The 105183-nt window shown below is 42.3% G+C and overlaps 1 protein-coding gene and 1 long non-coding RNA gene across 2 annotated transcripts; one reads left to right on the top strand and one right to left on the bottom strand.

Annotated features, from left to right (window-relative positions):
• Positions 1–13625: 13625 nt before the first annotated feature.
• On the bottom strand, positions 13626–102845 carry LOC124273726 (glycerophosphodiester phosphodiesterase domain-containing protein 5-like). The gene is made up of 9 exons (XM_046709028.1): positions 102765–102845; positions 100700–100930; positions 52054–52157; positions 43967–44060; positions 42973–43215; positions 27283–27351; positions 26911–26993; positions 20178–20327; positions 13626–13941 (listed from the first exon to the last, which is right to left on the bottom strand). Exons 2-9 carry the CDS (start codon positions 100826–100828, stop codon positions 13626–13628), a joined length of 1188 nt encoding a protein of 395 aa, XP_046564984.1. The 5' UTR covers positions 100829–100930; positions 102765–102845.
• Positions 52958–60693, top strand: LOC124273727. Its single transcript, XR_006897724.1, has 3 exons — positions 52958–52967; positions 56564–56568; positions 60556–60693. It is a non-coding gene; the product is annotated as an uncharacterized LOC124273727 (long non-coding RNA).
• Positions 102846–105183: the final 2338 nt, after the last annotated feature.

Raw genomic sequence — 105183 nt, 5'->3', positions numbered from 1 at the left:
TGCCATTGCATTGCTCCATGTCCTTGTGTGTGCACCTAAGATATCCTTTGTGATGTCTCTAGGTGTGTCCTAGATATGATGTTCAGTAAATCTAGGATATCCAGGATGTCCCAGGTGTGGCAACTCCAGGATATCCTATTGTCTTGTAAAATCTAGGCTTATCCAGGTTGTCCTTGTGTGTGCAAATCCAGGACATCCAAGGTCTCTTGTGTAAAAAGCACAGGTTATCCAGATGTCCTTGAGGCAATTCCAGGGATATCCGTGTTTGTCCCAGGCAAGTGCACCTAGGTTATCCAGATGTCCTTGTGTGTGCACCTTAGGTTATCTTGTGTTTGTTCCAGGCAAGTGCACCCCAGGTTTATCCAGGTCTCAGGTAACCTAGGATATCCAGGTTATTCAGGTACCCAGGTTGACCTGTGTTCCAGGTAACTCAGGATATCTGTGTTATCTTTGTGTGGGCACCTTAGGACATCCAGGTTGTCTCAGTGTGTGTACCCAGGATATCTGTGTTGTTCTGGGTGTGGTGGCAGACAGGTTTATCCAGATTGTCTCTTGTGTGTGCACCTAGGTTATCCAGGTGTTGTCTCAGTGTGTGCACCTTAGGCCATCCAGATGTTGTCTTGTGTGTGTGCATTCCAGGTTTCTATCCTGGTGATGTCTCTGTGTGTAAATCTAGGTTATCCGTGTTGTCTCTGGAGGCAAATTCCTAAGTTATCCGTGATGTCCTTGTGCAAGTGCACCCAGGTTATCTGTGTTGTCTCTGTGTGTACTCCTAGGCTCATCTGTGTTGTCCTCTGTGTGTGCACCTGTGAGGTTATCTGTGAACCCAGGTGTGTTTGTCTCAGGTGCACCCATAGGATATCTGTGGTCTGTCACCTACTTGTGATGTCCTCTAAATTCCAGGCCATCTCAGGATGTCTCAGTGTGCACCCAGGGTTATCCAGTGATGTCTTTGTAAAATCTAGGTTATCTCAGATGTCTTGTGTGTGCTCCAGGCTAGGTTGTCTCTCTGGTGTGTCTGCACCTAGGGCTATCTGTGTTGTCTCTGTGTGTACCTAGGTTATCTGTGATGTCTCTTGTGTGTGTAACTCCAGGATATCTGTGTGTCTCTGTGTGTGCAACTAGGTTATCTGTGTTGTCTCTGTGTGTGTAAAATCTTGTGGATATCTGTGTTGTTCCAGGCCATCCAGATGTCCAAAGCTGTGTGTGTAACCTAGGATATCTGTGTTGTCTCTTTGTGTGTACCCAGGATATCTGTGTTGTCTCTTGTGTGTGTACTCTAGGTTATCCAGGATGTCTCAGAGTGGCCTAGGTTATCCAGAGCTATTCAGGTGTATGTACCTAGGATATCTCAGTGTTGTCTCTTGCACCTAGGATATTCTGTGTTGTCTGTGTAAAGGGTTATCTAGGTTATCTGTCATGTCCTTAGGTACAGACTCAGGATATCCCTGAGGTCTCTTGTGTGTGTACCTTAGGTGTATCTTGTGTGTGTGTACCCCAGGATATCTGTGATGTCTCTGTGTGGCAATCAGGATATCTGTGTTGTCTCTTTGTGTAAAATCTTAGGGTTATCTGTGTTGTTCCAGTGTGTAAAATTCCAGGTTATCTCCTGTGTTGTCTCAGGCAAAATACCCAGGATATCTGTGATGTCTCTTGTGTGTAACCTAGGCTATCTGTGGTGTCTTGTGTGGTACTCCTAGGTTATCTCTGTGGATGTCTCAGGTGCACCAGGGTTATCTGTGTTGTGTCTTGTGTGTAACTCCTAGGTTATCTGTGATGTCTCTGTGTGTGTACCCAGTGGCTATCTCAGATGTCTTGTGTGTACCTCAGGTTATCCGAGTCAAGTCTCTGTGTGTGTAAATTCCAAGATATCTGTGATGTCTGTGTGTGTACCCAGGATATAAGATGTCTTGTGTGTGTACCTAGGACATTCAGGATGTCCTCTGTGTACCCAGGATATCCGTGTGTTGGTCTCTGTGAAGGCACCTAGGTTATCCGTGATTGTCTTATGTGTATGCATTCTTAGGATATCTGTGATGTCTTGAGTGTGTATCTAGGTTATCCAGGATGTCTTGTGTGTACCCAGGATATCTCAGATGTCTTGTGTGTGGCAAATTCCAGGGTTATCTGTGTTGTCTTGTGTGTGTACCCAGGTTATCTGTGATGTTGTCAGTGTACCTAGGTTATCTGTGATGTCTTGTGTAAAAATTCCAGGGTTATCTGTGTCATGTTCCAAAAATATCCAGGTCTATCATAGTGATGTCTTGTGTGTGTACCTAGGACATCCAGATGTCTTGTGTGCTGCACCCAGGTTATCTGTGTTGTCTTGAGTGTGTACCCAGGTTATCCAGATGTCTTGTAGTGCAGTACCCAGGTTATCATCCAGGCAAATGTCTTCAGATGTCTGAGTGTGCACCCAGGGTTATCTGTGATGTCTCTGTGTGTACCCAGGTTATCTGTGTTGTCTCAGTGTGTGTACCTAGGTTATCTGTGTTGTCTCTGTGTAAATTTAGGTTATTCAGGATATCTGTGAAAATGTCTCTGTGATGTGTGCACCTTAGGTTATCTGTTCATGTCTTGTGTGTGTACCTAAGTTATCCCGTGATGTCTTGTGTGTGTACCTAGGATATCATGATGTTGTCTGTGTGTGTACCTAGACATATCTAGGATGTCTTGAGTGGGCATCTAGGTTATCTCTTGTGTTGTGTAAAATCTAGGACATCTGTGTTGTCTTCTGTTTAGTACCTAGGATATCTGTGTTGTCTCTGTGTGTGCACCCAGGATGTCTGTTGTCCTGTGCAGTGCACCTAGGTTATCTGTGTCTGTCTCTTAGTGTGTACCTAGGATATCTGTGGATGTCTTAGTGTGTACCTAGGATATCTGTGATGTCTCTGTGTGTGTTGCCTGAGGATATCTGTGTTGTCTCTGTGTGTGCAAATTCCTAGGATATCTGTGATGTCTTGTGTGTGTACCTAGGTTATCTGTGATGTCTCTGTGTGTGTGAACCTAGGTTATCTGTGTGTTGTCTCTGTGTAAATTCCAGGTTATCTCAGATTAGTTCTTGTGTGTGTACCCAGGTTATATCTGTGTGTTGTCTTGTGTGCACTCTAGGTTATCTGTGTTATCTCTAGTAAAAATCTAGGATATCTCAGGATGTCTTGTGTGTGTACCTAGGTTATCTGTATATGTCTCTGTGTGTGTTCCTAGGATATCCAGGATGTCTTAAAAATTCCAGGTTATCTGTGTTGTCTTGTAAAAATCTAGGTTATCTGTGTTGTCTTATGTGTGTACCTAGGTTATCTGTGATGTCTTGTGTGTGTACCTAGGTTATCTGTGTTGTCTTGTGTGTGTACCTAGGTTATCTGTGTTGTCTTGTGTGCACCTAGGATATCTGTGTTGTCTTGTGTGTGTACCTAGGTTATCTGTGTTGTCTTGTGTGTACTTAGGGATATCTGTGTTGTCTTGTGTGTGTGTACCTAGGATTATCTGTGTTGTCTTGTGTGTGTACCTAGGATATCTGTGTGATGTCTTGTGTGTAAAACTAGGTTATCTGTGATGTCTTGTGTGTGTAACCTAGGATATCTGTAGATGTCTTGTGTGTGTGTACCTAGGTTATCTTGTGATGTCTTGTGTGTGTAAAACCTAGGTTATCTGTGTTGTCTTGTGTGTGTAAATATAGGATATCTGTGTGTGTCTTGTGTGTGTACCTAGGTTATCTGTGATGTCTCCGTGTGTGTACCTAGGTTATCTGTGATGTCTTGTGTGTGGCAAAATCTGGCTATCTGTGATGTCTTGTAAAATTCCTAGGTTATCTGTTAGTCTTGTGTACTGGCAATCTAGGTTATCTGTGATGTCTCTTGTGTGTGTACCCAGGTTATCTGTGATGTCTTGTGTGTGTGTACCTAGGTTATCCAGATGTCTTGTGTTTCGTGTGTATTCTAGGTTATCTGTGATGTCTTGTGTGTACCCAGGTTATCTGTCATGTCTCGTGTGTAAAATTCTAGGATATCTGTGATGTCCCCGTGTGTGTACCTAGGATATATGATGTCTTGTGTATGCACCTAGGATATTCTGTGGATGTCTCTTGTGTGTGTACCTAGGTTATCTGTGATGTCTCTGTGTGCGTAAAAATTCCAGGATATTCAGATGTCTCTTGTGTGTACCCAGGATATCTGTGATGTCTTGTGTGTGTACCTAGGATATCTGTGTTGTCTCTGTGTGTAAGTACCTAGGTTATCTGTGTTATCTCTGTGTGTGTACTAGGATATCTAGGTTATTCTAGTGTGCATAAAATCTTGTGTGTACCTCTAGGTTATCTGTGGCACCTGTCTTGTGTGTGTGTGTACCTAGGTTATCTGTCTTGTGTGTGTATTTTCTAGGTTATTCAGATGTCTTGTGTACCTAGGTTATCTGTCATGTCTTGTGTGTGTAAAATTTATCTGTGATACTCTTGTGTGTGTACATTCCACATATGTCTCAGTGTAAAATTGACCCCTAGGGATATATGATGTCTTGTGTGTAAAAATCCTAGGTTATCTGTGATGTCTTGTGTGTGTACCCAGGTTATCTCTGTGTTGTCTTGTGTGTGTACCCAGGGTTATCTGTGTTGTCTTAAATGTACCCAGGATATCTGTGATGTCTCTGAATGTGTACCCCAGGATATCTTGTGATGTCTTGTGTGTGTACCTAGGTTATCTCAGATGTCCTGTGTGTGTACCTAGGTTATCTGTGTTGTCTCTGTGTGTGTGTACCTAGGTTATCTGTGATGTCTTGTGTGTGTACCTAGGTTATCTGTGATGTCTCTTGTGTGTACCTAGGTTATCTGTGATGTCTTGTGTGTGTTGTGTACCTAGGTTATTGTGACCTTAAGATATCCAGGATGTCCAGGTGTACCTAGGATATATGGATGTCTTGTGTGTGTACCTAGGATATCTGTGATGTCTTGTGTGCTGGATATCTGTGAGGCCATCTTCAATGTGATGTCTTGTGCTGTGGTACCTAGGTTATTCAGATGTCTTGTGTGCCGTACCTAGGTTATCCGTGTTGTCTTGTGGTGTACCCAGGTTATCCAGATGTCTTGTGTGTGTACCCAGGATATCCGTGTTGTCTTGTGTATAACAATACTAGGATATCCAGGTTGTCTTGTGTGTGCACCCAGGATATCCAGGTTGTCCTGTGTGTGCAAATAGGGTTATCTGTGATGTCTCTGTGTGTGTACCTAGGATATCCAGATGTCTCTGTGTACCCAGGTTATCTGTGTTGTCCTTGTGTGTGTACCCAGGATATCTGTGATGTCCTTGTGTGTGTACCCCAGGATATCTGTGATGTCTTGTGTGTGTACCCAGGGACATCTGTGATGTCTTGTGGTGTACACCCAGGTTATCCAGATGTCCTGGTGTGTAACCCAGGTTATCCGTGATGTCCTTGTAAATCTTGTGTATCCAGTGATGTCTCTGTGTAACTAGATATCTTGTTTATTCCAGGTGTAACCTAGGTTATCTGTGTTGTCTTGTGTGTGTACCCAGGACATCTGTGATGTCCTCTGTGGCAAACCCTAGGATATCTGTGTTGTCTCTTGTGTGTGCACCTAGGGATATCCAGGCTGTCTTGTGTGCACCCCAGGATATCTGTGGTTGTCTTGTGTGTGTGCATAGGTGTATCCAGTATAAATCTCTTGTGTGTGTAACCCAGGTTATCCAGTGTTGTTCTGTGTGTGTGTACCCAGGGCTATCCAGATGTCTTGTGTGTACCTAGGTTATCTGTGATGTCTTGTGTGTGTATTACCTAGGTTATCTGTCACAATGTCTTGAGTGTGCACCTAGGATATTCTGTGTTGTCTCAGGTAAAAATGTGTATGATGTCCTGAGGTAAATCCAGGATATCCAGGTGTCTCAGGCAAAATTCCAGGTTATCTGTGATGTCTTGAGTGTGTACCTAGGTTATCCGTGTTGTCTTGTGTGTGTACCTAGGTTATCTGTGATGTCTCAGGTGTGTGTTACCCAGGATATCTCCAGGCACCCAGGTCATCTGTCATGTGTGTAACTCCAGGATATCTGTGTTGTCTTGGTATAATTTAGGATACATTATTTGCCCAGGATATCTCTTGGATGTCTTGTGTGTGCAAATTCCAGGATATCCTGTGTTGTCTTTTGTGTGGCACCCCAGGTGTATCCAGGATATCTATGTGTCTTGTCTTCCGTGTGTGTACCATAGGGATATCTGTGTTGTCTTGTGTGTGTACAAATAGGTTATCTGTATGTTGTCTTGTGTGTGTACCCAGGTTATCTGTGTTGTCCTTGTAAAAACCTAGGTTATCTGTGTTGTCTTGTGTGCACCTCCAGGTATCAGATGTCTTGTGTGTGTACCTAGGTTATCTGTGTTGTCTTGGTGTGTAAAATTGTGTGTCAGGTGTACCTAGGTTATCTGTGTTGTCTTGTGTGTGTACCTAGGTTATCTGTGATTGTCTTAATGTGTGTACCTAGGTTATCTGTCATGTCTTGTGTGTGTAACATCCAGGATATCATCTAGGATAAATCTTGTGTGTGTGGCAAACCAGGCCAGGTTATCTGTGTTTGTTCCCAGGTAAACTCCCAGGTTATCTGTGATGTCTGTGTGTGCACCCAGGCTATCTGTGTTGTCTTGTGTGTAAAAATTCCTAGGTTATCTGTGGATGTCTTGTGTGTAAAAATTCCTAGGTTATCTGTGATGTCTTGTGTGTAGTGTCTAGGTTATCATGTCATGTCTTGTGTAAAAACCCAAGATATTCTCCGTGATGTCTTGTGTGTGTACCTAGGATATATGATGTCTTGTGTGTGCACCCTAGGGATATCTGTGATGTCTTGTGTGTGTATTCCAGGTTATCTCAGATGTCTTGTGTAGTGTACCTAGGTTATCTGTGATGTCTTGAGGTGTACCTAGGTTATCTCAGATGTTCTAGGTGCATTACCCAGGTTATTCTGATGTCTGTCTTGTGTGTACCCCAGGATATCTGTGATGTCTTGAGTGTGTAAACGTCTAGGATATCTGTGATATGTCTTGTGTGTGTAAACCTAGGTTATATGTGTTGTCTTGTGTGTAATAGTACCCTAGGTTATCTGTGATGTCTTGTGTGTGTACCTGGGTTATCTGTGTTGTCTTGAGTGTATTGCCCTAGGTTATCTGTGATGTCTTGTGTAACCCACCTAGGTTATCTGTGATGTCTTGAGTGTGTGCACCTAGGGTTATCTGTGATGTCTTGTGTGTACCTAGGATATCTGTGATGTCTTGTGTGTAAAATTACCCTAGGATATATGTGATGTCTTGATGTGTAATTTCTAGGATATCTGTGATGTCTTGTGTGGTACCCTAGGATATCTGTGATGTCTTGTGTGTGTACCTAGGGTTATCTGTGATGTCTTGAGTGTGTACCTAGGTTATCTGTGATGTCTTGTGTGTGTTATTAGGATATCTGTGGATGTCTTATGTGTGTGTACCTAGGATATCTGTAGATGTCTTGTGTGTATTACCTAGGTTATCTGTGATGTCTTGTGTGTGTAAACCTAGGTTATCAGTGTTGTCTTGTGTGTGTACCTAGGTTATCTGTGATGTCTTGTGTGTGTACCTAGGTTATCTGTGATGTCTTGTGTGTTACCTAGGTTATCCTGTCATGTCTCTTGTGTATGTACCTAAGATATCTGTGATGTCTTGTGTGTTACCTAGGTTATCATGTGTGTCTTGTGTGTGTACCCTGGGGATATCTGTGATGTATGTCTTGTGTGTGTATTATTCTAGGTTATCTGTGTTGTCTTGTGTGTACCTAGGTTATCTGTGTTGTCTTATGTATTGTTACCTAGGATTATCTGTGATGTCTTGTGTGTGTACCTAGGTTATCTGTGATGTCTTGTGTGTGTAAAATTCTAGGTTATCTGTGTTGTCTTGAGGTGTGTATTGTACCTAGGTTATCTGTGATGTCTTGTGTGTGTACCTAGGTTATCTGTGTTGTCTTGTGTGTGTACCTAGGGTTATCTGTGATGTCTTGTGTGCATTACCTAGGTTATCTGTGATGTCTTGTAGTGTGTTGGGTTATCTGTGATGTCTTGTGTGTGTACCTAGGATATCTGTGATGTCTTGTGTGTGTACCTAGGATATCTGTGATGTCTTGTGTGTGTACCTAGGGTTATCTGTGATGTCTTGTGTGTGCACCTAGGTTATCTGTGATGTCTTGTGTGTAGTACCCTAGGTTATCTGTGATGTCTTGTGCGTACCTAGGTTATCTGTGATGTCTTGAGTGTGTACCTGTGGTTATCTGTGATGTCTTGTGTGTGTACCCAGGGTTATCTGTGTTGTCTTGTTAGTGTGTACCCTAGGTTATCTGTGTTGTCTTGTGTGTGTACCCTGGGTTATCTGTGATTGTCTTGTGTGTGTACCTAGGTTATCTGTGATGTCTTGTGTGTGTACCTAGGATATCTGTGTTGTCTTGTGTGTGTTACCCTGAGGTTATCTGTGATGTCTTGTGTGTACCTAGGTTATCTGTGTTGTCTTGTGTGTATTGTGCCCTAAGTTATCTGTGATGTCTCTTGTGTGTACCTAGGATATCTGTGTTGTCTTGTGTGTTGTGCCCTAGGTTATCTGTGATGTTCTGTGTGTGTACCCTAGGTTATCTGTGATGTCTTGTGTTGTACCTAGGTTATCTGTCATGTCTTGTGTGTGTACCTAAGATATCTGTGATGTCTTGTGTGTGTACCTAGGATATATGATGTCTTGTGTGTGTACCTAGGATATCTGTGATGTCTTGTGTGTGTACCTAGGATATCTGTGTTGTCTTTTGTGTGTACCTAGGATATCTGTGTTGTCTTGTGTGTGCACCTAGGATATCTGTGTTGTCTTGTGTGTGTGCATAGGTTATCTGTGATGTCTTGTGTGTGTACCTAGGTTATCTGTGTTGTCTTGTGTGTGTACCTAGGTTATCTGTGATGTCTTGTGTGTGTACCTAGGTTATCTGTGTTGTCTTATTATTATTACCTTAGGTTATCTGTGATGTCTTGTGTGTGTACCTAGGTTATCTGTGATGTCTTGTGTGTACCTAGGTTATCTGTCATGTCTTGTGTGTCTACCTAAGATATCTGTGATGTCTTGTGTGTGTACCTAGGATATATGATGTCTTGTGTGTGCACCTAGGATATCTGTGATGTCTTGTGTGTGTACCTAGGTTATCTGTGATGTCTTGTGTGTGTACCTAGGTTATCTGTGATGTCTTGTGTGTGTACCTAGGTTATCTGTGATGTCTTGAGTGTGTACCTAGGTTATCTGTGATGTCTTGTGTGTGTACCTAGGATATCTGTGTTGTCTTTTGTGTGTACCTAGGATATCTGTGTTGTCTTGTGTGTGTACCTAGGATATCTGTGTTGTCTTGTGTGTGTGCATAGGTTATCTGTGATGTCTTGTGTGTGTACCTAGGATATCTGTGTTGTCTTGTGTGTGTGCATAGGTTATCTGTGATGTCTTGTGTGTGTACCTAGGTTATCTGTGTTGTCTTGTGTGTCTACCTCAGGTTATCTGTGATGTCTTGTGTGTGTACCTAGGATATCTGTGTTGTCTTGTGTGTGTGCATAGGTTATCTGTGATGTCTTGTGTGTGTACCTAGGTTATCTGTGTTGTCTTGTGTGTACCCTAGGTTATCTGTGATGTCTTGTGTGTGTACCTAGGTTATCTGTGTTGTCTTGTGTGTGTACCTAGGTTATCTGTGATGTCTTGTGTGTGTACCTAGGTTATCTGTGATGTCTTGTGTGTACCTAGGTTATCTGTCATGTCTTGTGTTTGTACCTAAGATATCTGTGATGTCTTGTGTGTGTACCTAGGATATATGATGTCTTGTGTGTGTACCTAGGATATCTGTGATGTCTTGTGTGTGTACCTAGGTTATCTGTGATGTCTTGTGTGTGTACCTAGGTTATCTGTGATGTCTTGTGTGTGTACCTAGGTTATCTGTGATGTCTTGAGTGTGTACCTAGGTTATCTGTGATGTCTTGTGTGTGTACATAGGTTATCTGTGATGTCTTGTGTGTGTACCTAGGATATCTGTGATGTCTTGTGTGTATTGTCACCAGTATAATTTAACTGTAAATTTAGATAAAACTAAAGTGGTTGTCTTTAAAAACGGCGGTGTTCTTTTGAGGGGCGAAAAATGGTATTTTGATGGCAACCTTATTGAATGTGTCTCATCTTATAGATATTTAGGTGTGGTATTTTTTAGGAATCTAACTTGGAATACGCAGTTTATTAGTTCATCGTTGCAATCTAGAAAAGCATTATTTTGTGTTTTAAAATGTCTGTCGAAGCTTAGACCATTACCATAAGATGTTTTCTTTAAGGTTTCTGATAGTAAAGTGATGTCAATTTTCTTGTATGGTTCTTAAATATGAGGACTAGACTTTGATTTTGAATGTTAGATTAGCAGTGTTATTGAAGGAGTTCATGTTCAAGCATGTAAATATTTTCTTGGTGTGAAAACGTCAACTTCAAACCATGTTGTTTGTGGTGAGTGTGGGAGATACCCGGTATATATCTTTGCTTATAAGTGTTGTATAAAATATTGGTATAAACTGCTATCCATGCCAAACTCACGCTTGCCCAAGAAATGTTATAACATGTTTATATTAGATATGAGTCATGGTAAATGTAATTGGACTTCAAAACTGATAAATATGTAATTTTCTGACAAGAATTGATATTTTATAGTTATCCTGACTCATGCTAATTATGCTTGTCTCCTTCCTCTTGCGAATGATAGTGGAACACTTGAAATCCCTTGAAGTTCCCTTTTTAAAAAGCGGACGTAAAATCACTCACCCATGAGTAGTCTCCCTTTCTTCCATTTGTCGCCCTTTTTGGTCACATGACCAGCCATGTTTGTCACTCTCTCCGTATGTATGCCCGACGGCATGATTTACAGGGAAATCCGGAGTGCCATAAGAGGGGAGGTTGGGAGGGCTAACCTGATGAGTCAGGATAAGTATAAAATATCAATTTTAGTCAGAAAATTACATATTTTTCCTTATCCTTACTCATACTAATTATGCTTGCAGAATCCTTCCGAAATGGTGGTGGGTCAGGCCACGTTCTGGATTCACTAGTTGATGATTTACGTCCTGTATTACCCCCCATGGGAACTTATGACAGCACTGTTTAAGATTCTGTTCTTCAACTTCTCTAATGAGTCTGGGGACCACAACTTGTCAGATTTCTTCGAAACTTCTCCTGACATTTTCTTATTATCTGGATTTTAGGATATACTACTATTCCATTAGTTATCTATTGCACTCCATCTCTTGATGCGCATCAAGTGGAGATCGCGACCCTTCTTCATACACAAGTATCTCCTATACAATACAGGGTCTATCACTCATGCTAGTCTGTCCTAGACGTGGTGCATTGACTTACAGCCATTGCTCTCAGAGCGTTGGTTTCACAAGTCACGTGATAAAGGGGTGAGATTTACTCAGCCTTTTGGACTCAAGTAGTTGTTGTTTTACAACAAGTGGCCCAAACTGGTGAATGCCTAGAGAGCGCCTTCGGTGGCAATGTCTCTGAGGTGGTGGTGGCAAACACCGTGTTCGATCTCAAAAGCAGCCCTCCATTATAGTTGTGATCGAAAGCAGTTTCCATGCAGAAACAAGTGTTGACCAGGCTCTGACCGCGGTGGGTTGGAGGCTTGTGGAGCTCAAGTCCCGCTGCTTTGATAGGCCCTTAGTATAACGGCTCTCATCCAGATCGATATCGTTGTCCGCGAGACTTCCGGTGCCGCCTCAGCGGATAAGGGGATGAATAGGCGCTTGAATTTTCGTCTCCTTGTTTTAGTTCTCTGTAAGTAGACTTTAAGTGCTCTGGGGCGGTGTGGTAGCCTATTGGTTAAAGTGTTGGCTCATCACTCCAAAGACCCGGGTTCGAATGCCCACATGGGTACAATGTATGAAGCCCATATCTGGTGTCCCCCGACGTGATGTTGCTGGAATATTGCTAAAAGTGGCGTAAAACCAAACTCAGTCAGTTAAGTGCTCTGACTGGGCATAACGACAGATCCTGCGTATCCTGTGGCCCAAGGACTGTAGAAAGTGGAACTGTCTGTCAGGCTGACCGGGCAGTTGTTTCTTTGCGATAAAATCCCATCTCAGTCGTCGTACAAGTTGCGAGTTGATCTGCGTAGAGCTAGTGTAACTCCTTTCGCTGTTCTGGCGGAGTACCCTCTGGTCTTCAGGCAAGCTTTAATATGCTCCACGCGTGTAGCTGGAACAGTGTCGGGTTCCCGTGAGCTTGCTTGGTGTGTGGATGGACGAGTAGGTTCGACCATTCTGGTAGTTTCAGGGTTGGACTTCCGAGGAGTTCTTGTATGAGGACGGGAGACCATACCCTCGCTGGCCAATAGGGCGTGACCAAAATCAGTTGCAACGTAGTCGTCTGCTTGATTTTCTGTAGTACTTGTGGTAGCAGTGCAGGAGGTGGAAACGCGTCAACGTTTAGTCCTTCCCATGAGATGCTTTGAGCATCTGTTGCCCATGCCTGAGGATCTGGAATCGGTGAGACGCAATGCTGGTAGCTGTTTGTTGAACTTTGTTGCAAACAGGTCTATTAGTGGGGATCCTATAGTCTGTATGATGAACTGGAATGCTTCTGGATGCAACATCCATTCCGTCGGGGATGGTTGTAGTGGACGACTTAGGGCGTCTGCTATGACATTCTTTGCTCCCGGAATGTGGCATGCCTTCATGTAGATGTTCAGGTCGTCGACTATGCTGAACAGGAGAAAGCTGAGTTGTAGCAGACTTGTTGATCTTGTTGATCCTTGTTTGTTGATGTAAATCGCCACTGTGGAGTTGTCCGTGTGTATCATCATAACCTCCCTTGAGTCGTGAGAGAATTCTCTGGCGACTTCTTCAATTCCTCCTCCGAAGATGTAAGATGCTGACCATGGGGCTCTGTATAAGGACTTGGTGAAGCGTTCACTCCAAGTGCATGTTGACAATAACCCTTGTCTTCTCAGGAGAGTCAAGCCTGCTGATGTGGATGCTAGGTGCTCCGACATAAACTGATGGTCCCTCTTCTGCATTAGTAGAGCGGAGTATATCATCCGGTCTTCTTCGGACGAGAGTTCTTGAACTTCGAGATGAGTGTTTCGCTAATAGCCCTCGATCTGGCTAATCCAAGCAGGAATACGCCTGGTGGTTGTATCCAGCTGCGCCAACTTCTTATCCTCAATCTTGTAAGTTCTCTGACAGGAGTCGGTGATAATCTTGTAGTCATCATCAACCTCTGGAGACTTCAGGAAGGGTTCCATCCTATGTAGAGGGAATTTCATGGCGTTGAACGCCGGGATGTGCTGATTCTGAGACTTGGTGGCTTTATCAAAAGCCGCGCTGAGGTTGTCTGAGTACCAATTTGTGAGAGATTGGGTTGCGATGGGTGGAAAGGTGAGCATCTTCAAATCATCGTTGGACATCTTGTAGGTAGCCGCCTCATCTGTGTCCTTAGAAAGGTGATGCTAAGGCCAGCCACTGTGATCCAGGAGTTAACTTCTGTATGGAGAATATGCATTCACCTTCTTCCTCTGATTTGGACATCTTCACTCTATGGATCCCTAATGACTTGAGTCTCTATGGGATGATCTGTATGATGAGCTTCAGGCCAGGCGCGACGATCGATGCGATACGATGTATCCTTTCTGGAGTCTTGAGATAATTCTCTAGGTTTTCGTGAAAGGTGGGTTTCTGGGCCGTAGCTTCCCCTCTGTAGGAGTGCCTCAGCGCAGGTTCTCGATAGTCAGAGTCCGATTGAGATGAAGACACATATCTGGCGACGTCTGTAGGGTTCAGGAGAACACCTCGATTTCTTCCTGAAGACTCTCTTAGCAGCAATCTCTGGAGCCGTCTCACGGCTGAACTGGCGTTGTTGCGGTGTCCAGACTCCTCACTTCAGATGGGGAATATAAATACCGTGTCCGTGAGCCTTGGCGCGCAGGCTTCCCTCTTCATCTGGATGCGGTTGAGACTGTAGAACCTTCACGCAGGCTAGTAGTCGTTGTAGAGGTCTTCATAGCAGCCTTCTCCTGAGCGAAGCAACGTTCCATCATCGACATCATCTGGTCTGTAAACTGTTGAAGTTCTGCGTTGTCTGAAGGGATTGCTGCAGGGATGATGCATCTGATACTGAAGAGACGTCATCTAAGGCTCGCTGCACTTGTGAAGAGTTGGCGCTGCTGCTATCTCTGATACCCGATGTCTGGCGTTGATAGAAGGTCTTCTGTCAATGTCTGTGCTGATAACGATGCCGATGTAGCTGTAGTAGCAGGCTTCGTCTTCTTACTGATGATGGTGACTTCAGGTATGAGGATGGGTGGATCATCATAAACATCTGCTTCTTCCGGAGGAGGAACAATCTTGCTTGAGAAAGACCTCTTCTTCTGCGTAGAGCTGAGCATAGACTTCGATGAAGTCTTCATGGTAGTAGCCTTCTTCTTCGCGTAAGATGATGATTTAGCCTTCTTCATCTGTGACGAGGTCAGCCTCCAAGCGTTCATTACTGGTACAGCGACCTGCTCGAGAAACGCTTGGCAATTCACTGAATTGTGAATGTCTGCAGCAGTGGTTAACACACTGTTATCAGCACAATCACTCGATTTAGACATGACTTGTGAATACCTTCGTACCCAGTCCCTAGCATGTCTATGGATGGAAAAAAGGTAATTAGTAAATTCAACAGAGATTAAATTCACACAAAACTTATAGCGAGAGCTGAAATAAATGAGGGTCAGCCGCAGACACTCGGTACCTACAACGAATACAGGTTTTCCTCAAATGTAAACATGAAGAAAACACATGTCAAACAACGGAAAATTTAGATCAAATTTCAAACCATAATGTAGAAAATAATCCTAAAACCAGGTATACAGCAATAACTTTGATGTAAGGTCCCAAACAGAAAAGGATATGTGCCGTATAGGGGACCCAGGTGCCTCACTAACCGCCCCTCAAGGGAAGAAGAAGGAGAGTGACAAACATGGCAGGTCATGTGACCAAAAAGGGCTAAAAGGAGGAAAGGGAGAGACTACTGGTGGGTGAGTGATTTTATCGTCCGCTTTTTAGAAGGGAACTTCAAGGGATTTCAAGTGTTCCACTATCATTCATTAAGAGGAAGGAGACAAGCATAATTAGCATGAGTCAGGATAAGGACAAATGTGTTATTTAAAATGGGATTTGGCTTTGTTTGGGATAACCAGTGTATTGATAATATTAAGTCATTTTTATCAGAATTTATGGATAGAGCTAAATCATAGTAAATGTATTTATCAGCAAGTTTGGCAAACATCTTTGTCACAAGGTTCTAAAACGTATAATTATTCTATGTACAAGTTAAACTTATATCCAGAGCATTATATTAAGCATATAACTATTCGGCAATTTCGTGTCGCTTTAGCTAAGTTTAGATGTAGTTCTCACCAACTGAAAATTGAGATGGGTAGATATTCAAATGTTCAAAGAAATAAACGATTTTTTGATGTTTGTAAAATGAACTATGTTGAAGATGAATACCACTTCTTGTTAGTATGCCAGGCTTATGTCGATCTACGTGAACAGTTTATTTCTAGGAATTACTACGTATTTCCAACATTAGCTAAATTTAATCTTATAATGTCAAGTGAGAAGTGATCTTATAAGAAAGTTGGCTATGTATGTTGAGAATTCTATGCAATTAAGAAAAAATCTGTTAATGTAGGCAATATGTAGTGTGGCTGCTGTACAACTGCTGTGTCATGGGCCGATGGCCTACGTCTCTTGCTGAATAAAATACTATTGAATTGACTGCAGTGTCACAGGATGTTTGGGGTGACTGCAGTGTCAGAGGGTGTTTGGGGTGACTGCAGTGTCAGAAGGTGTTTGGGATGACTGCAGTGTCAGAGGGTGTTTGGGGTGACTGCAGTGTCAGAGGGTGTTTGGGGTGACTGCAGTGTCAGAGGGTGTTTGGGGTGACTGCAGTGTCAGAGGGTGTTTGGGGTGACTGCAGTGTCAGAGGGTGTTTGGGATGACTGCAGTGTCAGAGGGTGTTTGGGGTGACTGCAGTGTCAGAGGATGTTTGGGGTGACTGCAGTGTCAGGGGTGTTTGGGGTGACTGCAGTGTCAGAGGATGTTTGGGGTGACTGCAGTGTCAGAGGGTGTTTGGGGATGACTGCAGTGTCAGAGGGTGTTTGGGGTGACTGCAGTGTCAGAGGATGTTTGGGGTGACTGCAGTGTCAGGGGGTGTTTGGGGTGACTGCAGTGTCAGAGGATGTTTGGGGTGACTGCAGTGTCAGAGGGTGTTTGGGGTGACTGCATTGTCAGGGGGTGTTTAGGGTGACTGCTTTGTCAGGGGGTGTTTAGGGTGACTGCATTGTCAGAGGGTGTTTGGGGTGACTGCATTGTCAGAGGGTGTTTGGGGTGACTGCAGTGTCAGAGGGTGTTAGGGGTGACTGCAGTGTCAGAGGGTGTTTGGGGTGACTGCAGTGTCAGAGGGTGTTTGGGGTGACTGCAGTGTCAGAGGGTGTTTGGGGTGACTGCATTGTCAGAGGGTGTTTGGGGTGACTGCAGTGTCAGAGGGTGTTTGGGGTGACTGCAGTGTCAGAGGATGTTTGGGGTGACTGCAGTGTCAGAGAGGTGTTTGGGGTGACTGCAGTGTCAGAGGGTGTTTGGGGTGACTGCAGTGTCAGAGGGTGTTTGGGGTGACTGCAGTGTCAGAGGGTGTTTGGGATGACTGCAGTGTCAGAGAGGGAGGTTTGGGGTGACTGCAGTGTCAGAGGATGTTTGGGGTGACTGCAGTGTCAGAGGGGTGTTTGGGGTGACTGCAGTGTCAGAGGATGTTTGGGGTGACTGCAGTGTCAGAGGGTGTTTGGGATGACTGCAGTGTCAGAGGGTGTTTGGGGTGACTGCAGTGTCAGAGGATGTTTGGGGTGACTGCAGTGTCAGGGGTGTTTTGGGGTGACTGCAGTGTCAGAGGGATGTTTGGGGTGACTGCAGTGTCAGAGGGTGTTTGGGGTGACTGCATTGTCAGGGGTGTTTAGGGTGACTGCTTTGTCAGGGGTGTTTAGGGTGACTGCATTGTCAGAGGGTGTTTGGGGTGACTGCATTGTCAGAGGGTGTTTGGGGTGACTGCAGTGTCAGAGGGTGTTAGGGGTGACTGCAGTGTCAGAGGGTGTTTGGGGTGACTGCAGTGTCAGAGGGTGTTTGGGGTGACTGCAGTGTCAGAGGGTGTTTGGGGTGACTGCAGTGTCAGAGGGTGTTTGGGGTGACTGCAGTGTCAGAGGGTGTTTGGGGTGACTGCAGTGTCAGAGGGTGTTTGGGGTGACTGCATTGTCAGGGGTGTTTAGGGTGACTGCAGTGTCAGAGGGGTGTTTGGGGTGACTGCAGTGTCAGAGGATGTTTGGGGTGACTGCAGTGTCAGAGGGTGTTTAGAGGTGACTGCAGTGTCAGAGGGGATGTTTGGGGTGACTGCAGTGTCAGAGGGTGTTTGGGGTGACTGCAGTGTCAGGGGGTGTTTAGGGTGACTGCATTGTCAGAGGGTGTTTGGGGTGACTGCAGTGTCAGAGGGGTGTTAGGGGTGACTGCAGTGTCAGAGGGTGTTAGGTGTTAGGGGTGACTGCAGTGTCAGAGGGTGTTTGGGGTGACTGCATTGTCAGGGGGTGTTTAGGGTGACTGCATTGTCAGAGGGTGTTTGGGGTGACTGCAGTGTCAGAGGGTGTTAGGGGTGACTGCAGTGTCAGAGGGTGTTTGGGGTGACTGCATTGTCAGAGGGTGTTTAGGGTGACTGCTTTGTCAGGGGGTGTTTAGGGTGACTGCATTGTCAGAGGGTGTTTGGGGTGACTGCATTGTCAGAGGGTGTTTGGGGTGACTGCAGTGTCAGAGGGTGTTAGGGGTGACTGCAGTGTCAGAGGGTGTTTGGGGTGACTGCAGTGTCAGAGGGTGTTTGGGGTGACTGCAGTGTCAGAGGGTGTTTGGGGTGACTGCAGTGTCAGAGGGTGTTTGGGGTGACTGCAGTGTCAGAGGGTGTTTGGGGTGACTGCAGTGTCAGAGGGGTGTTTGGGGTGACTGCATTGTCAGGGGTGTTTAGGGGTGACTGCAGTGTCAGAGGGTGTTTGGGGTGACTGCAGTGTCAGAGGGATGTTTGGGGTGACTGCAGTGTCAGAGGGTGTTTGGGGTGACTGCAGTGTCAGAGGGATGTTTGGGGTGACTGCAGTGTCAGAGGGTGTTTGGGGTGACTGCATTGTCAGGGGGTGTTTAGGTAGACTGCATTGTCAGAGGGTGTTTGGGGTGACTGCAGTGTCAGAGGGTGTTAGGGGTGACTGCAGTGTCAGAGGGTGTTAGGGGTGACTGCAGTGTCAGAGGGTGTTTGGGGTGACTGCAGTGTCAGAGGGTGTTTGGGGTGCTGGAGTGTCTGGTGGTGTGTTTGGGGTGACTGCAGTGTCAGAGGGTGTTTGGGGGTGACTGCAGTGTCAGAGGTGTGTTAGGGTGCTGGAGTTGTCTGGTGGTGTGTTTGGGGGTGCTGGAGTTGTCTGGTGGTGTGTTTAGGGTGCTGGAGTTGTCTGGTGGTGTGTTTGGGGTGCTGGAGTTGTCTGGTGGTGTGTTTGGGGTGCTGGAGTTGTCTGGTGGTGGTGTGTTTAGGGTGCTGGAGTTGTCTGGTGGTGTGTTTGGTGTGCTGGAGTTGTCTGGTGGTGTGTTTGGTGTGCTGGAGTTGTCTGGTGGTGTGTTTGGGGTGCTGGAGTTGTCTGGTGGTGTGTTTGGTGTGCTGGAGTTGTCTGGTGGTGTGTTTGGGGTGCTGGAGTTGTCTGGTGGTGTGTTTGGGGTGCTGGAGTTGTCTGGTGGTGTGTTTGGTGTGCTGGAGTTGTCTGGTGGTGTGTTTGGGGTGCTGGAGTTGTCTGGTGGTGTGTTTGCTGTCATGGTGCTCCTGTGCGTTGGGGAAGTTGTCAAAGAGGTGGGGATGACTGGTTTGCCATATTTTTTCAGTCACAGTTTCAAAACATAGCTCTTATGAACAGAATCACACACTTTTTTCAAGCTCAATATTTGATATTGCTTGAACTGTCAGTTGGGTGTGTCTCACTCACTCACCCACACACACGCCATCCCACGCTTTGTAACGGTATCCCGCCTGAGTGAGGGCATGTATGGTGTAGTTGACACTCAGGTTGTAACAGGGATGCTTGAATGTGGCGGGGCCAGCAGGTCGAACATGAGCACGCTATGCGCTGTAGTTCCTGCCCAATCGTGCAAGCTCCTCCAGTGTAGGCAACGTCTGATTGGCTACATGCCTCCGCTGAGCATCGGTCAAGTCCCGGATGTCCAGAAAGGGTCATTCTGAAGAAAGGTAAAATTGTTGTCAGTGCTTAATTCACATGCTCAACAGTTTCCATGCACAGAATGAAACCTCAGTTGTCTTAACCTCGTTAATCTGTAAACCTGCCTTTGTTGACGATAAATACCTAAACATTTGTTGGCTTGGTGGTGTTCATTTTGACGAGGTTGCTGGAGACTGTCAAGTGTCATAATCTGAATGATTTTACGGGATAACAATGTCCACAGAGTGTCAGTGTGTTATACATAAGCATGAACTTGCTGGAGACAGGCTTGACTTTCAGTATCTCTGTATTTAACAAAACAGTTCCGTAATGGCCAGTTATCAACTAATTAATCTGACCATTTTCAAAAGTTTTGTCAACTCTTAATGAATCTCGATATTTCACCATGTACATAATCTTCTTAATCACCAAACTGTTTATCCAGAGACGTGGTGGCATGGACTATGTCCATATTTGCAATCTTTACATAAATTACAAGAAGGGAGGTAATTCAGTTGAGTTGGTCCAATTGATATATAATGTTGCGCACAGCAATATTCCAGCTATGTAGCAGAAGTCTGTAAATAATTGAGTCTGGATCAGTGACAGTCCAGTGATCAACAGAATGAGCATTGATTGACACAATTGGGAGGGGATGACATGTGTCAACCAAGCAGTCAGCGAGTCTGACCACCAGATCCCAATAGTCGCCTTTACGCACAAGCATGGGTTGCTGAAGACCAATTCTAACCCAGATCTTCACCGGTATTTTCAGTTGAGTAACCACACCTCACAGCAAAGTCACACAGTGAAAGGTGGCTTTCAGTGTTCAGCAAATACTCACTTGTAAAACCACGAGCCAGCATCCAGCCTTTTCAGATCTGACATGTTGAAAGGCAGCGGATCATCATTTACCCGGTCAGGGAAAACTTCTTTAATATTTGTTGTCCTCTCCAAACTCTTGTCATGGAGGATGAAGGGCACACAGTCCAAACTGAAACAGACAGAAGACATCAGTGTTTGTGTGTTTTGTTTGTTGTTCAACACAAGTTTCAGCAATATTCCAGCTTTAGTGCAGTGGTCTGAGTCTCATCAAATCTGTACCAGATCCAGAGATCGATATTGTGAGCAGCTACACATCACAGTATAATGACACTGAGGCTGATTGTTTGGCGTCTCTTCCAAGCAGCATGGATTCGGCCAATTCTAACAATGAATCCCTACTTACATGTAACTGTAAGGCAGATTCTACACCCAGCACAACCAGTCTTCATACACTACAGGTAGAACTGATGACACTTCCAGTGTGTAATACACTAGAGGTAACTGTAAGGCAGATTCTACACCCAGCACAACCAATCTTCATACACGGGTAGAACTGATGACACTTCCAGCTTGTAATACACTCGAGGTAACTGTAAGGCAGATTCTACACCCAGCACAACCAGTCTTCATACACAGGTAGAACTGATGACACTTCCACCTTGTAATACACTCGAGGTAACTGTAAGGCAGATTCTACACCCAGCACAACCAGTCTACATACACAGGTAGAACTGATGACACTTCCACCTTGTAATACACTAGAGGTAACTGTAAGGCAGATTCTACACCCAGCACAACCAGTCTTCATACACAGGTAGAACTGATGACACTTCCACCTTGTAATACACTAGAGGTAACTGTAAGGCAGATTCTACACCCAGCACAACCAATCTTCATACACAGGTAGAACTGATGACACTTCCAGCTTGTAATACACTAGAGGTAACTGTAAGGCAGATTCTACACCCAGCACAACCAATCTTCATACACAGGTAGAACTGATGACACTTCCAGCTTGTAACTACACTAGAGGTAACTGTACAGGCAGATTCTGACACTTCCACCTTGTAATACACTAGCAACTGTAAGGCAGATTCTACACCCAGCACAACCAATCTTCATACACAGGTAGAACTGATGACACTTCCAGCTTGTAATACACTAGAGGTAACTGTAAGGCAGATTCTACACCCAGCACAACCAATCTTCATACACAGGTAGAACTGATGACACTTCCAGCTTGTAATACACTAGAGGTAACTGTAAGGCAGATTCTACACCCACCACAACCAATCTTCATACACACGTGGTAGAACTGATGACTTCTACCAGCTTGTAATACACTAGAAGTAACTGTAAGGCAGATTCTACACCCAGCACAACCAATCTTCATACACGGGTAGAACTGATGACACTTCCAGCTTGTAATACACTAGAGGTAACTGTAAGGCAGATTCTACACCCAGCACAACCAATCTTCATACACAGACAGAACTGATGACACTTCCAGCTTGTAATACACTAGAGGTAACTGTAAGGCAGATTCTACACCCAGCACAACCAATCTTCATACACGGGTAGAACTGATGACACTTCCAGCTTGTAATACACTAGAGGTAACTGTAAGGCAGATTCTACACCTAGCACAACCAATCTTCATACACAGGTAGAACTGATGACACTTCCAACTTGTAATACACTAGAGGTAACTGTAAGGCAGATTCTACACCCAGCACAACCAATCTTCATACACAGGTAGAACTGATGACACTTCCACCTTGTAATACACTAGAGGTAACTGTAAGGCAGATTCTACACCCAGCACAACCAGTCTTCATACACAGGTAGAACTGATGACACTTCCACCTTGTAATACACTAGAGGTAACTGTAAGGCAGATTCTACACCCAGCACAACCAATCTTCATACACAGGTAGTGAACTGATGACACTTCCAGCTTGTAATACACTAGAGGGTAACTGTAAGGCAGATTCTACACCCAGCACAACCAATCTTCATACACAGGTAGAACTGATGACACTTCCACCTTGTAATACACTAGAGGTAACTGTAAGGCAGATTCTACACCCACCACAACCAATCTTCATACACGGGTAGAACTGATGACTCTACCAGCTTGTAATACACTAGAAGTAACTGTAAGGCAGATTCTACACCCAGCACAACCAATCTTCATACACGGGTAGAACTGATGACACTTCCAGCTTGTAATACACTAGAGGTAACTGTAAGGCAGATTCTACACCCAGCACAACCAATCTTCATACACAGACAGAACTGATGACACTTCCAGCTTGTAATACACTAGAGGTAACTGTAAGGCAGATTCTACACCCAGCACAACCAATCTTCATACACGGGTAGAACTGATGACACTTCCAGCTTGTAATACACTAGAGGTAACTGTAAGGCAGATTCTACACCTAGCACAACCAATCTTCATACACAGGTAGAACTGATGACACTTCCAACTTGTAATACACTAGAGGTAACTGTAAGGCAGATTCTACACCCAGCACAACCAATCTTCATACACAGGTAGAACTGATGACACTTCCAGCTTGTAATACACTAGAGGTAACTGTAAGGCAGATTCTACACCCAGCACAACCAATCTTCATACACAGGTAGAACTGATGACACTTCCAGCTTGTAATACACTAGAGGTAACTGTAAAGGCAGATTCTACACCCTAGCACAACCAGTCTTCATACACAGGTAGAACTGATGACTTCCAGCTTGTAATACACTAGAGGTAACTGTAAGGCAGATTCTACACCCAGCACAACCAATCTTCATACACAGGTAGAACTGATGACACTTCCTGCTTGTAATACACTAGAGGTAACTGTAAGGCAGATTCTACACCCAGCACAACCAGTCTTCATACACAGACAGAACTGATGACACTTCCAGCTTGTAATACACTAGAGGTAACTGTAAGGCAGATTCTACACCCAGCACAACCAATCTTCATACACAGGTAGAACTGATGACACTTCCAGCTTGTAATACACTAGAGGTAACTGTAAGGCAGATTCTACACCCAGCACAACCAATCTTCATACACAGGTAGAACTGATGACACTTCCAGCTTGTAATACACTAGAGGTAACTGTAAGGCAGATTCTACACCCAGCACAACCAATCTTCATACACAGGTAGAACTGATGACACTTCCAGCTTGTAATACACTAGAGGTAACTGTAAGGCAGATTCTACACCCAGCACAACCAATCTTCATACACAGGTAGAACTGATGACACTTCCAGCTTGTAATACACTAGAGGTAACTGTAAGGCAGATTCTACACCCAGCACATCCAGTCTTCATACACAGGTAGAACTGATGACACTTCCAGCTTGTAATACACTAGAGGTAACTGTAAGGCAGATTCTACACCCAGCACAACCAGTCTTCATACACAGACAGAACTGATGACACTTCCAGCTTGTAATACACTAGAGGTAACTGTAAGGCAGATTCTACACCCAGCACAACCAGTCTTCATACACAGACAGAACTGATGACACTTCCACCTTGTAATACACTAGAGGTAACTGTAAGGCAGATTCTACACCCAGCACAACCAGTCTTCATACACAGGTAGAACTGATGACACTTCCAGCTTGTAATACACTAGAGGTAACTGTAAGGCAGATTCTACACCCAGCACAACCAATCTTCATACACAGGTAGAGACTGATGACACTTCCAGCTTGTAATACACTAGAGGTAACTGTAAGGCAGATTCTACACCCAGCACAAACCAGTCTTCATACACAGGTAGAACTGATGACACTTCCAGCTTGTAATACACTAGAGGTAACTGTAAGGCAGATTCTACACCCAGCACAACCAGTCTTCATACACAGGTAGAACTGATGACACTTCCAGCTTGTAATACACTAGAGGTAACTGTAAGGCAGATTCTACACCCACCACAACCAGTCTTCATACACAGACAGAACTGATGACACTTCCAGCTTGTAATACACTAGAGGTAACTGTAAAAGGCGGATTCTACACCCAGCACAACCAGTCTTCATGCACAGGTAGAGACTGATGACACTTCCAGCTTGTAATACACTAGGAGGTAACTGTAAGGGCAGATTCTACACCCAGCACAACTCAATCTTCACACAGGTAGAGACTGATGACACTTCCAGCTTGTAATACACTAGAGGTAACTGTAAGGCAGATTCTACACCCAGCACAACCAATCTTCATACACAGGTAGAACTGATGACACTTCCAGCTTGTAATACACTAGAGGTAACTATAAGGCAGATTCTACACCCAGCACAACCAGTCTTCATACACAGACAGAACTGATGACACTTCCAGCTTGTAATACACTAGAGGTAACTGTAAGGCAGATTCTACACCCAGCACAACCAGTCTTCATACTCAGGTAGAACTGATGACACTTCCAGCTTGTAATACACTAGAGGTAACTGTAAGGCAGATTCTACACCCAGCACAACCAATCTTCATACACAGGTGGAACTGATGACACTTCCACCTTGTAATACACTAGAGGTAACTGTAAAGGCAGATTCTACACCCAGCACAACCAATCTTCATACACAGGTAGAACTGATGACACTTCCAGCTTGTAATACACTAGAGGTAACTGTAAGGCAGATTCTACACCCAGCACAACCAATCTTCATACACAGGTAGAGACTGATGACACTTCCAGCTTGTAATACACTAGAGGTAACTGTAAGGCAGATTCTACACCCAGCACAACCAGTCTTCATACACAGGTAGAACTGATGACACTTCCAGCTTGTAATACACTAGAGGTAACTGTAAAGGCAGATTCTACACCCAGCACAACCAATCTTCATACACAGGTAGAACTGATGACACTTCCACCTTGTAATACACTAGAGGTAACTGTAAGGCAGATTCTACACCCAGCACAACCAATCTTCATACACAGACAGAACTGATGACACTTCCACCTTGTAATACACTAGAGGTAACTGTAAGGCAGATTCTACACCCAGCACAACCAGTCTTCATACACAGGTAGAACTGATGACACTTCCAGCTTGTAATACACTAGAGGTAACTGTAAGGCAGATTCTACACCCAGCACAACCAATCTTCATACACAGGTAGAACTGATGACACTTCCAGCTTGTAATACACTAGAGGTAACTGTAAGGCAGATTCTACACCCAGCACAACCAATCTTCATACACAGGTAGAACTGATGACACTTCCACCTTGTAATACACTAGAGGTAACTGTAAGGCAGATTCTACACCCAGCACAAACAATCTTCATACACAGGTAGAACTGATGACACTTCCAGCTTGTAATACACTAGAGGTAACTGTAAGGCAGATTCTACACCCAGCACAACCAGTCTTCATACACAGGTAGAACTGATGACACTTCCACCTTGTAATACACTAGAGGTAACTGTAAGGCAGATTCTACACCCAGCACAACCAATCTTCATACACAGACAGAACTGATGACACTTCCAGCTTGTAATACACTAGGGTAACTGTAAAGGCAGATTCTACACCCAGCACAACCAGTCTTCATACACGGGTAGAACTGATGACACTTCCACCTTGTAATACACTAGAGGTAACTGTAAGGCAGATTCTACACCCAGCACAACCAGTCTTCATACACAGACAGAACTGATGACACTTCCAGCTTGTAATACACTAGAGGTAACTATAAGGCAGATTCTACACCCAGCACAACCAGTCTTCATACACAGGTAGAACTGATGACACTTCCAGCTTGTAATACACTAGAGGTAACTGTAAGGCAGATTCTACACCCAGCACAACCAATCTTCATACACAGGTAGAACTGATGACTCTACCAGCTTGTAATACAGATCTGCTTTAGTCTACAAGATGCAGCAACACAACACAACACACAAGTGAATACTAATGAATTGCGTGTTTTGGTAAACTTACGTCATTGACAGATTACAATTGAAAATTAAAACAACAATGTCTTTATGTTTTAACTAAATGCCTATATGTTCACAATCCAATGCTACGTACAGCCATACATAAACATACATAATTAGGCCCATTTGAATACAGTAATAACTGAGATAAACAGATGTAATTCAACTCATTAAAATTTAGCACCAGACAAGAACAACTAGTCAACCTTCGTTGACTAGAGATTCCCTACAAGGGAAGGGAGGTAACTCTGTGTAATCTGTCTGACTACAGACCGTGTCACAACTGGTTGGGTCTATTATTGTGAAGGGGTGCACCATTGTCAGTTGTTTGTCAACATTTCCGAATAGTCGAGACAGGTGGACCTTTGTCCTAACTTTCTTTAAAAGAGAAGCTTCCGTTTGATGTTTCCGATTCGGACTGTAATGAATCCATGTATGAATGCAACATTAATAACATTCTCTGCTATCCTATTTAATGAAGTTAACTCGACCGGCTTTTTGTGCCATTTGACATTCTGGGTCATGCATATGTAGAGTAGCTCAGGTCAAGCTGAACAAGCTGTAGCATCTCCACAATGAGCGACAAAGTAATATTTTGAAGAAGAATCCAGCCCTGTACATCACATGGCCTGAGCAAAACCTGGGACTCCCCATTCACACATGCCTAGCATCAGCAACTGACATTGTGAGGGACGATTCAAGCACACAGTCTCTTCTTAAAGACATAGTGAGGATCTGTTTGAGAAAAACAGTTTCGGACGGAGGATGTTACACTCACCTGAGCTGCACGTCACTCTCCACGCCGTACATGCCATCCTGGTAAGCAAAGTCATATGCCATCAGGGTATTCTCGGGTAAAATCTATAAACAGGAAAGGTATGTATCTTAGAAACCTTGCTGCACTTGCGTTACTCTCCACGCCATACACGCCATCCTGGTAGGCAAAGTCATATGCCATCAGGGTATTCTCGGGTAAAATCTACAAACAGGAAAGGTATGTATCTTAGAAACCTTGCTGCACTTGCGTTACTCTCCGCGCCATTACCACGGCATCCTGGTAGGCAAAGTCATATGCCATCAGGGTATTCTCGGGTAAAATCTATAAACAGGAAAGGTATGTATCTTAGAAACCTTGCTGCACTTGCGTTACTCTCCGCACTGCCCGCACACCATCCTGGTAGGCAAAGTCATATGCCATCAGGGTATTCTCGGGTAAAATCTACAAACAGGAAAGGTATGTATCTTAGAAACCTTGCTGCACTTGCGTTACTCTCCACGCCGTTACCGCGCGGCATCCTGGTAAGGCAAAGTCATATGCCATCAGTGTATTCTCGGGTAAAATCTACAAACAGGAAAGGTATGTATCTTAGAAACCTTGCTGCACTTGCGTTACTCTACACGCCGTACACACCATCCTGGTAGGCAAAGTCATATCCCATCAGTGTATTCTCGGGTAAAATCTACAAACAGGAAAGGTATGTATCTTAGAAACCTTGCTGCACTTGCGTTACTCTCCACGCCGTACACACCATCCTGGTAGGCAAAGTCATATCCCATCAGTGTATTCTCGGGTAAAATCTACAAACAGGAAAGGTATGTATCTTAGAAACCTTGCTGCACTTGCGTTACTCTACACGCCGTACACACCATCCTGGTAGGCAAAGTCATATCCCATCAGTGTATTCTCGGGTAAAATCTACAAACAGGAAAGGTATGTATCTTAGAAACCTTGCTGCACTTGCGTTACTCTACCGCCGCACGCATTACACACCATCCTGGTAGGCAAAGTCATATCCCATCAGTGTATTCTCGGGTAAAAATCTACAAACAGGAAGGTATGTATCTTAGAAACCTTGCTGCAGCTCGCGTTACTCTCCACGCCCGTTACCGCGCCATCCTGGTAGGCAAAGTCATATGCCATCAGTGTATTCTCGGGTAAAATCTACAAACAGGAAAGGTATGTATCTTAGAAACCTTGCTGCACTTGCGTTACTCTACGCCGCACACACACACCATCCTGGTAGGCAAAGTCATATCCCATCAGTGTATTCTCGGGTAAAATCTACAAACAGGAAAGGTATGTATCTTAGAAACCTTGCTGCACTTATGCGTTACTCTACACGCCCATTAAAGGTCACACCATCCTGGTAGGCAAAGTCATATCCCATCAGTGTATTCTCGGGTAAAATCTACAAACAGGAAAGGTATGTATCTTAGAAACCTTGCTGCAGCTGCGTTACTCTCCACGCCGTACACGCCATCCTGGTAGGCAAAGTCATATGCCATCAGTGTATTCTCGGGTAAAATCTACAAACAGGAAAGGTATGTATCTTAGAAACCTTGCTGCAGCTGCGTTACTCTACACGCCGTACACACCATCCTGGTAGGCAAAGTCATATCCCATCAGTGTATTCTCGGGTAAAATCTACAAACAGGAAAGGTATGTATCTTAGAAACCTTGCTGCAGCTGCGTTACTCTCCACGCCGTACACGCCATCCTGGTAGGCAAAGTCATATGCCATCAGTGTATTCTCGGGTAAAATCTACAAACAGGAAAGGTATGTATCTTAGAAACCTTGCTGCAGCTGCGTTACTCAACACGCCGTACACACCATCCTGGTAGGCAAAGTCATATGCCATCAGTGTATTCTCGGGTAAAATCTACAAACAGGAAAGGTATGTATCTTAGAAACCTTGCTGCAGCTGCGTTACTCTCCACGCCGTACACACCATCCTGGTAGGCAAAGTCATATGCCATCAGTGTATTCTCGGGTAAAATCTATAAACAGGAAAGGTATGTATCTTAGAAACCTTGCTGCAGCTGCGTTACTCAACACGCCGTACACGCCATCCTGGTAGGCAAAGTCATATGCCATCAGTGTATTCTCGGGTAAAATCTACAAACAGGAAATGTAATTTTTTGAGTAAAATTGATATTTTATACTTATCCTGACTCATGCTCTTTTTGCTTGTCTCCTTCCTCTTGCGAACATAGTGGAACACTTGTATCTCCCTAATTGAAGTTCCCTTCAATGTAAAATCACTAATTAGTACACCACGAGTTACCTCCCTTCCACAAGCGCGGGAACGAGGGCGCCACCTCTACCCATGTGCCTCACTCTCTCCTCATATACTGAGCCCAACATTTGAATTTACAGGGAAATCCAAAGTGTTATTTGGGGAGGATGGGAGGGCTGACCTCATGAGTCAGGATAAGTATAAAATATCAATTTTACTCAAAAAATTACATATTTTTCCTTATCCTGACTCATGCTCTTTTGCTTGTAGAATCCAACAGAGCGGAGGTGGGAATATATAATACTTTGGATTTTAATAATTAGTGATTTGAACTGTGATGATTGTAATAACCCTATGGGAACTTCATAAAGGCATTGAACTGATGAATTCCTGCTGCCAGCTTATCAGCTGCCATATAGAGGTTATTACAATGTACTTCTATTATGATAAGTATATATAATATTAATACAATGCTTAAGACTAATAGACTTAAGCTTGTTAATATCTTAGTATAAACTCCTTAGAGTTTGTTAGCTAAAATACTTTAAGATATATAAACATAGCACTAAGCTTAAAATATGATTAATTTTAAGCTAATTATATAATAACAAACCTCTTTAGGGTTTGTTAGTTAAAATATTTATATGATATAGACAGTGCTGAGCTTAAGATATGAATAGGTTGCGTGGCACATTGACCGCATTATGTAGGCAGAAAGTGACCCATGACTTGTGTTGAGACCTGCCTGGAAGTCAAGGCGTCCTTGTAGAGATGTTGAAAGATACAGACCAAAGAGGTCTTGGATTCAGGAACAATAGGAAATGCCCCCTTATATTGAACACTGCAGTATTAAGGAAGGATAACAATATATGGGTGAACAAACTCTTCATTGCAGTGAGAATGACATTTTGGTGTAGGGTCTAACACTGCTATCAAGCAAGTGATGAACAGAATGAGGATAGAGAAGCATATGTACAAGTTTGAGGAGAGATGTTTGTACAGTAATGTTGAACACTGTAGTATTTAGTTTTCCATAAGACTAGTCACAAGGACTAATGAAATATTCTTAATAGTTGCCCTCGACATTGTAGGAAGTATTGTTGATTGAAACAAAACTGTTTACAATGTGTACATATTCCATCAGTTTTATTTAGTTCTAATTTGTAGCAAAACTGAGCCTTCAGAGCTGGTTCAGTATAACCCCCTCAGATGCTATGTCAATTGACTACTAATCTCACAGTCCCTGAACTATAGTAATTTCCTTCTGCCCAACCTCTTTCTGCAGGGCTGTGCCTTGAAGGAAGCAAGTCTAGATTTCCCTCAGCAGTAATAGGACATTGGTTCCTGTAAGTTTCAGATGTCTGTCCTGACCCACTGAAAATTCACAGGTCCCATAGAATAAAAAATTAACACACATTTTCAGATTTAACATTTCTTATAATTGGCATTGATATTTATCTACAAACAATAAATTTATAAACAGCAAACAAGTGACATGTCACATATGACAACTTCAGTCAAAGTCATTGGCTGAAATATACAGTCAGACATTGTGGCGAAGCAGGTTGTAGACTTCCACTGGACCGTCTCGCTGGGCCCTGCCTGGATTTGTCAGAGGGTCAGACATTATTCGTGAACACTGCCTCAGATTCTGAATTTCCTACAGGCTCCTTTTTGATAAAAAGGGAGTTATTGCTTCTATCAAATTATATATATTCAGAGGTGAAGTGTTAGTTGTGGACCACCATCATCAGACTTTTTTTTTCTGCTCTGCACAATTTAGTAGTCCAGTGTGACTTTCAAAGGTTGTGCATGTGCTTAAAATGAATAAAACCCAGCTTATTTGAATAATTGTTCCATCAAATATTTTTTTAATAGTTTCAGGGTGTTAACAATTCCTGTGAAAGTGTAGATGATGAGCCTCCACAACGAAGTTGAATCAGTTGTCTCATTACGTGGCTAACAGTGAACATAATGAGACACATCTGTGAAATGAGCGAATCGCTTGCCCTCCTCTCATCACACTCACAGGTCAGAGCACACACAGCTAATGAGGCCATTAATAGCCTGCAAAGGGAGATAACCCTTTGTTAAAGACAACCTCACATGTAGATAACTGTGAATCATTAAACAAAAGCAGAGACTTCCTGAACCATTGATCCATCTTTTAAATAAAAAGTAAACAACAGATGGTATATAATGATATGTGTCATCACTCGTTTCAGAAACCAATCTGATGGGTTACTCTGAAGCCATATCACTGTCAAGTGGGTGTGGCACATGGAGACAACATGAAGGCAGAAAGTGACCAATGACTTGTGTTAAAACTTGTGTCAGCAAACAAGACTGTCAAGCAATAGAAAGTATACACTTGAAAATTAGATTTGATCATTCAATTACAAACATTATCAAAACAGTTATAAACACTGTAAACTATGCAGGTCCAAAAACTCAACTATAACACATGAATCTGATACACTTGTCAGCTTCCATCACTGTTCACCATCACTCAACATGGTTGCATAATTCCTTGAACAGTTTGTGGGCCTCAAAACATAGAATGTAGCAATAGCATTGATATATTGCAACATTTCACAACTCTTCTCACATCACAAACCCCTCATGTATTTCAATGTAAGTAAAGTGTGTTGGTCCGCTTGTTTGTTGCTTAACGCCAAGAGACTCAGCAATATTCCAGCTATATGGCGACGGTCTGTAAATAATGAAGTCTGGACCAGATAATCCAGTGATAAACAGCATGTGCATGGATCTACACAATTGGGAAACGGTGACATGTGTCAACCACGTCCAGTGAGATTGACCACCCATTCTTGTTAGCTTGCATCATTTGAACTTAATTAGTTCACATCTAAATCTCAGAAACAAACTTTTAGTCGGTGTATGGTTTTAATCTGTGTTACTCAAGTGTTACCGGGCATGAAGACACTCCCAACCCTTTACAGACTTCTGAAGACTTGATTACTTGGTATAAGACACTCAACCCCTACAGACTTCTTGTGACTTGATTACTTGGTATAAGACACTCAACCCCACACAGACTTCTTGTGACTTGATTACTTGGTATAAGACACTCAACCCTTACAGACTTCTTGTGACTTGATTACTTGGTATAAGCTACACACTCAACCCTACAGACTTCTTGTGACTTGATTATTTGGTATAAGACACTCAACCCTTACAGACTTCTTGTGACTTGATTACTTGGTATAAGACACTCAACCCCTTACAGACTTCTTGTGACTTGATTACTTGGTATAAGACACTCAACCCTTACAGACTTCTTGTGACTTGATTACTTGGTATAAGACACTCAACCCTTACAGACTTCTTGTGACTTGATTACTTGGTATAAGACACCTAACCCCACCGACCTCCCTAAAATGAATAATCTGACTATCATCTTTCTGAACCATGAGTTTGCTTTGAGTGGTGTTCTAAGCAGTGTCAACAGAAGTGCCTTACCCCAATGTGAGAGTTTAAACCACTGAAGGGAGATAATCCATGTCATGAGAGTCATCAGCACAACCGCCTCCTATCTGAGGAAGGGACCCAAATCTGCAACATACAACAGAGGAGAGTGTTCACATGCAGTAGTGTAAGCACCATCACAACAATTACTTACATTCATCCACACTCTTCATAATTGTCAGAGAAACTTTAGTAAGAACCATCACAACAATTAATTACTTACATTCATCCACACTCTTCATAATTGTCAGAGAAACTTTAGTAAGATTCAGTACACCATTGGGCCCCCCTGATCTAAGTGTAACCCTCAGTAAAACTACAGAATACCGGATTACCTTCCGCCATCTTTGAAAGCATGCGAATTTACTTAGGGTTAGGGTAAGGTTTAGGGTAAGGTTTAGGGTTAGGGTTAGGGTTAGGGTTAGGGTCAGGGTAAGGTTTAGGGTTAGGGTTAGCGTTAGGGTTAGGGTGACATGACACTAAACAATATGGCGGGTAGGTATCCAGTATTCTGTAGGTGTACCTAAACCTCAAATTCCATGGTCCTTATTGTGAGTTACTGTGTAGGTTATTGTGAGTTACTGAGTAGGTTATTGTGAGCTACTGAGTAGGTTATTGTGAGTTGCTGAGTAGGTTATTGTGAGTTACTGTGTAGGTTATTGTGAGTTACTGTGTAGGTTATTGTGAGTTACTGAGTAGGTTATTGTGAGTTAGTAGGTTATTGTGAGTTACTGAGTAGGTTATTGTGAGTTACTGAGTAGGTTATTGTGAGTTACTGTGTAGGTTATTGTGAGTTACTGAGTAGGTTATTGTGAGTTACTGAGTAGGTTATTGTGAGTTACTGAGTTGGTTATTGTGAGTTACTGAGTAGGTTATTGTGAGTTACTGAGTTGGTTATTGTGAGTTACTGAGTAGGTTATTGTGAGTTACTGAGTAGGTTATTGTGAGTTACTGAGTAGGTTATTGTGAGTTACTGAGTTGGTTATTGTGAGCTACTGTGTAGGTTATTGTGAGTTACTGAGTAGGTTATTGTGAGCTACTGAGTAGGTTATTGCGAGTTACTGTGTAGGTTATTGTGAGTTACTGAGTAGGTTATTGTGAGTTACCGAGTAGGTTATTGTGAGTTACTGAGTAGGTTATTGTGAGTTACTGAGTAGGTTATTGTGAGTTACTGAGTAGGTTATTTGTCAGGCTTTGTTTGTTTGGATTCAGCAACATGTGTTCCCGCTATGTGACGGGGGTCTGTAAACAAGTGAGTCTGGACAGACTATCAAGTGATTGACATCATCAGCATTGAGTCGTTATTGGGACATGATGACAGGCATCAATGAATTCACAGAGCTGATCACATTCGCCGGGCAGGTATAGGCTGGTTCACAGAGCTTGATCCCATTAGCCGGGCAAGCATAGGCTGGTTCACAGAGCTTGATCCCATTAGCAGGGCAAGTATAGGCTGGTTCCAAAGGGTCAACATCACTTTGACCGATATTTCAATTATATCACAGCAAGTCCAAAAGCAGAGCTTTTTTTAAACTTTTGTGACTATGTGAACCCCAGTGGGATGATACAAATCATATTTAGGGCAAATATCTCAGGATCAACAGTTACTGGCTAGAAGAATGAAAAAATCGCAGATGGACAAAATTACTGCAAGAAGGTGGCATTATCATATCATGTCCTTGAGGGAGAATATATAGAGAATACTACACTCGGTCTCATAACATACGAATTATACGAAACGAGTGTCCTTCCTATGGTATCTGACCGAGCGAAACGAGGTCAGAAACCATAGGAAGGTCACGAGTTTCGTATAATTCGTATGTTATGACACCGAGTGTGGTATTTTATTTATTACCCAGGTCTTACATGCATTAAATTGACAAAATAGCTTATTTTTGTTATTTTTATGGTTTCATAAAGAGGTTGCGGAAGAATTTTGTTCTGTAGTACACTTTTTGCATGATGTCACACTGTAATGACATCACTACGCCTTGCTCGTCTGCCCCCTTGGTAACCGACGTCATGATGCATGTCAGTTGGCATCGCCTCATACAGCCTCCTTCATTAAACTACTCCGTAGCAGCCCGTTTCTTGGTTTGCAGTTGCTTCACTCGGCTAACATCACTGGTGGAAACTTTGCGTTTAAGATTTTCGACGGATATAATGTCTCAGTTGGACTCACAATTAAACAGCGACACAGCAACGTTCGCAATGTTTACATTCCCAACAATGCATACAAGTTGTAGAATGAATGAATTCACGTGTTTGCAATGAATGAAAAAGTAGTTCCGTCACAACGTGACCTAACTGAGAGGTCATCGTTATCTAATCAAATCGTTAGAATCTCAGGTCAAGTCGTTACGAGTCCTAGTGTTAGGAATCGGTTGTGATTTCATAATCGATCATCGGTTACAATCGGATTGGCTCAACCGATCAATCATCGGTTAATAATCGGTTAAATGAAATGACAAGAATAACCTCTGAATAAAACATGTTACACAAGACCATGTGTTTGGTATTGTCTCAGACTCCTAAAGGCAAGTAAGTTAAGTTCAGAGACAGATGGTTGAATTTGAACAAAAGAAGAGAAAAATGTAATTTTTGGAGTAAAATTGATATTTTATACTTATCCTGACTCATGCTCTTTTTGCTTGTCTTCTTCTTCTTGCGAACATAGTGGAACACTTGTATCTCCCTAATTGAAGCTCCCTTCAATTTAAAATCACTAATTAGTATTCACCACGAGTTACCTCCTTTCCACAAGCTCGGGAACGATGGCGCCACCTCTACCCATGTGCCTCACTCTCTCCTCATGTACTGAGCCCAACATTTGAATTTACAGGGAAATCCAAAGTGTTATTTGGGGAGGATGGGAGGGCTGACCTCATGAGTCAGGATAAGTATAAAATATCAATTTTACTCCAAAATTACATATTTTCCTTATCCTGACTCATGCTCTTTTGTTTGTAGCATCCCTACTGAACGGAGGTGGGAATATCTAATACTTTTGGATTTTAATAATTAGTGATTTGAACTGTGATGATTGTAATAACCCCTATGGGAACTTCATAAAGGCACTGAACTGATGAATTCCTGCTGCTAACTTTATCAGCTGCCATATAAAAGGTTATTACCATGTACTTATTATGATAAAGTATATATAACATTAATACAATGCTTAAGACTAATAGACTTAAGCTTTTTAATATGCTAGTATAAACTCCTTAGAGTTTGTTAGCTAAAATACTTTTAAGATATAACATAGTACTAAGCTTAAGATATGATTAAACTTAAGCTTATTATATAATAGCAAACTCTTTAGAGTTTGTTAGTTAATATACTTATATGATATAGATATAATGCTGAGCTTAAGATATGAATAAGCTTTTAGCTACATATATAATAGCAAAACTCTGTAGAGTTTGTTAGCTAATATATTTTTATAATATGAGTATAGTACTTGTGCTTAAGCTATAATTAACTTAAGCTACATATAATAATAGCCAAACTCTGTAGAGTTTGTTAGCTAATATATTTTTATAATATGAGTATAGTACTGTGCTTAAGCTATAATTAACTTAAGCTACATATATAATACTTCAAACTCTGTAGAGTTTGTTAGCTAATATATATTTATAATATTAGTATAGTACTGAGCTTAAGACATAATTAACTTAAGCTACATATATATATAGCAAAACTCTGTAGGGTTTTGTTAGCTAATATATTTTACAATATGAGTATAGTAGTAGTGCTTAAGATATAATTAACTTAAGCTACATATATAATAGCAAAACTCCGTGAGTTTGTTAGCTAATATATTTTACAATATGAGTATAGTAGTGTGTTTAAGATATAATGAACTTAAGCTACATATATAATAGCAAAACTCAAAGAGAGTTTGTTAGCTAATATATTTTACAATATGAGTATAGTATTGTGCTTAAGATATTATTAACTTAAGCTACATATATAATAGCCAAAAAACTCTGTAGAGTTTATTAGCTAATATGTTTATAGTGTAACCATAGTACTAAGCTTAAGATAAGATTAGACTTAAGCTAAATGTATATAGCAAAATAAACTCCTTAGAGTTTATTAACTAATATACTTTTATGTTAAAAAACATAGTACTGAGCTTAAGTTATGATGAAACTTAAGCTATATATATATAATAACAAAACTCCCGAGTTTTGTTAGCTAATACCTTTATAATGTGAAAAACATACTGCTTAAGATATGATGAAACTTAAGCTAATTGTATAATAGCGAAAAACAACCCTTTAGAGTTTGTTAGCTATGATATAAACCTAGTATTGAGCTTATGAAGGAAAACTTAAGCTACATATATAATAGCAAGAACTCCGTGAGTTTGTTAGCTAATACATGTTATAATGTAACCATAAAGCTTAAAACATGATGAAACTTAAGCGAAATATATAATAGCAAAACCCTCTTTTAGAGTTTTGATAGCTAATATACCTATATGATATAAACATAGTACTGCTTTCTAAGATATGAATAAGCTTAAGTTACATATATAATAGCTAAAACTCTGTAGAGTTTGTTAGCTAATACATGTTATAATATAACCATATTGCTTAGAAATATGATGATACTTTGCCAAAATAGCAAAAACTCTTTAGAGTTTGTTAGCTAATCTACTTTATATGATATAAAACATAGCACTAAGCTTAAGATATGAATAAGCTTAAGCTACCTATATAATAGCAAAACTCCTTAGAGTTTGTTAGCCAATATATTTTAATAATATGAGTATAGTACTATGCTTAAGGTATAATTAGCTTAAGTTATCTATATAATAGTAAAACTCCGTGAGAGTTTGTTAGCTTAATTAACTTTAAGCTATGTATAAAATAGCCAAAAACTCTGTAGAGTTTGTTAGCTAATGCATTTATCATGTAACCATAGTATTACTCTTAAGATATGAATAACTTAAGGTAAATATATATAATAACAAACTCTGTAGAGTTGTTAACTTATATATTGTATGATGTAATAATCATAGTACTGTGATGATAAAAGAACTTAAGTAAATTATATATAGCATGAAGCTATTTAGTATTGTTATAAGATAAGTAAAAATCTGTTAGATTGACTTATCTTCTCCGAGGAACTGTCAGCTGTTGTGCGAGGACCATGGGATCGAATTGGTGTATACCTGAGACATCCTCGGTGGTGATATCTCTCAGATAATGTTTTGCAACCACCATATCGGATTTCCAGAAATAAACCCTCCATTATTTCAATCACATTTGTGTAGAACAATTGTAGAAGTTAGCTTATAATATCATGAGTATTAAGCTCATGGAGGGTCGGAATAGGTCCATCCGCGATATGCACGTTAGTATGACAGTTCTGATCCAAATGGAGATATAGTACATGAGACTTCACTCTGCGTAAGTTGATGATAGAGGAAATAATCTGTTGCATTTTTTCCTCCTGTTTGGTTTGGTGGAGATAAATTTACAGTGCTCTTGCTGGCCATCTTGATAGAATCATCGTGATCATGGGGTCCAAGTATGTCATCCAGGCGTGTTCATAAACCTCACTTGTGAGGTGTTGGGCACTATATATTCATATCCCAGGTTGGGCATGAAATTTCGCTTTTATTCTCCAAACAGAAGTTTAGTAGGTTTACTAACCATCTAGTTGTGTTAATTAAACGATGAAATTCAGCTGTAGTCTGAAACGCTGTGGATTTAGATCCACTTGTATCTTTCGCCTAGGTAATTAAATGCTACGAAGTCCTTGGCGATGTAGGTGCACAACCAGGTGTGTCTGTCCTCGTTGAACTTTATGTAAAATCGCTTCGACTGCCGATCCCTCGTCTTAACTTGACAGGGGAGGTCTCTAACTGAAGAAAGGCAGTCTAATCATGAATGTTCAGGTTAACTGGACTGTAATGAGGCTTGCTCGATCACTGATATATAGTTGTCACTTGTGACGTAAGTCTTGAACTGTGAATTGAGATCGACCTCTGTGTAGGTCGTTGTCCCTCAGCCGGGTCCAATCAGAACAAGGCATTTTGATTCTGTATAATACCCGCTGTGATGTCACCGGTGTAGCGGAAAAACCCACCTTGAATACATTCTTGTATTAAGTCGTTGATATTAGCATAAACGCCGGTCTTCACCGTAGCTTCCTCTCGGTTATCAGAGTGACCACGCGTTTCGAGGGTTAATGGTAACCGCCTTGAAACCTCCGGTAGCGAAATATCTCGCTCTGTAATTTTATGCTGGGTAGGTTATTTTCCTGGTTGTCGTGAAAGTAATTTCAGTTTTGAATATAATTCCGACTTCCTTATATATAAGGGTATAAACAACTTGCAAGTTGTGAGCTTGTAGACTGTATACATGAATGTATCGTCATAATTGTAGAATTAACGTTGAACTTGTTGTACATATTTCTTCTCAGAAACTTTGGCGATTAAGAGTTATACTTTCGCTGTAACAAGGCTGCTGTTCAATTTCGATATTGAATTGTCTGCAGATATGCGTAATGGTCACGCATGTAGATAATCGTGATCGTCGTCCGGGATTGTATATTAGCAATTTATACCGGAATAGTTGATTTCTGTGAAGATCTATGAAATGTCGTTGACTAATAATACAGCGACGTTCTGTGTTGTAAATAGCCTGAGCAATTATCTTCGCGTGAGGTTTATAGGCGGCATCTGGCATACAGTTGATAATCAACTTATCGCGACGCCTTGAACGGACTGACGAAAGTAGCTATATATGACGAGTGGCTAGTATTTGGAAACCTTGGAGGAGACTTCCTCGGTGAACGCCGAGACTTGGCTCGGTTCGAAGTATCCCTTCTAGATCTTCTGGGTGAAGTAGACTTGGAGCCCACTTTAGCCTTCGCGACCATCGCGAAGGTGTCGAAATCAAAGCCCGATTAGTATATATATATATATATAAATATATATATGCGCTTTGCTTCGTGAACAGCCTCTGTGTTTAACAAGATGTGGGGATCGTGAAGCGCTTGCCTAAATAGGGCATGGATCATCTTATCATATTCAGAAGTCGGTTACTACGAAGTCTGGTGATAAGTGTCTAATTGATCGTTCTAGATCTATTTAGGCCAGCTTAACATACCGCCTGCGTCATGGATTCAACAGAACCAATATACGATTGTAGTTCTTATACTTGATATCGATGATCAACTTGTCTATGGGTTGATCTTCTCGAGACTTGTGAGGGGAACGTTGATAGTTTCAGCGGCTCTTGTATAGTCCCTCGATGTCCTTCTAGATGATGATGATCTGGATTCAGGTGTCGCCCGGCATGCCTTAGCGAAGCTTCCTCTCGTCGGTCCGGGGAACGACGATATGACCTTCGAAGGCTTCCGTGATGTCTGATGGACCGAGTCCACATCTAGGGATGAAACTGCATAAGGTGATGATCTATCCTGCCTTGAAGTCGCTTCGAAGGCTGTACATCTAAGTTCTTTCGCCTTCGAAGAGCTGTACATCTAGGTCCTTTCTGCCTTAGCGAAGGCCTTCGCTGAAAACTGTACATCTAGGTCCTTCCGTCAAAGGTGGTCCGTGACTTCCTTCGCGAAGGTGACATCGTCCTGGCTGCTACGTTGACGGGGGTGCCTCTGGGGTGCTGTCGTTGGAGCCTTCGCGAAGAGCTCGGACCTGCTACCGCGAGATTATAGTGGTCCTCCATGATGTTCATAATTTGTCGCATCATGTCTTCTGGGATGGTCTGGCGAATGCAGGTCGTCCGGTGCTTTATCTGCGGTGTTAATGGAGGGTCCACTGGAAAATCGTCCGACATCAGTGTAGAGGCATCAGGCTGCATGGTGATCTCTGCTGATGTCGTTGTAGCTGTCACCGGTCGTTTCTTGTGGCGTATGCGTCGGGATGATGATCAGCTGATCATCGTGAGAGGTCCAGGTCATCGGCTGGAACAATCTCGGTTGAGAAAGTCCTAGTAGACTTCGTTGATTTTCCCTCAGAGGTCGGCGCTGCCCTGGGTGTCGCGGCGTCTGCGTTGAGTGTTGGTAATGATGGGACCCTCAGGGCGCATCATCGCATATCTGCGTTGGTACATCAGGCTGCATGCTGATCTGTGCCGACATCGGTCAATCTTTGATGTACATCCGGTATGATGACCGGCTGATCATCATACAGGCCCAAAACTTCGCGATGAGGAACGGTCGGCTGTTGAGATGTAGTAGAAAAACCCTCTAGTCTTCTGCTGCGGCGATGGGATGTCTGGGGAAGCAGGATGCTTCTTGGAGATGGCGGACTCACGTCCCCACACCTCTCCACCACTCTAGCGGAACACCACACGGAGAGAGTCGGCCAACAGCAGTAGACTGGCGAGGGGTTCCGATGTATCAGTCATACTAGACTCTGCATCGCGACCTATCTGCTGTCGCGTGCCAAACGCGAAAGTAAATATTAATAAAAGGTAGAATTGGATAAATTAGTACGCAACTGCAATGTGAATATAATAAACATGGCCGTGCACATCATATTAAAGGCGGATCAGCAGCAGCATAAAAAGCGTAATCTGCAATAGTACAGAATTTTCATCAGCGTAATCCACTGAAAACAAACACGGCCCGTGAATAAACTGTAAAAACGACTAAATATCAATATATAATGGATTGAAGGATACTAGCTAAACCTCTATAGATGTCTATACGAGGTAACTAACTAAATATAATCAAAGGATATAGTGTGTCGGGAGACACAGGCGCTCTCACGTCCAGCTCACTGGGCGAAGAAGGAGAGAGTGAGGCACATGGGTAGAGGTGGCGCCATCGTTCCCGCGCTTGTGGAAAGGAGGTAACTCGTGGTGAATACTAATTAGTGATTTTAAATTGAAGGGAGCTTCAATTAGGGAGATACAAGTGTTCCACTATGTTCGCAAGAAGAAGAAGACAAGCAAAAAGAGCATGAGTCAGGATAAGGAAAAATAGAATTTGTTCTTTTTATGGTTTATTATTTATTTACCATCAATGCCAGAGATGCCAACCTCAACAATTTTATCATACTAGTGACTACAAATTTTAGCCTAAACTACGCGAATACGTTTCACTAGAAATTCTACGAAATTGGAAGAAAATTCATTGAAATTCGAAATATATAGACACAAACATATATTTTCGTCGACTAAGTACAAGACAAATATCAATTATGTTCTTGATTTCGACAAATAAATAATCTCTGATCATTTATGAAATCAACTTTCAGGATTTATTTCATATATTTTATGTTTGCAAGTAGATATATATCCAAAATTGACTCTGACATAGCAAAGTAAAAGGGTACTCAAGTTTTAACCTGATTTACGATAATTCATGTCACAAGGCCTACATGTCATTCGTTTTCAATAACGTTTCAATTTGTTTGTATGTATTGTGTAGTTTCAAATTTCGTACTGATAGTAATAGACTTAAGAGTATGGACGGATTCATATCATGCACGTATAACATGATGATACTTTTCTATTAGACCATTCACTTGATAGTATCACGAAATTATGAGTCGATACCTTTGTTTGCGTATTCCTTTCGACAAATACGACAAATCGCCTTTGACATGTCAAGTTTTTCCTTCGTTGGGGACCCCTGACATTTCTTCCAAAATCTGAAACACTTCCAAACGTTGGATCTGCCTTTCTCGCAAGGGTAGTTGAATATTTCATCGACATCAACCCGGTCGGCAGCCGCCGTTTTGTTTGGCGCGAAAGCTAACAATTATGATTTCACCAAAACTTCGCTTATTTATCTTAACACATTACTGGCAGATCATTATTTATTTAGACTTTTTGTTCCTTTTGTTTATTTTTTACATTCTGCAGCTGGGTTATTATGTATTTAGATACGTCCGTCATGAACAAGGTAAGCAGCTAAGCAGCAGTTGTACGCTCATGGAATGAGGTAAACATGCAAGTCATCGCTGCGCCGGAGTGTGCATGCCAGTTTGTTGTGATCGACAGCTACAATAAATATGACATTAAGCGAAACAAAATATATACACTGTGTATCCATTTTCAGTCAACTTCACTTCATTTCAAGGCGTAAGTAGACGCAATATGATTGTGAATTTTGTGAATAATGCGGACCGAAGTTATAATCATTTGTAACTGCCAGTTGTCTTGTTGTCTGAGTTGGGTATTCATTACTGTTTTAGTAAAAATTATTAGCGACAATCGATTATGAAATTTTGCAATCGATTGTCGCGTCGGAAAAGGGTAACCAATCAATTTTCGATTATAATCGATCATCGGAACACCACTAGTTACGACACAGGTCAACGCGATACGACACTCGTGTGGCGTACAAGATCAGTATGCAACTTCCCACATATTGACCACGTGGGTAATAAAGATCTGGAACTAAAGTGGAGGTGACGAGGGGAACTCACCCTAAGAGAGAGTAATACTAGCGTCCATTCAGACTGCCACATCATTTCCACGGCAACTGTGACAGCGACGCAGCCTAGCAGGCTGAAGATGATGACAGCGATGTGGACTGGGTGGATGTAGAGTTGGTGGCCGTGCAGGACGTGGCACAGCACCAGGCACTGCAAGCACAGCATTACACAACAGTCAGAGAACAGCACAAGATCATCTGTAGTGGTGGGATCAAAGGGGTAGACTTGAAGCTATGATTAAACATATCTACTCTCAGCATGTAAGCTGGAAATATTAGTATTTTGTTAGTTTGTTGTTTAATGCCACGCTCAGCAATATTCCAGCTATATGGTGGCAGTCTGTAAATTATCATTCCTGGACCAGACAAAATCCAGTGATGAACATCATGAACTTTGATCTACGCAACTTGGATATGATGACATGTGTCAACCAAGTCAGCAAGGCTGAACACCTGATCCAGTTAGTCGCCTCTTATGACAAGGGAAGGGAGTGTGTTTAACAAGTCTGTACTTCATTAACTTTACAGTGTGTCAGCTTCAGGTATGAGCAGAGCTTTATATGGCAAAGGTGAGAGATGCTGACAAGCCTAATGAAACACAGGTATGGTGTTTACAAACCAAAGTTCTTATTTGAATTGAATCTGGGATTCAAACCCACGACAAGTAGAAACTTGCAAATATTTGCAGATCATGTGAAACTTTGCCTCAAGTATTCCAGTCACAGCACCAAGTCTGACCTCAGCATTGGACCTCACAAGGGACATCTAACCTGAATATCAATAAGGTGAATATTTCAGGCACCAAAATACCCAAGTGCTCAAATCTCACAGCTTTAGGCCATTACAACCTAATGTAAGGGCAGTAGCAGTGACGTGGTAGTCAGTTCACTGTCGGTACCCACCATGACTATGATGAAGTAGGCAAACACGGCGCAGGTGAGACCCAGGATGATCCTGTACCATGGAACCCATGTCCGCAGGAGTCCAAACATGTGCCTGAAACAAAAAGCTATGGTTACAGTAAAACCCTGATAATCTGGACAGCAGCCCAAACGTGCCTGAATTCAGAAACCACATATAGAGTAGCCTTCACCTGGAACCATCAAGGCTCCACTCAGTACTGTCTAGGCTTCACTCAGTACTGTCTAGGCTCCACTTAGTACTGTCTAGGCTCCACTCAGTACTGTCTAGGCTTCACTCAGTACTGTCTAGGCTCCACTCAGTACTGTCTAGGCTTCACTCAATAATGTCTAAGCTTCACTCAGTACTGTCTAAGCTTCACCCAGTACTGTCTAGGCTTTACTCGGTACTGTCAAGGCTCCACTCGGTACTGTCAAGGCTCCACTCAGTACTGTCTTACTGAGGCTTCACTCAGTACTGTCAAGGCTTCACTCAGTACTGTCAAGGCTCCACTCAGTACTGTCTAGGCTTCACTCAGTACTGTCAAGGCTCCACTCAGTACTGTCTAGGCTTCACTCAGTACTGTCTAGGCTTCACTCAGTACTGTCTAGGCTTCACTCAGTACTGTCTAAGCTTCACTCAGTACTGTCTAGGCTTCACTCGGTACTGTCAAGGCTTCACTCGGTACTGTCAAGGCTCCACTCGGTACTGTCAAGGCTTCACTCGGTACTGTCAAGGCTCAACTCGGTACTGTCAAGGCTCCACTCAGTACTGTCTAGGCTTCACTCAGTACTTTCAAGGCTCCACTCGGTACTTTCAAGGCTCCACTCAGTACTGTCAAAGCTTCACTCGATACTGTCTAGGCTCCACTCGGTACTGTCAACGCTCCACTCGGTACTGTCTAGGCTTCACTTGGTACTGTCAAGGATTCACTCAGTACTGTCAAGGCTCCATTTGGTACTGTCAAGGCTTCACTCAGTACTGTTTAGGCTTCACTCAGTACTGTCTAAGCTTCACCCGGTACTGTCTAGGCTTCACTCGGTACTGTCAAGGCTCCACTCGGTACTGTCAAGGCTCCACTCGGTACTGTCAAGGCTCCACTCGGTACTGTCTAGGCTTCACTCGGTACTGTCAAGGCTTCACTCAGTACTGTCTACTGTCAAGGCTTCACTCAGTACTGTCTAGGCTTCACTCAGTACTGTCAAGGCTTCACTCAGTACTTTCAAGGCTCCACTCAGTACTGTCAAGGCTTCACTCAGTACTGTCAAGGCTCCACTCAGTACTGTCAAGGCTTCACTCAGTACTGTCTAGGCTTCACAAGGCTTCACTCAGTACTGTCAAGGCTTCACTCAGTACTTTCAAGGCTCCACTCAGTACTGTCAAGGCTCCACTCAGTACTGTCAAGGCTCCACTCAGTACTGTCAAGGCTTCACTCAGTACTGTCAAGGCTTCACTTGGTACTGTCAAGGCTCCACTCGGTACTGTCAAGGCTCCACTCGGTACTGTCAAGGCTCCACACGGTTCAAGACAAGCTGCCGAAAAGAGAACCCCGAGCGTGACTCAAGGACACAACAATCCCCTCTCCTCCATCCTGTTTACACCTTGCAATATTACATCTATATGATGACAGTTTGTGAAAATATTCAAGTCTGGACCAGTCAGTCCTGTGATTGAGGTAAAGAGCAACACTCTGTGTTGTCCCTGGGAAACAACAACATGCATTTGCCAGGTCAACAAGTCCTGTTATGAAGACTTCATGTTCAAAGTACTGCATGTATGGGGGGCGGTGGAGGTGATTGCTTTCAGTCCATGCAATGGTTGTCAAGACAATTCTGTTGTGGACATTTCTCTCTCGTTCCTTCTTCCTTAGAGTAGGTGGTGGGGTAGCCAGGTGGTTAAAGCGTTGGCTCGTCACGCTGAAGACCCGGGTTCAATTCCCCACATTGGTACAATGTGTGAAGTCCATTTCTGGCGTCTCCGATCGTGATAATGCTGGAATATTGCTAAAAGTGGCGTAAAACCATACTCACTCACTCACTGCATTTATGATTCGATATGTGTGAGCATGAGCATGCATGAACCAGTTTGGTTCTACCAGGCCACAAGGGCTACTGACAAATAGCCTAAGTAGTAGGGGAATACCAAATTATTGAAAATTTTAACTATAAATTGTATATTTATATACTTATCCTATCTCACGACTTGCACCTCTCTCTCTTCATTCGACCATGAGTGGAAACGAATTAAAACTTTGCTCCAAGGCCTACCTTGCCCCTCCCGTGCTAAACGTGCCTTCCTGTGTCAGTCGTGCTCACTAGTCCATGACAGCACGAGGCATGCGCAGTCCTCACCCACGTGATCACCTTACATACTCATTCTCGATCTTGGAGCCATAAAAGGACAAAACCGGAACGGTGGTAATCTATGTAGTGGGGGAGGTAGGGAGGGACTTTATCTCGTGAGATAGGATAAGTATATAAATATACAATTTATAGTTAAAATTTTCAAATTTTTAAACTTATCCTATCTCACGACTTGCACTTATCCCACGGTAGGAAGGCGGGTCATAGATTACCCGAAATTCAAGCGATAACAGCTAAGTGTTATGCCCAAACAACCGTAGGAAGCAACTACAAGGTAGGCCAATAACTACCAAGTTACTACGTGCGAGGATTAGTCGACCCATTGACTTACTAAGCACAATTGCTCCCAGGGACCGAGATTCCCGAGCAATGTGGTGTTCAGTCACTACCTTCACAAAGTGAAAGGACGTAGCTTAACGAGTGTAATCAGTCGCATCGCCACGATTTCCAAGGTACCCCCGTAATAAAAGTCTAACGACTAGTATCGGGCCAGCCCCTGCTTCGAAACAACCCCCACAGACACCGTCCCGAGGAGGGTGAAAGAGAAATTGAATCGGTAAAACTCACAATTTTAACGTTCAGTACCACAACATCATCTTATGACTTCCACTACTTACCACAGTAAGATCACATAGATGTGTATAGGCACTTAGGAGCATGAACGCTACGAAGTGTAACACTTCGGGAAAGACTCACTTCACTGACTTAATTACTCCGTGGAGCAGAGGACAGTAAGTGAGGTGGCGACTCTCTGTAGTCTCAAACAAATGAGAGGAGAAATCTAAATCCCGGAAGAAATAAAGACGGAAATCTGAAAAAGTTTTCCAGATTTATTCAGATTGTACACAAGCAGACACGATCGCGACTTGGGATCAACTGCACAGTGGGATCCATATAGCATCGGAGCACAAGGAAGTTCATTATCTGTGATGTTGTGCCGCTGATAACTGCTGGGCAAGGACGAGTGGTCCATACTGATGAAGGCCTTGAATATCCGTCACCGACACATCTCTGAGGTAATGAGATGAAAATACTGTGTCAGATCGCCAAAAACAATCCTCCCTTATGGCAGTTAACGAGCAGTTTCTATGCAACGCCATGAGAAGCCAATGCCCTGGTTTCATGAGGTTTGACTGCCGTAGGTGGTGGCAAAACCGTCAAAGTGTAGGCTCGTAGTGTTGTAGCTCGTAGCCAATATGAGAGTGTTGTGCGATGACCTGTGACCTGCGATGGTCAGTTTGAACCCCTTGTTTACTAAACACAAGTGCTCCAGGGACCGGGATTCCCAAGCAATGGGGTGTTCAGTCACTACCTTCATGCAAGTGAAAGGACGCAGCTTAGCGAGTGTAAACAGTCGCATTACCACGATTTCCAAGGTCTGACGACCAGTATCGGGCCATCCCCTGCTTCGACACAACCCCCACTGACACCGTCCCGTGGAGGGTGAAAGGGGAATTGAATCGGAAACTCACAAGTCCCAGAAGAATCGAACACACAAATCAGAAATAAAATTCAGAATTTTATTCAGATTGTACACAAAGCAGAAATGATCGCAACTGGTGATCATCTGCGCTGAAGCTGATGGTTGTCCCGAGTGCCGAACAGGCGATAATGACAATACTGAATTCCAATTCGGTGTGATGAAGGGCCCTTTCTCCTGATGACCACTGCTAGGCCACTTGATGGAGAAAGTGAGCGCCCCAGCTTGCAAGATGTGCCAACGAATAGGTGTTGAGTCGGTATGAAGGGCACCCTAGAGACTCCAACACAAACATTCCACTTGTTGAGCCACCAACAAAAGACTGAATGTAGTTGTGCGGGAAGACGAATCAACTCCCTGGGGTTGTCGTCCCCGATGTATGGGCACAGAAACATCTGAAGAGGGCAAGCTGCAGCTGGCCCCTGTGAGTCAGTGCTTGTGTCAACATCAACCACCCTAGTAACTTCTGCCACTGGCGAAAAAGTGTGGGTTGGATCAACACTAGTGGTGCGTTGCACTGAATCTTGTCCCACCATCCTGGGGCACAAACATCATGACTTGACGTGTTGAATATTGTCCCCATAAGAAGAACCAGCAGGTCGGTGTTACCCCTGATTGCTCCGAATTTAGCAGCCATCCTAATTGCGTGAGCAACTTGATGATGAACTGACTGTGGAAGGGAAGGACGACTGGATCCTGCTGGGCTTGAACACAGTTGTCGATATTGTTGTCAATTGTCACGCTGCGACAATGCAGGTATATTGTTATCAGAATGGGTATCTGAGTAAAAAACCACGGGGCTGCGCATATGCCCATACAGCAGGATCCCCCATTGGTATCAATGACGCCCCATAACAGTAAAGCGAAGATACCTCCGATACTCTGGATGTATCCGGATGTGAACGTAGGCGTCTCACAGGTCGAGGGACTGACTGACTGACTGAGTTTAGTTTTACACCGCCTTTAGCATTAATCCAGCAAAATCAAGGCGGGGGCACCAGAAATGGGCTTAACACATCGTGCCCATGTGGGGATCGAACCGGGGTCATGGGCGTGACGAGTCAACACTTTAACCACTAGGTTACCCCACGGCCATCGCAGGTCGAGGGAAATGAGAGGTCTAACCACTCTTGCCTCTGACAAAAAGATATCTCCTGACATAAGAACATTCAATAAGTCGAGCAACTACTTCAGTTCTGACGGAGTGCTCAATGTAGTATGTTCGGCGCATGGAGATTGTCAGTCAATCTACAGGAACGTTCACATTATAAACAAATCGTAGAAATTCGTAGGATCGGTGACCTCAGGAACGTTTCTTTTGGCCGAACAAAATAATGGTGCTGCCATGTTGAGTGATATAGGTAGTAGAACGCTGCCTGGTGACAGTCCTTGCATAAAGCAGTGACCTCTGAACTCAGAGCTTGACTTGTCAAACCGTTCGCGAGTGTTTCTGTCCGTCACCCTCAATAAGCAGTCTCTCTCCACTGGCTGTCAAAATCCCGACACAGTCACTCTTACCGGGAATGGCAGCGTTCGTTGTTACTTGCATTTAAAGGCTGGACTTGGTATCCGATTCGTGGGACCAAGAGAATTCTGCAAGGGCACTTCATAGTCACTATAATCATCAAAATTCCGGTAAACAAACAGAAGTCCGCCATTTGCAAACGTTACACACGAGTGACAAAATATACGGACAACATGGACTTTGGTTAACCGGGTGAGTTGCAACCCATAAATTCCGGGCTGAGCTATGCTGGCTATTTGACAAAACATTGCTGGTACCATGCGCAAGAACTTCACCCATTTGATATCTGTCCAGAAACTTGCTTATCATGTAAAACAAAGGGAACTGAAGATGACGAGCCGTCTGCAACAAATGCACCCAGTGATACACAAACACGCTGTTACCAGTAGTCTGTAGTAACAAGACTCATCGGAGCGCTGTAGAGTATTCCTGGCTAGCAAGCGTATCTAGTTATGCCATATCGGGTGGTTGCAGAACTGATATCTACACCGAAGGGTAGAATCGTTGAACCGAATCAGTCATCAAAAGTGAAGATCGGATGGTAGATTAAATCTGGAATGAGATGAGCCCCGGTCACGGAGGACTCTTGAGAACTGGGATCGTCAGGCCGTCAAGTGCCGAGCGTGATATCTCTAGATGACTGCGCTACTAACATCACATGTAAATCAAATCGGCATGGTGAAGCACATAGCTACTACCTCTGTACATTGATCTTGAACGGACAGGTGAACTGGTTCGACGATAGGGAGCCTTCGACCTGGTGAAACGGTACGAGCCGGCTGGTAAATCAGTTCAGGGTGGTGAGCCGGAAAGTTGACGTGATCTGAATCAGTTCGATGTGATCTGAATCGTGACTGATCTGGATCGGTTCGGTAGTCCGAAACGGTTAAATGATCTCAGCTAATGGAGAGATCTAGAACGCTCAGATGAACCGGTTAGGCGAAGTGAAATGTCCCAGCCGAGGTGAATCGTTTCGGTGCTGTGAATTGAATCGATGATGTGAACTGTTTCGGCGATAAGAAACAGTTTTAATATTATGGCGAACTGAGTAAATGTCGTATTCACATACAGCGTGGCGAAACGGTCCGGTCTGGTGAATCCATTCGTGTATGGCGAACCGATTGGGTGTGGTGAATCCATCCGGTATGGCGAACCGATTGGGTGTGGTGAAACCATTCGGTATGGCGAAACGGTTCAGTCTGGTGAATCCATTTCGGTATGGCGAACCAATTCGGTGTGGTGAGTCGGTTCGGCGATTTGACGATGTAGATCGGATGTGTGAGTCAACTGGCAACACAGAGCGTTTTGATGAGGACTACGAGAAGACAGCTAATGATGCGTCCATAAAATTATCACCGTCCGACCTGGGAATCTGCAGACGACGAGCAGTTAAAATACCGGTCATTAAAAATCAGGGGTTTGTCGGGTGATCAACTGTTGAAGTGTAACGAGCTCTGTCTGCCAGCCATCGGGAGCAAGTATGTCTACATGCTCTAAAAACGTCCTAATAAGGGAGCACATTCCCGACAACGTTTGCTCCAGGAACATGACGATTGGGGATCCGAGGAAGTAAAAATTGCTACAGTGTGCGCAAAATTACGCTACTGAGTCTAGACTGACAAGACGGGATATCCTGATTCACCTGAAGTGCATGAGACCGACTACAAGCACCACTCTGACGAAAACACACCGTATGGCTAGGTGAACCGAATCGAAATGGCAAACCACTTCTACTAGGTGAGACTGAACGAGTACGGGAAGCAAAAACGCTGATGGTGTGTCAAACTGAAACCTATGTTGAGGTGAACTGAGTTGGGAATGTGAACCCGTTCGTCCTGGTGAACCCCTTCGATGACGTGAATCAGTTCGGTCAGGTGAACCCATTTGATTACGTGAATCAGTTCGGTCAGGTGAACCAATTCGAAGATGTACTGGTGAGCCGGCTCGGCTGTGTGAGCCGGTTCGGCGGGGTGAGCCGGCTCGGCAGGGTGAGCCGGTTCGGCGGGGTGAGCCGGCTCGGCAGGGTGAGCCGGTTCGGCAGGGTGAGCCGGCTCGGCGGGGTGAGCCGGCTCGGGAAAGTGAATGAGACCTAGAACGACTCCTCCCTGCCGTGAAAATAGGAGAGCGGTACGTTCCAACCGCGCTGATCCCCGCTTCGACGATGAATGCTTAGAAGTTCACGAAGTCTGTGATCGTTCCGAAGAAGCAGACCTACGAGATAATGTAGGTCTGGCGTAGAAGAAATATCGGTCATTACCACCATGGTACGCTCAAGAGAACTTAAACTGGGTGAGGGAAGCTCCCCTAAAGCCTTCTAACGTTCTCTGATAAATAGGAATCCGACGAAGCGTCCATACAATCTTCGTCAGGAGAGACGGGCTATTGAGAGCGGTGAGCAGCGAGGGTGGGGCGATCTAAGCATTGTTTCTCAGCGGGAGATGGACCAGACCCCGCAGAATTAGTCCTAGCCCTGTCTGCCAAACGTCTGGCACAAGCACGTTTGTAAAATTTTAAACGCCTCATTAGACAGACCTGAACACTTCGGACAGCGTGTGTCCCAGTCACAAACATCCACACAAACAACTCGCGATGTGTGTGTGTCTCATGCTGAAAATAATGACTTTTATAACACTTGTGTAGAAATCAAACCAGTTTCATATCAACATCATTGACAATCACAACATGATTGTGTAACAAGTGACATGAAGGTATTACACTCACCAGTTGAGGTCATCGAAGCTGTTTCTGACGATGAGCCAGAAGTAGAAGTAGAAGATAATGTAGAGGAATGTCAGACAGAAGAGGCTGAACCAGAACAGGTCTCGCTGAAACACAAATGTAATTGTCAAACACACAGTCAGAAATCTCAAAAACATGAAAATCTCAAAAAAAACACAAATGTAATTGTCAAACACACAGTCAGAAACACAAACATAAATCTCAAAAGACAAGATCAAGTCTTGCTGAAACACAAATGTAAATGTCAAACACAAAGACAGAAACACAAATGTAATTGTCAAACACAAGGTCAGGTCTTGCTGAAACACAAACGTAAACATCAAACACAAGGTCAGGTCTTGCTGAAACACAAACGTGAAATGTCAAACACACAGTCAGAAAACAAAACGTAACATCAAACACAAGGTCAGGTCTTGCTGAAACACAAATGTAAATGTCAAACACAAAGACAGAAACACAAATGTAATTGTCAAACACAAGGTCAGGTCTTGCTGAAACACAAACATAAATCTGAAACACAAGGATAGGTCTTGCTGAAATACAAATGTAAATGACAAGCAAGAGTATTGTTCTTGCTGAAACACTCGTAAATCTGAAACACAAGAACAGGTCTTGCTGAAACACAAACATAAATCTCATACACATGAACAGGTCTTGCAGAACATTTTGTGAGGAGGGGCCACTGGTATGTGTAAAGTCATTTTGGACAAGTAGACATTCTTGGTTAATCCATCCCTGTGATATAGATCTCAGAAACAAGAAACAGTCACAGAGGAGCATACTCATGTCTCCAAAAGTTAGAAGTTCATGGTGTAAGGAGCCATGCTGCCGTGAAACATGAGACAGTTTCAAACAAACACTTACAGATACAAGCATCTCCACATCACTCAACTTAAGTACTTGTCAGCTGATAAATGATATTCCATATAAACTTCAGATTGCCATATTATGTGTTACTCCTGGTAGGAAATTGGGCAGCTCGGGCTCGTTCACAACATCATAAACATTGAGCCTTAAACTCAGCATGGCAAATGTCTGCCAATTTAGCCATGAGTCCAGCAGACCCCATATGCAGGAATATTCTATTCAGTCTAGTAAGCTCAGACAGTAAATGTTTATCTCTAAACTACAACTGAAATTGTTAGCTTCAGACGAGACACTTGCTTTCTCACTAATTGTCTTCTGATAATACCAAACCAGGGACTGGGATAGAGAACTTTGCAAAGGGGCCATTTTCAGGATTATTAGCCATTTTCTGAATTTAGAATGGGCCATTGCACATTGTAAACTTCAAAATTTTCATGGGCCATTTTTATTCTAATGTGCAAAACGGCCCAATGGCCCCTGCCCTTTTCTATTTCCTGCCAAACATCAAGCAAAATATGAAAACTAAACTCAAAGAAGATTTACAGCTAAATGCAAGTATTTGTTCATGTATTGAACTACCTGAAAGTTTGAATTTACAGATCTACGTATGTATTATCTTCAAGCGTACTGTTCTCTGGACCACGAGGTCTCTAATACTCTTGATTTTACCTCAGGTGAGCCTGCTGAGCAGATACAGTTGTACACATTCAACACAACTGTCTGCTATGTCGAGAAGTAATTATATACAACAAGAATATTCCAGACTCGTTAAATGAAGTCATTTCAGAGACTAAATGGTCATGAAGTCACAAAAAAGATAACATTTGTACACATGGTAATCTCATCTGACAGACAGGGTATAGAGAGGAATGATCGGCAGTGAGAAGCCCATCCTATAAGCAGCCATCAGGAGCGGCACTAAATGTTTCGTGTGTTTGTTTAAATGTGGTTGATGGACAGTTTGGACTCTCCAAGACCATCACACATGCCGTACTTCACATCAGCTTCAGAAGGGTAGTCTCTGGATGTAGCAATGGGAAAACTTCCTGTATTTTGATGATGTGTGAATGTGACAACCTCATGTGAACACCACTGCCTCTATAGCAGCCAGCCTGTCCGTCACCTTATTAGCTACAGGCCCGCAGTAATCAACAAACTGACATGGGATAGACTACTACTTCCTCTCTGGGAAAGGGGTGGTTAGGTAGCCTAGTGGTTAAAGCGTTTGCTAGTCACGCCAGAGACATGGTTTCAATTCCCCACATGGGTACAATATGTGAAGCCCATTTCTGGTTTCCCCTGCTGTGGTATTGCTGGAATACTGCTAAAAGCGGCATGAAACTAAACTCACTCACTCACTGACTCTCTGAAAATACCTAATATTGATTACATCCAGTCCTTCCAATAACTTGTAAAGTGGACCCAGTGAGCTGGCAGATTCAGAACCTGATGAAATCAAGTCTTGCTTCATTTGGGGCTTTTGCTTTGCTGAAAGGGCTGGAGGGAAGTGACACTACTATAGTTTTAGGGTCTGAGAGACATGGGACTAAAACATGGGACTGTATCAGGGGTTTATTTCACACAATCACTGACAGATAGATATGCATCTCTACATAGAGGATACACTTCCTGTTAAACAGGAAGTGGAACTTTGTTACAAGTAGCTGAACAACAAACCTGCCACTCTATTGAAATGACTTCCACTGATTGCTGCTGTCAAAACTGACACTTGATTGAGTTTCTCCAACATGTACACACTGAGCACAGTCACCCATGCTGACAGAACCTGGTTATTTGAGGATGATATCCCAGAACAACCACTGTTTCAAACACATTCATGATCATCACACACCTAGGTGTCTTGTGTATGGAAGCAGGCAAAAAAATATCTCATTGCAGCTGTTACAATTAGATCATATATTCAGTGAATCTAACTGTATCCCTTCATGAATTCAATTTCATATTCTCGATCACTATAATAGAATATTCATGATTTTTCTTAAAATGGAGTGGTCTTACTTGAATTTGGGTGTTATTTATCAATGCGAGATTTGAAAAATAGAATGTCCACATCAGGCAAGATAATAGTTAAAGTTCACATATATTCAAATGACAGTGATGTGGTTACTGGTCATTCGTGTGATGAATTAACCCCGTCAACATGGTTATCATATGTCAAAGAATTATGTTGTTTCATTGGATATAATGAATAATACATCACCAGCCGACATGTTATTGTATTTATTACCCAATCTTCGTATTCACTACCCAATATTCATGGTGTATTATATTCGCCGCAGTGGCCGCTGCAGACCTCCAGTCCATCCCTCCTGGTCTGATTGTACCAGCACACTGACCAATCAGCACTGGAAACACCCAACTGATATTTCCCAGTTCATTTTGATAAAATACTATTGATAATGACCGTAGCGCTCACTATTCTCCCGAATTAATTTAAACACTCCAAGCAAAATATCACGGACTATAAAAAAAAAGAACTTACAAAAATTGCCACTTTACACAAAATATTACAGTGTGATGACAAGCAAGACACGTACCCTCACATAGTTTAAGTCACTTTTAACGGCTTATTTGTTGTTCTTGCTCCCCACCTGGCCCCATCCACTTATGTACCACTTATTAATGTTGTAAGAATCTACAGTGAAACATCACTCTATGCAATAAACAACAAGTTGGCATCCATAAAGTCGTATGCTTATTGTTGACTCACAAGCTTCAAGAATGCTGATCAAACAACCTTTTAGGATGTTTGCAATGACCTATTCTAAACCACAATCCTAAGTGAGACTTCTCTTCGAAACTATTTTCCAACACAACAGACATCAGAGTGCCAGATGAATCCCTACAACTAACCACACCATTCAACTAGGTGACCCTACAAGCCCAATGAGGTGTGGAGTAGGAAAGTGGGTTAGTGGGAGCACTCTCTGCTGCCTCTTGAACACATTGACACAAGTCTCCTGGCCGACCAGAACTTAACCTGGTGGAGTAAGTCAAGACACAGACGAGATGCAGCCTGGAAGTGCACTCTAGGGAGTTTCCCCCCCCATCAGAAGCTGGCAATTACCCCCAGCTGCTCACCAGCTCATACATCTGCCCAATCCTCCCGTCAAGTAATTAAACATTTAAGTATGTTATTTTCAACATGTTAAGTCATATGTGATGAAAAGTGAACAAGTAATATTTTTCTCATTTCTTTGTAGAAAATCGTTGAAGTGTTGTTTTTATCTGTGAAGTCCATCTCCCCTGCGACTTGGCCGTGCAACTCTCATCCTGCGTTACACGTGTCTCAGCTGAGGCGTGGAAGCCAACATGTTATACACCTCACAACTTACCCATCACAACTAATGACTTCCACACATCAACATATTGGCAGACATTTCAACAAATAGGAAATAAACAAGATAAACAATCACATGTTTGAAAAGTAAAGTGAAGAAGTTAACATTTAACTCAGCTTCCAAGGAATGTACAAGTTGACATGAGATTGTCTGACATTGACTGGGGCGGGGGAACTCCTGGCAGCTGAAACCCCCAAGCTGTTTACGTCTCATTCCACACCAGTTAGTTATGTACACCTGAGGAATGTCTTCTGCAGATATAGACAAGGTTTAAACATAACCTCTTATCAGAACCCTTACTCTCTTTAAGCTAAAAGCTTTCAAGTTGTGCCCTAAGTAAAAAGTTCATTTTTAACATTTCACGGGGATTCCACTGGACGAGATATTGCAGTCATTCAATCTCACTGTATCACATTCTGTCTCACTGTAATTCAATATGCAGTGTTTAAACTAAACATGAAGCCAAGGGAATGATAATTAAGAAAACCACACTAACAAGAGACTAGTCTCCTGTACTGTCCACATATCTACACTATGCCACAAAAAAGCGACTAACGGGATCGGGTGGTCAGGCTCGCTGACTTGGTTGACACATGTCATCGGTTCCCAATTTGCGCAGATCGATGCTCATGCTGTTGATCACTGGCTTGTCTAGTCCAGACTCGATTATTTACAGACCGCCACCATATAGCTGGAATATTGCTGAGTGCGGCGTAAAACTCAACTCACTCACTCACTCATTAAAGGAAAGAATTATCATATACCCATGGGTTTAGCGTTCGGTACAGCCTTGGAGCAAGACTACCCTAAGGTGATCAGAACTCCTATACCATAACACAGATTTATGACAGTCAGAGTGCTAAGGTTGTATGGTACAACAGCACCCTGGTAAATGCTAAAATTTAAGATGTCATTAGGACTACTGTCAGCTCTCTGAATTTTTATAATTTTGATCAAAACAAACCACATTCAACATCTAAAATCCCAGTGTGATTGAGGTTTCAGAGTCCTTGTAGAATGTAGACTTCACTTGCTTTATGGAACAGGGCCCATCAAAAGTTCAAAGCCATAGTACCTTTCGAAGGATGTTTCAACAGAAATGGGAACCAGAGTCCTGTACTCAGTTTCACACCTAGGACAGCACCAGGAAATCACACGGATTTGACAACACAATGAGTGGATATGAAACTAAAACCTGAAAGACATGGGCCATGGGTCAGTATGTACTTCCAGCCACCTACAGTCAGTGGAGGTGAGACATGAAAAACAAGTTGTGTTTCCGATTACCAACCGACACTTGAAATTGAATTCTGGTGAGAACCCTATTTGTTTTAAGCGGACTGAATAAAATAAGGTTTCAGATACCATTGTTTTTTCACCGGCACAGACAGATATCGGTCATTCTGATAGAGAAATTCGATATGATGGCCGCAAGCTTGATTGAATGAACAATTACACATTGATACATGTGTTATTAGTTTGTACTTTCCTTCTAAAAAAATAAGTAAAAAAAAAAAATTCCTACCTAATGGCTTCACAAATAGTTTATGGCATTTGAAAGTAGGGACCTCCATAATATCCAAATTTTAACATTCTAGTAGATTCACCATTAGACTCTGAATATATGTCACTTTGACACAAACAAACAATTCCTTTTTAATTGAAAAGTAGGCCCAGTGAATAGGGAGATTCAAGACCTGAACCTGAGGACATTTGGGCTTCAGCATTGCTGGTGGGGCTAGGCAGAAGGCAAGTGGGGCTAGGCAGAAAGGAGGTGTGGCTAGGCAGAAGGCAGGTGGTGCTAGGCAAAAGGGAGGTAGGGCTAGGCAGAAGGGAGGTGTGGCTAGGCAGAAGGGAGGTGGGGCTAGGCAGAAGGGAGGAGTGACTAGGCAGAAGGGAGGTGGGGCTAGGCAGAAGGCAGGTGGGACTAGGCAGAAGGGGGGGCTAGGCAGAAGGGAGGTGGGGGCTAGGCAGAAGGGAGGTGGGGCTAGGCAGAAGGGAGGTGGGACTAGGCAGAAGGCAGGTGGGACTAGGCAGAAGGGAGGTGGGAGCTAGGCAGAAGGGAGGTGGGGCTAGGCAGAAGGCAGGTGGGGCTAGGCAGAAAGGGGGCTAGGCAGAAAGGAGGTGTAGGCAGAAGAGGCAGGTGGGGCTAGGCAGAAGGGAGGTGGGGCTAGGCAGAAGGGAGGTGGGGCTAGGCAGAAGGCAGGTGGGACTAGGCAGAAGGGGAGGTGGGGGGCTAGGCAGAAGGGAGGTGGGGCTAGGCAGAAGGCAGGTGGGGCTAGGCAGAAGGCAGGTGGGGCCTAGGCAGAAAGGGAGGTGGGGCTAGGCAGAAGGCAGGTGGGGCTAGGCAGAAGGGCAGGTGGGGCTAGGCAGAAGGCAGGTGGGGCTAGGCAGAAGGCAGGTGGGGCTAGGCAGAAGGGAGGTGGGGCTAGGCAGAAGGGAGGTGGGGCTAGGCAGAAGGGAGGTGGGGCTAGGCAGAAGGCAGGTGGGGCTAGGCAGAAGGCAGGTGGGGCTAGGCAGAAGGCAGGTGGGGCTAGGCAGAAGGCAGGTGGGGCTAGGCAGAAGGCAGGTGGGGCTAGGTAGAAGGGAGGTGGGGCTAGGCAGAAGGCAGGTGGGGCTAGGCAGAAGGTAGGTGGGGCTAGGCAGAAGGCAGGTGGGGCTAGGCAGAATGGAGGCAGAAGGCAGGTGGAGTAAGGCAGGTGGGGCTAGGCAGGATGGAGGTCAGGTGAGGTGAAATTGGGTTTAATGTCGTGCTTGAGAATATTTCGCTCATATGACGACGTGCATGCGTGTGTATGTCACTATGTGTATGTGCGGCTACCGACTCCTAGCCGACCAGTCCTTGTTGTACCCATTAATGCCGAGCGCTAGACAGGGACCAACAAGTACCATATTTTAACGTCTTTTGGTATGATGCGGTTGGGGATCGAACCCGCAACCTTCCGCTCTCCGGGACGCTCTAACCACTACACCACGGAGGCTGTCTCTAGGCAGAAGGGAAAATACTGTTGTTCCGGGACTGTGAGACAGACTAGCATCAGAGCTATGACAAGGTTCACTTGATGCCTGCTTCATGTTGAAGACTGGTTTGTCTGACTCTGATTATTTCCAGACTGCCTGTGATGAAGCTGAAGTCTGAGACAAACTACAAACATATTGGAAGACTTGACAAGACCAGCAGGTTGTTACAAGTACCCTGTCTATGAACATGGTCCAACATTTGCCAGAGGTTAGGAGACTTATCTCAGTCCCGGACAACCCTCTCCAATCTCTCCACATCAACAGGTGGTCAGTCTCTGGGAGAGGCCCACTCACCCCACCGATGTTTTATGTCAGAATCTTATCTCCATCCAACATGTGGAATGATTTTTTCCCAGGTTGTAGTGATTACGACCCTTGACATACATAAACATACTTTAACAGCCACTCTTTGACTGGTCCGCTGCCATCAATGACCTATCTTTTATCTTGCTGTTTCTTGAAGGTTAGATTTATTCTCCATTAAACACAGGCCCTGCTTCCAATCAGCCGTGTGTGTTGTTTGCTCACCAATAAATAATGGCAGTTGTCCAGGACAAAACTGTTATCATTTTTTTATGTATGCCGAGTCGCATTAACATCAGGGTACCGTATATGTCCTAGTAAGAGAGTATATGCCCTAGTAAGAGAGTATATGCCCTAGTAAGAGAGTATATGCCCTAGTAAGAGAGTATATGCCCTAGTAAGAGAGTATATGCCCTAGTAAGAGAGTATGCCCTAGTAAGAGAGTATATGCCCTAGTAAGAGAGTATATGCCCTAGTAAGAGTATATGCCCTAGTAAGAGAGTATATGCCCTAGTAAGAGAGTATGCCCTAGTAAGAGAGTATATGCCCTAGTAAGAGAGTATGCCCTAGTAAGAGAGTATATGCCCTAGTAAGAGAGTATATGCCCTAGTAAGAGAGTATGCCCTAGTGAGAGAGTATATGCCCTAGTAAGAGAGTATATGCCCTCGTAAGAGAGCCATCGCAGTAGGAGTGACCATTATTGGAAGTTACAGTTTACAAACCACCGGTCCATGATTTTTCAGAAAAGGTCAGGTACATATTGTTTCACAAGCACTAAATAAATAAAAACAGTGCTTTAGTTCAATTGTGTTTGTCAGGTATTTTTGTTGAAAACAAGCACATATTGTAGTTGATGTGGTTCAGTAAGTTCACACTTTGAACGACATTTACTCTCAGAAATACATGTCCATTGCTGTACTTCAAACATAAGAAGACAAAGTTATCAATATCCCCCCCCAACGGTAAAATACTCTTTAGGAATATGTCTACTATTTATGATTATGTCAAATGTTTTGGAATGTATACAGCAAAGTGGAAGGAGAGTATTGAAAGGTTTTTAAGATCTGCTCCAGAAAGGAGCACTACCACCATTATCAGTTGAAGCCTAACTTGTTGCCATGGAAATGCAACAACATGACATCCTCATAGTCACAGCATAAATCATGTTTCCATGGAAATAGCAAAAACTAAAATTCATATCTGGGCCAAAAGGCATATCTAGGGATCATGCTTGATATGTGTACCAAGTTTGATGAACCCAGCATGTATAGTATAATTTGGGAGGTCTGCTCTGGACAAGATGACATCTTCATAGTCACAGCCTAAGTCACGTTTCCATGGAAACAACAAAAAATAAAATTCGTATCTGGGTCTAATCCCCAAAAGGCACATCTAGGGATCATGGTTGAAATATGTACCAAGTCTGATGAAGCTAGCACGTATGGTTTGGAAGATCCGCTCCGAATAAGATGACATCCTCATAGTCACAGACTTAGTCACGTTTCCATGGAAACAGCAAAAAATACAATTCGTATCTGGGTCTAACCCCCAAAAGGCACATCTAGGGATCATGGTTGACATGTGTACCAAGTTTGGTTAAGCTATCACCAATAGTTTAGGAGATATGCTTCGGACAAAGTGTGATGGACGGACGCACGGACGTACGCACGGATGGACGGAACTCGTTTCTTTCGCAACAACGAAGTTGCGGGGGATAAAAAACTTGCGGGATATTAGGTAAGACTATATGTATTGTCATAAAAGACAACAGAATGGTGATTTGGTTGACTGCAAGACATTATATCCCAGTTGCATGGTTCAATGTTCATACAGTCAATCACTGGATTGTCCATGCATATATCAATGTTAAGCATGCTTTTATAATGCTAATAGTGTGAATCACTGGATTGGCTGTTCCAGACTTGATTGAATACAGACTGATGCATCACCACCTTTCAATGTTAATGATCTAAAATCAGGGTGAGCATCTCCAGCCCACACCTGTGGATCCTCCTGTGTATCTACAGTCAATCTGAGGACTTCCTGCCACATCAATGTCTGTCCTGTCATCACTACACCTCCAGGTTATCTCGGATGTCAGGAGGTGCCATGTGTTGTGTCTAATGTGTGGCACAATCAATCTGGAACTTGCTGCCACAATCAATCTGAGGACTTCCTGCCACATCTATGTCTGTCCTGTCATCACTACACCTCCAGGTTATCTCGGATGTCAGGAGGTGCCATGTGTTGTGTCTAATGTGTGGCACAGTCAATCTGGAACTTCCTGCCACATCAATGTCTGTCCTGTCATCACTACACCTCCAGGTTATCTCGGATGTCAGGAGGTGCCATGTGTTGAATCTGGAACTTCCTGCCACATCAATGTCTGTCCTGTCATCGCTACACCTCCAGGTCTCGATGTCAGGAGGTGCCATGTGTTGTGTCTAATGTGTGGCACAGTCAATCTGAGGACTTCCTGCCACATCAATGTCTGTCCTGTCATCACTACACCTCCAGGTTATCTCGGATGTCAGGAGGTGCCATGTGTTGTGTCTAATGTGTGGCACAGTCAATCTGGAACTTCCTGCCACATCAATGTCTGTCCTGTCATCGCTACACCTCCAGGTTATCTCGGATGTCAGGAGGTGCCATGTGTTGTGTCTAATGTGTGGCACAGTCAGTCTGAGGAGGACCTGTCTCTTCTGGAATAGCTCTCTTCCTGGGGATTATTGCTGATTATTGCCTAGAGTTAAACTCAGTTCATATTAGAGTCAGACAATGGAGTCAGAATTCAGGTTGCAGAACAGGTTCTGATTTGCCAGAGTCAAGCAAGAAATGTCTCTCTGCACTGAAGGACTGTTGATAGATGTCACTGTCAACAATGTCAAAGACATGTCACATTTCCTGATCAAGTTTGAAATTAAAGGACTGACTGACTTGGTTTGGTTTTACCCAACTTTTAGCAACATTCCAGCAACATCACGGTGGGGGACACCAGAAATGGGCTTCACACATTGTGCCCATGAAATTAGAGGAACACAGGAATATTTGATGACAGCATGATGGTACACTCTTGTCTTCAGTAGCTGATATAGTAACATTCTAAAATTATTACTTTCAAGTTTCTTGCACAAAGAACTGGATCAACCTATGACAGCATGTATGTATGACTGAGGTTGCGAGTGAGTGAGTGAGTGAGTGAATGCTAAATTTCTTTGTTTGTAGCAGAGTTTGTTCAGAATGTTTGTGAGATTTCATCGTCAATCACAAATCATAACAAGCATTGTCACTAAGGTGACATAATCCCCCTCGACAAATTATCAAATCAAACTTATAAAGTAATGAAAGTTTAAGATAAAGTTAAAGGTCAACAAAAACATGACTAATCAACCTCTCTTGGCATCTGGCTCTTTAGTTGTTCAAACAAACACACACACACACACACATATTTTCAAGACTGACTTTGACCTTGACATGAATGTCATAGTGTATGAAATATGCAAAACTAGTACTAAAGAAATTGCTTATTGAAAAACATTCAAGAGAAGTCTTAAAAGTCTATGAAGAAAATCCAGTGAACCGTTCTTAAAATATCTTGCTGACAATTCAGGTTAACATGCTGAAATCTTCAAAGTGTCTCCCTAAAAATTATGTGAAGGTCCTTGAAAATTAAGATGAAGGTTGGTGTCAAATATGAAGAAAATCTGAATGGTTCTTGAAGTATCTCGCTGACAAGCATAACATGTAGGTTAATATGCTGAAATCTTCAAAGTGTCTCTGACCTTGAAAATTAAGTGAAGGTCACCAAAATTGAATGGGCCCTGCGCCTTCCCTAGATAAAGCTTGGTGAATATGAAGAAAATCCATTGATTGATATAGCTTAACATGCAGGTAAAACATTAAAGTCCCCTTGTGACCTTGAAATGAAGGTCAAGGTCACCAAACCTGAGTTGGACGTTTCTTATACTGTGATGAAACTAGGTACCAAATATGAAAAAGAATCTAGAGAATGGTTCTTAAGATATTCCAATTAAATGCGCCCACCCGTCGGACGGACAGAGCCTAATACTACATCCCCGGCTTCGCACTAAACGCGCGGCGGGGGATAATGAGTCTGTTTCAAATCATGAATCCATGAATTATTTGTTGAACATTTTATCAGTAGAATTTGAATGCAAAAATATACTCATGTAATTTTGTTCCATAAACAAAAATACTGGTTTCTAACTGATTAAGGAAACCTAGCCATAAAAATAGTTTTATTACTGTGCCTTGGTTTTCTGGGACTGAGAGAGGAACTTGCTGTATTTTGCGACTGAGTATGGTAACTGGCTGTATTCTGGGACTCAGTACAGCACTGGCTGTATTCTGGGACTCAGTACAGCACTGGCTGTATTCTGGGACTCAGTACAGCACTGGCTGTATTCTGGGACTCAGTACAGCACTGGCTGTATTCTGGGACTCAGTACAGCACTGGCTGTATTCTGGGACTCAGTACAGCACTGGCTGTATTTCAGGACTCAGTACAGCACTGGCTGTATTCTGGGACTCAGTACAGCACTGGCTGTATTCTGGGACTCAGTACAGCACTGGCTGTATTCTGGGACTCAGTACAGCACTGGCTGTATTCTGGGACTCAGTACAGCACTGGCTGTATTCTGGGGACTCAGTACAGCACTGGCTGTATTCAGGGACTCAGTACAGCACTGGCTGTATTCTGGGACTCAGTACAGCACTGGCTGTATTCTGGGACTCAGTACAGCACTGGCTGTATTCTGGGACTCAGTACAGCACTGGCTGTATTCTGGGACTCAGTACAGCACTGGCTGTATTCTGGGACTCAGTACAGCACTGGCTGTATTCTGGGACTCAGTACAGCACTGGCTGTATTCCGGGACTCAGTACAGCACTGGCTGTATTCCGGGACTCAGTACAGCACTGGCTGTATTCTGGGACTCAGTACAGCACTGGCTGTATTCTGGGACTCAGTACAGCACTGGCTGTATTTTGGGACTCAGTACAGCACTGGCTGTATTCTGGGACTCAGTACAGCACTGGCTGTATTCTGGGACTCAGTACAGCACTGGCTGTATTCTGGGACTTAGTACAGTACTGGCTGTATTCTGGGACTCAGTACAGCACTGGCTGTATTCTGGGACTCAGTACAGCACTGGCTGTATTCTGGGACTCAGTACAGCACTGGCTGTATTCTGGGACTCAGTACAGCACTGGCTGTATTCTGGGACTCAGTACAGCACTGGCTGTATTCCAGGACTCAGTACAGCACTGGCTGTATTCCGGGACTCAGTACAGCACTGGCTGTATTCTGGGACTCAGTACAGCACTGGCTGTATTCTGGGACTCAGTACAGCACTGGCTGTATTCCGGGACTCAGTACAGCACTGGCTGTATTCCGGGACTCAGTACAGCACTGGCTGTATTCCGGGACTCAGTACAGCACTGGCTGTATTCTGGGACTCAGTACAGCACTGGCTGTATTTTGGGACTCAGTACAGGATTCCGGGACTCAGAATGGCTGTATTCCAGTACTCAGTACAGCACTGGCTGTATTCCGGGACTCAGTAAGGCACTGGCTGTATTCCGGGACTCAGTACAGCACTGGCTGTATTCCGGGACTCAGTACAGCACTGGCTGTATTCCGGGACTCAGTAAGGCACTGGCTGTATTCCGGGACTCAGTACAGCACTGGCTGTATTCTGGGACTCAGTATAGTGCCGGATGTATTCTGGGACTGTATTATCGGTACAGTATTCTGTGGAGGTGCAGCCAGCTCCAGAGAGCTCTACTGACAATGTTTAACAAAACACTGACAAATGACCATGGCTGCCTTGCAATGGGGAAGATTGGTGTGGAATGCTAATTGGGTGGAACTTCATAAATCTCTCACCGCAAGCCATGATTGATGACACTACAAATTGAAAACAGAATTCTAAAGTAATTATTTGACACTGCCTGAGCTTCACTCCATGCAGGCTTACAGTAAATGCAGGGGGCGTGATCTGGGACTGTTTATATCACCAGGAGGTTTATCAGTAAGAGTTACAGTGTAGACTCCCTTCTGGTTGACAGGGCTCTCAGTGTGGACAGACTGGACTATACATGCCACACAGTGCTGCTCTGTGTGGACACGCTGGACCATACATGCCACACAGTGCCGCTCTGTGAGGACACACTGGACCATACATGCCACACAGTGCTGCTCTGTGTGGACACACTGGACCATACATGCCACACAGTGCCACTCAGTGACTCACTGGGTTCTGTTCCTTGTGGTTCTTACCACAAAAACATTTGGAAAAAAACATGTTATGCACTGATAAAATTGTCATGATTGTGTTCAATATAGTTTTCGTAAGTGAAAGAATTGTCTAGAAAAACTATTTTGTTAAGTTGCTGCATCAAATTCAGTACATCTCCAGATTAAGTTTTTATATGTTAAGACCTTAATTATCACACAGCAGTGAGTGAGTGAGTGAGTGAGTGAGTGAGTGAGTGAGTTTGATTTTATGCCGCTTTTAGCAATATTCCAGCAACATCACGTCAGGGGACACCAGGAATGAGCTTCACACATGGACTTGTGAAGGACCTGGGTGAGATTCAGACCCCAATTGTCTTTGCATGCTCGTATGTGTGTGTGCCCGAGTGAGTGAGTGAGTGAGTGAGTGAGTGAGTGAGTGAGTGAGTTTAGCAGCTGAGTGAGTGAGCAACATGGTGCGCAGGAGTGAGTGGAATGAGTGAGTGAGTTGAGTGAGTGGGTGAAAGTGAGTGAGCGTATGAGTGAGTGAGTGAGTGAGTGAGTGAGTGAGTGAGTGAGTGAGTGAGTGAGAGTGAAGGTGAATTAATCAAGTTTTACACCGCCAGCATTACAGCAGTTATATCACGGCAAGAAATGGGCCACACATTGTATTGACGAGTGGGTCAGTGAATGAATAGTTTTACAATAACTTAGGCAGCACAGCATGGGACAACAGAATTTACTTATATCTGCAGTTACTAGATTTCCTGGTCTGTTCTGCTGAGTGGAGTTAAACAACAGACCTGTTGCTCATTGTTGACAGCATCCATCAGGACTGTCAGAACTCTGTATTAGTCAACTCTGTTGTGAATCATAGTGCCTACAGAAAGATGAGAGAGAATAATGTCCCCATTAACAGCACCTCCTGAGCTAGCCATCAAGGTTGGACTGTGTGTGGATATATCTCCACTCATGTGGAGGGTGATGTGGAGAGATGACTATCACCTGGATCTACATCCACCACTCAGGACCTGACAATGTGTCCCGCCAACAGGAATGAAGATGCTGTGATCTGGAGTAGCGGAAGACGGAGGGTACAGTATTTCCTGAGTTCCTACACTCCCTGGTTGTATACCACACTGACGCCATGACACTCACACTGAGTTGGTGACACATCTATTTTGGTTCAAGATTGACCCCAAAGTGCACTTGTCTCCCCCAAAATAGTCCACATACTGCTATATGACATAATACACTGGTAGACTGAGTCGACCATTCCCTTGCCGCCGTCATTGTTTATTGTCCTACTACCATGGACATTCATATGTATGTACTGAAAGTATCATAACTAGCCATCTAGGGCTTTGACTGACTGACTGAGTTTGGTTTTACGCCGCTTTTAGCAATATTCCAGCAACATCACGGCGGGGAACACCAGAAATGGGCTTCACACATTGTACCCATGTGGGGATTCGAACCCAGGTCTTCGTCGTGACGAGCCCAATCAACGCTTTAACCACTAGGCTACCCCACCGCCCCTCTAGGGCTTTGAGTACACTAACACTTACACTCTGAATATATAGAAACAAATAATTCCTTCTAGATTGAAAAAGAGCCCCAGAGAAATGGGAGATTGAAACCTGAGGAAACCTAGACACTCTGGTATTCAGTCTTACAGAAAGTGCTGGGCAGAAGGGAAGATAATGCAGATGAGGGACTGGGAGACAGACTTAAGGGTTTGAGAGAAGGTGAGGGACTTTTGTAAGAGGCAGAATCTCTTTATCACACTCATCGTCTCATGAGCAGATGTTAATCAAAATCAAAATTACTTTCTTCCAGTATTATTTTGATGAAAAACATTTGCACTCCAAACAGAACTTGTCAGTTGGGGAGTCTTAGAGACTTCTACCTTCATCACACACTCCTTAGAAAATGTCAGGGATAAGTCAAGACACCTTGATGTCAGCCTTATTCAGAGTCTGTGATATTATCACTATGTCAGGGATAAGTCAAGACACCTTGATGACATCCTTATTCAGAGTCTGTGATATTATCACTATGTCAGGGATAAGTCAAGACACCTTGATGACAGCCTTATTCAGAGTCTGTGATTATCACTATGTCAGGGATAAGTCAAGACACCTTGATGTCAGCCTTATTCAGAGTCTGTGATTATCACTATGTCAGGGATAAGTCAAGACACCTTGATGTCAGCCTTATTCAGAGTCTGTGATATTATCACTATGTCAGGGATAAGTCAAGACACCTTGATGTCAGCCTTATTCAGAGTCTGTGATATTATCACTATGTCAGGGATAAGTCAAGACACCTTGATGTCAGCCTTATTCAGAGTCTGTGATATTATCACTATGTCAGGGATAAGTCAAGACACCTTGATGACATCCTTATTCAGAGTCTGTGATATTATCACTATGTCAGGGATAAGTCAAGACACCTTGATGACAGCCTTATTCAGAGTCTGTGATTATCACTATGTCAGGGATAAGTCAAGACACCTTGATGTCAGCCTTATTCAGAGTCTGTGATTATCACTATGTCAGGGATAAGTCAAGACACCTTGATGTCAGCCTTATTCAGAGTCTGTGATATTATCACTATGTCAGGGATAAGTCAAGACACCTTGATGTCAGCCTTATTCAGAGTCTGTGATATTATCACTATGTCAGGGATAAGTCAAGACACCTTGATGACAGCCTTATTCAGAGTCTGTGATTATCACTATGTCAGGGATAAGTCAAGACACCTTGATGTCAGCCTTATTCAGAGTCTGTGATTATCACTATGTCAGGGATAAGTCAAGACACCTTGATGTCAGCCTTATTCAGAGTCTGTGATTATCACTATGTCAGGGTCTAAGTGATTAGCCTAAGTCAAGACACCTTGATGTCAGCCTTATTCAGAGTCTGTGATTATCACTATGTCAGGGATAAGTCAAGACACCTTGATGACAGCCTTATTCAGAGTCTGTGATTATCACTATGTCAGGGATAAGTCAAGACACCTTGATGTCAGCCTTATTCAGAGTCTGTGATTATCACTATGTCAGGGATAAGTCAAGACACCTTGATGTCAGCCTTATTCAGAGTCTGTGATATTATCACTATGTCAGGGATAAGTCAAGACACCTTGATGTCAGCCTTATTCAGAGTCTGTGATATTATCACTATGTCAGGGATAAGTCAAGACACCTTGATGTCAGCCTTATTCAGAGTCTGTGATATTATCACTATGTCAGGGATAAGTCAAGACACCTTGATGACATCCTTATTCAGAGTCTGTGATTATCACTATGTCAGGGATAAGTCAAGACACCTTGATGTCAGCCTTATTCAGAGTCTGTGATATTATCACTATGTCAGGGATAAGTCAAGACACCTTGATGTCATCCTTATTCAGAGTCTGTGATTATCACTATGTCAGGGATAAGTCAAGACACCTTGATGTCATCCTTATTCAGAGTCTGTGATTATCACTATGTCAGGGATAAGTCAAGACACCTTGATGTCAGCCTTATTCAGAGTCTGTGATTATCACTATGTCAGGGATAAGTCAAGACACCTTGATGTCAGCCTTATTCAGAGTCTGTGATTATCACTATCACTATGTCAGGGATAAGTCAAGACACCTTGATGTCAGCCTTATTCAGAGTCTGTGATTATCACTATGTCAGGGATAAGTCAAGACACCTTGATGTCAGCCTTATTCAGAGTCTGTGATTATCACTATGTCAGGGATAAGTCAAGACACCTTGATGTCAGCCTTATTCAGAGTCTGTGATTATCACTATGTCAGGGATAAGTCAAGACACCTTGATGTCAGCCTTATTCAGAGTCTGTGATATTATCACTATGTCAGGGATAAGTCAAGACACCTTGATGTCAGCCTTATTCAGAGTCTGTGTGATTATCACTATGTTACTGGGATGACAAATGTGCTTCCTGTCCGACAACATCGGTAGGTTACTCCCACATGGACACATCCTTCAATCCCACAGCTTCCCATGCTCTTATCTCTTCCAACTGACAACTGACTGCACTCACAGAAGGTCACATCGGGCACACATACACAGGGACGCCAAGATTGATGGCTGTACTGGCAGGGGATACACTTGTAAATACACTGAGTGAGTGAGTGAGTGAGTGAGTGAGTGAGTGAGTGAGTGAGTGAGTGAGTGAGTGAGTGAGTGAGTGAGTGAGTGAGTGAGTGAGTGAGTGAGTGAGTGAGTGAGTGAGTGAGTGAGTGAGTGAGCGAGTGAGCGAGCTGCTTTAATGCAACTTCATGTTCTATAAATGCATGTCTAGTGCCTAGTAGTGGTGTTTATGGAAAGGTCTAAGATGTTTCCTTGCTTTGGTCATACTCCACTTTCATGAAAACTGAGAATGACTTGTTTCCAAAATGTCCTGATGAATTGCTGATTAGAGCTTCATTTCTAACACATCACGATTTCCTAAATATTTATAGCTCTGCAAAGTCAAGCAGGGCTATGGTGACAAACTGAGATTCCAATCTGAGATCTAGTGCAGCGAAAGGACACACCTCTTCACAGTGAACTGCAATGTTTTATCCAAGCCACCCCTTCCCTCTGCTTAGATGAGTACTTGGATACACTGATCTCAATATCAGTGTACATAAAACTTTAGACAATACATGTTATATACACGTTGAACATATGATAATGTAGTTTCAACAGACCATTGGTTGGATGGTTTCTTATTAACGCCGCGCTCAATGAAATTACAGCTAAATGATCGAGCCTGGCCCAAACAAACCAGTGATCAACAGCATGACCATCAATCTACACAACTGGGATATGATGACATGTGTAAACCAAATCAGCAGGCCTGACCTGCCGATCCCTTCAGTTGTCTTTTACGACAAGCATGGGTTACTGAAGACCAGTACTAACCCAGATCTTCACAGGTATTCAACAGACCGAGATGGAATATTTCAGCTATGTAAAATACTCTCCTGGAATCAGTCAGAGTGTGGCTCATCTGTTCTTCTTATCAAGGTATAGTGGTTCAGTATCAGTTGCTGAAGCTGTCAAATATAGCAATCTCATAAACAACACAAGCCAATAATGAAGAGGACTTGTCAAGACAGTTAGTGTTGGGTTTATTTTATTGTGCTATCATGTCTTTAATGCTGAACCATTGTTTATAATAACCAGACAGATGAGATAGAAGGCATACAGGATTATTTACAAGTCTGATGAAGAATTACCCACCACATGATATTGACCAGGCAGCTCCAGTCAACACTGATGGCTATGTTTATTTCTCTGATCTCATCCAGATTCAGATGTTTCAAATTTTGATTAATGGTCTTGGCAACTTGTGAAACAATCTATCTTGGTGTCCAGGTCTACACGATCTCAGAATACTTAAAGATACTGAAGACACATGCAACATCCCGACTCAGCAGTAATGAGGGAGGTATAACAACTGAAGCTCCTCACAAGATATCGTTAATCAATGTCCGGCTCTCCACAATAGACTAACACTTAGTCGCTCGAAAATATATAATTTTGAACCAAATAGTTCCATTTAAACTGAAAAGGAATCCATGTGAGCTGGAAGATCCTGGGCCCCACGTTCATATAACTTACCACTGTAGTACTATCATCACAACTCACATAGTACTGTCGTATCACCTATAGATCACTGCAGTACTATCAGAACTCCTCTACGAACACATAGACTTACGACTGTCATACAGCTACAATGACTTTGGGGAACGGTACATACCTGAATCTTTGGAAATATCCAGATTTGCTATATTTACAGTTTTTGCACTGAAGAAAGGGCAGGGGAAAGGAAAACATACTGTGGTTCAAGGAAATGTGTACCTCGTCCAACCATGTGACATTAAACAGTGGAATCTGTCTAAACTGGACTCATGCACATTGTGTGGGACTGAAAGTGTATTCCTGAGTACACTGAATCTGATAGTTCAAATCATAAATGACATGTCATAAAAAAACATAAAAGAAATATTTGCCTTACAGAAAGTAAATCTGGGACAACACATGGTGAGGAATTGATAGAAATCCAGATTAATCACAGTCTAGTTTTAACAGATTCTACTGTAACAGAGTGGAATGACAACTCACCATCTTGACAAGACACTTTCCAAAATCCTTCACTTTAGTCCACATTGTCACAAATTATGTCCTACACTCTAACTTATAACAGTTCTCATACATCCACAGTTAATGTCGTTAACACAGAGAAATGATGTGCTCAGTGTATCTGTTCCTGTACATCCACAGTTTGCGTCATTTAGGTAGTGACAGTTTGTCAGGATGTCTGGCCATAGTTCCAGTGACTGGTCATTGAGACTGCCCTGCATCTGACCTCATGGATGACCCAATCAGTAGGAACCGATGAGTGCTTCAGGAAGTCTTACACACGTAGCACTCAACACTCAGTCTAAGTCCAGCATCAGCTTCATGACTGTCCCTCCCTCCCCTCACACAGAAACAATCCCAGTTCCCTCACACTCCCCAGTAACCTGATAACCCACACATTTACCAGTGTTCAATGTCAAGCAGAGTAAAGGGTCCTTGTCATGATCCTAACATTACATTAAGTGTGGTTAATACCAACTAAGACCTCAAGACTTCTTACTTTCACTACTGTGTGCCTGTCTCAGATCCAACTGTAATATTTTGGGACTAGGTTTCTTTATTTAAACAATTTATTTCATTCATCTTATAATCAAAATGGTCGTGGATATTTGTCCCCAAGGACGGACATCTTATTTTTTCAAATAATGTCAGAATTTTATGAACACGATCCAACGCTAACCATTAAATTATTAGCTGAATGTATACTGAACAACAAAAATTGGAGATCACAAATATTTCTACTGAATATTTGTTTGGTATTGTATGTGGGGAAATGGAGCCAGGTACATACTAGTAGCCTTGCATACAAGCCAGGACAAGTTATCTTGAATTTTCCAAGCCAACAATACTCAAGTCAAGACTGCCTCACCATCAGGAAAAGAAGATATTCTCAGGGCTCTTTTAATTACATATTGCAGACTCATACCAAAATCTTCAAATATTTTAACTTCAGAACTTGACAACGGTACAAGAATCTGTAACGAAATGTCGCACTCACCAAAAGTTGTTATCCATAAAGTTTGTGTCAATATTGTACTTATCAACTTCTAAAATGAACTCAAAGAATTTCAGAAATTGTTCTGAAATAATGGGCACAAGCCTGGCAACATGTGGTTAAAATGTACTCCAGCTCAACGATCAAGATTATCCACCAGATACTATTTCCCTCTCATCAAGTGATAATATCAATTCCAGAACTTGCATCTTGTGTCAGATTGTCACATATCTCAGTCTGTCAAAGAAAGTCTGTGAAAGTCATCAAGGATAAGCTGGCTGCCATCCTCCTATCATCTCCATTAGTCAACAATGAAGGGTTGTCCCAGTCTATATAGAGGCCGTTAATAACAAGACTTGCAGGCAGACAATCAACAAAGATACACAACATTACCCAGATACAGTCATGTTTTTACAAGCCACTAATATCCCTCAATGTGTTTTGACATGAATACAAGCTGCGTAAACACAGAAACATTACATTGAAGTTGTTGGAATGAAAGGACTTGTTGTCAAACATACAACTGTAATTATAAGTGATGTTATCAGTTTGAAGGGGAATAGTCTTTGAAAGTGTCATTTATATTATCAGTGGGGCCATTGTATTCTGGAAACAATTTACATTTCTTGACCTGATGTTGATACTTGAATTTTATCTTTTATCTTCTGGAAATCAGTGAAGGTGAAACAAGAGCGTATTATATCTTTGTTTATGGTTCCTGAAGATCCATGACTACATACTTCCACACCAGACAGCAGAACAACTGATGCAGAAAGTCAGGGTGACTTCAGGTTTACAACACTTATCCATTAATGTAGAATTTGGAATGTACACATATCCATGAGTCAATGAGAGCACTCAACAGGGAACTAATCCTTGTGTCACATACCCTAACGTGGACTAACAGATTTGTGGGCCGGAGATTCAAACACCATAATGAGCAAACATAAAACCTATAAATTCATATGTTGCATGAATTATAAGTAATATCTACAAACTGTTTTAACACAAGCAATTACATATTCAGATTGTGTCACAAGCACTCTGCACAGTTCCCTGCAAAATATTCAATATTCTTTTAAATTTGGAAATATGAAATATTGACAAAACCATGAAAATACTATTAAATGTTATTTGTCAAAATCATTGATAAAATACAGACACAAATAAAAACACAATAGAACAATAAGAAACCTTGTGTAAAATTGTTTTTAACATATATACCTTTCTAGTGGTCCGCCCACCTTTAGAATGTTTGCTATAGTCGGCCATCCTGGTGAACATATGAACCCAACTGCCGATGCTGCTGGTGAGGCAGGAGATGAGTGGACTCCAGTCCCCACAGCCGATGCTGTTGCGTTATATCACTAGCGAGAGCTGTCGTGCTGCTGCTCATATACAGCAGTAATCAGCTGTCCGTCCATCACATGGATCCGTCAGTCACCACACATTTCAGTTCGGAACTCCTCACATCAACAACACTGTTGTATTATAACCGCCAACTCCTTAAATATGTTGTTTTTTATACAAGGTTAATTATAACGTTTTTACAGGCTGATACATTTTCCCAAACATCTGGTTGCCATAGGAACAAATCACACATATCCTAAACAGTCCCTCTATCCTAGAGCGACAGGAGTTGGGGACTGATTATAGCCACATACACTCAGTCACAGACAGGTTACCTAGCTTGATCTCTGATACAGCCTCACATTGACATGTAATCAAACGATCCCAGCTGTAAGAAATCCAGTTGAAATAAATCCTCAGTTTCCGAAAATTCTGTGCTGTATATTCAACAAAGGTCACTGTGGTGGTTGAGAAGTAAGGACAGTGCCTGGTGATTTATGATGGGAGTAGCTCAAGCAAAGTAGCCTTCCCACTGCATAATCTGACGTGAACTGACGCGGTGCCTGCCTGACTTCTGACATTCTGTATCACAACCTGCCTTGGCCCAGCTTTACCTGTGTGGGCGGAGTCAGTCTCACCTGTAATACACCACCTACCCCTGTATTCTCACCTACAACACATGTGCCCCAATCAAGATTTACCTGGAATAAACCATCCCCAACCAGGTGTACCTCCACTCACCTCCACTCATACACCTTTTACCTGCACTGCCCTCCACTCACATCTTTTACCTGTGATACACCTTTATGACTAGGTAAGTTTAGCTGCACTGTCCTCCACTCACACCTTTTACCTATGATACACCTTTATCCCCACTGGCTTTACCTGCACCACCTTCACCCACACCTGCTGTTTTACCTGGTATACACCTTTATCCTCACCTCCACCCACACCTGCTGTTATACCTGAAACACCTTTATCCTCACCTGCGTGACATGCACTACCCTCCACCCACACCTGCTGTTAAACCTGAAACACCTTTATCCTCACCTGCGTGACATGCACTACCCTCCACCCACACCTGCTGTTATACCTGAAACACCTTTATCCTCACCTGCGTGACATGCACTACCCTCCACCCACACCTGCTGTTATACCTGAAACACCTTTATCCTCACCTGCGTGACATGCACTACCCTCCACTCACACCTGCTGTTATACCTGAAACACCTTTATCCTCACCTGCGTGACATGCACTACCCTCCACCCACACCTGCTGTTATACCTGAAACACCTTTATCCTCACCTGCAGACATGCACTACCCTCCACCCAGACCTGCTGTTATACCTGAAACACCTTTATCCTCACCTGCGTGACATGCACTACTCCCACTCACACACCTGCTGTTATACCTGAAACACCTTTATCCTCACCTGCGTGACATGCACTACCCTCCACCAACACCTGCTGTTATACCTGAAACACCTTTTTATCCTCACCTGCGTGACATGCACTACCCTCCACTCACACCTGCTGTTAAACCTGAAACACCTTTATCCTCACCTGCGTGACATGCACTACCCTCCACCAACACCTGCTGTTATACCTGAAACACCTTTATCCTCACCTGCGTGACATGCACTACCCTCCACCCACACCTGCTGTTATACCTGAAACACCTTTATCCTCACCTGCGTGACATGCACTACCCTCCACCCACACCTGCTGTTATACCTGAAACACCTTTATCCTCACCTGCGTGACATGCACTACCCTCCACCCACACCTGCTGTTATACCTGAAACACCTTTATCCTCACCTGCGTGACATGCACTACCCTCCACCCACACCTGCTGTTAAACCTGAAACACCTTTTATCCTCACCTGCGTGACATGCACTGCTGACACCTGCTGTTAAACCTGAAACACCTTTATCCTCACCTGACATGCACTACCCCTCCACCCACACCTGCTGTTATACCTGAAACACCTTTATCCTCACCTGCGTGACATGCACTGCCCTCCACCCACACCTGCTGTTAAACCTGAAACACCTTTATCCTCACCTGCGTGACATGCACTACCCTCAACTCACACCTGCTGTTATACCTGAAACACCTTTATCAACACCTGCGTGACATGCACTACCCTCCACCCACACCTGCTGTTATACCTGAAACACCTTTATCCTCACCTGCGTGACATGCACTACCCTCCACCCACACCTGCTGTTATACCTGAAACACCTTTATCCTCACCTGCGTGACAAGCACTACCCTCCACCCACACCTACTGTTATACCTGAAACACCTTTATCCTCACCTGCCTTGCATGCACATTATTTCTGGGATATTGCTACTCACTCACTCACTCACTCATCATTTCCAGGTTTGACTTTGTACAGAATTGTAACCAACTGATAAAAGTGATTAGTACATTTTAGTCCTTTGACTGACAGTGTGTCATTTGAGGGTTGATGCACTGGAATTCAATTCAAAGGGCCCCTTAATATTTAATCAATTAATATTTTAACCATGACATGGATGTTCTGAAGTTTCCAACACTTAATACCAGATTCAATTCAGTGATAAGTCACCTGTGAAGCAAAACCACACGTAAGTCCATAAAACAACAGTTGTGTGTATTTTTCAGGAAAACATTCTGCGCCAAATATAGTTTTGTCTACTTGTGCTTTTAAGGTTGTTTTTTTCTAAAGTATGACTGGGACTTCAAATACATACTTTTTTAAATTAAGCTAACTGGACTGAAGACATTTTACTAAACTCGGGCTTTTAATAGCTTGAGTAGGAATATGGGTCATCATGTTTTAAAAATATAATCGTAAAAAAGTCAGCATTGAAGCCAGGATGGAGTGACGAGGGAATGACTGGTGGTGACAATCAACAACAACAACAAAACATATTTATTCCTCATCAGGTGTGTCCTTGACCTTCATGACATCCGTGACCGGCGTGTTGAAGTTTATCACATTACACCAGCTTTCTAACTTCACCCCGTCAACAGGAAATAATTCTGATCACAAAGGGACAACACACAAGATCCTGGTCTACCTTAGATCTCAACTCAACACTGGTCTACCTTAGATCTCAACTCAACACTGGTCTACCTTAGATCTCAACTCAACACTGGTCTACCTTAGATCTAACTCTGGTCTAGCTTAGATCTCAACTCAACACTGGTCTACCTTAGATCTCAACTCAGATCTCAGATCTCAACACTGGTCTACCTTAGATCTCAGAACACTGGTCTACCTTAGATCTCAACTCAACACTGGTCTACCTTAGATCTCAACTCAACACTGGTCTACCTTAGACTCACTGGTCTACCTCAACTCAACACTGGTCTAGATCTCAACTCAACACTGCCAGGCTGAATCAACACTGGTCTACCTTAGATTGTGACATGTGACTGTCAACTAGCCTTGCAGCAAGGCCTCAATGAAGAACTATAACATAGTTAACTCTCTAATATCCAGGATTGCATAGGATTGTGACATGTGACTGTCACAGCCTTGCAGCAAGGCCTCAATGAAGAACTATAACATAGTTAACTCTTAATATCATGATTGCAAAACTACCTGGCACTGTCATAGCCTTGCAGCAAGGCCTCAATGAAGAACTATAACATAGTTAACTCTTAATATCATGATTGCAAAACTACCTGGGACTGTCATAGCCTTGCAGCAAGGCTTCAATGAAGAACTATAACATAGTTAACTCTTAATATCATTTACGCGTGAAGATCCAGGTTAGAATTGGTGTTCAGTAACCCATGCTTATCGTAAGAGGCGACTAACGGGACCGGATGGTCAGACTCGCCGTCTGGGATGACACATGTCATCGTATCCCAGTTGTGTGGAATGATGCTTATGATGTTGATCACTGGATTGTCTGGTCCAGACCTGATTATGTACAGACTGTTATCATATAGCTGGAATATTGCTGAGTGTGGTGTTAAACAACAAACCAACCAACGGTCTGTCGAAAGTAGTCCCTCTGTATCATTTGATTAATTCTATCTCTAACATACAACAACTTGTCTTGGCAAGTCTAGGCCTACAAGTTGACCATCTCTGACAGTGAAGAGAGGGTCTGGACACTTGAGCACAATGGGAATGAGTAACTGATCTGAAGCTGCCAATCTACTTTAATGTTTTACCCTCTGTGGAACACAATACCCTGAAACACAAGCAGCCTCAGGTGTGACCCCGAGGATCATCGAGTCATGCGTTACATCCCAGCATCAGACTAGCTCTCCCTGCCTCAACAGAGCTGTAACAAGGCTTACATCCCAGCATCAGACTAGCTCTCCCTTCCTCAACAGAGCTGTAACAAGGCGTCCAACGTCATCTCCTCGTAGCTTTAACTGGTTAGCCATTGCTTCCAAACTGCCCCAATCCACAAAATCCGCACACTCTCCCCTCCTCAGCAGACTTGAGACAAGACATCCCTTCATGGTAATGGTTATACTACACCAAACCAGGTTCCATATCAAACACTTTTCCTCCCGAACCTTCAGTGCAGACTGAATCATCTGACAGCTGTCATTTGGTGATTTTGTGTTTTATTCATGTGCATCCATCCAGTAATTAAAACTGACCATATTTTTCAACATTTAGTGCTGTGTCTATTAACACAATGACTTATGCTGGATATGTGAGATATATTTTCAAGTAGGTGACATTTGGTGTGGAACTAGGGTTGGTGTGTTCAACTTCCTGTACTCGGCAAAAGAAATTGGTTAACCGAGCCAAAATTTGTGTTATTATTGTGGCTTTAAAACCATACTGTGCCTACATATACATTTAGGGTCTATTAACGACCTGGTTATTTCTAAAGACAATATCATGCTACTATGGAAGTCTATGGGAAAACATTTGGTTTTGTGTAATCTCATACTGTTTTACTGGTCAGCCATCCCAAACTGCCAAAAGTAAACACAATCTGCACTCTCTCCATGCCTCAACAGCACTACTAATCATCTGTGGAAATTACAGAGTGTCCTGTGTTCCCTAATGTATGCTCCTGTAGTGTTGGAACCAAGGCGCCAATATACAGGTTACATCAACACCATGGTGACAAGCCTTGACTTTCATACATAATTCTGTCCACCATCCAAGATGGACTTATTCCTTGGTGTCACAGCTGCTGAACATATGGCGTCCAATATATAACCTATTTCCTGGTTAACCCTTGGTTCAGTCAGTACAACCAAGTAGGTTGTAAAATGAGTTTCCGTAACTGGAAAATGACTGATTTAACAACTGCTGGCAACCTTCAGCGAGTTTCCTGAGAAGAGTGAGTGAGTGTATGTTACACAACTTGTGACCATATTCCAGCTGTTTCAACCCAGGGGACACAATCGTAGGATTAAGTCACAAATTAGGGGACACAACTGAGATATTAAGTCAAATCCACTGGGAAATCAACCCAGGTTCTCCAACCAGATAATAAACTCCCCTCCTGGTCTAAGCCTGCTACTGTGAACATAGGGAAATTTCTACATAAAGAAACCCACCCAAGATGCTTGGTGAGCAGTTTTAAACGTTCATCGACGAAGGTTATGTTTGATATAAAAACACACATGGGGAGATTATATAAATAATCTAAATCATTCTTCCAACTTTTTCAGTTCCTAAAAAATAATAAACAGTGTGTTCTGTGTAAAAAAATAAAAAATGTTAGGAGCTGCAGTTGTAGAGAGATAAGTGATGTCATTCGATTGTGACCACATGCGACTGTTGATACATGCATCACAATGGTGTACAAGGCGTTGTGACACAAGTCACTGTAGCGTTATCTTGTAGATATCTTGTAGATATCGCTTGATCTTACAAGTGACATCCCCTGTGGGGGCTGGTTCTGGATGATAAAACCTGGCTGTCTTAGTTAATGATGTGTGAGCGGTGTTTTGTTGAGGATAATGTCTACTGTCACCCACATCACAACACACATAACTCACATTGCTGCACCCTGACTGCACAGCTACAGCCCATCAGGCGTGCCTCAAGCTGACACTCACAGCACAACATGTTTTATTTATACTTTATGTTTTCTGATTGCATTCAAGGGAATAGGTACTGATGAACTTCTAATCACTAGGCATGTGAGTTGTGTCTACTTGTGGATGCCTACCTGGCTGCTAGCTATGATTGTCCCTCTATAGAACACCTATCTGGTTTGTTTGTTGCTTCACATAGTGAAGATGTACTCCAGCTGCACCGACGCTGTCTGTAAATAATGGAGTCATGACCTGACAAAACATGGGTAGATGTAATAAACGATGTCTCAACCCTGTATTGGTTGACAACCATCCAACCAACCTGTGTGGGTTGACAACAAATCAACAAATATGTATGGGTTGACAACCAATCAACCAAACTGCTGGGTATAAGAAAACCAACCAACCAACCTGTTGGGTATAAGACCTGGGGGTGGGAGAGAGAAAGAGAGAGAGATGGGAGGGCATTTTTTATATTAAATTATGTTTTTCTTGTTTGCCCAAACAATCTGCTTCAGAAGTCTGATCTACCTCCTGGTATATAGAGGATATTATATGAGTGCCCATGTCATACTATGTTTATGGCATGAGTGCCTAAATGTTGGTATTTATCGAGCGAGAGCGAGGGATATACCGATATTTAGGCACGAGCAAGTGTCGTAAACATAGTATGATATGGGCACGAATATAATATTCTGTTTATTACCTAAGTCATCAAATTGAAATTAAACCCAAATCTACTTTCAAACATAAACTGGCTACCTGCTGTCGCCGTATGTAGAATGCAACGTCACAGAAGAAATGTGACGTCATACATAGCATTGTTCATGACGTCACGTCACCATGACAAAGAGATATTTTGCCCTAGGGCATCGTATGAAAAATATGAACACCGATATTTTCACCCTCATAGGTAATAAATAGAGAATCTCACCCAAGTGTCTTCTGATATCAATTATATCAACACGAGTTGATAAAGTTACAAATATCCGAGGCTTGCCGAGTGTTTGATATATTTGATATCAGAAGACACGAGGGTGAGATTCTATTTATCATCCAAAATCACTCTTCATTAATTTTCAATGAAAAATGTACATCTCTGAACATGGTACTGCCATTAGACTTGCAGTGCAGCGATGTCATAGCATTGTGACGTCATCAAGTACATGACGTCATAGCATTGTTAGGGCATTGTACAAAATCTACTGTCAAAACGATATCTCCCAGGAGATATCGTTTGATCTCACACAAGCGATATCTCCTGTGGAACACAGTTTTGGATGATAAATGTAGTTATCAGCGAGGACATGTCGCTGCTCCCTCTCTACAGTCTCAGACTCAATATGGAACAGCGGGGATCCAGGATTGAGACACAATAGCTGGAAACCTCAAGTTACCCCAGACCCTTCACTTCTGACAGTGTCGAGGGTAAAGAAGTGAGTGTAACTCCATCCCCAGTGATGTAGGGAGGGTGGGGTAGTTTCAAGTCAGTGTTATCAGAACTGAGGTCGCAGCAGGGCAAAATGCAGGGCTTCACACACTGTTATAAGTAACTACGGGGACTACAACCTGTGTCTGTACAGATTCAGTGCTGGCCTCTCTGCACATTGTATGAATTCTTGTGTAGAAGCCAGACCCCAAAATTTGTGAAAATGGTGCAGTTCTGGCGACCGACTGATATCTTACACAATCAAGAATGATTTAGCTTTGATTTAAAGCCGGTTGTCCTTAGTTACCGTACATGACTACTGTGCAGGACCGTTTTACGGTGCAACATATCATGTCAGTTATGGTAATATTTTAACCGATAACTGGATGGTTTAATTTATTAACTCTGTTTGGACTGACCAATTTTCATCAAAATAGTAGTTTTGGAATGCTTAGAGATCATGATTTAAAATTGTGGACAATAATATTATATAAATGCCCATTGCAAAAATATTTTGGTAAGGTCAAAGGTTAATTTTAATAGAAAGTGCATATGAGAAAAATATGAGTTTAACTTCACAAATTAAAGGGTATTTTACTAATATTATGTTTTTTTCTAATTCAGTTATATTATTTGAAGATCATATGTATACACGTTTGGTTGGCACTGTATTCATGAAAAACTATTACAAATAAACAAAAGTTGGTACTTTGTTTTAAGATCAGCAAAATATTACATAATGTATGTTCAACAGTAACAGCTCCATGTTTTACATAGTATCAGCGATACCAAACATGTCGAAGATACTGTTGGACTGTCTTTAAGATCACACAACATTACAGAAAGCTCTTAAATGTATTGTTCTATTATTCCTGATGTCTTTCTTTGCTCTTCAAAGAATGATAAGTCAGTCATATCGTCGTAACACAAGCAACATTGTCTTCATATCAATTCGTATCTATTGTTCTTAATAGTCATAGTGTATTCCCTGTTGACATGTTAGTTAATGTCAACAATGTCAAGATCACGGAACATGTTTCAAGTCCACATCCACATGCTGAAGTACACAACAGGTTCAACCTCTTGCAGCTACATGTTCCTGTACATTGACGTTTACATGCACAGATATGAAGCTGAAGAAGGTCCACGGAGACGATTTAGTCCAAACTTATTTGCAACTTTATCACAGAGGTGGAAATAACTTTTCAAAAATTGCTAGTGTACTCCGGTACAGTGGCACATGTAAAATCACTTGCCCTGATAAGTTTTCCACTATACTGGCTGTCTTCTGGTTGATTTTGTAAATAAACAACATAATTAACATTGGAAAGTCAAGTGGACACCGGTACAGTGTGATATACAAATTTGCTTGCCCGACAGAATAAAACACTGGACGCGGACGTCGGGCAATGGGTTATTTCCACCCCTGTATCACAGAGGAATATTTGATGAAGATCTATTACGACAGAAACATATTGCTTTAAATACAAACCATTAAGTGCCTACTTCTCAAAGAGATTCTTAGATGATATTTCATTTTGCTTCTTCTATAATTTTGAAATATATCCAGGCCTCTGTTTAAGTAATATCTAATGATCTACACAAGAGAGTTACACATAACATGATCATGACACGGTGAGCATCGATCTTCGCAAGTGGGAATGTATGCATCAAACAAGTAAGTGAGAACGACCACCCGATCACATTTAGTTCGCTCTTACGACAACATGGGTCCGCAGCTGAAGATCAATTTTGACCCCAGATCATTTTATGGATCCAACATATTTGTGAACCTGTGAGAATGGTCAATGAATATATGCAGCATGAGTCAGTCTCATGATGTGGATTGTAGATCATTCCAAATTCGATCACAGACAACACAAAGTATGTCGCCAATATCAACTGGTTTCTGCATAAGTCGTACCTCAGAGAAGGGAATTTTCAAGTTATATATAATCACTATCACCTATTCAATACACGCACAGAAGTTTGTATAGATTTTGGCAGACGAGTTAGATGCTTTACAATTAGAAAACCTTGAAATCATACATACATATTGCCAATATGGATACTAAAAGACCAACTCTTGTTTATTTCCCGATTTCAGTATGACGCATGACTACGTTGTCAGTCAAGCAGAATTGACAATAGTTCACCCATCGTGGAATTGGCTCACGTGAATCACCATCTTCATCAGCTGATGAACGTCGCCAATACGTCAATCCTAAAGTATTGACAGACCTCATCCAGATGAACACTACCAAGTCAGCTGTAGTCAACTGCATTGTTCCGACAGAGATTTGAAGGTGACCAGATGGGGTCAGCAGAGCGTGTTTTAAATGAAGGAAATCTTCTGCCTGCCCAGATCTATACATTTATTTTCCAAAATACAAATACTAATATTACTAGGAGATCAGTTTTTTTAAAAATGCGTTTCCCTCCTTGTAAGAACCACATTCGCTCTGTATTGCTGGGACCTTAAACATGGCAGTATTCTGTCTCTTACTCCAAACTTTCTGCCCAACCCTTCCTACAATGCAATAGTCCAAAATCAAGCAAGTCTAGACTTCCTAGTCTTACCATAACTAAAATGATGTTGCACCTTAAAAGGGCCCCTGCATGTTAGTCACGCTAATGACAGACGGCTATAAATCAAAGCTAAATCATTCTTGATTGTGAAAATCACATCTCAGTCGTTCGCCAGAACTGCAACACATATTCACCACTTTGAGGGGCTGGCTTCTAGACCACAATAAACTGTATAACTTCTGAAATGAATTGGACCTAGAATATGGCTCTTATCATTCCATTCATTCAGTGATTCATTGAGTGAGTGATTCATTGATTCATTGATTCATTGAGTGAGTGAGTGAGCGAGTTTGATTTTATGCCGCTTTTAGTAATATTCCAGCAACATCACGGCGGGGGACACCAGAAATGAGCTTCACACATGGACTTGTGGAGGATGCAGACTCCAATTGTCTTTGCATGCACGTGTGTGTGTGCTTGAGTGAGTGAGTGAGTGGGCAGGTGAGCAAGCAAGTAAGGTAGTGAGCGGACAAGTGATGACGACACCCCCTAGATAGTTTTGGAATAGCATCAGAGTGAGGTTTGTGTTATCACAACATTCCACATTCCACACAAAACCGATTCCTTTACCTCAAAACTTGTCTAAATGAGGTTGTAAGACACTACATGAAACCATTGACACTGTATTGTGAATAAATCGTAAAACGAACACAAGATGACGAGTTACACCTCATTACTTAAACGGAAGTACAACATTCTAAAAACATTTTGTTCCCTTTTTTCATTTTGAAAGTAAAAGTCATCAAGAAAAATGCCTCGAAATGAAAAACACACAAAAATGATATATCTACTCATGTGCTGAAAATCTCCAATTAGAATGTTCCCCTCCTGTCTGTTTACATATCCTACAACATGGAATGACTGACAGAGCATGAGCGAAGGCTCTTTCTTCCCTCACCCAAGTGAACCAGTGATTTCAGGGGCAGCTGAGGGTAACATGGCCCAAAAGAAATAATTACTATAGGATGTAGCACACCATGTCTTGGGTTGTTAACGGCAGAGCACTTCCTCCCTAAAGCACTCCAGCTATCAGAGGAAAGCCATTCATTTGCATCCATGCAGAATAGGATGATTTAGTAATCAGGCAACACTCTGCCTTGACAACCTTAGACATGGCAGCTGTTCCATCAAGACATGATAGACACATGAGGGTCTGTAGCTCACCTCCTTATACCGTGCGTCAAATGAACATATTGCCATGACATCCTAAGTCACAGCAGCAGAAATAAGTCGTTCCTAATACACTATGCAAGATTCCATTAGCAGATACAGTTCTTTCAGTGGTGGTGAGCGGACCACTTATCCAAAAGTGAACGCAGGGGTGACAGGTGAGCGAACCATCAATCTAGAACTGAAAACCAGCATAGGGTGAGCTAACCACTTATCTAGAGGTGAAGCCAGGGGTGACAGGTGAGCTAACCACTTATCTAGAGGTGAAGCCAGGGGTGACAGGTGAGCTAAGCTTCAATCTAGAACTGAAAACTGATGAACTAACCACTTATCTAGAAGTGAACACAGGCGTGACAGGTGAGCTATCAGCAAATCTAGAAGTGAGCAGATGTCAGGTGAGCTAACTATTAATTTAATAGGGCAATCAAACGAAGCAGTGAAGGAAGTAGTGAGGATGTGAGCTGCCCATCAATATGTATGATCTGTCCTGACTGTGGTATGTACTGGTGGACATGACATACAGATGACGAGACTGGCCAGGATGGAATGTCCCAGACCCAGTATTGGTGTGTCGTATGTTGTGAGAACCATGCTCGTCATTCAGTAAACATGTCTGTCAGTCCGTCATGTTGGACTGGAATCTCTAATTTACTTATCATATTTTCACATTTTAGAGATTCCTGAGAGAATCCTTTGAAGGTCGCCAAAAAACAGATTAAAAGGTCAATGGACTTTCAAAACTGGACAATTCTGTCATAGTTAAATCCTGCCCTATGTGGCTGTTGCTTTCAAAAAAATATTTGACTCATGTCATAAATGAAGGAGAAAAGACCAATGTGAAGCTAGCAGACGATTATGACTTCAGGAGACAGCATTGACTGACTGAGGTTCATGTTATCGACCACTAGTCTGCCTGGGACTCAAACTGGTTATTGTCACTTGTTATACTGAGCTACTGCGAGCGCAGTGTAACCACAGACATTCTCTTCAACAGACTCACTTTCCAAATTTTATATCAATATTTCCTTCGTCCTTTGATATGCAGCTGGTCCTTGATGGACAAATTTGTAAACTGAAAGCACAGAGAACTTCAAAGCATTTCAAAGTCTGACACACTTATTGAGCTGTTTCCTGATTAGTGGGTTTAATGCACAACACAGCGTATTTCCCTGGGTTCATTTGTACAGGAAGTACAGGGGACCTGTCAGTTGCCCCTGAGAGTTGTAACATGCCAGACAGAGTCGTCTCCCTTACACTGCCAGTCCGTGGCACCAACACTACACCTTAATCTACCAGTAAACATGCAGGTCCCACTAGTCTGTCTCACAGTCCTTGAACCACATTATTTGCCCTACTGCCTAGCCCTCTCTGCAGTGCTAAAGCCCTAAATAAAGCAAGTCTAGATTTCCTCTGGTCTCCCTAGGGCTCCTTTTCAATATAAATGGGCTTGTTTGTTACTATCAAAATTATATATTCAGAGACTAAGCCTTAGTCTAAGGTCCCACATATGCCCTGGTTTTCTTCTAAGGTGATATAGACCCACAAAGGTCCAGGTTAGAATATTGGCCTTCAGTAACCCATGCTTGTCGTAAGAGGCGACTAACAGGATCGGGTGGTCAGGCTCGCTGACTTGGTTGACACATGTCATTGGTTCCCCAATGCGCAGATCGATGCTCGTGCAGTTGATTACTGGATTGTCTGGTCCAGACTCGATATTTACAGACCGCCACCATATAGCTGGAATACTGCTGAGTGCGGCGTGAAACTCAACTAACTCACTCACTCACTCTAAGTTGATATAAAGAGATATTAAACAGTCACATTTCTGATTAAACATAAAACCCATGAAAACCTAGTAAGTATGAATGTTTTCACAAGAGTCAACTATTTCATGTAATATTCTTCCGAACATACACTAACTTAACTTTGCTTTTGAAAAATATTCCCTTTGAATCCCATTTGTGTATATTCCTGTCACACGGGATCCGGTGCATGTTCTTCAGTTGATACTCTGTGAACCAATCATCTCTCAGACTTCTGAAGTAACAGTTGATAATTGCGTTACCTCCTGTTCAAATCTCCAGTGTGTTAGTATACTTCTTCAAAGTATCGTGGACGGGGTCAGTCAGTGTTCTTCAAAACCTCATACTCGTTCCATTCACCAGAGAGAGTTTATACTTTCCACAAACCAAACAATTTTCTTTATCACTTTAAGATTTCATTCTTAATCATTTCATTTTTTGGTGACTCCAAAATACATTTCATTGCCTGAGAATGAGCAAACAGATGTTCGTATTACAACCAAACAGCAATTAGGACACAGCTTCTGCTCGTTTTTTTCAACCAAAATATATTATTGCAGAAATTTTAGAACATATTACACAACATGTTCTTATCTCCTGAGCAAACATACATATATGTGACAGTTTTCACCAAGTTAATGAGTTTGACAGGACAAATATATCAACGTATATATTTCAGTACAAACTACTTGGGACATCATAGCAGCCAATTATGTAGGCCATAAAGACAGTGATGTTCTTGGGGCCTGGTAACGCTATTGACAGGGTCAGGGGGCGAGGGTCAGGTGAGGTAAAATTGAGTATAATATCACATTCAAGACTACTATTGGAAAGTGTATGGTCTGTCCATCTGTAATTGTAGTCTAGAATGTGTGGTTTCTTCTATCAGTCCACATTAATCTCCGGATCATTGTATTCATTCACTACTTTAATGTCAACCAGCACATGAAAGCCTCTCCCTCTGGTTCTGTCAGTAGCTAAAAACATGTCAACTCCAAAAATATATGAATTGAGAATTTTCTATCATAATTTCATGATTTTTACTAACATTATTCGCAGATGTCAAGCAGAAAGTGGGCCTCCGTGAGATTTAGATTAACCCATGATGCCAAGGTCAATCCCTGTAAATTTTCAATTACTACATGTATGTCCATACATTTGTACATGTGAGTTTCATTTTACGCCGCTTTTAGTAATATTCCAGCAATATCACCGCGTGGGACACCTGAAATGTGTTTCCCACACTGTACCCATATGGGGAATCGAGCCTGGGTCTTCGGTGTGACGAGGGAACGCTTTAACCACTTGGCCACCCCACCACCCCCATTTGTACATGTACTTACTAAACAAAAACATGACATGTAGACATGAATATGATGAAAACATACTCTACATGTTATATAAGCTACGGTTGGGGTTGTAAACAGTCAGCTGAAAGGTCCCAAACGTAGTTCCCACGAAACATATCATAAACAGAATTACCAACAGTTCTTCAGGGATACATATAAAGCTCTTGCATGAGCTTCAGGTGGATTGTAGCCATGGTAACATGATGAGGCGCTGAACAAGAAAGTCTGAATTTCTACATTCCCATGTACAGCACGCAAAAACAACCCGCATCAGTTGCATACAGCAGAGCTCCAGATAAGATTTAGCTCATGTGGGTACTGTACCCACTGTTTTTTTTGGAGTGGGTATTATGAATGTTGAGTGGGTATTTCATTTCCGTTACCCACTACTTTCAAATATGTGCGTATTTCAGTCATTTTACTCACCTAAGTATTATGTCATTGAGTAAGTTTACTAAGCAGGTATGTTCTGCCTTATGTCATACCTAATCAAAGCCAACTTAAATATAATGGAAATGATTTCATAAAAAATCATTCATCCTATACTGACAGTACAACACTTGTCCTATACTACCAGTACAACTTGATAGCAATTGATGTCTTTTTCATTAAACAAGCGATTTTTATCAATATATTCCGTACGCATTTGTTTTAAACATTTTGCGTATCTAACATTTAAACTGCGTAATTGGTACGCAACAATTATTTTTCAATGCGTAATTGGAAATTTTATATGCGCATTTTACCCGGATACACAGCTTATCTGGGCCTCTGATACAGTAGGTGGATGGGGACTGTGCTTAGCAAGTTGGACTCCCGAGACTTTCTTGGGAATAATCCTGTTCTACACCGAAAGTAAGTCACTTGGTTTTAAATAAGACTGTTTACCCAGCAGCCAAGCACCCGTGAAGGTCCGGTTTTAGAATGAGCCTTCAATAACCCATGCCTGTCGTAAGAGGCGACTTGAACGGGATCGGGTGGTCAGGCTCGCTGACTTGGTTGACACATGTCATCGGTTCCCAATTGCGCAGATCGATGCTCATGCTGTTGATCACTGGATTGTCTGGTCCAGACTCGATTATTTACTGACCGCCACCATATAGTTGGAATGCTGCGGAGTGCGGCATGAAACTAAACTCACTCACTCACCAAGCAGCCAAAGGGTAACCACTTGGATAACATGGTGCTGTGACTTAACTGTCTAGGAACTCCATGGTGTACAGTATAGAGCATCTTCCCAGAAAGTCCAGGTTAGAAAATATTGTAGTGTGACTGTCAAAATTCTAGCGCATCTGTGGTTTATCAATGTTTATACCTTACAGGGAATTCTACCCCCTACATGGTATAGTGGATAGAGCGTCTTCTACCGTCTACATGGTATAGCGGGTAGAGTGTCTTCTACCATCTACATGGTATAGTGGGTAGAGCGTCTTCTACCATCTACATGGTATAGTGGGTAGAGAGTCTTCTACCATCTACATGGTATAGTGGGTAGAGCGTCTTCTACCATCTACATGGTGTAGTGGGTAGAGTGTCTTCTACCATCAACATGGTGTAGTGGGTAGAGCGTCTTCTACCATCTACATGGTATAGTGGGTAGAGCGTCTTCTACCATCTACATGGTATAGTGGGTAGAGTGTCTTCTACCGTCTACATGGTGTAGTGGGTAGAGCGTCTTCTACCATCTACATGGTATAGTGGGTAGAGTGTCTTCTACCATCTACATGGTGTAGTGGGTAGAGCGCCTTCTACCATCTACATGGCGTAGAGGGTAGAGTGTCTTCTACCATCTACATGGTGTAGTGGGTAGAGCGTCCTCTACCATCTACATGGTGTAGTGGGTAGAGCGTCCTCTACCATCTACATGGTATAGTGGGTAGAGTGTCTTCTACCATCTACATGGTGTAGTGGGTAGAATGTCTTCTACCATCTACATGGTGTAGAGGGTAGAGAGTCTTCTACCATCTACATGGTATAGAGGGTAGAGCGTCTTCAACCATCAACATGGTATAGAGGGTAGTGCGTCTTCTACCGCCTACAGGTTATTGTGGGTTTCCCATATTGCCTCTGGCTTGTCTAATGTCTGTCTCATGGTCAACTGAATGTTCAGAGCATTATTATCATTGTGATCTACATGGCGCCATACACCGGAGGTAGAACAACAATAGTCAGTGTAATGCCTGCAGGTAGAACACCTGTCACATGACCACTCTAACATCCACTCACATCCTCACAAGTCAGCTGACCGGCCACTAGACATGCCTGGGGCACATCATACAGAGACTGGGTTAATAGTGCACATCATACACTTAATATGGCTGATTTATATACCTGACGTACAGGTGAGACAGCCACATAGGCATTGTCAGTGTCTTACATATACCTCACTTACAGGTCTCAGGAAATGGCTGTCATGCAAAATTTATCATCAATGCATTGAATGCATATGCATTTAATGTTAAATTTGGTCCTCGAGCAATATTGTGTGTGTTTATTTCCGAGCAACAGCCTTGTCATACTTAGAATGCACATCACCTTCGCATCAATCTGAATCTCCACATGTTACAAAAATCATATACATAGATAGACATGTGTTGCTACACTTACAAAACTGACAGATTCTGACATGTCAGAGGACACGATATCAGTTGTTGACAGGACAATTCTCAACATCCTTATCTTCAGGAAATTGAGTGTTTTATCAACCCGAGACCCTGTGCGATATCTGAATGTAGAGCAAATCATTGGGGATCATATATGAAACTTTTCTCGGCATTTATTTCTGTTTCAACTGAAGCTTATCAGATAAGGAAGTGACTGTTGCGTAGGACTACGTGACAATTAATGGACTCTATCAAACAGAGTTAGCTATTTCTATTGTGAGAACTGAACACGCATTAAAAACTCTGATACAACTGAATAGCTGTAGTCCTCATGCATTGATCACGTGACTACGTTGTATCTTTTCACTTCACTGCATCCTCGTTCTACTATTTCTAGCTAGTATGAGGCTTGATGTGGGAAGAAAGCCTCAAATGAGGCTTTGGTTTCAGATATCTATGACTCGTGAGATTGCAGGGATGGAAATAACTTTAAAATTGCTAGTGTACTCCGGTACAGTGACACATGCAAAATCACTTGCCCGATCATTTTTCCACTATACCAGCCTCTTTCTTGTTGATTTTTTAAATAAACAACATTAGTAATATTGGAAAGTCAACTGGACACCGGTACAGCGTGATATACAAAATTGCTTGCCCGACAGAAAAAAACACTGGACTCGGACGTCAGGCAATGGGTTATTTCCACCCCTGGATTGTAGGGTCCAAATCTAAGATGGGACCCAACCCCAAAAATACTAAATCTGAGAAAGCACAAGTGAAATCCCAAATATAACATGTTGCACCATCACAGGTGTCTGGCACACCTAAGGGACATAACTCTACACAGCCAACAGATGATCTAGGCAACTTCAGAACAAGCAGCCAAGAGGGCCACGATAATGCTTGGGGCTCTCAGCTCAGAGCAATTGGCACTCCTAGAAATACTGACTTAAAGTCATTCAAAACATACTTTTGTTAGTTTAACTATGTGTGATAAAAGTAAAACGGCCACCAGTGGTTACCATGGTAACCAATTGCCCTGATCACACATGGACAAAGTTTCTGTTTCACACAGATCAACCTGTCACCTACATCTAGACCATGTAGACAGGAAATGAACTCCAGACTGTAGCACAGCCTACATTTAGACATGTTGTTTTGGGGAATCTGGAGTATGGTTTGGGATAGTTTGACCATACGTTGGCAAAGTGACATTTTAAAAAGAATGGAACCCTTGGGTCTGCGGTTGCGGTATTCGTATGTTGGACTCCTAAAACCTGCTTCAAAACACATTCATCTACTTGAAGTAAATGCAAACAGACCCTGTACAGATATATCACACGACGGAAACTACGTACCAGTATAAACTGTGTTCCACAGGAGATATCGCTTGTGTGAGATCAGACGATATCTCTTAGGAGATATCATTTTGACAGTAGATTTTGCACAATGCCATGACAATGCTATGACGTCATGAACTTGATGACGTCACAATGCTATGACATCGCTGCACTACAAATCTAATGGCAGTACTGTGTTCAAAGATGTACATTTTTTATTTAAAACTAATTTTGATATCAAAAGACACTCGGGTGAGATTCTCTATATATATTTGCTTGCTCATCTCGAATCCGAGCTATCACGTAGCTTTGACTTGGTACCAGCTACAATTTTAATTCAGGATTTTGAAAATTTACCTTTATGTTGGATTTGTCACATAAACATTTTTGAGAAGCACAAATGAGCATCCATAATGGTTAGCAATTATCCCACTGTATCTAATACCTTTCATCACAAATTTAACACCACTTTAAAAGTACAGAGCCATTTGAACCAATTCTTCATCCAATATTGTACTGCCTATTGCAATGAATTGTAATGGTAATGTTTACAAACAAAAGATTCTGAACACATGATTAAAAACATGGCAGCTCTTCCCGGGTACATACAAAAGTGCAAATCCAAATCCAATGAAAGCTGATTCCACGTACAATATTCAAGCAGTGAATTAAACAGACTGAAGTAATATTGACATTCTGTTGTTTACGGACCAAAAAATTAAACTCCTGCGGCAACATTATCACACTTCTACAATATATCAGACCCAGGAGATAAGTTTCTGCTAACACCAAGACCACAAGCCACTAATTGAACTCCTGTAAATGTCTCATTGCTGCTATGCCTAATACAGTACATGTACACAGTTTGTCAGTCGTACATACGACACATGTACAATGTACATTATTTGTCACAGTTGATATCTGTCATTGCAGGCAGGTACCTTTAAATTTGCCCACACAGGTCGTGTACGTATTTCTGGTGTATGTAATCATATTGATATGGGGCTTGTTACAGATGGTATAGACAAACACTTAGTCTCTGAATATATAGAATTTTGATATTAACAAATAATCCCATTTAAACTGAAAAGGAGCCCATTTTCACGATAATCTCAATGGTCATTTAATAAACTTTCTGGACAAAAGGGTGGTGGTTCAATGTGGTTCAGGGACTGTGAGACGGACAAGGTAAGCTGTCAATGAGTCAGTGGGTGGTTGAGTCCATGAATATAGCTCAACACTGGACCAGTCACAGCTGGGACATTAGTCGTGTAACAACTGACGGGGTAATCGAGATATTCACGTCCTGCTCACACTTACTGACTTAGGATGAAACTACAAGTTTTACATAAAACTCTAAACAACCAAAACTCCAAAAACACAACCTCAGATAAAAACCACTAACTGATACACATGACATTAATGTTGAAATCTGGGCTGAATATTGCCGAAAAAAGTGTGTTGCAATATAATAATATACAGTTATCAGTATTGCATTATGTATTGCAACAGTGTTTGAAAGTGACTCAGGGTTTTACCTCGACTCACAAACATGGGGGTCTCAGGGACCCCGATTATTAGTTTTAAGTGAGTGAGTGAGTGAGTTATGTTTTACGCCGCTTTTAGCAATATTCCAGCAACATCACGGCAGGGGACACCAGAAAATGGGCTTCACATATTATACCCATGTGGGGAATCAAACCCGGGCCTTCGGCGTGACGAGCGAACGCTTTAACCACTAGGCTACCGACCGCCCCTATTACTTTTAAGGGTCCTTGTGGGAAATACGAGGGTACTGTGAAGTAACAGTGTAGAGAACTGTACGTTTTGATAATTTCTTTAGAACCTGGAATGAAACATTGATCACGTGGACTGATGGATGAAATGATGCACGTAACCCTCGGGATGAAACTACCAAACTCTTAGAGTCATAGGTGTGTAGTGGGTACAATAAATAATATAGTGTGGCCTTCTCGATGCAGTGAATTTTTTTCCCATTCTCTACATTTGCATGTTGTGTAAAATCCGATTGAGTGACACTGATTGTATATGCCCATTCTATTTTCTACATACTAATGGCCCAAAAATACATGTTGTGGTTTCAATATGAGCAGTCTCAAAATTAGGTTAGACGGGAAGAATTTCTTTCTTCCTTTTCTAACCAACATACATTATATGAAGCTGAATATCTGTAAAACTGTATGTCGCCTGTATGCTGTGTGTCACCCCAGAATCGTGTAGCGTACATAATCACAGGATATGCCCTGTATATTCTGGGAAGAAAAACAAAACATAACTTTTAAGAGTGACAGTTAAATGTCTCTATTTGTATGGTCTTAAATCTTGAAGTGACAGAACAACTCTGTCAATCTTAAAACGTCATAGTCTTTCCTGTTTAATTCAATTTCCCCAACACAACCATCCCCTGCCAAAACAAACCGCCAACTGTCACCCATGCAGACTTTCTCCCTGTCTTCGACTGCGTCTACCAGCTTAGAATCCCGTCCAACATCACTATCATTGGTTCTACAGTTGCTATCATCCTTGTTTTCATTCATAATATTGATGGTACAATCAACTTTTCTTTTGTCATTGTGCTTGTTGTGAACAATTTAGTGCAACCAAATTATTGCATCACTGCGTTGAGCTAACCAAAAGTTTATTGACACAGTGAGTGAGTGAGTTGGGTTTTATGCCTCCTTTAGCAATATTCCAGCAATGTCACGACGAGGGACACCAGAATTGGGCTTCACACATTGTACCCATGTGGGGATTCGAACCTCCCCTTATTGACACAGATTGCAATGGGGAATTGTGACAGAGGAAAGAGCAGAGCAAAACTAAATTGAATAATAGCGGTTGGAAGCCGCACTGAGTGGGTACTCTGAACCACTGGAAGTAAAGTAAATCAGGACTATCTTGAATTTCAATTCACCATGGTCAGTCATTTTGTTGTCATGGATAGACGAGCTGGGGATACAACTTGGGAAAAATATCATTTCCTTGTTCTTGCAATTTTGTCAGTTAATTTCAAAGAGTTTAATCAATTGTGAATGAATTTCTGTGTAAATGTTAGCTTAAAGTATAGTAATGACAAAACTTGTTATATTCTTTTACCCAATATATTAGTTCTCAGAAAATTTTGTTTGAAAAGTGTATTTGTAGTACTGTATGTCGGTAATACTGGTCTGTGCTCTCTCTAATCAATATTAAAGCGTTGGCTCGTCCACGCCAAAGACCCGGGTTCGAATCCCCACATGGGTACAATGTGTGAAGCCCATTTCTGGTGTCCCCCTCCGTGATGTTGCTGGAATATTGCTAAAAGCGGCGTAAAACCAAACTCAGTCAGTCAGTCAGTCTAATCAGGGGAGACCCGTGAAGATCCAGGGTTAGAATTGAGGGGACTAATGGGGTCAGGCTCGCTGACTTGGTTGACACATGTCATCGTATCCCAGTTGCCTAGATCAACATGATCAATGCTCATATTGTAGATCACTGGATTGTGTGGTCCAGATTCGACTATTTACAGACTGCTGCCATATAGCTGGAATATTGCTGAGTGTGGCGTAAAACTAAACTCACTCACCCTGATAAGGGGATTAAAACATGCACCTCAAAATGGACCTGTTGACATGCCCCCACTGGAGCTTGGCTCTTACAGCAAATATATATATGGCAATCTGTCAATTGTGACAGGGGAGCATACACGCAGTGACAGTAGTATGGGGTAGGGACAGCGATCATCGACTAATCAGCTCATCACCCCTCCACTCCACTACTGTCCCATATACAAGAAGGTGAGGTGAGGTGTAATTGGGTTAAACGTCATGCTTGAGAATATTTCGCTCATATGACGACGTGCATGTGTGTGTATGTGTATGTGCGGCTGCTTGTACTAGCCCAGACTTAAGCTGGTTTTATGGTGCTAGCACACTGAGATGCCATGCCGCAGTGAAGCATGAATATCCCACTCAGACACTTTATACTGACTCCGAGCCGACCAGTCCTTGTTGTACCCATTCATGCCGAGCGCCAGGCAGGGACCAACAAGTACCACATTTTAACGTATTTTAGTATGACGCGGGCAGGGGATAGAACCAGCGACCTTCCGCTCTCCGGGCGGACGCTCTAACCACTACACCACGGAGGCGGTCTTTACAAGAAGGATTTAGGATAACAAAGTATACCCAGTACTACCAACACACGGATCACGCCTCACATTCAGAGTCACTGTGGCTTCAACTGAATGGAGATACATTCCACTGTAAGATTTAAATCCAGTTTATCTTGGTACCCCTCAGATTCATCATTCTTAAAATTGGTGGATTTGCTTAATGTGCAATAGTCGAGCCATATGACTGTGGCATCTAAATAATCTTGCCCAGTCAGGACCAGATAAACCTATGATTGATATCTAAAACTGGTTTGTCTGCTTGTTCGATGTGCAGGGTCACTCTGCAATATTCAGACCATATTACCATGACCGTGAAACAATCCGGACCAGAAAACCCAGTGATTCATGTCCTAGACAACAATCACTGCCGTAAGTACAGAGACAACCAATTACGGCACAATCCAAACCATTAAGGAGCCTTAAACAATCAACATTGGTTGCTGAAGGCCTAAAGTAATAATGTCTCACCCAGAATTCCAGAGGGCCACTTCCGAAGAGGGCCCTGCTATCAATGCTCAGTTCGAACACTATACAAATGCGTAACTTGTTTGAGTGACATTTTAAAAGTTGGAACCTAGAATATTGAACAGACTTTATGGATAAAACAGGCTTGACATCAGAACAAGAATCTGTATTGAAACGTCGCACTCACAAAATACAGAAGTTGTTACCTGTAAAGTAGGGAGGTCAGGCTAATTTTGTACATGCATTTTATTATTCAGGAGTGTACACACTCTTTTAGTTCATGCATAAGTGAGTAAAAACCACTTTTCCCTTTTAATTTATGTCAAAAACTGTTTGAGATATTAATGCGAAATGTGATGAATTTTGATTAGTTTGACTTTCAAAACAAGATGGCCGCCGTGCCTGAGGTTCCACTACACTAAATCAGTATCGCTTGCTCGCTGAGCTGGTCCGTATGTAAACAAGTCAAGAGAGACAGAGACATGTGACAGCTGTGATTGGATGGAATAGTGTAAGATGTTTGTTTTTTAAAAGCACATCCAACCAGTAATTAAAACTGACCACAATTTTAAGTATTTAGTGCTGTCATTTTTATCACCATCACTTATGCTTATTGTGTGTACAGATATTTTCTAGTAGGTGACATTTGGTGCGGAACTGGGGTTGATGTGTTCCGCTTCCTGTGCTCGCAAAACGAGCCGGACAAGTTGGCCAGATATTGTGTTTTATGGTAGTTTAAAGGCCAGAGTGTACCCATGTGTACATGGAATGGCTGTTGATAGCCTGTCTATTTTTTTAAAAATTATAAGGTTACTATAGAAGTCTATGGGAAAACATTTGGTGGTGTGTAACCTGTAGGGTTCGAGCACTTTTCAGTAATTCATACTTTACATGCTTTCCTGTGTTTATTTCACCATGGAAACATGTTAGCATTAATGTAGAGGCAAATTTAAAGGTACTGGGAGTAAAGATAGGGCTGTTTTGAGTGGAATAGATTGTTTTAGTGTCCAGAATATGAACGTTGCTTCGTTTTGTGGTCGAACAGTGGGAAAAGACCCTCACGGTGAGTCTTACCATCAAGTAGTGGTTCCCTGGCTTCTAAATTTGTTGGAACTGATGAATTTGACAACAAATTAGGTTAAAATCACCACTGCCACAACAATGTGAGTGTCTAAGTTAATCTCCTGAGGGTCAATTTGAAGTCAAATGATAAGAATATCATGAAATATGTTCACTGCTGACAGCAGAACATGTCACAAACCCTTGTTTTAAATGCAAACAGTGTAGCATATGATCAATTCTTTCTGTCTGTCCCCTTTTGAATATGCAACGACCTAATTTTCTTTTCCTTTTTTAAAAATATACCCCTTTTTTCACCCATAGGACTTTCAAAATGAATTTTTGTTTTATTAACATAACTGTCTCATTGCTGTTATGGATTTATGATTTGACATTTAATGTAATCTCAACACTATTTTCAGCTTGTAGAATGCCTGTTGGTGAATGGGGAGGTGTATCTTCACAAATACAGCAGAAAAAGAAGCCTTCACATCCAATGTGGTATTTTGACAAGCCGGCCCGAAGTCTGTTGTTGGCAGTGTCTAATCAAGCATACTCCCTTTGCTTCGATATGCTTTACCGCCTTGTAGAAGTTGCAGTACTTGGACATGTAGGTACATATAGTACATTTAAGTGTCCCAGTCCAGTTAAGGCACCACAATGTCTCACTACCAAATTCCATCACTCGGTCATCCTCATCCATTAGAAATTTCTGACAGTGTCCCCTTAATGCCTCAGTGTGTAGTATTTCAGTTTCCCAGACATGAAATAAGGGCTGTACATCAATCCCAGAAGCTGCTTAGATGTAAATAATAACAACTGACCCTTGTGGAATGTAATATTATGGGTCTGAATTCACATTTTATTGACATGAGAGTGTTCGATATCTTAAAATTATCTCCCCTGTTTACCCAGATACATTGTGTCTTTCTCTAACCCAGTAACCCATAAATTACTGCAGAGAAGCTCTGTTTTTAGCTGATATTGCCAAACACTGTTAATTGTAATTAAAAATATACAGTTTAGGGCAAGGTAACCAATAAATTTCCAAAGTTGTGTGGATTTTTTCACTTTGTTCCCTCTAAACTGGCTTATACATGAAATTGGCAAGTCTAACAGCCTCAAAACGATACACAGTCAATAATTTTGAATTTCTGGAAGTATTTCAAAGTCTTAGCTTGATGAATCAATAGATTCAAGTGTAAGTTCTTATCATGCTGTGGTTTAAAAGTGATTTCATCTGTTGAAGGGGTCATTTGCCTTGATCGACTAACAGGCGGCAGGGTACTGTGGTCAGTGTTTCAGACTGCTAGGCATAATCCAACCCCTCACTTATTACATTCTGGCAAAGTTCATCATCCAGCCTTACATATGTCAGGATGTTGATGCTGTTTAATGTTAAACCTGTCCAATTTCTGGCCTGAATTCCATGATTTTTGTCGTTCAAAATATATTTTGGATTGATATGATCAAGGCAGTCCCAGTCATGCATGGAATTAACCCATGGTCCCCCTTCTTTTGTGAAATAAGAGTACACTCCCATGGTATATGTATGATTTGAAAACTTTCTCTATTAATGCAGAAGTGCATTTTGTATAGCTTTGGTGAAATAGACATGATATAACTCTTACAGCTCTCTCAGTGCAGCAAATCACTCTATTCTTGTGCCATATAGATATGTTGGACAGGAAAAAGTATTGAAGCTTCATGCAATTTTATATTTTTTCTGAGAAGTTACATGTATATACAGTACATAAATCACAGATTTGCCTAGGGCAAATGTTTCTAAATTTTCCTATAGGTTCCACTACACTAAATCAGTATCGCTTGCTCGCTGAGCTGGTCCGTATGTAAACAAGTCAAGAGAGACAGAGACATGTGACAGCTGTGATTGGATGAAATAGTGTAAGATGTTTGTTTTTTAAAAAGCACATCCAACCAGTAATTAAAACTGACCACAATTTTAAGTATTTAGTGCTGTCATTTTTATCACCATCACTTATGCTTATTGTGTGTACAGATATTTTCTAGTAGGTGACATTTGGTGCGGAACTGGGGTTGATGTGTTCCGCTTCCTGTGCTCGCAAAACGAGCCGGACAAGTTGGCCAGATATTGTGTTTTATGGTAGTTTAAAGGCCAGAGTGTACCCATGTGTACATGGAATGGCTGTTGATAGCCTGTCTATTTTTAAAAAAATTATAAGGTTACTATAGAAGTCTATGGGAAAACATTTGGTGGTGTGTAACCCTGACCTCCCCACGTAAAGTTTGTTCAATATTATACAAAAGCATGGTTTAAACATAAGATGAGCTTCTCCTTACCTTGCGACTATCTCTTGTAGACTGCTTGTATCGATGCCACCGGCATCCCAGCATGCCTGTCATACAGACGAGGCAATAGTTGTGTCGGTAGTACTGTAGTTTGGCGTGGCTTACTAGTTTTCCTTTCATTATGGTTGACTAGGCGACACAGACTCGTCAGGGTGTCGCTCACACAGGTAATATCACAGACGTAAGGCATTGAGGCAGGTGGGGTACACAGCCTCATAACATCTGCAGACAAAAAGACATGAATGAGTGAGTTTGGTTTATGCCACTTTTTTGCTATATTCCAGCAATATCATGGCGGGGGACACCAGGAATGGGCTTCACACATTGTACTCATGTGGGGAATCGAACACGGGTCTTTGACGTGATGAGCGAACCCTACCCCACCGACCCTCATGAACGAGTGAATATTGATAATGCTGAGTAAACAATAATTGGACTGTGTCATGACGACCTGTAGATATCTGAGGTTGGTCAAACCAGTGGTCAACATCAAGAGCAACAATCCATGCTGTCTGTTATGACTGACACAGGATATCATGTCCTGATGATGTACTTTCAGAGATCTGCAGAGATTTCTTATTGCTTAAAACAGGCAGCAATATTCAAGCCATATCTGGGGCCAAATAAAAAAAATGTTGTGGTTCTGATTACACCTCTTTAAAATTTAGGGTAGGTAGGAATTTTTTTTTCTTACATTTTAACTAATAACACACATATATATATATATATCAATGTACAATTGTTTATTTAATCAAGCTTGCGGCCATAATGTCGACTTTCTCTATCAGAAGGACCAATGTCCATTGGTGCCGGGCAAAAACAATGGTATCTGAAAGCTTATTTTATTCATACCACTTAAAAAAAATAGGGTCGGCACCAGAATTTAAGGGTCGGTCGGGTAATCGGAACCACAACATTTTTTTTTAGGCCTGGGCCAGACAAACCAGTGATTGATATGATGAAAATATATATGAAATCAAATCATCAAATCAGATCACCATGATCACTTGTTCAAATTTATTTGTCTCTTGTGATGAGCTGCTAAGATTGATGCTGACCCAGCAGGTGAGCTAAAAGCTACAACAGCGACATAGTTTTATCAATAACGTGATAGCACCAAACAAACATTGCACAATTGGTAATTGGTCACTTGCATATGTACCTGATCGACCTATCTTGCTGATTATTAGTGAGTGACAGACAGACAGACAATACTGTATTACCTTAAACATGTTAAAAGGAATTCGTTTTGGTTCACAGAGCTTGACGAAAATACAAATGAATAACAACATAAAATATGGCTTTACGCCGCTGTTAGCAATATTCCAGCAATATCACAGTGGGGGGGGGGGGGGGACTCCAGAAATCTGCGTCACACATTTTATCCATGTGGAGAATCAAACCTGGTCTTTGGTGTGACGGGCCAACACCTTAACCACTTGGCTAACCCCCTGCCCCTTGCTTGCTTATTATGAATAGACACATCACTCTTGCTTGACAAGGTACAAGAATCTGTATCGAAACGTCGCACTCACGGAATAAAGAAGTTGTTATCCATAAAAAATTGTTCTATATGACACATGAAATGATCATCTGCTAAAAATCAAGCCTGTTACAGGTCACTAATTTCTGCAGGCAAGTTAATTAAGTTTTGAGGGGCAATGCCGGGTTTAATTTTTTTATACAGTGCTCGTGCAATGCCATTATCTGAACTGCCGAAGCAATGAATCAGCGTACAATATTTTGTGAGGTGATTATCAGGACCATTGAACACATAGACGTGACAGGAACCATAATAATCTTAGTCGTGTTATATTTAGTCTCACAGTCACGTTCTGAGTGGCGCGTGGTTCACAAAGCTCATCGTACGATACTCGCTGCCCAACAATGACATTGACAGGTTGAACACATTTCGAAGATGTAAAAAGAATGTTTGTGTTTCAAAGACATACTATTTTTCAATGAGATTTAAGTGAAGTAACAAGTAACTTATGACCGTCTAGTCTTCTTACAATTTTTTCGACACAATTTCCGGAAACAACAGAATGTGACTTACCACACGAGCACAACTCACACAAACACAGCGGGTCGCCATGTTGGAATGTCGTTGAGGTCAGAGGTCACGTCATGACAAGTGCTTGCATAGAAAACAACGGAAGCAAAGAAACGGAAAATGACTGTCGAATTCACAGTACATTATAAAATACAACCACAATGATTATGAATTTCGCCAATCATCTGTATGTTAAATTACCCTTTTCATGGAAAGAAATGTGAATGCAAAACAATACAAAACGGTAAAACTATAACCCGATACTTGTGTGCATTAAGAAGAAAGTACTTTCACAAGACGTGATTTACAAAAATAAACGTAAACAAAAAATAATGCCGTGTCTGATGACCTATAATACGCGAAAGGTAATTTTGGTTTTGTAATATTTGGGTAAAATAATAATAATGCCTATTTAATTATTTGCTGATCACATGCTCAATTAAACATCTTGATTACAGCCATAGAAATATGTCGTGTTATTCTTTCATTTATGATTATACATGTATAAAACATATCATTTTACTGATATTTGTATTTTTATTAAAAATACAACCAAAGTAGGTCTATCTGATTCTAAAATATTGATTAAATCGTCATATGCATACTTCTGTTTCTAATATTGTACACACAACATGTTTCAAGTTACAAATGAATATCAAATATATTAAAATTAAAATTCTTATCACCTCTTAACTTAAATAACATGAAAACATGGAATAAAAACGTTCCTTTCCATTTACATATATTCATGAAGAATTGTAAAATGATTTCCTTCAGTCGTAAATCCACATTCGTAGTTGGTTCGCGACTAAGCTCAAACCACACAACCCTAAGCGAGAGAGAGACTGCTTGTGCAGCTGACGTCCCGACTTAAGCTTGAGAGCGGTAAGGAGTGTGTTTACTCCCCGCACAAAGCAAGCAGAACTGCTTCAACGATATATCAAGCAAAAATCGCCAAGGGACAAGCCCACTGTCTGTAAAAGCACTGGTATGTATTTCAAAAGGATTGATTTTCTTGTGAACAGTGAAGCTAAGCGGTGTAAGCATTGCTGATGTGGCGATCAATGGCTGTTGTTAGCGCTCACGAGCATTTCGCTCTATGGTTGACCTACTTTCAGAAACTAACAGCACGGACTGCTACGCCTCATATAACTTGAAAGTCAGTAACGCCATTCATGTACCGTTAGAAAAAGCGCTCACAGAAAGACACTGTCCATTTATTTCTTTGTTACGTAATTATACTGTTGGTAGCAAGGCACATCGCCGACAACGCTCTTTGTTGGGTCACAGTGACCGACTCAGCAATGAGGCCCTATCAGGGTTGAACATGCGTGTTCATAGCAGGTTCAGTTTGTTAGCCCAGGCGTGACGTGAGATAAGATAAGATGAGACAACACTTTATTACCCGAAAGGGAATTCCTTTTGCATCAAACAGAGCATGATACAATAAAGTATGTATGGCAATTACGATAATAGATGATTATAGTCCGTTTGGCTCAAAAGCGGACCGATGAATTGCAGTCTAACTCGAAAACTAATAAACATAAAATACTCAATGAAACGCTGATCATAATCAAACCATCATACCCACTCTGTGAGGTTTTTGCAGAATTTTTGTCCTAAAAATATTATTTTTTTAATAATCTATCATTAAAATATTGACACAGTTCACTATTTGTTACGAGGGAGGAGTGCAGAGAAAGGGACAGCCAGGTGTTCGAGAACGGATGGAGACGGCACAGCACAGGTTAATGCATAAATAACACCTGGCTGTCCCTTTCTCTGCACTCCTCCCTCGTAACAAACAGTGTACTGTGTCAATATTTTAATGATAGATTGTTAAACAACATTATTATTTTTAGGACAAAACTTCTGCAAAAACTCTACACAGAGTGGGTATGATGTTTTGATTATGATCAGCGTTTCATTGAGCATGTTATGTTTATTAGTTTTCGAGTTAGATTGAATTCATCGGTCCGCTTTTGAGCCAAACGGACTGTAATATGGACACAAATATAAAATTAATACACCCATTAATCCACACGCTCAATACACACCAACACACATAATTATACAAGTCATATATGCACACTTTTCTGTATTCCTATAAATCACATACACTAACTCAACAAATGTACAGATATATATCAGTGTCCATGAAAGTATATTTTAAAAACATTTCAAGTATTATTTTTCAATGTCTTCCCGATGGCAAAAGTGAATATTCAGAGTTTAACAATTGTGATGAATCTGAAATGATTTTCCCGTCATGTGATAAAATTTTCCCATCATGTGATAAAATTTTCCCGTCATGTGATAAAATTTTCCCGTCATGTGATAAAATTTTGCCATCATTTATGGACGAATGATGGTCTAAATGTGTACAGGTAATTTTGTAACTTATATTCACAATCTTGAGAAG

Source organism: Haliotis rubra, unplaced genomic scaffold, assembly GCF_003918875.1.
Source record: "Haliotis rubra isolate DU_JTF1 unplaced genomic scaffold, ASM391887v1 Scf1831, whole genome shotgun sequence".
Lineage (NCBI taxonomy): Eukaryota > Metazoa > Mollusca > Gastropoda > Lepetellida > Haliotidae > Haliotis > Haliotis rubra.
Note: the sequence above shows the minus strand (reverse complement) of the source record. Positions and strands in the feature narration are given on the sequence as shown.

What these genes read in the sequence shown, in the direction of transcription:
- LOC124273726 (XM_046709028.1), bottom strand. Translation starts at nt 100,828, where the DNA reads ATGAAAGGAAAACTAGTAAGCCACGCCAAACTACAGTACTACCGACAC. An exon ending in GGAAGTTGCATACTGATCTT is followed by an intron (nt 27,352 to 42,972) that starts GTACGCCACACG and finishes TCCTGTTTGTAG; the next exon opens with ATTTTACCCGAGAATACCCT. An exon ending in GTGTGCGGGCAGTGCGGAGA is followed by an intron (nt 26,994 to 27,282) that starts GTAACGCAAGTG and finishes TCCTGTTTATAG; the next exon opens with ATTTTACCCGAGAATACCCT.